We start from the raw sequence: 112813 nt of genomic DNA on the forward strand, positions 1-112813 counted from the left end.
TGCTATTGTAGTCATTTCAGGGGATGTATGGGCACACTCCCTGTGAACCAGACAAATGAGGGATTGTCTTCATGGGATTCTTAGAAGAGACGTGTAAGCAACACCTAGAGAAACGGATTTTCACATACTTAAGAACTTCAATCTTCTTGCACAGTCTTAAAAATCAGGAAATACGAAATAAACACTGGCATAATTTAACCTTATAATTCTTCTAAAAAATAATCATAGTACCCAAATCAGCTTATAAATGTAAAAAACACCCCCAAGCCCGCAAATAGTACATTACAAGTGAAGTCATTCCACTCTTGCATTCTAGGTTTGAATGAATTTATTACCTAATAATCCTCTTTCCTTTGAACATTCCAAGATTTGTCCTAATAAAACCATAGTAAAAGAACAATACTGAATTGGCCCCTAGCCTCTTCTGCTAAGTGTCTGTGGACATATAACTGGAAGTGCTTTCTAAAGCTCTATTTCTCAAGTCTATAAACAATTTCCTAGGCATGCTACCCTCCACACAGCTACCTGCCTACTTGCCTCTTTCCCTTTCGGACGACTTGTGAATTCCCTCACCCCCATCTCCCTCCCCTCTGCCACACACAAACACAGCCCCTCTAATGTAGGTAAGCTCAACTGTTTGCCAAGGCCAGGCCTGTGACTTCTAGTTCATTCCCCTTCTGCTGCTAATGCTTAAGGAGCCACTTGGAAGCATGTTGGGCAAAATGAGTTTATTTCTCCATTTTGGCCCTTTTTACCTCCTTCATATGTGAACAGCCAGCACAATTAACGTCAAGATAATTTTCGCTATTCTTTATTACGCTATTCTAATTACTTTGCTTCAGCCTATACATAACCTAATATCTACTTTGCTGGCCAATCCTACCCAATGGTCACTACCTTCATGTGTAAACTGTATCAGACGTTGTGTCGGTCATGGTGACAATATGTGATGTACACAATATAGCCCTCGCAATGGGCAAAGCCATTCATTCATATGCTTGCCTTGCAGTTTGTTCCCAGCCAGTCACTCCCACATCACACTCTGAAGACCTGCAGTGAATTACTTTTGCCACACACAACACTCTAAGGTCAATAGCACAGAAATATAGTCTTATTCCCCTTCATTATAATATATGGCTCCCAAAGTAGCTTTTTTGTGCCTACTCATATTCTTTCTTCCTACACTTCCTTCTCCCCTTTCTTCTTCTGTCATATATTTAGAGAAGACAAAGGCAGGGAGAATGTTTTTAATATATATTTCCCAGAACTGTGTAGATTCCCTTGGTGACACGAAAAGATCCAAATGTTAGCCCAACCAGCTTGTGGGTGAGTGAGCCTTCCCCCCGTGCATTTGCTCTTTGTTTTTTTCTTTTCCTTTTTTTTAAAATCTCCATTGTCTACCCTGTGGTCAGTCCCCATTCTAATCCAAAGACAAATACATAGAACTGATGCACAATATGTTACTGTGGCCCAGAGTTTGCCCCTGGCATGGCCACTTTCTGTCTATAGGGTTCTTGACTGTTAGGCGAGGCCTTGAGACAGAAAAGCCCTGCTGTAAAGATGCTGGATGAGAAGGTGATACAGGAAGGTCACACAGGCAGAAATCATGGCTTCTCTTCCTCTGTCCCTGAGAAAGGAACGAAAGTAATGGGATGGATCTGAGATCCTCACAACAACCCTGTGAGGTAGGAGAATATGTAGCTACTCTACCCATTTTCCTAGAGGACACAACATCTTTTAAACGTGTGGGATGCTTCAGACCCAAATGTAATGAATGACACGCAGACATGTGACCTAAGAAGCATGAGTCTGTCAATCTCATTTCATTTGAATGTGAAAAGTACTTTATAATCTTTACAGTCTTCTTTTTGACAGCTTTGTGAGAAATAACTTGCTGCTTTAAGGCCATTTCAGGTTCCACATCCATAAAGTGAAAATAAAACCAAGGCTCACAGGTTTTCTGACCCTGCTGCTCAGAGGGAAAGGCAGGACCAGGACACAGGTCTCCTCAGAGTCTGAGACAGAGTGATGTGCCCAGCTCATGCTCAGAGGGGATGACCACTGGGGTGGGCTGGGCAACGTGCAATACATTTCTCTAGTTTGGAGTCAGAGAGCTGGGTTGCTCAGTCACAGCAAACCTCCGCTGAGGCCTCCTCAGACTGGTCTCAGCACAGCTGTCACCTCAGGATGTGGGCAGGAGTCTTCTGGCTTGCTGATAAACTCTATCCAACAAGTTTCTCGAAGGTTGGATCTGCTTCATCATCCTCGCTGACTTAATTATGGCACCAACAGGGACTGGAGAAGAGGGGTGTGAGCTACAGAAAGGTCAAGTTCTGATGCCGCAAGCCATTCTGATCCACACCATCAGCGCTGTCAGGCTCCCATCACAGGCACAATGCTCACTGACTAAGCCTCAGCTCTTTCACATGAGAGCTTTAGTGAGACTGTCCCAGGGGCAGCAGACCAGCGGGCCAGACAGAGGAATCCCTGGATTCTAGGCTCAGCTCAGTTCACGGGGACCCCGGCCAGGGGCAGGGCCCTTCAAGTCCCCTGTGGCCCAGAGAAACTTCCGGGGCCTCTGGGTGAGATGATGGCTCTCTCAGTCCTCCCCATCCAGGGAGCAGATGGCCAAAGGAGCAGTGTTGTTGGCACCAATGCTGTAGCAAGGACTAAAATAGGGCAGGAGGCGCCCAGGGAAGGGATAGTGGGGGAAAGTGAAAATGTGGGAGCCATTATCAGTCACATTGTAGAAGGAGATATCATGGGCCTCATAATCCAGGAAGACGCCTACCCGGCGGGGAGGGACCAGCAAGGATAGGAGCGGGTATTCATCGGTGCCTGCCCGGTATTCATTTCCCTTCCTCAGCCTTATCACCCAGAATCCATAGTGGGGGGATAAATAGACCACTTCCTTCCGGTCCACATTTTCTTTACACACTCCCAGGCCCCATTCAGACCTGTCTCCCACCTCCACCTCCCAGTAGTGCCGGCCTGAGGAGATGCACTGGCTGCCCAGGACGATGTTATAGCGGTAGAATCTCTCAGGATTGTCAGGCAGTTTCTGCTTGGTATCTCCATAGTGCACACATTTTCTGTCCTCGGACACGATGAGGCGGGAATAAGCAGTGTCTGGATCCAGGCGCACATCAGCTAGGTAAAAAGATCCTGGTTGGCAATGCTGCTGCACAGCCAGGGGCATGGGCCAGGTCTCTGATAAACACAGCCACAGGTTACTCAATGATGGGTGGGAGTGCAGCTGGCGGGGCATCCAGAGTGCACTGAACCGTTTTATTTCTCCGGGAGTGGTCCCTCCCACTGTCCATCACGACCGCCCCAGGCGCGCATTACCTGCATACGTCTTCAGGATTTCTCTCAGGCCCAGCACACGGCAATCTGTCCTCAGCTCCAGGGAGACTGGTTCTGGCCGCTGCAGGGTCCAAGACTTGCTCCTGATGGAGGAGGGGTAAATCTTGGGGCCAGAAGTCCTGGCTCTGCCACACAGGCCTGCCCTTAGTACACGGAAGAGGGGTCTGGCCAGGGACATAGGCAGGGAGATGCCCCTCCCTAGCATCACTAGGCAAAGCAGAGATATGATGATTATCCCACCAAAGTGAACGTTTTGTGGCACAGAGAGGAGAACATTCACGTTTTGATGCTGTGGGAAGGGTTAGATGTACACCTGACATTGGGACAGGAAGAGGTGTGCCACAGAGGACAAAGGCTATACTCAGAGCTTAGAGCACTAATGGAGACATCTGCGGTCTTTTTCCCTCCTTGGGAGATCTGCTTGAAACCACGTATTTTACAACTTTACTGAAATTCTTACTGGCACTACTTCAAATGAATCTGATCAAGTATAAAGAAGAAAAACGTTAGGTGAACAAAGCTTCTTTGGCCAATATAATGAAAGAGGGAGAAAACGATGGAGCAGCACCCACTTTCCTATGGTGTTGGGTCTCTGTTCCTTACCCACTTCTGGCCAGGCCCCAGTATCCCTCATAGGGCTGCTTAGGGGCTCCAAGGATGGTAACATACCTGTTTAAGACTTCCTGAATACCCTAGAAGGAGAGAAAAATGCAGCACATGAGTGTGTGCTGTTCCTCAAAGGGACCAGACAGACACCAAGTCCTGGGAGGGGGGTTTCTCTGAGTGCAAGGGAGGCAGAGAGCAAGCCTGGAGAGAAGGTGTGTAGAGGTGGAGGCAAAAAGCCTATAGGAGGGGAGCAGGGCAGACTGAGCTCTGGCTGGACTAGCTGACTCCACTCTCTGGCCAGAGGGGACAGACTGGTATAACGCCAGAGCTGCCTGAGTGCTGCTCCACCTACCAAGCTACAGTGGGCTGGGTCATCCACCCAACCAGGGGTAGGAGAACAGCAGGCATCAGCAGGGGTGGGGGAGGGGGTAATATGGGATCCAGGTCTGGCCCGCAGCGTGCTGACAGGCCTCACTGAAGATCCTGTCCTGGAGTCCCAAGCTACTTTCAGCTGCCACTCAGAGTTCCCAGGAAAACCTGCTCCTCACCTGCAGCATCCAGCGGACAGGCCTCTGAGACCTCTCTTCGAGCTCTGCAATCAGCCTCCACAGGACCCGATTCTGTTGGTTGAGCGCATCGTGATTCAGCTCCAGTTTCTGCCTGGTCTCCCTCTCCTCCTGCTCTAGGTTCGCCAGAGCTGCGGCTGCCTCTACCTCCAGCCGCCGACCTGGAGGTTTTTTCTTTAGTAATCGCCGATACTTCTCAAACTCCCACATGATACTCTGCTTTCGGGTTTCCACCTGTATCTGCAGAGCCAAGATAGGAAGTCAGCACTGATATTGTTTGTGCAAGCGCCACCCAGGAGATCCTTTATCCAAGATAAAGGATACTGGTTTGCCTATCTCCCTGTTCCCACAGCTCCGGTACACGCTTCTGGGTCCCTTTCACTACTCTTACTGACCCCAGAAGGGCCCAGAATACTATCTTGGTACTATATGCTCTAGATTATTTCCTATTTTCAGAATAATGGTCAGTGCATTACACTTAAGCCTCTAAGAGAGTGTAATAACTACCCTGTTAAATGCTTTTACTTCTTATGGGTATTACATCAATTCAATACACTGTTTTGACCAGTTCAATGTTAGCGTCTGTTGATCAAAAATTCTGATAGTTTGGTACTTATGGGCCTTGAATTTATTTGAGAAGTGATTTGCCAGTATTTTAATAACTGAACTTTTAGTAAATATGCTCTAATTGGGGAAAGTGAAACACAAACTACGTTTTACTAAGCATTACACAAGTCATACCACTGTGAGCTAACACCTATGTGCGACGTGTAGTTTTCCTTTCTCACACATGAGCACATAAGCCCAGAGGTTATTTCTACATCACAATAAAAAATGAGAGGTGACGTGGCCTGCCTAAGGCCACACACCTGCTAGAGGAAGGTGGCATGAGGCCCCCAAGCTCTCTGACTTCAAACTTCACATTCTGCCTCACAGAGATGAGGAAGCCACCATGGGCCAGCTCTAGGACAACATAGGGACCACTCCAACTCCTTTCCCAGGTGGCAACCTGCCTTCCAGTTGGCTGTTCGTTTCCTCTCACCAACTTCCAGCTTCCAGGCTTCTTCTTGCTCCTTCCTCAGATGTTCCAGAGCTTCATGCAGTTTCCACTGAAAGAGATAAAAACCTCATGAGGCCATCTTGGGCAGCCAGACTCATAATGAGGCTTCCTAGCACTGGTAGGTGATGGGAAAAGAAGTGTCCCTTAGGTGATCTGCCAGAATGAATGCTGGAAGAAAAGGGATGCCACAGGGAGTGGATTCCTGCTCAGATGACATCCAACGTAGCTCTTGATCTGAGAATTCTTTCACCTCCCACAGTCTCTAAGTTACTGTAAAGTAGAAGGAAAGAGCCCTTCCAGCTTTCCAGAAAACCACCTTGGACTTCCTATCCGTGTCTCCTTGTATGCTCCTCTCACTTGTTATCCTACGGCCTCCTAAAACCTTCTTATTTGAAGTGTGGTTCAAGTGGGTCAGCAGCATCAGCACCACCTGGGAGCTTGTTAGAAATGCAGTCTTGGGCCCCACCCCACACCTCCTGAATTAGAATTAGAATTTTGACAAGATCCTTGGGTGGTTCAATTGCCCACTAAAAGTAAGAAGCATTATCCTAGAATACTAATGCAAGAGATTACTACTGAAAAGCACAAAGTACTGTGATAATATTAACCATTTTGTTATAGATTTACCAAGAGCCAAATATGGCTTAAGCACTAACCATACAGTCAATAATCACAATTCCTTGAGACTGGTATTATCCCCATTTTATAGGGAAAAAAAACTGAGGTTTAGAGAATGACCTACTCAAAGTCATTCAGCTAGTAAGTGGTTGGGTGGGATTTAACCCAACTGTTTAACTCCTCTGCCTATGTGATACTGCCTCCGTAATCTAATATTCTCAAAACAAAATGAGTAAGTAAATACTTTACATTTTTAAGAAATTCTTCTCACATAGAAAAACAGCTAATTCTGGGGATGTGTCTTCTACTCTTACCTTCTAATCTCAACTTCAAGAAAGAGAATTAAGACCAGTACTGGATCACAGAATCATTGGGATAATAATTCTGGTAACGATATGTCAGCATGGACAACTGAGGAAAGTATAAGAAGCTGGAAGTCGATGGTAGTAGCTATAAGAAAGGAGTAGCAGATATGTCAGAGATGACTCCCCCCCGCCCCCCCCAAAAATAAAAAATAAAAAAAATAAAAGGCTTGGTAGAGGAAAAAGAACACTGCCAGAAGAGCAAGAAGACCTGAGTTGTACCATTTGATTTTACCGTAACTAACTTTTAACTAACTTAACCTGAAGTCAGAGGGACGTTAGAATGTTAGATTAATCGCACTCAATCCTAAATGACTCAGCTATGGTCCCTTCCAGCTCTGAAACCAATTACGTGATCTCAAATTTCTAAGCCTCAGTTTTGTCTACAAAACAAGGGAGTTAAAGTGATTCACCCAACGTCAAATGACTATTTGTGGCATTGCTAGGAGTTTGCAGGTTCTGATAGGTGCAGCCTTGACTACCTCATACCCAAATTCATCCAAGGCACCCAGTTAAACTATACTGCTCTCCTTTAAATTCTCAGGAAACAAAGCATCTTTTTGTTAGGCATTAAGCCATGCTGGGATTGGGGTGGGGTGTGGACGTGGGAGGGAAGGAAGTCAAAGGAAGTCACAAATGCAAGGAGAGGTGTGGCTCATCGTATCAGGTCCCAAGGCTCTATGGCTGTGAGGATCAAAGGAAGCAGTTCTCATTTTATCTCTAGGGTCCCTGGTCAAGTCCTTGATTTAGAGATAACCAAGTGAGAGGCAGGGTAAAGACTGGGGTGGCTAGCCTCCATCTCCTACCTTATACTCCCAGGCGACATCCTCCATGGGCACAACACTGTGGGCCTTATGCTCAGGGGACTGGCCGCAGGCCTCACATGCGATCAAGCCATCCTCTTTGCAGAACATCTTTAGCTGTTCTCCGTGGAGTTCACACACATCACTCTTCAGCCCCATTCCTGGGTGCAGCCCTAGCAGACGGACTTTTTCTACCACATTGGCCAGCTGCCAATTAGGCCTCAGGTTTCTTGGTTGGACAGGAGCCCGGCAGAGGGGACATGTGTAACCCCAGTTCTGGGATTCCCCTGGGACCTCCCAGAGTCCGGAGAGACAGCCTTGGCAGAAGCTGTGGCCACAGTCAATGCTCACGGGCTCCCTCAGGAAGGTCATGCAGATGGGACAGGCCACTTCTTCTACAACGGCTTCCACCAGTGCTGCAGGATCCATGGCTCCTTCTCACACCCTCCTCAGAACATGAACAAAACCAGGCAGCGGTGGTGAAGGCTGAGAAGAAAAGAAAAACAAATAAGGGGAAAAGGTAACAGAGGAGCACAGGGATTAGTAAAAGGGATAATTCGTGAGTGAAGAAAAACAAGTTCCTCCTTTTGATTCTTCCTTGGTCCTTTATTGACCTTGTTTAATAAGCACTGGCTTTCCCAACTGAAGTTCTGACTAGGTCACATTGCTCACACCACATAGGGACATCTGGGGATGCCTAACCGAGTGGACGTTGGGAGCTGTTTTCATTCATTTGGTCATCTCTGACACTCCTCTGCGTTTGCTCACCTGACTATTCCCACTCCACCTCAATCACACTCCTTAAATCAGCACTGTTTCTCTTCAACTTGGGTAAGGTCACATAAAACGTGGTACTTCAGTGTCTAAAAGAAGGCCAGAAATACCCCCAGTCTCACTCTCTGGTATGTGTATATGTATACTTATATACTTCAAGGGGCAATAAAGGTAATATGCCAGAAACCCATTGCCTATATGCACAATTGGTTTTCTTGTGTTGCACACTAAAGTATAAAGTACAAGAGAATCAGCAATCATTTCCCCACATTCTGTAAACCTCTGCCCACTTCTCCAGCACCAACATTCACCGAGATGCCAAGACTCTCTCCTCAGCTTTCAGTGATATGTTAGAGATGAAACAACACCCCTTGGAAGATAAAAAAACAAAGGTCACCTGATGTTAATCGAACCCATGTGATAAAGTTACTACCTCAGCAAGAAACCCGAAATTTTTGCCAGGGCCACATGTGGGTATGGAACTTACATGGTCAAGCGTAGGCTCTTGGCACAATTGGCAATATTTATTTGTTCCTTTGCAAGTTTGTGTTACTAGCTAGAGCCTTAAAGGAAAAAACCGTGTTGGTCTTTGTCACTGCTGTATCCTCAGCACCTAAACAGTGCCTGTCAAGCAATTATTACCGAATAAATATCTGTTGAAAAAATAAACCAGCTAGACATAGGAAATAGTTCCTAAACCCAAAATGCTTTTATAATGGGTTAGACAACTGAGAGTATTATACATTAATAATAATAGCAGGCACTCCTTGAGCACTTACACTATGTGCCACACACAATTCTGAGCATTTTACATAGATTAGCTCAGTTTATTTCACAGCCCTAAGGAGAAACCATTGTTCTACTGTTCTCCTCTTACAGATGCTTGATCCTGAGCTCCACCATCTATCTTGGGCAAATTACTAATCTCTCCAACTTCAAGTAATAATAAAAATTCAAGCAGAGCGATAAATCACTGTGGTTTTGGGCAGTCCAGTAAGTTTTCCTGAACGAAATGGAGCCGTAAGTAGATTTTGCAGGATTCTCTGTTATAGGCCAGCAGTAGCTTCTGCCTTCTCACTGGCCTCCCTGCCTCCTGCTTTCCCCTCTCCCACTAGCACTACCAAACTATGGGTTCCAGTATCCTAAAACCCAGTTTTATCACTAACCCACAGAAGAGTCTATCCTGGTTCCCCAGCACCCAGTCCAATTGGAAACTCTCGTGCTTAACCTTTGAAACAACACCTGTGCCCAGTCAAGCAAACAGAAACTTCCACACTTTCCTGCAGACCCCATGTGTATTCATTCTACCTCACTTGGGTTCCTGACATTCTCCCAGCTTGAAATGACTTCTCCATGATCCTGCTCTTAACGTCATTTGACATGCATATGTCTATTGTCTTACTTCTCACACTAGAATTTTCACGAGGATAGTGACATCATCAATTTTGTTCACCACTATATCCCCAACACCAAGAACAGCAGTGCCTCCAATATTTTTTGAATATATGAGAATTGAATGTAACTGTCGAGGTCCAGGTGATAGTAGGTTGGAGGTGGAAGAGTTACCACCTAAAGCTGACACAATACAGGTTGATTGATATCTATGATTTAAAGCTACAAAGCTCAACACAAGAATAAAAATAGAAATAGAAAATTGGTGGCAGTAGGGAAGTGAGGTAAAGAAATATCAAAATAATAAATCAAGAAATGCGGTGTAAGCATATGTAGATTTAGTAGGATCATAAAAAGATCTAAACATGAGAAAGTGGTGGCCTCTGCAAAAAAGATTTAGAGTGGGTAGCTATTGCTGTTAGATATAAGACCTAATTCATTGCTTTGTTTTTTATTATACATAAATTACTTGGTCAAAACTTTAATTATTAAACATTTAATTGCTTCCAAATTGACTGGCAAAGTGGGGAGCCAGTGTGGGAAAGACATTTGAGGGAAGGGGGCGGAGTTTAGAAAAGACTCTGGAAGAGGGGCCAGGTGGGGAGAGGGACGAGGAAAGGAGGGGATCTCCAGGATTCGGAAGCAGAGGGGACTGGTAACCTCCTGGAAACAGGGCACGCGCGGGCAGGGTCCCGGGGCTGAGGGCGGGTGGGGCCAGAGTGAGGTGACTGCAGGACCTTTGACTTCAGAAGAGGCACGGCTGTCTACCCACCTCCTTCCTTAGTCAGCACTAGCGCCCCACAGCGAAAGCCGAAAGTGGAGACGCCGGGTTCCCACTGCCGAGTATCCGCAGCGTCAGCAGAGACCGGCCCAGCCAGAGCAGCACTTACCGCCGGGAGATAAAGGCTCCAGCAGCTCCCGGCTCCTAGGCCTCTCCCGCAGTTCCCGGGCCCCGCCCACAGGAGCCAATGAGTGGCGGTCAGGGCCCGGCGCCGGAATCCCCCAATCACAGACAAGAATCAGGACAACCCCTACCAATCGGAGGAGGGGAGGAGGGCTCTGCGCACTTCTCGGCGTGCGGGTGGTTTTTCTCTGCTACCTGGTCTGGCCCTTTCCCAAGCTCAGAACCCCTGAAACTGTAAAGGGGACCCAGGAGTCAGTCCCAGGACGGGTCGAAGGGTTGAGGCTCCCAACCGAGGCTGCTCAGGCCCTGCATTAGCAGAGGCCCAGCTGGCTCTTGGTACAAGGAACCACTTCCGTCTACCGCTTCCGTTCTGGCTGACCAGTGACTCTTCAGCGCGAACCTTGTTCCTTCCGGGTAACCGAACTGGACCTAATGCTGTTGATTTGCCAGTTTTCCACGTTAAACTTACCAACCTATGAGATCAGCCACGTCTGGTTATGAGACCCAATTTACTGCAGGGCTGGCTGGGTACATATATGCTGGGGGGCACTGCAGTTTCCAGCAAGATGAACGACCTCTCCTGGCCCCAGGCTGCAGATACTTGTTTCACATAAAAAGCCCTCCTGAGTTTTCCTGGCAAACTTACCCTTCAGTACTTCTGCAGGCACCTTCTCATCGCTATTGCCACACACACCTTAAAGTTAAAAGCAGATACTAGGAGCTGGTGGAATAGAAATGGAATCCTTGATTACAAAATGTAATTTAAAAATACTTTTTTTAGACAACTGGTACCCCTCCGTCATCTAAACACTCAGATAACAGACATATACACACTTTAAGTGCTACTTAGAGGCAGTGATTTGGGTTTTTTCTTTGGACTCCCTCACCCTGTCCTTTTCCTGATATTTAGATATTTACTGAATAAGCAAATAAGGGCACATCTTGTCCACATGGAAAATAACCAGGAAATCCTCCAATTGAAGCTCATTTCCAAATGACTTCATTGTTTGGACTTACACCTTTTGGATCCTCATACCAATGTCAGGGCCCACACCATGGCTGAAATTCTGGAGGGTGAGGCCCAGAAAATTCCTGAAACAAATGAGGCCATGAGCAAAAAAAGAAGAAAAGAGGCAATTGAGGTTTGAGCTGGATCCTCTGTCCACCTTGATCTGGAGAAATGGCTGCCCTAACAGAGCAGGGAGTGGATTAATTGAAACAGTCCACTTTAAACGTTTGTTGAGCATCAACTTTTTGCAACACTTTGTGCTGGGTGCTGGGATTACAACTATGGGTCACACAGTCCCTGCTCTGAAGGAGCTCAAGATCAAGTTGGTTATACTTCTTTCAAGCATCTGTAAAGTTAAAACAGTTAATGGGGAGATCTTTTTCATTTGTAACTTAAAATTATCTTTAACCATGATGGATTCTCAAGGGCCCTGGCAAAAGGGCACCTTTTTTTTAGAGTAGCTAGGGGTGGAGTCTTGTGTTCATGAGGGGAAGGCTGGACAGAGAACTTTTGAAGACTGATTAGTTCACCCCCCAGGAAGAGAAGCTCCCAGCCTCTTTCAGGGTGTCTTGCTTGCTGTGAGAGGTAGACAGGTGTTTCCAGGTGATGCTCTGTCTTTGATACATTCCATGGCTGTAACGCAGACCTCAACACTGCCTGAATTTAAGACAGACCAGAACAACAAGGTGAATGGCTAACTATTAGATGGTATCCCTCTGTGCTTTGGGACAGGAATGGCACCAAAGGAGAAGTAAGACTGAGAACTGATTGTGGAGCAGGGAAGGAAATGTAGGCATTGAGGAAGTAGGGATAAGGAAGAGGTAGGGAGCTGATACAAGACCCTGGGGTCCAAGTTTGTGGAAGATTAGGGACCTACCACATTGCATGTCATACAATCTGACTTGCTGAGAGAACCCCCCAGTTGGTTTTCCTCTCTCTCACTCTGAAGATGTATGAGCCACAGCCTCACTAAATTTTATGCAATCTTAGGCCACACTTTATTTTTATTTAAAATTATTTATTTATTTAATCTATTTAACTACGGTAAAAAGAAAAATCTCTAGAGGAAATTTTATGCCTGTGAGTCATTGACACTAATTTCTAAAACAGTGAATGTAACAGAGAGCTGAACATATAGAGAAAATGGACTCATTCTCTTCAAGGTTTGTTTTCTACTAAATTCAATCCCAATCAATATTATGGTTTCCTTATGCTTCCTTCTTCCTGTTTTTTTTTCGTTTTGTAGTTTGCATACTGTGTCTTTTAAAAATTTCCATTTCACACATTTTCTGCTAAATATCCCAACACATTCCTCTGCTTATACATAGATGCTTTCTTTTTCCCCATTCCCCCACTCCCCTTTGGCAACCATCAGCTTGTTCTTTATATCTATGGGTCTGTTTCTGTTTTGTTTATTCATTTTGTTTGTAGATTCCACACACAAATGAAATCATATGGTATTTGTCTTTCCCCGTCTGACTTATTTTACTTAGCATAATACCCTCTAGGTCCATCTATGTTGTCACAAATGTCAAGATTTCATTTTTTTTTTATTGTCGAGTGACATTCCATTACACACACACACACACACACACACACATCATCTTTATTTATTCATCTATTGATGGATATCTAGGTTGCTTCCAAATCTTGGCTATTACTAGTAATGCTGCAATGAACATAGGGGTGCATACATCTTTTAAAATTAGTGGTTTTTTTCCCTTCAGATAAATACCTAGACATAGAATTGCTATATCATATTGAGCCTCTATTTTTAATATTTTCAGGAATCTCCTTATTTTCTGTAGTGGCTGCATTAATTTACAATCCCATCAACACTGCACAAGGGTCCCTTTTCTCCATATCCTCACCAACACTTGTTATTTGTTGATTTATTGATGACAACCATTCTGACAGGTGTGAGTGATACCTCATTGTGGTTTTAATTTGCATTTTCTTGGTGATTAATGTCGTTGAGCATCTTTTCATATGTCTTTATCATCTGTCTATCCTCTTAGAGAAATGTCTGTTCAGGTCCTCTGCCCATTTTTAAATTGGAGTGTGTGTGTGTGTGTATGTGTATTAAGTTGTATGAGTTCCTTATATATTTTGGATATTAACCCCTTATTGGATGTATCATTTGAGAATCTGTTCTCCCATTCAGGAGGTTGTCTTTTCATTCTGCTGTTGGTTTCCTTCACTGTGCAAAAACATTTTGGTTTTATGTAGTCCCAATTGTTTATTTTTTCTTTTTGTTGCCCTTGTCTGAAGAGACATATCAAAAAAGACATTGCTAAGAGCGATGTCAAAGTGTTTACTGCTTATATTTTCTAGTATGAATTTAATGGTTTCAGGTCTTACACTTAAGTCTTTAATCCATTTTGAGTTTATTTTTGTATATGGTATAAGAAAGTGGTCCAATTTCATTTTTTTGCACGTATCTGTCTAGTTTTCCCAACACCACTTATTGAAGAGACTGTCTTTACCCCATCATATAGGCTTCCCTCCTTTGTCATAGATTAATTGACCATATAAGTGAGAATTTATTATGGGGCTCTCCATTCCATTGACCTATATATCTATTTTCATGCCAATACTATACTGTTTTGATTATTGTAGCTTTGTAGTATAGTATAGTTTGATGTCAGGGAGCATGATACCTCCTACTTTACTCTTCCTCATTATTTCTTTGGCTATTCAGGGTCTTGTGTGGTTCTACATAAATTTTAGGATAGTTGTTCTAATTCTGAGAAGAATGTTATTGGTATTTTGATAGGGATTGCATTGAATCTGTATATTACTTTAGGTATTAAGGACATTTTAACAATATTAATCCTTTCAATCTATGAGCAAGATATATCTTTCAACTTATTTGTATCTTCTTAAATTTCTTTCTTCAATGTCATAGTTTTCAGAGTACAGGTCTCCCACCTTCTTAAATTTATTCGTAGGTATTTTATGCTTTTTGATGCAATTGTAGATGGGATTCTTTTCTTAATTTCTCCTTCTGATCATTTGTTATTGGTGTATGGAAACACATCAGATTTCTGCATATTGATTCTATATTCTACAACTTTACTGAATTCATTTATTAGTTCTAATAGTTTTTTGTTAGAGTCTTTAGAGTTTTCTTTATATAGTGTCATGTCATCTGCAAATAATGAACTTTACTTCTTCCTTTCCAATTTGGATGCCTTTATTTTCTTTTTCTTGTATAATTGCTGTGGCTAGGACTTCCAATACTATATTGCTATATTGGATAGAAGTGGTGATATTAGGCATCCTTGTCTTGTTCCTGATGTTAGAGGGAAAATTTGTCAGATTTTCACCACCGGAGTATAATATTGGCTGTGGGTTAATCATATATAGCCTTTATTATGTTGCAATTTATAGTTATATTTGCATTCTATAAAGAACTGATACTTTTGAATGGTGGGTTAGGGTTCGAATTTCATTTTTACCATATGGCTATTTGGTTGTTCCAGTACCATTTATTAAAAATATTCTCCTTTCTTCATCGCTATATAGTGCTACCTTTCTCATTTACCAATTGGCCATATGTGAATGGGCATGCCTCTGCACTTATATTTCTATTCCTTGGCCCAATTGTATACCCTGCACCAATATCTTACTTTCATAATTACTATTGCTTTATAATATCTTGATATTTGATATAACAAGTCAACCCACTTTGGTCATATTCTTCAAGAGTGTTGTGGCTATTTTTAGCAATTTATATTTTCTTATAAATTTTTAATTAAGTGTATCAAGTTCTACAAAATGGCATGTAAGGATATTATTGAGATTGCATTAAATCTGTAGAAAAATTTGGGTGTGGATATTTAAGTCCTTCATATTATTGAGTTTTCCAATAAAAGAACATAGTTTTTTTCTCTTCCATTTATTTAGGTCTTTTTCAGGTTCTCTTAAGGATACTTTTTGGTTTCCTATGTAGAAGATCTTCTATATCCTTTGTTAGATTTAATCTTAGATATGTGATTTTTCCATACTATTTGAAATGCTGTTTTTAAAAAGTCTATTTTATGAAGACATACAGTGGAATTTTGTACATTGACCTTTTATTCAGCAACCTCTATATGCTTATCAATTCTAATTATTTCTCAATGAATTATTTTGCATTTTTTCTACATAAACAATCACTAATCCACAGATAGTGATTATATAATTTCTTTTGTCTAACTCTGATACGATATGTTTCTTTTTCTTGCCTTATTACAAGTTATCAACACAAGGAATCATTTCTACCTTCAGGTAAAACTATACTTTCTTTTCATGGAGTTATCAGTCTATCCTAATAAAAAACAATGGCATTACCCTTTTGCAAATGGAATTTGGATACCCTTGGAAACAAGTGAACGTTTTCGTACAGGAAAGATTTCCTTGCAGAAACAAGGAAATGGAATCTAGAATGGTTAGTATATTCAGGAGGGGAAAACAAAAAAGATGTTGACTATGCTGCACAAAGCCACAGTCTGAACAAGTGCTTGAAAGCTGGTATAAGGAAAGAGGATTTTCATTTAAGGAACTGAAAGAATGCCAGTGCAGGACCATATTGAGGGACAGTTGGGGTGTGTCATGAGATGGAGCTGGGGAAATATTATCAGCAAGTCCATATCATTCAGGACCTCCTAAGCCAAGAATTTGAGTATATTCTTGGTGAGAGTTTCCCATTATTGGTTAGACATTTTAACACTGTTTATATTGATTGATTTTTCCTTCTTTTTTATAAAAATATTGAAACAAAAATATAGGGATAACTATTCTAAAAGTCATTCCATGGTATACCTTACTCAGTATTCTTTCCTGTGAAAAATATTCATTTAAAAATTGTGCCAGCTTGGTGCTCAATGTTGCTGCTGAAAATTTGATGGGCCTGCCCAGTAAACATGTGTCATATGAAGTAATAGAATTGTGAGTTATGAATGAATATCAACAAGAGGACCAATAATTTCTACATTAAAAGTGAATCAAAGAGGATTCTGTAGACCTACCTTTTTAAATATACACATCAGTGTCATCCTCCTATAAAAATAGGGGGATAACATCTACAAAGTATGAAAAATAATTCATTTCATAATGTCAAATGCTTTAAGTGAAACAAGGGTAAAAGAGTAAAGTGGTTCCACCAAGATTAGGAGTCAGGAAAGATCTTCCTAAGCAAAGATGTTTAAACAGACACCTGAAGGTTAAGAATTAATCAGAACAGCTTTAGGATGAGTGTTCTTACCGTGTTTCCCCGAAAATAAGACCTAGCCGGACAATTAGCTCTAATGCGTCTTTTGGAGCAAAAATTAATATAAGACCTGTTATATTATATTATATCCAGTCTTATAGTAAAATAAGACCAGATCTTATAGTAAAATAAGACTGGATCTTATATTAATTTAGACGTATTAGAGCTGATGATCTGGCTAGGTCTTATTTTTGGGGGAAAAAGGTACTATGGGGAAAATGTATGAAAGCTGAAAGGTAAGAGAAAGCATGGTATATTGAAGTCATGGGATAATTTTGGTATGTCAGGGACTTAGTATGCGAAAAGAGGTAGAATAGCTGGAGATGGGGGTGGAGAAATACACTGAGATGTGTCATAGAGGCCTTATGAGCTGCGTTGAGGAGTATGAACTTCAAGTTTTCATTCTAAAGTCAATGGGAAGATGCTACAGATTGATTTGTGTTCAGAAGATCATGCTGGCTACAGTGTGGACATTGAATTGGTAGGAAAAATCTTCAGTGAGGCTGACCTGTGAACAAGTTATTCTGATGATCTAGGAAAGAGATTATCTTGGCTTCGACTGGAGTAAAGGCAAAGAAGAGGAGAAAGATAATCTGATTCACAAGATATCCAGGAGGTAAAATAAAGAGAACTTCGTGACTGCTTGGATGTGGTTGGAGAGGGAGGCGAGAGACAGGGAGGGAGAAGGCAGAGATGTTGGCTTCTAGGTTTCTGGCTTGGGCAACAGAGTCATTTCTATGATAGGGAACAGAAAACATAGGTTGGGGCATAGACTGGGGATCAGAGATAATGAGCTTAGTTGGAGGTGTTGAGTTTGGGGTGACTTAGGGACACCTAATGGTGATGCCCTATAGACACTTCCGTGTCTGGAGTTCAGGATATTGGTCTGGACTGTTTGGGTGATAGAAGCTGTGGGAAACACTCCTCCCACTCTACTCATGGTTACTATGTAGAGGGGGAAGCATAGAGGGTCTACCAGGGTCATAGCCTTGATGAACTCCACCAGTAATGTGAGAAGGACAAAGAGCCTCTCAGCTAACTCCATCTTGTTGACATTTACTTGTGTTTAATCACTTCTAGCTCCAAAATACACATGTAAAAAATGTTCCTCAGAGCTATCAATTCTTACTCTATTGCCAATTTCACTCCTTCTCTTCATGTACAAATTTATTAAAAGAGTTGTCTACCTCCACCTTTTCTGTTTCTTCCCAACACACTCCTCATTCGTCTGCATTCGAGATTCTATTCCCACCAGTCCACCTTACAGTTCTTTCCAAGGTGACTGGTGACCTTCTTTTTCAGTCTATATATTTACTACTTGATCTCTCAGCAGCCTTCTGAACTACTATCCACTCTTCCTTCCCAACGTATTTTCTTCCTCTGGCTTTTGCAGCGCTATCTCAACTGGGTTTCCTACTTCATTGGCTCTTCCAGTTGCTTTGAGTAATAATAATGAACACAAACATTCACTGGAGAGTTGCTAGTATCTCCTTTTATTTTTCACATCAAACTAAAGCTAAGGATGGTCATACCATTAGTAAGTAGTTTGACTCGGATTTGGACACAAGTCTGTTTCCTCACAGATTCCCACATTTAAACAACCACTCTACACTGTCTCATTTCTGGAGGAGGGTGGGGGGTAGAAGAGCTATAATTAGTGGCTCAAAGAACAAAGGGTCGGATTGAGAGGGAGGGAGAGCTAAGGGACAGCACAGTGCTGTGGAAGGAATTGATTCAAGGTCTGTTAGATCCTTGATCCTGGAAGAATTATTAGATCTACTGCCCAGCCACGCACCTGCAACTCCCCTAGACTACCACAAGGGGGCAGCATCAAGAAGCGAGAGGCTGGCTGAGCTCTGGATCCCCTTGGGTAGAGCATTATGAGCGTGAGGACGAGTATCTGAGTATCCGTGTCTGTGTGCTTTGTGGTGCGTGCCCACGGCTCCATTCCAGTAGATCCTCTCTTCTAGCGTGGGTCTTTCCTCTTCTCTCCAACCCATGGCACTTGCCTTCCTTCTAGTCTTCTGAGCTGGCCTTAGGATAGTAACAGAGCGCTGCCCCTTTGGGTAGAAGTCAGGGCTCAGCTTTCCTTGAGCGCCTGAGCAGAACGTTGCTCCCAGCGAGCCCAGGGCAATTCACTCTTCACCATCCCTCACATTCCCTAAAGCCCCAGAGAAGCTATGTATGGGCGGTGGCCTTGGGCGGAGGTATTGTCTGTGAGTGCACCAGCCTCAGCCCAGGGAGAGGAGGCTAAGGGAGACCGGGTAGGGAGGGCACATTGCTGGTGGAAGCCGGGCCTTTGCTCAGACAGCCTGATTGCTTGGAGGAGGGCTGCCTGTGTGCACAGCTCCCAGATTACAGAGGCTTGAATCCCAGACTTTGTTCAGTGACCTACCCAGAGAGGAATTTTGTCAAACCACTGTGAGACCTGTTCCTAACTTTGGATTCCTTAGTTCCAGCCTCCTGCCCTTCATTGAAGAAAAAAGGCACGGGTGATATTTCCCACTTTGTTCTTATTTCTCAAGATTGCTGTTGCTATTCGGGGTCTTTTATGGTTCCATATAAATTTTAGGATTTTATATATAATATTAAATGTCAACTATAATTTCAGATATATATAGATATATAGATGTAATATCTATCTATCTATCTATCTATCTATCTATCTATCTATCTATCTATCTATCTATCTATCTATCTATGGTCGTGGGCTATGGAGTACAGCATAGGGAATAGAGTCAATGGAACTGTAACAGCTATATATGATGTCAGAGGGGTAGTAGATTGGGGGAGGAGGGGTTATCACTTTGTGAGGGGTGTAAATGTCTAATTAGTACATTGTTTTGTACACCTGAAGCTAATAATAAAAAAAAACACCTAAAAAAAAGAAATAAGGCAAGGGGAATTAATTTATCCAGGGAAAAATACATGTGATGGTGGTGATTTGCAATGAAGAAGGAAACTGAGAAGCTTGGCTGGAAAGTTAAGTTGGAGCCGTACTGTGAAGGCCTTGAATGCAGACTAGGTGGTTCCAACTCTATCTTGAAGGCTTTGGGAGTTACCTGTAACTTGCCAACTGGGAGCCTGACATATCCAGTTTGCTGTGTAAATAAATGGTAGTGATGTAGAAGGTAGATTAACACAGACAGGGTTTGGAGTCAGGGAGGTGAGTTAGGAGGCTCTTATCATAATCAGAGCATAATGGATGATATAATGAGGTTAGGGGGTGGGAGGGTGTGTTAAATAAGAGGAAAGGCCATAAAAGATTAATTGGAAAAGCAAAACCACACATGGAGGTGAAAGAGCAGAAATCAAGATGGGACTTAGATGGGAGCAGATGACTTGGGTGACTGAGTGGTACTGTTCGGAGGGGGTCCTCTTTGGGGCAAGATGAGTATGAGGTCCGTGGGCTATCCAAGTAGAAGTATGAAGAGGCAGCAGGTTATATGGGTCTGGATCTCAGGACAGAGGCTTAGTACAGAGTGATCTGTGCAGAAAAATAAAAGTTGAGCCTGGGGTGTTATGTGACCTCCAGGGAGAGTGGTGGAGAAAGGGGGAATGTGTGGACACCAGATAGCACCACCAGTAACATGGACTGATTTTCTTTCCATGTCTCAGATGCTTCTGGGTTCCATGTCACCCCCCAGCCAAGCGCAAGCTGGAACTGACTGTCATGTGAGCCTTGAGAGATCCTGATGAAAGATTCTGTTCTATTCTTTGCTGGGGGCTGGGAATGATAATCTTTCTTTTCCCTCATCTCCCTACCGCCCAGATAATCAGAACAGCTTTTCCCAATTTCTCTGATTAAAAAATATCACTGGGAAGAGGGACTTACTTTTTTTTTTAAACCATATTTCTGAGCCCTCCATGGAAATTTTGATTCTCTGGTCTTGGAGTAGGACCTGGAGGGATAGTGTTTTCAATAACTGGCTTCAGATGAATCTATCAGGGATGTCTGAGAAATGCTACTTAGGCCTAAACACAAACTTGTCTCTTGAAGTCCAGTCCCAGACTGAAACCCTTCTTCCTGCCCTAAATTAGATCAGAGTGGTCTTAAAGGCAACCACAGACTGAGCCTCAAACTCTGAATCCAAACCAGCCCTAACCCCACATGCACTAAAGCTGGGTTCAGTCTGGAAGGTTCTGTGCAAGCCCGTCAACCCTGTTGGGAAAGTGGCCAAGAGCAGTGCCCCAGGTCAGCAACATCAGCTCTGGAAATGAGGAGCTATTGCATATGTTTGCTGAGTGGTTGTCACACACTGAGATTAATGAGACCTCCAGGGATTGTGTTTAAGGAGAATTAGAGCAGAGAGAGTTCAGAAGTACTCTTTGCTGCCATCACTACTCCACTGCCCTTTCCTTATAAGACCTTTCTCTCCTCTGAGGCATGGCTGAATGATATTTCTTCCTTTTTCCTTTCATAGACTCTGGACTTGGGATTCAAAAGCCTCAGCTCTTGTTTCCTGTCATGGCTACTCCAAATGGAACTCTGGTTCACCCAGCATATTTCCTCCTGGTGGGCATCCCCGGCCTGGGGCCTAACATACATTTTTGGCTTGCTTTCCCACTGTGTTTTATGTATGGCTTAGCCACCCTGGGAAACCTGGCCATTGTCCTCATTATCCGCATGGAAAGGCAACTGCATGAGCCCATGTACCTCTTCCTGGCCATGCTTTCCACCGCTGACCTAGTCCTTTCCTCTGTCACCATGCCCAAGATGGCCAGCCTCTTCTTGACAGGCATCCAGGAGATTGAGTTCAATGTTTGTCTGGCCCAGATGTTTCTTATCCATGCCCTGTCAGCCATGGAGTCAGCTGTCCTGCTGGCCATGGCTTTTGACCGCTTTGTGGCCATCTGCCACCCACTGCGGCATGCTTCTGTGCTCACAAGGCCTACTGTCGCCAAGATCGGACTAGCTGCCCTGACTAGGGGATTTGTATTGTTCTTCCCACTGCCCTTCATCCTGAAGCGGCTGTCATACTGCCAAACGCATACTGTGACACACTCCTACTGTTTACACCAAGATATTATGAAGCTGTCCTGTACTGACACCACGGTCAATGTAGTGTACGGGCTCTTTATCATCCTCTCAGTCATGGGTGTGGATTCCCTCTTTATTGGCCTCTCCTACATCCTCATCCTGAGGGCTGTGTTGGACCTGTCCTCTTGGGGGGCAGCACTCAAGGCCTTGAACACCTGCATCTCCCATCTCTGTGCTGTGCTGGTCTTCTATGTGCCCCTCATTGGGCTCTCAGTGGTGCACAGGCTGGGTGGCCCTACGTCCCTGCTCCATGTGATTATGGCTAATATCTATCTGCTACTACCACCTGTGGTCAACCCCATTGTCTATGGGGCCAAGACCAAGGAGATTCGTTCACGGGTCCTCCGTATATTCTCATTGGATGGCAGGTGAGCAGGATAACCTCCTCAGTGTCCTCATTTCCTACCAAACATGGGAGGACAAGGATCCTGTTGAATGTCTTGGTGATTACAGCATCCAACCCATTGGGCTGTTTGCCTAGTTAGTTATCTAAATAGATCTTAGTTTTCTGTTTCCAGGAATGTGACAATACAGAAGAACTTCTGACCAGCTTGGATAGGCCATCCTGGAGAATGATCATGCGAGTCTCTCTGGTATGATGGCCTGGGCTTATTTCTGTCTTCCAACTAGAAAACACATAGAGTTTTGACATGATAAGGCTATAAATGCCACAGCTCATGATTCATTCCTGTCTCGATGTATGATTTTAATTATTCTTGCTCCCAAGCATCCATGTCAGTGAAGCTGTGTTGGCTGTGAGCTTTCTTTTTGGATTCCAAAGTGGTTACATAGTCTTTTCTTTTTCCTTTTTTTCTTTTTAGAGGCGGGTGATGGTAACAGGAAAGGGGGCAGCTCACATGAAGTGTTTAGGTTTCTGTACCGTGTTCATCTATGTGGCCCTACTGGAGACTGTTTTTCTTTTTTTTCCAATTATAGTTGACATTCACTATTAGAAGACTACTTTTCCATAAGGATGCTGTGTAGGTTTGCTTATGTGGATATATGTGATTCGTGTGTGTGTGTGTGTGTGTGTGTGTGTGTGTGTGTATGAGAGAGAGAGAGAGAGAGAGAGAGAGAGAGAGAGAGAGAGAGAGAGAGAGAAGAGAGAGAAAGAGAGAGGGAGAGAGAACATAGAAAATGTGCCAGTTGTGTCTTGGTGAGTGTGGTAACTGTGTCTTGGCATGTATATGTTTCATAAATAACACCTCTGATTTCACATTTATTGTGTTTATGTGGTCTCAGTTGGTATGTGATATGCATCTATGTGAGAATGTTGGACAATATCTTGATGTGTTTCTGATAAAAATGTGGCCTCTATTTTTCTTCATATTTATAATATGTAAAATATAGAATATCATATGTAGAATGTAAAATATTACATATTTGTAACAATGTAGAATATATAATATGCATGAGTGTGTGAAATGTGTGTAGTATTGGGATGGTTATACCTTTTGGCATGTGTGGTGTTTATCTTTGGGCATATGTATGTTATGCTTAGCATCTAAGATATTAGATTATTTTTTGTGATATATGTGTCTTTAGTCATATGTAGGTGGAATATAGTGTCTGAAGGACATGTGTGTACACATGTGTGCGTATAGGCACACATGCATTGCATTGCTTGTGATGATTGTATTTTAGGGCATATGTTTTAGGGCACATTTCCTTTGTGTAGTGGGTGTAGATTGTTTGGCACAAGAGTGAATACATTATCTGTGTAATAGGGCACTGATTGTTGAATGGTGTCTCATGTATTAGAGGTGAAGGCAGGAGGTTAAAGCAGTACTGATTGTGGAAGTAATTTCCAAAGCTGAGAGCCATGACTCTCAGAGGCTCAGTTTCTTGGCCTGGGCTTAGTGTGGGCTTATGGCTCAGCCTCTGGGAGTGATAGGAAAGCACAGTGTCTCCTTTTTACATCTTCTCAGACCACACCTTCTTCATCCTGACCACAGTTGCTCTGTCAATTCTTCCTGTCTTTCCTCCTGCCCTTCCTGAGGTATTCTCTCCCTAAGTCCCTGGCCTCCTGACTCAGTAGCAGGTCACAGTATCTTTCCCTCTCCTGTCCCTTTCTTACTGGACTACTAAATATGTGTAAACATCCTTGGTTGCAGGGATTTTCTTTTAACCCCTTTAGGGAAGCAGTGAACAAGGATGAGGAGTGGGGGAAAACCAATATGAGATACTGTATAGGCCCCGGCATTTCCCAGAAGTTTCTCGCTCCAGGTATACTCATTTAACTTCCAACTCTTAGAATCTGGTAGGTCAAAATGTTTGCATTGACGAATGACAGGTAGAAAACAATGTAGGTTCATTTGAGGCGGGGGAAAGTAGGACATATGAAGTCAAAGTCCTGGAAATATCATAAAGTGGCATACCATGCAATAATCTCTGCATCTCATTTCCTTCTCTGTGTAATGACGAACTGCAATCTTATGAGGTTAAAATTCTGGAAATATCATAAAGTGGTGTACTGTGTAAACCTTTGAATCTCATTTCCTCTTCTATGTAATGACAAATTGCAACAGCAATGATGTTGTAAAGCTCGAATACTATGAACATCCTTTGTAGACTGCAAAGTACTGTAAACATGCAAGGAATAATCATATTCATGTTTGTCTTAACATCATTCACATCATGACCTATGTGAATTGTGCTCTCAGAATTGTGCAGTGTATCACCAGTTTGGCCTGATTTGTTGTTAATTTTTGTTTCTTAATAAATTGTTTTCACAAAGCTTCAGAGAAGTTGACATTCATTTCCCTGTGCTGCTGTCTGATTTACAAATGAAATTCAAATTTACCAGTGAAATTCAGCGAAAGCCCAACCTTGCCAAGAAGTTCCTTTAAATGGGGTTGATATCTATGTCAAAAAAAGAGAGACACTGTGGGGTTGGAATTAGATGTGATAGAGGTTAGGATCGCTAGCTTTGATATTTGGGCATGTTACTTAGCCTACTGAACCACCATAATTTTGGAAATCATAAGCACTATAAAACAGAAATATAACATAGCTCCTGTTATATGGATTATGGGGGTTAAATAGGATAATAGGTGTGAAAACATATGGAAAATAGAAAGCGATCAATAAATGTTGGTGACAATACAGTCAGTCCTCACTTAACATCATCAATAAATTCTGCAACTTGAAGTGAAATGACTTGTAACTAAACCAATTTTACCATTGGCTAATTGATATAAGCAAGAGTTAAGTTTCTGTGGCATCTCATCAACATTATAACAAAATGATGTTGAACAAAACAATGTTATTCGAAGACCTGCTTTAGTTTTAAATAACAAAACTGATAAGATGAGATATGTTTATTCCATTAAATGGGATAATATTAAAAATACTGCTGTCTTCACCTTTCATAACCACATTCTGTGCACAGGCCAGAAGCTAGTCCCTTGTCCAGATTGTAGTGTCACTAGTTTTAGACTACCTGGTGGCCTTCTTTCTCAGGAGATCTTGGGAGATCTCTGAGTCCTCTACAATCCTGTTACTTGAGTAGCTGTAATTGTTGCTGCAGTAATTGTTGCGTGTTGGAAAACTTGGCGAATTGCTAGACTAGATTAAGGGCTTCCTCTATGCTCTCACAGTTTCCACACTTCCCTCCAGTGTAACACTTAAAGCTCTACATTCCAGCTGTTACAAAGCTTAAATAGTTGTATGATAACTCTCTGTTTATCCTCCATTATAGAACATAAATATCCGTATGATAGTTGTCTTTCTCTCTTGAAGAAAAGGACTAGTTTTCCTTTATCTCCAGGGCCTTGCATGTAAGATGCTCAATGGCTGTTTGGCTGGGGCCTCTCAGAAAAGGGAGAGCCCGAGTGGGATGTGGTTCACTTTAGATGAACCAATTCACTCTTCTTCCCCATCCACTCCCATCTTGTGTTCCTTTCTCTATAAATTATAGTCCTTAGTTTGACCTGTATCATTTTATAAAGTCCACAAAGTACTTTCTCCAGCTATTAATGACCATTATGATCCAAGCACAACATTATACTCTAGATAATGTCTAATTAATTATTCGCACTACTGAGACAAGATTCTTCTGTATTCTCTACTCAATGCCCTGTGAATCTTGAGGTTTTCCGGTCTGGCTGGTGGGAATGCTTGCTATCCTCCGTCCTGTGTGAGCACTGGACATGCTAATTCTAATCTTTTCTTGTGGCTTTTTCCCAGTTTGCTCACATGCATGTGATGGTCAGTACTCAGTTCAATGCTTGAGGAGGACCCTCTGCACATCTCTGGAGTTCTCTCTCCATGCAGATCTCTCATCTTTAATATTGTGCCTTCAAATTCTAGCTAGCTTGATCTTCTTGAACTCTCAGTTCCACATCCTCAAACTAGGGTGTCCTCTGGACTCTGCCGGGTTCTCCGTCCCTGTGCTGCAGCATGGAAACTCTTTCAAAGTAGTATGCTGGGGACACATAGGGTTCACCTCATGTGTGTCCCATGTGTCAGGGCTCAACGTCCTTCATTACCTGATATCCAGGGTCTTGCAAACCATTGCTTTATATATATTGTCCACTTTAGATTTGTTTAGGTGGACGTTACTTCCTGTTACTCCATCATGGCGAGAAGAAGAAGTTCCTGGGTAGTTTTTAAAAAAGTATTCACACAGTTTAAGTCTATGGAAAGTTGAGGGAAGTAGTAGACATGGCTCAAGGGTGTTGGCAGCAAGTGTCAAGCTGCAGGTTTGCAGGTACCTGGACCTCTTAGTTTTTCTTTTTGTACTTTTTTAAATTAAATTTATTGGGGTGAAAATATTTAGTAAAATTATATAGGTTTCAAGTGTACATTTCTATAGTACATCATCTATATATCACATTGTGTGCTCACCACCCAGAGTCAGTTCTCCTTCCATCACCATATATTTTACCCCCTTTACCATATATTTTACCCCCCTTCTACTACCACACCTCTCTTACCCTCTTGTACCCACTAAACTACTGTCTTGTCTATGAATTTCTGCTTCTTTGTTTGTCTGTTCCTTTGTTGCTTTCAGTTTTATATTCTACATATAAGTGAAGCAATATGGTTCTCGACTTTTTCTGTCTGACTTATTTTGCTTAGCAAAATAATCTCAAGATCCATCTATGTTGTTGCAAATGGCAGTATTTCATCTTTTCTTATGGCAGAGTAGTATTCCATTATGTATATATACCACATATTTATCCAATTGTCTATCGAAGGACACTTTGGCTGTTTCCGTGTCTCGGACACTGTCAATAATGCTGCAATGAACATTGGGGTACATCTATCTTTACAGAAAAATGTTTTCAAATTTTTGGGGTAGATACTCAGGAGAGGGATTGCTGGGTCATATGGTAATTCTATTCTTAATTATTTGAGAAACCTCCATACTATTTTACATAGTGGCTGCACCAATGTACATTTCCATGAAAAGTGTATGAGGGGTCCTTTTCCCCTGGAGCTCTTATAATCACTAGTTTTGATGTGCTCTGTGTTGGACTGGCCTTGTTTGCCATTGCTTATTTTTGCACAGCTGAAGTCAGCATGCCCTTTGTTGTGAATTTAAAACTGACAGTTTTGAAATTAATCAGTAAAAAATGAGAAACCAACAAAAATTCACTTTATTTATAGACATGTTTTTTTTCTAACTTATTTAAATATGGAAGGTATTTAGTTTCTCATTCAAGTTGTTCTCTAACTCTCTAAAATGTTCTCTCACTATTTTTGCCCTTAAGAGAGAAACCAGATGACATTGTTCTTATATGGCTGGTTTTGCGGGGTAGGGGAAGGTTAAGGAAATCACAGCCTCCTTCCTCAGCCCAAGGCCAGGCAGAGGCATGGTCTCATGGGACTCCTGTTATGAGTTAGCTAGACACAGGGCCCAGAGCCCGAGGAGAAAGAAAATGTAGACCCAGAGGTTTGGGGAATCGCAAATGGGTCCATTAGGATCCAGTCTCAGCAAGGAACCAAGCAGGCGCCACCAACGAAAAGAAGGTAGGAGACAGAGAAAGCTTCAGGAAGGCAATGAGCTGGCAATTAATAATGGGATCTCCCTGAAAGCTTATTTTGCCTTTCCTCTGTCTGAGTGTGATGAGCCTTGGAAGAAACTTGGAGAAAATCTCCTCACAAAAGCCGTGGTCACATAAATGACCTTTGTAGCCGTTCCTTACTCAATCCCCCTGTAAAACTTCATGTTGGCAGCGGGCACAGGGCCCACCTGGGGAGGACTCTAGGGTTCCTCTCTACCCACTGTCCTTTCTTCCGCATCCCCCCAGGCACTCCTTCCCAGGACACAGAAGCCAAGAAGAACACCAGACCCACAGCTGGCTACTAGGGGGGTACCTGCTGATAGATCCTCTGGGCAGCACTCCACCCACCAGCAGGGAGAAACAGAAGGAGGAGGAGATAAGACAGAATAAATAAATAACCCTGACCAAGGAGGTCCAAAGGAGGGGGCGGAGGCAGAGAGGGCTGCACTGCAGTACAGCCTGCCAGACCTCTTCAGGAAGAGTACTAGAGAAAAGGGCACACGTTCCTGCAGTGAAGTTGAGGTGAGTTCAGGAGACAAGGTGGTACATCCAGGTATGTGTAGCTAGGGGTCTCCCATTAAACCTGCTGAGTGAATGAGAAACCAGGCTGTGAAGAACCAGAAGTACAGGCGTGGGACCAGTGGGTGTTGAACAAGGCTCCTGACTCAGAGGGCAGACAGCCTTAGCAATTTCTATGTTTGTGTGGTGAAGGGAAGCATGGGTGGTGTTAGATGCTGCCTATGGGTAGTTTCCAAGCACTTTCTCATTAATCAGTTTACTGGTATGCCCATCTTGAGCCTGGCAGGAGTTAGCCTAAATGAAGGTGAAGGGGAGCAGAGAACAACAGATGGGGTTGCGACTGAGCTAGAGTTGAAATGGAGTTCGGTGTGTGAACAAGGCCAGTCCCAGGCCATTCGTGTGGTCGAAACTCAGTTTGTGATTAGGGGTCAGACTATAGCTGTATATGGGGTGTGGACTCTGATTGAGATCCAGGCTCATCGGAGACTCTATAGCAAGAGTCAGGCTGTGGTTGAGATTGGGACTTGGCAGTCTTCCTGGGGCCTGACCCTGACCCAGTCTGTGCTTAGGATCAGGGTTCAGTCTTTAGCTCATTTAAAAACTGGATTAGTGTCTACACTGCAACTTTTCCTGCCTTGCACTCTTTACCCCAGCCACACTGAATCACTTGCAGCCTTCCAAACAAGGTATGTTCTCTTCTGTCTGGATCTTTGCACATGTGAGAGTGTACTTCAAAAAACAAATTAGATTCGGGGGTGGGAGGAGGGTTATCTCTTTGTGAGGGGTGTAAATGTCTAACTATTATGTTGCTTTGTACACCTGAAACTAATAAAAAATTAACAATTAAAAAACAAACAAAACCCAAGTTTGATTGGGTCTGTTGCTTAAATTCCCCCAAGTCACTCAGAATTAAATCAAAGCTCCTTGTCTTGTCTTGCAAGCCACTATATGACCTGGCTCTTGCCCTCCTCTCTGCTCTCAGCTTCTGAAACTCTCCTGTGTTACAGTAGCATCGATCTTTTTGTTGTGTGAACCCCAAACTCATTCTTGCCTCAAGATCTTTTCTTTTGTTGTCTCCTCTGCTTGGAACACTCTTTTCCTAAACCTTATTAATAGAATGGCTGGCATTATTTCATTACACAGCTCTTAGCTCATATGTCACCTCCTCAGAGGGGCTTTTACTGACTACCGTCTCAAATATGGGTGCCCTGTGCCTGTCCTTTGCCTCCTATCACTCTGTCTTGTCTTTCATGCACTCATCTTTGTCTGAAATGTTCTTGCTCATTTATTTGTAAATTTTTTGTTATTGCCCTCCTAGTATATGAGCTCTGTGAGAACAGTGATCTTTTCTGTTTTATCTCCAGTTTGGGGCAAATAGTAGGCACTCAATGCATTTTTGTTGTTTAATTGAGTATTGCTGTCCCCATGCCCACAACCCTGACTGGTTAGCTGCAACTTGCCCCACAAGCCTTAGCTCAGACATCATCTTCTCAGGAAAGCTCTCTGAGCCTCACGACTTGGTGAGCTATTGTCTGCTCCTGATGCCCTCGTACTTACTCATATCCTAACATTTATCACCACAAGCTGTGATGGCCACATATTTGTCTCAAGTTTACCCCACAGCTGGAAGGCTGAACTATGACTTATTTACTCTGTATCTCAGTATCTACAGTGCTTAGCACAGAGTCTGGTCCACAGTAGTCAGTCAATCAATACAAGCCTACCTTGTTTTATTGGGCTTCTCTTTATTGTACTCCGCAGATGTTGCATTTTTTACAAGTTGAATCTTTTTCCACCAGCAAAAGAATTACAGCTTGCTTTATGGCAGTTGTAAGGGACTTAATTTGCAATGTCTCTGAGGTATGCCTGTAATTGTTGAAAGGATCAGTGTACTGATCAAAGTTCCGATCTAACTTTTGCACTGCACCACATTTCCCTCGCATGCAAGCAATGGTGAGAGTAGCTCTGATGGGCACTGATAACTAGGTCAAGCTTTGCAGGTCTGTGGGTACTTATTGACTCTGGTTCTACTTGGAAAGTGGAGGGGCAGGGACCTGAACCCTTGGGGCTTTGTGTAGTAGTAATTTTACAGGGCAGACTGACATGAGTGAGCAGAATGGGGTTGGGAGCTTAATTTTTTATTGAGTTAGAAGTTGTAGTCTTTTATCTTTCCATTCTCATCTTGGCCATTTTCAAGAGAATACAGTGAGTTTAGGGGAGAGAGGATGTGGATAATTTGGGATGGATGTGATTCTGGGACTACTACCCTCATGGAGTAGTAGGAAAAATGCTCCTTCTCCACGAATCGAGTGATGAGCTCCTCCGGTCCTTGCAGGCGACAGCATTGCCCCTGAGGTCGGCCTTCCCTGACTGGCCTGGGAGTAGGAGCTAGAGGCTCCCAGGTATTTCTGGGCTTCTCTCCCAGGACATTCTCTTTTGGATGTTCTCACAGAGGCTGGCAGTGGCACCCGAGGTCCCCAACCCACTCCTCTAGGCATGGAACCTTCTGTGTGCTTAGCCCAGAAATGGTAGCAACCACGAATCCTATCTCTTATCCCCTCATTTCTCTTCCCCACTGAACCTAAGTGGAAGAGCTGGTCAGGTGTCCTGAGTCCTGGAGAGACTTTCTGGACTCATGGGTCCTCAAATTTTGGCTTCTTTGGAGAATAGCATGGAAATAGTTCTTACAAATCATGGGTCCATTCTTAAGGAGACTGGGAGAAGGGCAGAGAAGTAACCTGGCCTATTAGAAAGCACAGGTACTTGGCACTGAGAGATCTAAGTAACTCTCAATATCCTTATATGTCTAATGGGATTAATAATATCTGCCTGACAGGTTGACGAGAGGCTCTAATCATAAATGAAAGAAGAACTTGGTAGAGGATAAAGCTTTTTAATCTCCATTGTGGGGGCTGCCCATGTCACAGCCAGAGGAGTTGGGGCTGAAAGAAGGAGAGTGCCCAGATCCCAGTCAGCAGGGTCTTCTTTCCTGCCCTCTTGGGTTTCCTTCCAAGGGTCTACCTGGGCCAGGTATTCTATTTTACCAAGCCTCTCCTATCCTACCTCTTGGCTTTGAGAAGGTGCAGCACAATTAAAGGCAACCTAGAATAGGGGAAAATACAGGCATTGGAGTTAGTCTAGGCTAAATTCCTACTTTACCAGTCAACTGTTTAACCCTGAGAAACTTATTTAACCCCCTTGGGACCTCAGTTTTCTCACATATAATATAGAGCAGAAATATAGAATTCTTATCATGCAGTGTTGTTATTGGGTTAGAGATTAGCTTTATACAGAGTTTGGCATTTTGTAGTCACTCAATGATTTCTGCTGTTATCACAAAAACAGCAAAATCAGTGTTGGGAGTGACCTCATTGTTCTCCTGTGTCAGAAGAGATAGAGCTAATAGCCCTGTCCTACCTCACTGACTGCTTTTCTATGGGTCTTTGAGAGAGTTCTGAGGAAGAGTGTGAGGAAAGTGTCATGGGGGCTGAGCTGGCACTGGGGACAGAGTCCTGGAAGCCAGGGAGAAGGAATGAGGGGGATCGAAGGCCTCAAAGTAGGTTTCCACTCTGTGTAGCTGGGAGCTCCTGCTCCCTCATCCTCAACAAAGGGCCAAGATGTCCTTCACAGTCCTCCAAAAAACATTTCTGGGACTTGTTTAAGATAGTGTGACTTTTTCAGAGAAAATCTCACGCCCAGAGTTATTCCCTGGAGGTGAGAGCAGAGTGGGCTTTCTAAAAAAAAAAAGAAGAAGAAGAAGAAAAAAACTTTGTTTATTTTTCCTTGATTATGATTTATTTTCAAACTAGAGGGATTTAATTCCAATTTCCTCCAGAGCTCCAAACGTTCTATCTCTGAGTGCTTGCCAGTGGTTCTAATTATCAACTGTCGCTCAGCCTGGAAGTCATTTTGTCCCCTCTGCCTGCCTCCTGGTGGGACTGTGGGAGATTGGCGTGCTTCAGGGCTGGACAGTCTGAAGGGTGATACTTGGGCCCTCTGAACAGCTGCCTTCCCCATTTTTTCATTTCTCTCCTACTGCAGTCTTCTGAGGTGCAGCCTGACATTTCACCTCCAGACCCACTCTGCCCACTTCATGCTACCGAGACACCTCCCTCCCAGGCGAGCTGAATTTTACTCTCTGATTTCTGGAATCTCCATATCAGTGCTTAGTCTTTGCCACTGTGGGAGACTGACTGCTAGTCAGTATGTATGTGTGTACGAGTGTGTGCTTGTGTTTGTGTATGTGTGTGCTTGAGGTGGAGTGTCAATTAAGGTGACAAATCGAAGGGAAATGAAAAATTTTTAGAAACTTTATATTTTCTCAGAGATTTTGTTTCCCATTTTTATGGAAATGTGAAAAAGAGTGCTTTGCACACTATAATGCTGTTTTCACAGTGCCTTTTGACATGCTTTATCTCATATAATTTTGTAGCAGCATTATGAGTTATTATTGTCTTCTGCATTTATTTAGAGCTGAGACTTGCATTCCTAGCTTAGGGCTCTGCTCATCACATCTTTTACCCCCAGAGGTAATAGCATTGAATATAGCAATCCATGAGTTTTCTCAACATGTCTCTGAAGGCAGCACAGTTTTATCCTGGGAATTGCCCTGCTGCACCATATCTGTTCATTTGAAATTCTTGGATGGCATGGATATCTAGCCCTCTGGAGTACCAGAGCCTTCTTGCTGATGTCTCCAGGTGAGAGATCCTAAGTCATCCCCTCTCTCAGGCACAAACTGTGCTGCATGTCCACTATGCATTTACTTAGAGCCAAGGCTTTGTACCTACTCTGTTTTCCATGTATCCTTTCATGCCCTCTGGCTCCCTGGGTAAGAAAGACCTTTCTGTCTGACCCTAACAATGTTTGTTCTGAACTTAAGATTACCCTGCACTGACCTGCCAAGCGTTCTTTTATTCTTCTCAAAAGTCTCTATAGTTCAAACAACTGGAAGCCTTTCCTCCCCCTGTGATTGTGCAATGCTCATCAGATGCCTATTGAGGGATGTTTCTTTTGATAAAACTCATTTTTATTTTCAACAAACATCAATAAAACACTAATAAATATGATAGGGTTCCTGCCATTAAGGAATTCATAATTCAGGGGAAAATAGGAATTCATAATTCAGGAGGGTAAATGCATAAAAAGAGACCTAAACAAAGTTCTTTCAGGAGCACAGAGCAGGAAATAATTAATTACATCCAGGGGAAGGAGGCTTAGGAAATAGCACAAGACAGAGACAGTATGCCAGGATGTGAAAGATGAATAAGATTTTGCTCAGTGGAAAGTCAAGGAGTGCAGTCTGAGAGGATCTTGACAAAGGGACAAGAGGTAAAAAAGACAAAAAGACACAGAGCCATGAGAATCAACGCTACTTCATGAAAATAGTATGTATTGTAACGTGGCTGTGGCCCAGGAGCTGTGGTGAAGAGTGGGGAGAGAGAAACCTAGGCTCAGAGGCTGAAAGACAGACATTTGGCCACACCCTCGTAGTTTGGTCTTTATTCTAGGATTAATTTGGACCTTTCAAAGGCATTTTTTTAAACAACTGAGAGTGACTTGATTTCTTTTGGTTTGAAGATATTTGGGTTTGAAGATGAAGAAAGAAGTTTATGTGAGTGGCATGGCAGTCGGAATCAGAGTATCTAGCTTGTGTGACTGTTTTGGCCACCATAACAGAGAAGAGGAAAACAATTAACAACAACAGACGTGATTTTTTGCACATTTACTGTGTGGCAGGCATTGTATTAAATACTTTACACTGATCATCTCATTTAATCCTCACTTTGACCCCTATTACACAGTGACTATTATCCTCATTTTAAAGATGAGGAAACTGAGGTTTTCCCAGAGGTTAACTGACTTGCCCCAGATTGCACAGCTAGCCAAGTTGTCGACTGGAATTTGAATCCAGGATTGATTTCACAGCTCATGCTCTTAATAGCTGTACAATATGGCCTCTGGAAGAGTTTGTTTTTCAGACAGGGAGAGTTTGATGTGCTTTAGAGAAAGTCTGTTGGATCCCTTTAGTAAGACTTCAGAATTATAAATCTGTATCATAAAATAATTCAAGGCTTGCTAAACAGATTTGGGAATCAATAGTTTATACATAACGAATGGATTTATTGAAGGGGATGAGACAGCCAAAGAAAGGGTATAAACAAAAAAACACTGGGGATAAAATTCTGCATTATCATTTAAGAGTATACTTAAGGGTCAAGCAGAGGAGGCTGAAGGTCCAGAAAGGAGACCAAAAACTAGTGATCAGAGAGAGGGGAGGAGCAGCAGAAGGAGAAGGGAGAAGTTTAAGAAGGAGAGAACTGCTCACAGTGTCATATGCTACAGAGAGGTCAATACTGAAGACTTAAGTGACGTTGATGACTTTGGCCTGTTTGTCTAAGTTCTAGATTAAATATGGTTCCTTATACAGTCTCCCTTCAGCAGTTTGAATTAAATTCTGTCACTCTCTGTTCCAAAACTTGTGCTCCAGTGTTTCCCCCTCTGTGTCTGGTCTGAGGGAAGCTCTGGGTGACAGCTCAATGGCGGAACAAAGATTATTGACATATCCCAAACATGTTGAACGGTGTGAGCCCCTCCTGGTGCTGGCCATGGGCCCTTCTTCACACTCAAGTACTCTCTGATTACCCATGAAGAAAGACCAGTTGTCAAGGGCCAAATCTTAAAAATCTAAACTTGCTTTTTTCTTCCCAAGATAAAATTATCTTAACGATACCCTAACTAAATGTGGCACTATTTCTATAATGGGTAGAGGAGATACCTAACTGCCAAATTATATCTGAATATATACTAATAAATAGTAGGAACATGTGAATAATGTGAATATTTGTGAATGATAGAAAGGAAAGGAGGAAGGACAACAGTTAACTCTCTAATTGTTTTAACAGAGATATCTGAAAAAACTCAAGTCTGACATTTTCCACCTTAGCAATCTCTACTTACATCCATCAATTTTGTAGCCCGATATTCAGGGATACCGGAACCCTACTGTAGGATTGATCATTACTCCAGTGTTTCTAATGTGGTCAGGTTTGGGCTTCTATGTCAGTCCCTCTATCTTAAGCCTGGTGGGTCCCCTAGAAACAGAGCTTGTACTGGGGATTCTTATTTAAATGCCATATTGAAGGACTACTGTCAAGAGAAGAGGAGGGAGGGAAGCAGCATAGAGCAGGGAAAGAAAGCTAAGTGAGGCTGTGGTCTCAACTGGAGCATACATTGCATCACAGCTCCCCCTCTTGGAGGCAAGGAGGCTAGCCATTTGAACCTTTACATCAGGCAGTCATTGATCTCTAAACGTGCCCTGGCGGGAATAGCATAACTTCCTGGGTAAGGTGCCTCTCATTTGATCATGGACAATTTTCTGGAGAAAGGGAGAACTGTGAGCTTTGAGCACTAAGCATCCCCTGCAGATGAGATACAGGTGCATTGGCTTGGTGAAGGAGACCTAGTCGGGACACTGATGGTGTCCATTTCAGCCGTTGCTCCTTTTATGATATAAAAGGAGTATTTTGGACAAGTGTAAGATGTTTGATAGACATTTGGGCAAGAATGAAATTCTTGAGTTAGAATTCAGGATGAAGTTAGTGTGTTAGGATTTTTTTATTCTATTAGACTTTATAATGAAGTACGTATACTAGAATTAAGTCTTAGGTTAATGTTAAAGTTAGGGTTAAAGCTAGAGTTGGAGAGGTCATTAGGATTAGAGATAAAGTTAGGTATCAGTGTTAATCTATGATGCTATTAATATCACTACATTTGGACCTGGAATTAGTGTTAAATGTAATCTAATGATATAGCTAGAATTACAGTTGGTTTTAAGCATAGGGGAACATAAGGGTAGGATAGGATAGAAGAAGTGATGTGATTTTTTATCATCTAAGCCTGATGCATATTTATTCAATAACTTACCTTTGGTAAACTAAATGATTTAAAATATACTTCGAGGTTTTTTTTTGTTTTTTTTTGTTTTTCCCCCTTAATAGTTGTTTTCAGGATTCACTTTAGAGGTTTGGTTAGTAAGTAGGGCAGGGTGAATTTTTATCTGGGCCCTGAGTTATGAAGGACGGCCAAGTAGAGTTCAGAATCAGAGTTTGGATAGACAATAAAGTTAGAGTTTGGGTCAGAGGATAGGCTATCAGCATGAAGGGAAAGAAGTGTGGTATTGTGATTCTGAAGGATCTGACAATGGCTTATCTTTGCATTCCAGCTTCTCCCAGCCCGGCATTGGTCACAGCTCAGCTTCTTCACTATGGTGGGCTCTAATGGCAATGAATCCAGTGCTACCCATTTCATTCTAATAGGCCTTCCAGGCTTGGAAGAAGCTCAGTTCTGGTTGGCCTTTCCACTGTGCTCCCTCTATCTTATTGCTGTGTTAGGTAACTTGACAATCATCTACATTGTGCGGACTGAGCCCAGCCTACATGAACCCATGTATATCTTCCTTTGCATGCTTTCTGGCCTTGATGTCCTCATCTCTACGTCATCCATGCCCAAAATGATGGCCATCTTCTGGTTCAACTCTACTACCATCCAGTTTGATGCTTGTCTGATACAGATGTTTGCCATCCATTCCTTGTCTGGCATGGAGTCCACAGTACTGCTGGCCATGGCCTTTGACCGCTATGTGGCCATCTGCCACCCACTACGCCATGCCACTGTGCTAACATTGCCTCGTGTTACCAAGATTGGCTTGGCTGCCGTGGTACGGGGTGCTGCACTTATGGCACCCCTGCCTGTCTTCATCAAACAGCTGCCTTTCTGCCGCTCCAATATCCTTTCCCATTCCTACTGCCTACACCAAGATGTCATGAAGTTGGCCTGTGCTGACATCCATGTCAATGTGATCTATGGCCTCATCGTCATCATCTCTGCCATTGGCCTCGACTCACTTCTCATCTCCTTGTCATATCTGCTTATCCTCAAGACGGTGTTGGGCTTGACACGTGATGCCCAGACGAAGGCATTTGGCACTTGTGTCTCTCATGTGTGTGCTGTTTTCATATTCTATGTACCATTCATTGGATTGTCTATGGTACACCGTTTTGGCAAGCGGCATGACTCCCTCCTGCCCGTCATCATGGCCAACACCTACCTGCTTATTCCTCCTGTGCTCAACCCTATTGTCTATGGAGTGAAGACAAAGGAGATCCGGCAGCGCATCCTTCGTCTTTTTCATGTGACTACCCACACTTCAGATCCCTAGGTGTCAGTGATCAAATTTCTTTTTCATTCAAGGTCTTTCAATTGAGATTTTAATACTTTGGAAGACAATATTAGGGGAAAAAACCTTAATAAAAACACAACTGATCCTTCAAAGACAAAACTGGTTGGAGAATCTCCATGTGGTTAGGGGCAGCAAAACTCTATTCTCCCAATCCCGATTTTTGAATATTGTTTTCCTCGTTAGTTCTTCTCTATATATGATTATTAAAAACTCTAAGGTGGCTGTGGTTGGAGGGTTATTACTTCCCATTTAACCATTCAGTGCAAATCTCGAAATTGCTTGAACTGATAGTCCACAGCATTCTGAGATAAGTGTGGTATATGTAAACAACATTTACCAAAGTCTTAAGTGTGAAAAAATTAAAATAATTACAGCAATACAACACGAACAGATAATTTGGCTTAAAACTATGATTTTTCTCCTCAGAATCTCAAACCATATTGGATCTCAGGAAAAGATATATACATGGATTTCCTTCTTCAAGTGATCTCCATAGAGAATAAATAATTTCTTTTCTTTTAGGTACTAGCCCTTAAGAGGAGGGTTGGAAGTATGAAAAGACTTCTGTTACCTACATTAATGAAAGCTGACATACTCTGTTCTGAGATTTTTCACAGTCCATGGACATTTTTCCTTATTTAATTTTCTTATTAACCTTTTGATTTAGGCAGGAATATGATTAGAACCCCCATTGTACCCATGGGGAAATTGATGTTCAATGGGGACCAGTGAATTATATGAGGTCACACGTAAAAAATTATGTCTCTTGATGCTTAATTCCATATTGTAGAGAGGAATGCTAGAAAGATCAGTAGGGTAGTGAGTTAGACATATCCAGAGTCTTGCGTTTTTAGGGGGGGTATTATTTTCTTTCTCATCTATCCAATATTGTATTTAGGAGTTTCCTGCTAACGTTGCTGATGGCTTTGATTCTAATAGTTCCCGAACCATTTGACACTACTTGTGCAGTAGCAGCCGGAGTGTATTCCCAAACAGTGTCTAGTTTGGGAAATAGTATGATTATCAATGGGGACATTCACTGGATATCTGGAGAGACACTTTACGGAGCAGTGTAGCTGAGAACACCTAGAAACTCATGTAAAAATTGGCAGGTCTACCACAGGCCAGGGAGTCAAGAACAGGAACCATCATGAGACTGGACAAAGCCAGTGGCCCATAGGACTAGCCATGAAGCCAGGCTAAGGGAAACATGGGTCCACTGAAACTGAGTAGAGCATATAAGTGGACACCATATACCCCAAGGGCCCTGAGGTGCCCTGCAGGTGCAACCCACAGCATCAATGTTCAGAGAAGAAGACCATAGGAGAGACCAATAAAGCCTGAATCCCTGCCAGCTGTACTTAGCATATGTGTGGTTCCAGAGGTCCACCCAGAGTCCCACAAGCCAGGCACAGCACTTCCAGGAGAAAGAAGAATGGGAAGGAGGGCATATGGGCATGACAGGAGGGCAGTAGGAATGTACAGGCCAGAAATGAGACCACCACCCAGGCAGACCAAAAGAGAGGTAAGTGAATGTGAGAAGCAGGTAGTATAGTAGAGAACATGGCACAGGGCCAGCCAGAATTTTCTGGCCATTGCTAGTAGCACAGGATTACTTGGTAGAGAGGGCATGTAGAGAGCATATCTGATTTCCTGGACTGGAATCCAGAAGGTTAAAATTGTGAGCAATATGGGATCTGATATACCGAGGTGAGTGACAGCCCCCAGAACTAGGAGCATAAATTACAGTCAATGCAGACTTTGGTCATTTTGGACTGAACAGAAGATCAGCCCTTTGCCCAGTAGGGAACTGACATTGGGACTGAGAGAGACAGAATGAAAGACATAGAAAGAGACAGACTTTGTTTTTTCTTATATGGTCAATATATAGGAAAGCAATATATGATCACTGGAAACAAAAATCTTGCCATGTTTCCCTCAAAACAAGTCCTACCCTGAAAATAAAGTCCAGTTAAGATCTCAGCCAGATGGACTCATTTAGTACGTTATGACAATGTTCCAGAAGATGACATGACTGTATTTGAATAAATGTAGTTTGTTGTACATGAAAAAATAAGACATCCCCTGAAAATAAGCCCTAATGGAGCAAAAATTAGTATAAGACCTGGTCTTATTTTTGGGGAAACATGGTAGACACCCTGAAAATTTAAAAGAAAGAAAAAAATACAGTAAAAACTCCAATAAACTTGTCATCTTAAAAAACTGTTAGCATTTTGGTGTTTATTTTTTCAGATTTTTAATAAGTGTTTGTGTGCATGATTCTGTGTGGACATATGATGAACATGTGTGTATACTTTATATTTGAAATCCTGTTAGAAGCATACAGATAGATGAATAATAAACAGATAAATCAGACAGACAAATTTTACATTTTTTCTAGAGATGCAGGTATTATTCTATATTTTGGAAAGTATTCCAGGTCTATGATAGTTAATATGCTCAGGATAAAGTTTCATGGCTTTAATCCTAAATGACTTAAATGTTTTGTGAGTGTAGACACACACACACACACACACACACACACACACACACACACACACACACGGTTACCTGGAAGGGCCTGGAGTTAAGGACTAGAATGAGAGGGGGAGGCTGCCTCTTTTAGATTTGGCTGTAAATTAGTAAAGATTCTGGACAAAGACCTTCAGCATATGCCTTTTATATGGGCATCTTTTTACCTTCTCCATTTCCTTTGTTTGAATATTCCTGTCTCTGGCTCTACCATCTAAGCCACTTGGACTTTTTTGGGTCCTGGAGAAGTTTGAATAATTAAATCTCAATATGTAACTTGTTCATTATTTTAGGTTTTATCTAGAAACATTTTATAAACATATTTTGTGTTCTCCATTTGACTACCAATGCTCTAGTCCAGATATTCACCTCTTGCTTGGTCATAACGTCCGCACTGGTCTCCTTGCCTTTGAACAACTTTTGTACCAGTCCTAAATCCCACATAGCTTGTAGGATTTTTTTCTAACACAACTCTGATTATCTAACTTCCCTGTTTAAAATCCATCAAAAGTCTTGTATTGCTTCTCATATAGTGTCCAAACTTCTTAGAGTATCAGACTCATTCTTTTGTCTTTTATACCTATCCCTATCTTATTTTTCTATTATCTTTAATTTTTCCACACACCATATTATTCAGCTACTTTATAATGCTTGTTGTTTGATGATTTTATGCACTTTTAAGGCCTCTGTTTTCTTTCTCTGAATTGCCTGTTGCAGTTTTTCTTTTTAAATAACATCTCATAAAATGAAGTTTTTATGATTCATCTATCCAAAAGAAGTAGTCTCTCTTCAGTGTTCCCAGACCTCTTGGCACACTTTTTAAATTTATTTTTTTTAAGAACTGGACCATTTCCAGTTCAGAAAAGTTTGAGTGAGACTTTTGAGTCACATCTATTCAAGTTAAGAAGGTATCTTATATCATTCTTTTAAATAAGTTAACTGTCCCGTGGATGCAAATGAACATACATGTGAAGGGTCATCCGTTTCTACTATGTCTGGCATTCTTGAGATAAGCAGACTTGAATTTGGGAAAGGACCATATTATACCGTTGGTTTAGGATTTTAGAATTGATTTTGATCATTTATCTCTTTAAAAAGGTACTCTCCAACTTCTTCTTGTCCATTCCCCTGGCTTCTCATAGCTTTTTATGTTAGATTTGATCCAAAGGAAATGAAACTGATGCAGAATCAGTTTGCAGTCTGTCTTTTGCACTCCTAAGGAAGCCAACAGGGATGCAGGGCTTTTAACCCAAAGAAAGTTGAAGACTGAGGTTGTGGAGAATCCAGAGGACATCTGAAATGGGCCCATAGAGGAGGATGCAGTTGTCATGATCAGACTTCACCATGGAAACTAATAGGCAAGTGAGTCTCCTGGAGAAATGGACATTTCCTGAGTGAGGTTACAAGAAGAGTTACTGCTGAGGCAGGTGGCACGATATCACTGTGTCACTAGTCAGCATCACCTGATCAACACATTTATTTATTCACTTATTTAACAAACATTTATGGAAAAATATAACTAGGTAAGACACTATGTTAAGAATGCTAGGACTACAGAGATTAAAAAGACAGAGAACCTGACCATAGGGATCTTTCAGTCACTACATATTCTCTAGCAATAACCACATGAGCTTGATTTCTGACCCCAAAGCATCCTTTATTTATTTCTGCCACTGAAGTTGCCAGGCAGAGTTGGGGTGGATAAGAGAAAGACCACTTCAGACCACAGTTTCTAGGGTAGCTTGTAGAGGAAATAGAGTTGTTTTTCTTTCAGGGTCTCCTTCTCAGACGTGTCAAGAACCCTAACTTCCTTCCATACTGATTTCCTTTTCCTCCCCTTATTCTTTCTTTTCATCTTTTTCACCATCACAATTGACAAAAAATCTGTTTCTTACCTTTATTTTCAAGGTAAGAAAGATATACCTATATTAAAATATAGGTATATCACTGGAGGAAAGCCTCACCGAAAGTAGGGAGGATGGAACTTGGAGATAGGAATTGCTTTTAGTAAAAATCACCCAGAGAAAATGTCTTTAGAAAAGGTAGGTGATGGGAAGACTCTAAGTAAGAGTAAAAGATGCATCATCCTTTCTTGATCCAGACTTATAAGGTTTTATGTCGTTCAAGATATTTTCTATCTCATCTAAATTTTCAAATTTACTGGCATGAAGGTGTTCATAATATTCTCTTATAATCCTTTGTGAAGCATGTAAATATCTAGTCACTATGTTGTTTTGTACACCTGAAACTAATAATAATAATAATAATAATAATAATAATAATAGTAAAGCTGAACTCATCAACAAAGAGTAGAATCATAGTTACCAGGGGCTGAAAGGTGGAGAAAAGGGGAAATGTTGGTCAAAGGGTATATGCTTTCTGTTATAAAATGATAAGTTCTAGAGACCTAATAATGTATAGCAGGGTAGCTACAGTTAATGGTAATGTACTACATGCTTGCTAAGAAAGTAGATCTCAAAGACTCTTACCACACACACAAAATGGTAACTGTGAAGTAATGGACATGTTAATTAGCTTGATTCTGGGAATCTTTTCATAATGTGTATCAAAACATCACATTACATAAGGTGGCAACAACTTTGCATAGTGTCAGTGGGTACTGCACTAATTGAGGGGATCACTACATAAATTATATAAATATCTAACCACTATGCTGTACACCTGAAACTAATATAAAATAATATTGAATGTCAGCTGTAGCTGAAAAAAATAAATAATTAAAAATGAAAAGGAGTTTTCTTCTCTTTTTTTCTTTTTCCTTTTTTTCCTTTTTATAAATATCACTAAATATATGGACTCATACTTCAAAAAAAATTCATTGTTATAATCCATTACTTTCAAAATTAGTTTTAATGTTCCAATTGACCCACCTTTGACCACTGGTAGCCCCTTCAAATGGGTTTCTGTGTTTGTCGTTTATATTACTTTTTTTTGTGTGTGTGCTTTCTTTATTGCTTTCAGGTATAAGCTATTCAAGTTTCACCTTATGTTCTCCCTGCTTCATACCTGGAATTAGCAATTCTCCAAGGATTCCAGGCTATGTGTAGTGGGAAATGGTATTTAGAAATCAAGAGGCAGATGCTAGCTCTGCTTACTGCTACTGATGTCATTGTTTTCAGGGACTTTCAGAGGACAGAGAAGGAAATGTAGAGATACAATTTTTAAAAAAATACATCTATTCTTTTTCATTACTGGCGACACTGACTTAATTTTACTTTCCATTTTCTTTTTGCTAGACAACAGCCTCCTAAATGGTTTCTTTGTACTCTTTTCCTCCTCTACTTTCACTTTTCTAAACTGTAATACAAAGTTAAGGTGGTGTAACATTTTACATTGCAATAGCTTTTCTGTGGCTGACTTTTAAACAAAGAGCAAAGGTCAAATGTTTCAATCAGGTCTGAAAGAGCCCCAGAAATCTTACCACTGCCCATCATTTCTAGCTCATCTCCTGTCCTCCCTCCTACACATACACAGATTATTCTGAGCCACATATGACTACTCACCTCTTCACAAGCACACCAAATAATTCCACATCTCAGTTTTTTAGTTTCTTTTCTTTCTTTCTTTTTTTTTTTTAACATGTTTTCCCCTTTATTAGATATGTCCCCCTCTCGTCCACCATTTCTGCCTGACAAACTCCTCATCACCTTTCACCCTCCTTCTTACCTGACTCCTTTCTCATTTCCTCTTGAGAAGGCAGTAAACCATCTTCTAAGTTCCTATAGCACTTAGCGTGTACCCATCGCAGCCACATTACACTTTGTAATAATTGTGTACTTACAAGCCTATGTCCTTCAATGGAGGGAAGAGACCATGTATGGTTTATTTTAATATCTCTAGTAATGAGCACAGATTCTTACACAAGTAAACACTGAATAAAATAGCTGAAGTTAATGAGTGCAGAAAAGAATCAAGACTATTTGTTCTTCACCCCTCAGTCTGAGGATGTCCATTTCCTTGCCATATTCACGATAATGTGTCTGGGTCAAGGCTCTGAATAAGGGCTTTCTGGACATAAAGTATGACTGTTTAGCCATGTTTTTCCTCAGATTCTGTGGTTGTTTCTTGATTTCATCAGCCTTGCCTCTTCCCCTTCAGCACTCTGAGCATGGCCTCCCTGATGGGCTTGGATTTTATACTGTAGATGATGGGATTAAGTACAGGGGGCACCACCAGGTACACGTAGGCAATAAGACAATGTACAATGTGAGGTAGGTGCCTTCCAAAACGGTGGATCATAGACACACCTATGACTGGGATGTAGAAAACCAAAACAGCCAAGATATGAGAAATACAAGTGTTGAGAGCCCGGACGCGCTCCATGGGAGAGGCTAGGCCCATCACTGTGCGAAGAATGAGAGCATAAGACAGGACAATAAGCAAGGAGTCTACACCCACCGTGGACAGAACTACATACAGCCCATAAAGGATGTTGACAGTAATATCAGCACAGGCTTGTTTCATGACATCTGCATGGAAACAGAATGAATGGGACAGGAGGATCTTGCCAGGGCAAAAGTTCAGTCGCTTCAGTAAGAAGGGTACTGGGAAGAGGGACACAGTGGCTCTAACCACAATGGCCAGACCAATCCTGATGATGACATTATTTGTGAGGACAGCTACATAGCGCAGGGGGTTGGAGATGGCCACAAAGCGGTCAAATGACATGGCCAGGAGCACCGAGGACTCCACCACCGAGAAAGAGTGGAGGAAGAACATCTGGACCAGGCAGGCATTGAAGCCAATGAGACGATGGTCAAACCAGAGCACAGCTAGGGTGGTGGGCATGGTGGACAAGGTGAGGCCCACATCTGTGAGGGCCAGCATGGACAGGAAGTAGTACATGGGCTGGTGCAGGCTGGGAGTCCTCTTCACAGCCAGGAGGATCAGGCAGTTTCCAGCGAGAGCCACAGTGTACATGGAGGAGAAAGGAATGGCAATCCAGCCATGAATGGCCTCCAGCCCTGGGATGCCGATCATCAGGAAAGCAGGTGGCTGGAAGAAGGAGAGGTTGACGTAGGCCTGGGAAGGGGGCATCCTTGGATGACAGATGAGGCCTTCAGAAAGATGTGACCTCAATCTGGGCAGAAAAGTAAGCAGACAAAATTATTGGAAAAAATACCAGTTCTGATATTGAATGACATGGGTTCACACACAATAGCAAATATAAAATGCAAAGGAGATTTAAAACATACTCTATCTAAAAGCAAACGAGAGAATAGCTATATTTTAAATCTGTTGACGACAAAAGTATCATTTCATAGTGAAACCCTAATCTCTTCACACATTGAAGAAAGCAATGACTTTTTAAAAAAATATGTGAGATGATCCTAAAGAGCCTAATTAAAACCACCCCATTTTAAACAAGAAATAGTGGCTACCTGGAAATACATTACAAACTGTAGAAGACTGAAGGATTGACAACATGAGATTGTTGTTGTTGCTTTTCTAGGATTTGCCTGTAAACCCCAATACAAACAAGTAAATAAGCAAAATATCCTTTAAAGGTAGGCTAATAAAAGAACAAAAGAGAAACAGCCACCCAAATATCCTTCAGCAGAGATTTAAAATAGGTCACCATCTCTTACTGAACACGGAGCTGGCCTCAGGCTGTTTGAACAGTTTAACCCAAAACATGAGAATCAGACCAAATCATACAATTTATATCAACAACATGAATGTCAAAATTAAAAAAGAAGAATTGAAGAGATCCCTATATGCCCTGTTTTCTCACTTTGGCCATGTGGCAGATATTGTGGCTTCATAGACCATGAAGATGAGGAGGCCTTTGTTAAATTTGCAGAACTGGGCCCACCCATGGGTACTTTGAGACAGTTACAGGGATTTCTATTTTATGGTAAACCAGTGCAAATCCAGAATGCAAAAACCAGATTCTGACATAATATCGAAAATGCGAGGCACTTTTGTTGACACAGAAAAGAAAAAAGCCAAAACTGTGGAACAAACAGAAATGACCACAAATACGAAGCCTGGTCAGGGAACACCAAATTCAGCCAATACCCAAGGAAATGCAACACCAAATCCTCAGGTTCCTGATTACCCTCCAAACTATATGTTATTCCTTAATAATTACCAGAAGAGACGAATGAAATGATGTTATCCATGCTGTTTAATCAATTCCCTGGTTTTGAGGAAGTTCTTTTGGTAGCTGGGAGGCATGACATCGCATTTGTTGAATTTGAAAATGATGGACAGGCTGGAGCTGCCAGGGATGCTTTACAAGGATTTAAGATCACACTGTCCTATGCCATGAAAATCACTTATGCCAAGAAATAACATTTGGGATAGCTGTCTTTAAAGGACTGGTGTTATTTATAGTGTTTGTTTTGATAACATTTAGTCAGGCCATTTTAATAGTTGAGGGTTAGGGGAGGTGAAAGTGAAATTTTTGTGCAGGTTTTTAAAAATTACCTAGTCTTCCTTTACCCTTGGTGAACTATGAAATATGAAGGCTTTAATTTTTTACAATAAACTTTTATTTGTACTCTAAAAATATAGGTCATCAAAATAACCCACCATAAATAGGTTTGTGAGCTAAAAGAGGTTTTACTCTGAACCCTGGGGTCTACAGTTATACCATATGTAGCCAATATAATCAGCTTGCTCTGAAGGTAAAAAGGATTTTTTTTTTTTCCTTTGGGAGGGAGTTGCCTCTAGAGCAGAGGTTTGTACATATTATGGTAGGAGATTTTTAAAAAGGAAATAAAGTTCTGTCATCCTTCATTCCTTCTCTCATACACTCTTTTTAGCAAATATAAAACGCTGGTGGAACTCACCCGCTTTAAAGATGAGTAACAAACTGAGAAATTCCAACATAGAATTTGTGCAGACATATTTTATAAAAAATTAAAAGGGATAGAACAAGTTGCAGATATGTAAAAATACTCTTGGAGATCAGGACATATTCAGGACAGAGAAGAAAATTCTGTACAAAAATTTTCTAAATAAATTAAGTCATGAACCAAATTAAAATTTTTGATATTAGAGTATGAAAACGAGTTGATAATAAAAAAATAAACTGAATGCCAGATGGGAATGTCAGATGGTACGAGAACCTGACACATTCTCTCATCCACTCCCTCTCTTGAGAGACTATGCAGGACGTCTCTCCCCAGAAGTGTGGCCTGGGATTCCAGTTCATCTCTGAGCTGTAAACTCCCTGAAACTCAGGAAGGCAGCCTCCTTCAGGCCCTCGTCTACAAGCAGGGGATGTGGCTGCTGTCTCTTTCATCGTCCGAGAATACTTCTTCTTTTGTATTATTTCCAGAACTTTCCCTTTGATATCTCCACTTGAGGCTGAGGTACTGGCAGTCACCCATCTGGGAAGTGGAGAAGGGGATGTGTTAGGGCCCCAGGTTACTCACCCTGGCTGTTGTGCCAGGCTGCTCTGACACTCCACATCCTGCAGGAGCCCAGGATGTCTTTGTGGCAGAGGGACTGAGTTTTATCCCATTGCATGGACACGCCTTGGCAGCAGCGCCTATCTCTAGGGAGGGCCAAGTTTAGGTCACAGAGGAATTACTCCAGTCAGGTCCCTGGGAAATGGAAAAATTGGGGCTACTTTGGAACCATGGGACGTCTTTGGAGGAACTAAACAACAAGGGGGAAAAGAAAACAGAATCATAGATTCTACAACACCCCACCAAGTTTAAACTGTTATATTCAGAGACTGGCAGCTTCAACAGCTCATTTGCACTTGAAATCCTTCCAGGACAACATTTCTAGTGAAGCTCCAGAATGAGTTCTACAGGAACTGGTAGGCTTTGCAGAGGGTAGCGATACAAAGTGATGTGTTGGGAGATTCCTGAGGGAGTCAGGGAAGACTTCCTAAAGGAGGTGGAGAAGGAGCAGACTTCTGAAAGGCCCACAGACCCTGTTCTAAACTCTTAACTCTCATTCTGGGACAGACACCAGGACTCTGAGCTTGTAGCTCCAGACTGGGGCTGGCACAGATTCTGCCCACACTCCTAGCCTAGGTCTGACCTGCTGAATCAAAAAGGTTCAAAAGGAGGGAACTTGGACAATGGAAAGAACATGCACTAGAGAGCCAGTAGGACCTGGGTTTGAATTCTTGCTCTGTTTCCCACCACAGACAAGGTCCACCTCTGTTCTTTCTCATTTTCTGGAGAGCTTCACCTCAAAATAGCTCTGGCCTCAGCTTTTCCTAAATCAATTTGGACTATGCTCATTGACCTGGGGCTGCTTTTTATGGACACATTTGACTTTCTCCTCTTTGAATTTGGTCACTCTCTCCCAGTCTGAACTGGGTCTAATCTGTCTACCCTTTCCCTCCTGAGGTGATAAGAAAATTTAGGGAAAAATCACAAAACTTTGATGTCTATTATCAAAACAAATTCATGGTGATTAAACTGAGCTGAGATGTTAGCATCGCTTCACAATTCTTCCCTTTTAGTTTTCAAATTGTCACCATTCTTCTCAACCTCTCTATACAACCTGTTATCTCTACTCTCAGTGACTAATTTTAACTTCACACAGGAAATGGAGGCCATCAAGTGTGCTGTCTCTACATCTCTACGCTTCCTACGAATCCTCCTGCTGTCTTATCCACTTCCACTCCTATATTCATGCCCTGTCAGAGAGGCCACTCTAAGGCACAAATGGCTTCATGTCAACGCCCTCTCCACTTCTTTGTTGGTTGCTCATCACTTACAAAAAAATAAATCGAAATACCATGGTATGGAACCCAAGACATTTTAAGATTTGCACTCGTGTATATGTAAAAGCTTTTAATTTTGATGCCTTGTACACTTTACCCAATTCCCCCAATGATAACAACTTGCAAAACAATATACAATTTCAAAATAAAGATACAGACATTTCCACAGTCAAAATACAGCACATTTCCATCGCAAGGGTCCCTCAGGTTGTTCTTTTATTGCCACCCCTACTTCTCTCCCTCCCCATCCTCTCTTTAATCCCTGGCAATCACTAATGTGTTATATAGCTCTATAATTTTGTAAATTCAAGAATACTATATAAATGAAATCACACAGTCTGTATCTTTTGGGATTGTTTATTTTTTTCCACTTGGTATAGTTCTCTGCAGATTTATCCAGCTTATTTCATGAATTAATAGTTAATTCCTTTTAAATTCTGAGTAATGTTACAGGGCATGGCGATACCACAGTTTGTTTAACCATTCACTTGTTGAAGAACAAGTTTTTAGCTATTATGAATAACGCTACCATAAATATATATGTGCAAGTTTTTGGTGAACACAATTCTTCATTTCTCTGGGATAAATTTTGAGTAGTACAAATAGTCACCGATATGTTAGTTGCATGTTTAAAGATTTTAGAAACTGCCAAAATGTTTTCCAGAGTGGCTGGCTATACCATTTTACATTTGAACCAGCAATGTATGTGTGACCCAGTTTCTCCATAACTTTGCCAACATTTGATGTTTTTACCTCTAAATATATATATTTTAAATTATTCTGATAGATGTGTAGTGATATCCCACCTTGGTTTTAATTTTAATTCCCTACTGGTTAATTATTTTGAACATCTTTTCATGTGTTTCTTTACTATATGAATATCTTTTTGCATGAAATGTCTCATATGTCTTTTGCCTATTTTTAATTAGAATGTTTTTTTCTAGTTAAATTTTCAGAGTTCTTTATGTATGCTAGATACTAGACCTTTGTTGGATATAAAATAATATGAATAATATATAAAATTATGTATATATGTAAAATTTTCTTTATTCATTCTCGACAGACACTTAAGTTGTTTTCATATCTTGGCTATTGTGAATAAAGTTGCAGTGAATATGGGAGTACAGATATATCTTTGAAATAATGATTTCATTCCCTTTGGACATATACCCAGAAAGACCTGGGATGCTGGATCATATGGTAGTTCTATTTTTAATTTTTTGAGGAATCTCCATATTTTTTTTCCATAATGGCTGCACCAGTTACATTCTCATAAACAGTGCACAAGTGTTTCCTTTTCTCCACATCCTCACCAACACTTGTTATTTCTTGTCTTTTGGATGGTATCTGACACCCACTATAGTAACTACTATTGTTTGTTTTCATATTCTCTTCACCTTTTACAGGACCTGGAACATTGTAAGTGATTCTTTGATGTTTAACATTGAATGATATCAAAGAAATAAACATGGGGCATGAATTTTGGCACCAGCTGGGAGAATTGCGGTGATCATCGTCGGAAAGAATCTCAAATATGTGACGCTGGTAATCCCTGGTCATAAATATGCACTGAGAGTAAATCTTTCCTTCCAAATAATTAAAAAACCTGGGGAAATCTCTCTGCCCAGAAACAGACAAACTTATATTCTGTCCTTATTTCTTGTCAATCCAGTTTGGGATAAATGATGTACTGCTCAGAGATTGGGGCTAAATGAAATAACCAGGGGAATTGGCTCTCAAGGGAAATTGGCTACCTAAACCGGTACCCTCCACTGACCAGGCCAACACAAACATGGCTGGGAACAAGGCAGTGTGTTTATGGTCTTCAGTCCCTGGAGACACTTTTTCACTGGGAAAGCTACGCTCACTGCTGTGAACAGTTGCCTCAGACCTAGAGACCTCTCATAGCAGGGGCTGCCTGGGACCACCTCAGTGAGTTAACTCAGCTCCCAAAGTACCCAGAGGTCTCTTCCTGGAAGCCCTTTCTTATCAATGGGAACCAGAAGGCAAACGTTTTCCCAGGACCCTGGTTCGTGTGAACAGGAATGAGCAATGGCCATAACCCTACTTGAGTTTGTCACCTTCTGGAATGCAATCACATTTCCTGGAACAACTTTAAAATTGTGGCCTTTCTGTTGGCCTTCCTCATTTAATGCATAAGATCAGTCATTTCAATCCCATCTGAATCCCATTTAAATCCTACTTCCTTCATTCACCACATTCCCTCCTTATTTCCCATCCCTCAGCCTTAATCCTGGTACTGGTGCGTGTGTGTGTGTGTGTGTGTGTGTGTGTGTGTGTGTGTGTGTGTGTGAGAGAGAGAGAGAGAGAGAGAGAGAGAGAGAGAGAGAGAGAGAGAGATCGAGATCTTAAGCTCCAACCAAATTCCCAGGATAAGGTGACTTGATAAATTTTTTTTTTTTTTTTTTAAATCTCTGTGGCTTGCTTGTTAGAGGCACTAACTCACATTTCTATCCCCTCAATATCCCTGTGAGGCAGGGATTACCCACCTCCTCCATGGAAATAATAATAATGAGTGTGGGGGCAGAGCCCCAGAAAGCAGTTTCCAGGCTCTCGGCCTCACATAGACAGGTGCCTGGCTCAGGTAGTAAATGGCCATCAACTGTGATTGCATGGCCATCAGCTGTGGCTAGTTGGCCGTCAGCTGTAACCAGTGAGCCATTGGCCACTAATATAACTGCTGTGGCTAGGCTAGCAGAAAGAGAAGAATGGGGGCTAGCAAGAAGATGGCAGCTGGGCTGGCAAGTGTGGATGGCGGTTTGCGGACAGTGTGGATCCAGCCTCCAGTGAGAGTATAGTGCCGCCAGAGAGAATATAGTGGTATGACTCCCCTACTTATGGCTCCATGGGTGTTCCTTTTTGGCCTCACCATATCCTGCGTTCTTGTGTGGGGAGTGGGAGCAGAGACCCCGCAGGCCACCCTGCAATACAATGAGTATTTATTGACTTTAGACTATGTACTAAATAGTATGCTAAGAATTGTACATGGATTATTGTACACAATTCTCTCAAAAACACTGAGGGGTAGATACCGTATATTATCATCCCTAATAAACAAATGAGGAAAACAAGCCCCACAAAGGGTGCATTGACTTGACAAGTCACAGAACTGTTAATTCTTTCTGTTGGACTGGGCTTCCTTTTAGATAGCCCGTGACTATCTCCTGGGGTGGAAAATCCCCAATCTTTGAGAGCAGGTTTGGCTTTTGGAAAGAGCCCAAAATAGCAGAATCAGGAAGTAGGACATCAAGTTGATAACATGTTTGGGAGAACAGCAGGTTTGTCCTCAAGGGAGGGATCTGGCTTTCTTCTGTGGGTCAGAAAGCAGTTCCCAAGGAATCCCTGGAGGGTTTCAGCTTTGCAGGCCTTTTGGAATTGTTCATGGCTTCTTAATGCTCAGAGTACATAAATTTAGAATGGGGATGGGATTCAGAGATTATCTGATTTAATCACCATTATTATAGATTAGTTCAAAGAGATAATGTGAACTAGACAAGGTCACCCACCTAGTTGCAGAACAGGAACTATATAGCCCAGAGCTCCCAAATCCCATTCCAGGGCTCTGACCTCCCCTCGAAACAGGAGATTAGGTATCGTCCTCTTTGGGTGATATTTGAAAACCTTAATAATATATTTTTATTATTTTAATATACATATTAAAAACCTTAATGATATATTTTTTTTACCCCAATATATCCAAAATACAATCATTTCAACATGTTCTTGACATATAATTGATAATGAGATATTTTACATTCTTTAGTGATTATTGTGGTAAAACATACCTAACGTAAAATTTACCATTTTAACAATTTTTTAAAAATTTATTGGGGTGACAATTGTTAGTAAAATTACATAGATTTCAGGTGTACAATTCTGTAATACATCATCTATAAATCCCATTGTGTGTTCACCACCCAGAGTCAGTTCTTCCATCACCATATATTTGATCCCCCTTACCCTCACCTCCCACCCCCACTCCCCTTACCCTCTATAAACCAAAAATAACAAAAGAACAAGACAAACAAATGAGAAACAGAAACTCATAGACACAGACAATAGTTTAGTGGTTAACAATTTTGAAGTGTACAATTCAGTGGGGTTAAGTATATTCACACTGTTGTGTAACCATCATCACTATCCATTTCTAGAATTTTTCATCATTTCAAACTGAAATTCTGTGCCTATTAAACAATAACTCTTCATCCTCCCTTCCCCCAGCCCCTGGTAACTTCAATTCTACTTTCTGTCTCTATGACTTTGTCTACTTTAGGTACCTCACACTTGGTTTGTTTCCACCTTTTTAGCTATTATGAAAGGTGCTGCTGTGAATATTGGGATACAAGTCTTTAGGTGACTTTTGAAAAATAAAAATCTTAGGGCAGAGGGAAGGGTAGGGGAGACAACAATAGAATATGAATAAGTTGGGCTGTGGTGGGACACAATGAGGGATTTGGGAGCAAGAGACACACACGTTATTAAATTGTTGATCTGGCCATGCCTTTGGGCACATGGAAGTTGGCAGGAGGGTGTGATTGAGGTGGAGTAATGCACTGGAAGATAGAAGAGGATAGAGGTTGTGGGGAGAGACATAAGGTGTTTGACCTCATAAAATGAGGCCTTTGACCTCCTTATTTGGAGTAAGGCCCACTACCTGAATCTCCACTTTTATAGAGCATGGGCATTCATCACTTCGTTGTTGTTGTTGTTTGTTTTTGTTTGTTTGTTTGTTTGTTTTTAGGGAAGTCACCCATTTCTTCCATTCTCTTTCCCTCAGCCCTGGTCTATCAGCATTGATTAGCTGCATGACTTTGGGAATCACAATTTGATGCTTGCAGATACACATGAGGTCTAACAATTAAGTTCACAAACTCATCCTAGAAAAAGTGCTACATACCTCATTACTGAATATCACTATGGTCACCTTCAAAGTACTCCCCTTGGGAAGCTATGCACCGATGCCAGAGCCTAGTCACCCTTCAAAGCAATTTTGGAACTCTTTTTCTGGAATGGCCATCAGAGATGTCATCGTATATCCCTTGATGTCCTGAATGTCATCAAAATGTCTTCCTTTCAATATTTCCTTTATCTTCGGGTAAAGAAAGAAGTCATTGGGGGCCAGATCAGGTAAGTAGGGAGGGTGTTGCAATACAGTTATTTGTTTCCTGGCTAAAAACTCCCTCACAGGCAGTGCTGTGTGAGCTGGTGCATTGTCGTGATGTAAGAGCCATGAATTGTTTGCAAAAAGCTCAGGTTGTCTAACTTTTCCATGCAGCCTTTTCAGCACTTCCAAATAGTAAACTTGGTTAGCTGTTTGTACAGATTCATAATGAATAATCCCTCTGATATCAAAAAAATTTACCAACCTCGTTCAACAAGTTCACGAACTTCATTGTCAGACTTCGTGTGCTAGGAGGGCCTTTCTCCAGGAAAGAGGTTAAGTATCTGAGGTTCCCTCCAAGAGCCCACAGATTAGAGTCTCCTGCATGGTTTATCCCCCCAAATCCCCCACCCAAGATTAGTTCAGTAAAGCTACTGAGGAAACACATAGGCCCAATGATTATAGTCAGATTTCAGCTTCTCATCAGAGGTTGAGGAAAGATGTATTCAGCATCTTTACAGTTGTACAAATAAAGTTGTGAAGGTCAGATAAAACCTGTAAAGCACTTATCTTAATGCCTGGAACACTGTAAGCATTCAAAATATGTTCATTGGCATTATTATTTAGGGTTTAGATAAATTCCCAGGTAACGCATAGTGAACCAACAGAGGTCTGACAATCCCTGGTTTATGTAAATTTTCAGTTTCATTTTCCCCATTTTAAAAGTTGTTCATGTCAAGTAAACAAGACCTCCATAATAAAGAAATGTAGAAAGTAGAAACAAAAGAAAGTCACTAGGAATTTGAGCACATTTTCTTCAAGGCATAGCTTGTTTTACAAGTTTGTTTTAATCGTGTGTCTTTATTTATTTATTTATTTTTTACATGATAAGCACTATAAGCATGTTTCATTTTATAGCAGAGAATTTTAAGACCACATAGTATGGATTATTCCACATAATATCACATTAAGTAAACGGACCATACTTGAATTTATTATTCCTTACTTTTATATATTATGCCATAGGATTGCTAATATGTGATTACTCTAAATAGTGGTATAATTAACTAATATATTTTGTGAAAAACCTGTTTTCTGCACTTAGGGATATTGTATTAGAATACATTTTTAAAAGTGAGATTTCAACATTGAAACATATAACTTTAAAAAAGAGCTTGCTACATATTGCCAACATACCATCAGCTGTGATGTTCAACAATATACATTTCAACACAATCTCCTTTTTTATTGTTAATTTTAATTAATAAAACTGCTAATTTGACTGGCAAAATGCTGCCTAATTATTGTTTTAATATAAGTTTCTTGGATTACTAGTTATATGGAATAATTTTTTCCTATTTCAAAGCCAATCGTATTTTTTGTCACTCCTTTTTGTGTTCTTTTACTACTTATTGGTGTAGTGGTGGATTTTCTAATATAAACTTTTTATATAGTAAGGATATCAATAACATTTTGACCTATGGAAGGGAATCACGATACCTCTGCAAATTTCACCCCAAGCAGAGGCAGAATTTGGAGGTCAAACCAGAGAAAAGCATTGATATGCTTATAGGAAACTGGAATTAAGCTAGCATTAGTTAATCATTACATCAAACCATTAAGGATAAGGGAAAGTGGAGTGGTAAGGGTCACCTGCCTCCCACAGCCTGAAGATCCTTGTCACAGTTGATCTTGAGCATAGCTAGCACTCGTGTTCTGATCTGTTTGGTTCTGGCACCATAGATGATAGGATTGATCACAGGGGGCAAAAGTAGATAGACATCACCCATGAGAACATGCACAATGGGATCGAGGCTGTTTCCAAAACGGTGTACCACTGAGAGGCCAATGAGAGGCACATAGAAGGCCAGTACCACACTGATGTGTGACACGCAGTTTCCAAACGCCTTGGCCCGCTCTGACTTGGAAGGCAGTTGTAGAACTGTTCGTATAATCAGAACATAGGACAAGGAGATGAACAGGACATCCACACCCATGATCAGCAGAATGGCAGTAAGACCATAGACCACGTTGGGCAACGTGTCTGCATAGGCCAACTTCATCACATCCTGGTGCACACAATAGGAGTGTGAGAGCACATTGGAGTGGCAGAAGGCCAGCCGCTTGATGAGCAGAGGCAGTGGGATAAAGAAGAGGGATCCACGGACCACGGCCACCATGCCAATCTGGGCTGTCACTGTATTGTTGAGCACTGCGGCATGCCGCAATGGGTGGCAGATGGCTATATAACGGTCAAAGGCCATGGCCAGCAGGATGGTAGACTCAATGGCTGAGAGAGAGTGAATAAAAAACATCTGGGCAATGCAGGCATCAAAGGTAATCTCCCGGGAATCAAACCAGAAGAGGGCGAGGATCTTGGGCATGGTGGCAGTGGACAAGGCCAGGTCAATGGCTGCCAGCATGCAGAGAAAGAGGTACATGGGAGCATGTAGGGTGCGCTCCATCCTTATGATAAAGACCACGATGCAGTTCCCAAACACTGCCACAACATACATGGAAAATAGGGGGAAACCGATCCAGAAATGGGCTTCTTCAAGTCCTGGGATACCAATAAGCACAAAGGTGGCATGTGTGAAGTTGCAGGAAGTCATAGCTGGCACCGAGAAGGAGGCACTGTAGAGGGTGAGGTCACACTGGTAGCCTGCTAGGACATGGAGCACAGTCAGAGAGGCCAGTCCTGGAAACCTGAGGACTGAAAGCATTGTAACTTTTCTTCTCTTACTCTGTCCTCCCTCTTCCAAGCCATTTAGGCTCTCCCATAAGCTCTGAAGCCTTCTTTCAAAGGGGAAAGGGACAGCTCAGATTCATTTATCAATCATTACTTTCAAGGGCCATTTCTATTTTTAAAAGGGAACCTGGAAAAAATAATACTTAGTCTTCCAAGTATTGTTTTTTGGAAGACTTCCCAAAATGCAGTCTTCCCAAGTTCCCTCAGACTTGTGTCCATACCTTTATTGTACAGCTACTGGGTGGTTGTTTTTTCAGACAGGTGTTAAGAGATACCATTGGGAAACCTTTCCAGATAGGGTTGTGTCCTCCTCTCCTCTCCTCTCCTCTCCTCTCCTCTCCTCTCCTCTCCTCTCCTCTCCTCTCCTCTCCTCTCCTCTCCTCTCCTCTCCTCTCCTCTCCTCTCCCCTCCTCTCCTCTCCTTTCCTTCAATTATTTATTTATTACATAAGCATTTCCTTTATGACCAACTATGTACAAGGCTATTTGTTAGATGCTGCTGATGCAGAGATTAAACACACATCTTTTGCCCTTCAGATCCCCTTCCAAGGGGTGAAGATAGACACATAACCAAATTATTAGCCTTTTGGGATAAGTGTTAGAACTTGTGCAAAGACAAATACAGATTCCCAACTTTGGACCCCAGCTGCTGTCAGAGAATAAAAAGCCCTTTTCAGAGGCAGCTAATGGCCTCCTTCAATGAGATAAAAGATAGCTTGTATTTTGTATACAGCCAAACATCTATGTATCTATCATAGACAGCTTGGAGAGAGAGCTTTAGAATTCCAAACAGATCAGGCTGAAAAGTGTCGGGTAGTTCTGAGGAGGGAGGCCAGATCACTGGGCCTCTGTGTCTGAGAGAAATGGGGCCCAAGTAAAGAAAAGGGCAGGCATGGTGGGTAGCCAGGGGAGCATAGTAACATATTCTCCCTTTCTCAGGGTTTCTTGCCTGTGCTACTGCATTCAGCACTTACAGATACAAGGATTCCTGTTGGCCACAAAGTCAAATACTGTCCTGACGCCACTGTCCACAGAGCATCTTTTCTGCTTTGCTGACAGAAGTCTAAGACTTGTACCATCTTGTCTCCCCAGTTACCTATCCCAGAAGAACGCATGTCTCTCTCCCATGTTGCCTGGTCTTCTGCCTAAAGTGACCCCTGTCTAGACCCAATTTCCACTTCTCTTTGGGTCTGAATGTGGCTGTTGCATTCATACTTCTTGCCTTTCTGGACTGCCAGCTAATGCTCTGGGACACTTATTGTCAGCCCCTGCAGGTGTGGGTGACACACAAGGGCTTCCCCCTGCTCTGCCAGGAGGCAGTTTGTGGGGTCTTTAAAGTTCCTTAGGATGGCAGGAATTTAGGCTGCCCAAACCCAGGTGAGATTTACTCACTTGAAAACAGTGCAGTCCTACTGGAGGGAGAAGTCGGAGAGGGCTTGTCCTTTCAGGCACAGGCTTATTTATAAACCAGGGTCGTATTCATGATGCTACCCAGGAGGCACATGAAAACAGGTTGTGGGAGCGTGGACTGAGGCCACTGGGGCATGGCAGGCAGGGGGCAATATTTCCATGTCCTCTTTTATGTCACTCCCACAGGCTTCCCACTGTTTCTGTCTGGGGGGAGGGATAATCACAAAGGGCCGACTGTCTCTGCTATTACTCCCACACTTACCCATATAGGGCTCTTCCCACAATTATCTCCACTCTTCCAAGGACTCAAACTTCCACCATCAACCACAATCAGTGCCTTTCCAAATTAGTGACTTTGCCCAACACACTAGTCAACGTGCGTACGTAGTATATCCTTAGGTTCTAGGAGTTCACATCCTCTTTAAAAACCAAGATGGGTACCAAAAAGTGTAATCTCATCATTCAAAAATAAAGGGATGCATTTCTTCAGCTTTTCATTTCCCATCTTTTCTTTCAGTTGACAGAACAGACCTTGATGTATGGAAGCCACTCTTTATTGCACCTGTGTTACAGAAAGAATAGATAAGGTATATGAGAAAGACAAATACTATATGATCTCACTTATATGTGGAATCTAAAGAACAGAATAAATGAAAGAACAAAACAAAAATAGACTCATAGATACAAAGAACAAACTGATGGTTGCTAGATGGGAGGGGGTTTAGCGGGGTGGGTGATATAGGTGAAGGGATTAGGAAGTACAAATTGGTAGTCACAAAATAGTCATGGGGATGTGAAAAACAGTATGGAGAATGTAGTTAATAACATTGTAAAAACTATGTATGGTGTCAGATGAGTACTAGACTTAATTGGGGGAATCACTTCATAAATTATATAAATGCCTAACCACTGCACTGTACACTTGAAACTAATATAAAATAACATTGAATGTCAACTATAATATATATATTATATTATATTATATATTCAAAAATAAAGGGATAATATATATATTATAATATATATATATATAGTCATGGGATCTAAAGTACAGCATAGGAAATGTAGTCAATGGTATTGTAATAGCTATGTACGCTGTCAGATGGGTAGTAGATTTGTTGGGGTTATCACTTTGTGAGGGATGTAAATGTCTAATTGTTATGTTGTTTTATACGCCTGAAAGTAATTTAAAAAAGAATAAATGAGATAAAGGCTCTTTGCCTTAGGTCACATAGTAAATTAGTGATAATATCAGTTGGAGAAGCAGGTGTTCTGACTCTATTCACTCACATTCAACAAATATTTATTAAGGGCTTACAATGTAATAAGAAAAATAGACAAAAAACTCAAACCCAAGCCAAAATCAAAGCAAAAACTCCCGCCCTCATGGAGTATACATTTTAGTGAGGGAGACAGACAATAAATGGAGTTAATATGAAAAACCAAATAGGATGTTGAGTCATCTTAAGGAGAAAAAATAAAGGGAAGAAAAATATTAAGGGGGAAGTTGAAGTTTTAAATGAAGTTGCCAGGGAAGTCCTCACATAATGGAGACATCTGAGGAGAAGCCTGAAGGGAGTGAGAAATATATCTATGGAGCTATTTGAGGCAGGCCAATCCAGGAAGAAGCTACAGAAGCTACAAATAAAGTTCCTGAGAAGGGAGTATATCTGGTAGTTTAGAACAACAAGGAGGCCACTGTGCCTGAGCAGAGACTCAAGGGGGAGAAGTAGTGGGGAGATGGAATCCGAGAGGTGATGGGGAATTGAATCATATAGTGCCACATGTTCTGTAGAACATTTAAGGGTTTGCACTTGAACTCTGAATTCAAATGGCCACAACAGCGGTATGTGTCTACTGTTCTGGCTTTTAGGAAGTCTCCATTTCACTGTGAGCTTGCCCACCTTAGTCAGAACATGACATTTGTTCTGCAAACCACCCATTTCAGAAGTGTCCAAATTATCCACCCCCTAGGGGTGGAGTTTACAAGTTTCCAGGATTGTTGGACAGTAAGGCTGTTTATACATTAGTGTGTATGGGGTGAGGTGGGAGAGAAATACCTGTAGAAGTAGTGTGAACATTTTGGCTATCTCATTCTTGAGACTGAAGTTCCTTCTTTCCCTTCCCATTTTTAGGACTCTGAGTACCCCCATCCTTCTTCTCTAGCCCATGTCACTCTTTCTCTTTCTCTTTCTCTCTTTCCTCTCTCCATAGCCTATCTCATGTCATGTGTTCAAACAAACAAACAAACATTCAGTCTGTAAGTCCATTTCATCTGAACTTTTTCAGTTATTTCCAACAGTGAATAAGACATGGTCCCTGGTCTTGAGAGGTGGGCACAGAGTCTACTTTGGGGAGATGGTTACAGTCGATTCTGAATAGGAACACCATGCATGAGAAAGGAGCACCTGGTGCTGCAGGAACACCTGTAAAGGACACCAGAAAGACTTGAGAAGTCAGGAAAAAGTCTCTGGAGAAAGGTCACTTCCAAGTCAGGAGAAGGGAGCGAGTGAGACGGCTAGAGCCAGAGGTAATAGCTTGTGGGAGGCTTGAAAGTGAGCTAGAGCAGTTGGGGTTAAGGAAATGCAAGTTGTTTGTCGTGCGTGAGGCAATAAGTCTTGCAACGTCAGTAGGGCCACATCATCAGGTATTTTATTATTTTCACTATGTGGCAGGCCCTGTTTTAGGGTCTGGAGGACAGCATAAATGAAACAAAGCTCTTATTCTTAAAGATTTTGCCTTGTAATGGGAAAACAAGAAAATCAATAAACAGATATGTAATATGTTTTTGGGTGGTGAAAGTGCTAGAAACTTAAAACAAGGTGGATAGGGAAGAGACAGGAATTGAGGGAGAGGTGTTGCTGTTATTATTATTATTATTTTATAATGTAATACGGTGATGCTTACGCAGAGACCTGCGTGAAATGAGGCAGTATATCGTGTGGGTATCTTGGGGAAGAATATTCCAGTAGGGAGAACAGCAAGTGTGAAGTCTGATTTTGAAGTTTGACGAGTTTAAGGAAATATTCAGAGGCTACTGTGTGTGTGTAGTAGAGTAAATAAAGGGGAGAGTAGTAGGAGATGAAATTGAGATTAGGGATGAGAGTCAGATATAAGATATAATGACTGATTTTTCCCTGGTTAAGACAAGGTCCCTGGAACATGTTGAACAGAGGAAGTGACATGATCTGTCTTATGTATTGACACAATCACTCTCACTACTGTGGGGAAAATAGACTGTAAAGCAAAAGTGGATGAAGGAAAATCCATCAGGAGACTATTACATTTCAGGTCCAAGATGACAATGGTGGTAGCAGTAGAGGTGGCAAAACGTAGTTGGATTACAGATATCCGTATCTGGAATATCTGGAAGAAAGCGACAGCATTTGCTGTCTCTAGCATTTGCTGGGTGTAGAGTGGGAGAGAGAGGTGTCATGGCTAACTCCAAGTCTTCTATCTCAGCAACTTGAAAGGCTGAGTTTCTGAGTTGTGGGAGACTGTAGTTGAGCATGTCTTTTCCTTAATGTGAACATTACGATATGGTTTCTGACACAATGAATCTAACATTATTATTAGACATTCAAGTGGAGATACTGATACATTCAAATGGAGATATTGACACAGTTGGACATGAGTCTGGAGTATAAATATTAATTTGGGATTTGTCAGCATATAGATGGTATTTAAAGCTACAAAGCCAGATGAGATGACCCAAAATGGAAATACAACAAGGAGAAAAAACAAAATAACAAAAACAAAACGGATCTGAGAACAAAGTCCTGGGACATTCCAGCATTCAAAGATCAGGGAGATGAAGACTAACAATAAATGAGACTAAAAATGTTATTGTTAATCATTCTGAGGATTTTGACATCATCTTTATTACATAGCCAGTAATGTAGTCACTTAATAATCTCCTTGTGGATCTGAATGATTACTGCCACTTCTTTGCTGGATCTGATACCAGCTGTAGGGTCCATCTTTACTGAGTGATTCCAATGTGTCACTGAAATATGTGCTTTCAAATTTTGAGAATTAATGGCTATACCCAGGTTGGAAAAAATAATCAACTTGCTGGATTAAACCATTATATGAAATATATGACACAAATCAAAACAGCTGTAAATTAATGACACAAATTATAACTCATTCGCAATCTGTAGTCAACTTTTCAGGTTCTGCTAGGGCAGAAAGTTGATAGAGGGTGGAGAGATATTCTGGAATATGCTTAGTTGAGGAAGAACATCAGGTAGAAATAAACTTGTGAGGTTTGAAGATTTTGTTTTGGGCTTTTCCTCTATAATTTGGTTGAAAATTTGTAGAGGACAGAGTTGTGTCTTTGATTTTATATTTGCTTTTTATGTCCCCCAGTAAAAATTATATAAACTTATATATATATATATATATATATATATATATATATATATATATATATATATATACATATATAGTACTACTGATATATATGTACATATATATATAAATTATGTATATATATAATTATATATACATAGATTACATTATATGCAGCAATATAGCATTAAAGTAAAGAATGTGAAGGACCTTGGAGTCAGCTTGCATGGATGTGAAGTGATGGCTTTGTCACTTACTAGCTGTTTAAGTAAGCTACTTAACATTTTGTGCTTCAGTTTTCTCACTGATATTAGAAGTAACTACCTTATCATGTTGTCTGGATATAAAATGTGTTAATATATGTAAAAAACACCTAGAACTATGACTGGTCAAAGGAAATAATAGCAAATGTTAGTTAAAATTATTACTACAGTTAGGAAATAACTACCTAACTCTCATAAAGGAGTGATGTTTGTTTATTTATTTATTTATTTATTTATTTTTATAATCTGTCATTCTAACTGCTGTGAAGTGGGTGAACTAAGAAGAGAAAGACTGTTGGCAGGATTAACAACAGTTTAAAGTGAAAGGTGATGGGGAGGAGAAACTCTAGATTTAGGGCTTTTAGGCTTTAGGTTGTTTATGCCTCCCATTCTTATGTCTCTGTCTCCTCATTTGTAAAATAAAGGGATCAAACTAGGTGATATTCTAAATATACCCCAGTCTTAATATAAAATATTTGTTTACTTACCTTCAATGAGTACCAGTTCTGTTTTTTTAATAACATGACCTGATGTAGGTTGTCTCTAGAATTCTATGATTCTATGTGTCTTTGGAATGGAGGATTTTTATTACAGCCCTACGTATCTGTCTGGTCTTCACACTATAGATAATGGGGTTCATGACAGGGGGGATCAGCAAGTAGGTGTTAGCAATCATAGTATGTACATAGGGTGGGGCCTGTTTCTCAAATCTGTGAACAAAGGATAAACTAATCAGTGGAATATAGAAAATAGCAACAGCCCCAATATGGGAGATGCATGTGCTAAAGGCTTTCTTCCTCTCTTCTGGGGATGCAATGCTGAGCACAGTCTTAATAATCAAAACATAAGAAAGGAGGATGAGGATCGAGTCCACCCCAGCAGTGGTGATCAGGGCAGTCAACCCAACTGCACTATTGATCCTGGTGTCTGTGCAGGAGAGCTTCATCACATCAGGGTGGAAGCAGTAGGAGTGGTGGAGCACGCGGCTGCGGCAGAAGGACAGTCTTTTAAGAAGGGCTACCATTGGTGTCAGCGTTAGTGTCCCCCCGATGACAATTACCACTCCAATTTGAGCTATTCTGGAATCAGTTAAAATGGTTGCATAGCTGAGAGGCTTAGAAATGGCCACAAAGCGATCAAAAGCCATGGCCAACAATACTGAGGATTCCATGACAGTGAAGAGTTTAATGAAAAACATCTGTGACAAGCAGGCATTAAAACTGATCTTCCTGGCATCAAACCAGAATATACCCAACATGGTGACCAGAGTGGATATGGACAAGCCGAGGTCAGTGGTAGACAGCATGGAGAGGAAATAATACATGGGTTCGTGGAGGCTGGGCTGAGTGACAATGGCAGAGAGAATCAGACTGTTTCCTGAGAGGGCAGTTATATAGAGAAAGCAGAAAGGAATGGAGATCCAGATGTGGAAGTCTTCCAGCCCGGGAACACCAGTTAGCAGGAAAATTATGGAAGAAGATGTGGTATTCTGGAAGTTGGACATGCTGGATTAAAAGTACAGAATTCCAACATGAAACTCTGCAACAATAAAAAAAGCTACATTTAAAAAATTAAGCTGGTTAAAAACAATTCTATTGAATCTAAATATAACCAAGATGAGTATCTATATACTACATAAATATGAATGGCTCATTTAAATTGATAAAAGTATTGTAAGATTTCAAGTGCTGTAGTAGATTCCATTTAAATTTGTTTTTAAATTTTTAGGTTTGTATTTGCCTCAGCCCACCATTTTTCTTTCCTGGGGACCTTTGCTTGTAGCTATGTTTATACTATGTGACCTTTCCTTTCACTCCTCTACTCATAGGTGACTGGACTAAGTAAAGACACTTTACCCAAGATTGGCCAATCGTATTTTATTATTTCTGGAATTTTTTAAATTAAATTTATTGTGGTGACATTGGTTAGTAAAATTATATAGGTTTCAAGTGTAAATTTCTATAATACATCACATATATATTGCATTGTATGTTCACCATCCAGAGTCAGTTCTCCTCCCGTCATCATATATTTGACCCCCTTTTCCCTCTTCTACCACTCTAACCACTAAACTGTTGTCTGTGTCTATGAGTTTTTGTTTCTTTGTCGGTTTGTGTTGTTCCTTTGTTGCTTTCTGTTTTATATCCCACTTATGAGTGAAATCATAGGGTTCTTGACTTTTTCTGTCTAACTTATTTTGCCTAGCGTGATAATGTCAAGATTCATCCATGTTGTTGCAAATAGTAGTATTTCATCTTATATTTTGGCTGAGTAATACTCCCTTGTGTATATGTAAATGTTTAAATTGTAACAAAGAGGTAGCAGGTTAGTTTTTTTTTTTTTTTTTTTTTGTATAGTTGACAAAAGAGAAAAATAGATTGGGGCTATGGAGTAGCAATATTACATCGGCCATAAGTAGAAGGCAGAGACTCTTAGGATAATTTGGAAAGCTGGAAAATATTGAGAAAGAGATACTTATAATACAAGTAACACATGTAAAATGACAATACATGATTTAGGCACCAGTCAGTCAGGCACAGGTATCTACAGTATCTAACGTTTACAGTGACACGCACATGGTGTTGCTTTTGGGATAGATGGGGAGTTAGAACAGAGACTTACCATGATAGGGACAGAGGTCTCTGTCAGCACTTGACACAACATGCTGCCATGTTCAAATATATTTCTCTCCTCAATCTGCCTGAAGACTAGTTGTCCTTCAGAACAGATTTTCTCCATTTTGTTAAGACATACTTTTCAAGAGATACTTAATACACTATTATTGTTTTGCTTTGGAAGGAAAGGTATAACTTTATGGTAAACATCACGTTCTTCTTTTTTTTTTTTCCCCATCAAGTAGAAAATTGCAAACTAGACTGCAAGAAGGGACCTGGAGAAAAACAGAGATTAGGGCTGTTCCTGGAGAGGGCTCAATCAGTGCGAAGCAGCCAATGTTAAGGTAACTGTTCCTCAGGGGAACCTAAGTGTTCCCAGGCCACACGGGTTCACCCAGATAGAGTGTCACCTGAAGGGTTTCCTAAATAAATATTAGTTTAAAAATTGGGAAATTTTTAAATGGAAAATTAGAGAAAAATGTGTTAATTTACATGATTGACCAAATAAGTAAACTATAACTTGAGACTCTAAAGTTAAGAGTAACAAGAGTATCCTTAGGGAACCAATGAAATTACTGTGGGAAATGTATTATTAAGCCTCATAACAGAAATGACAGTTAACAGAAGGGGAATGTTCATTAAGAAAAGGAACATTTTTTTTTGCATTACTGCCAGTGATTGTTTATTGAATGTCATGAATACAGCTGACATTATACACAAATGAAACCTTACCAAACTGGCACGCATTTCACAATGAATTGTGAAAAATTAAAAAGTAAATATGTTCTATTAGCACTTTTCATAAATAGATTGATTTCTGAAAAACATTTTTATTAATTATACTTAGTTTTTAAAAACACATGTTGATCAGAAGGACAAACTAAAAATGTATTTGTTAGATGAACGACATGATAATTTAAAATTGTAGGTTCACCTCTGATTTTCCACAAATCTTTGACCTGTTTATTTACTATTAATTCATAGAACCTAGTACTCCATTTTTGAAGTTAACAACTTCCTGGGGTTAGTAGGGGGTAGAACAATTATGAAATAGGGAACATTTCAATTCTGTGTACAAAGGTTTGGGGTATTTGGAGAAGACTATTCAGGAAAATTAATGCTTGAAAGACTTTTACGTTTTGTGTAAGTTGAGATGAAGTATTCCCAGGCTTTTAGAATGGCATATGTAAAAAGTGTTGTTGTGCCAGAATGAACTTATAATTTCTTTCTTTGCTTTTGCCATATAACCGCAGAGACATTTACTGAGCACCTACTTTGTGCATAATGCTATGTCAGAAGTCATGCACAACATGAACAAAACCCCTCTTAAAGAATTTATAATCAAGTGAGGAACAAAGATTAGCACTGTTTATAAATAACTTTAATATCTAGTGTACAGTGATGAATAATAAAAATGGTTTTGGTAGCACAGAAAGCATTCATATATGTTGATTAATTCTGGCTATCACAATGTTTTTCATGATGATTATCATGATAATATGCAATGATTGAGTTGGAAGTTTTGTTATTGAGTTTTAGGAAATTTTATAAAAGATCAGTTTTTTTTTTTTTTTTTAAATAAATTGTTATCTGAACAATTTCTCTTGCATCCTAACTTCTTCATGACCCCGTTACATTATTTCATTAATTCAAACAATTTAGCCATTGCTCATTTTAATTCTTCTTGTCAGTTTTTTCCTTCCCTTTCTGGCTGAAAGAGTGAAGAAAAACATAGAGCATAAGTTGAACAATCTGTGCTGAGCCTTGCAGAAGAGAACTCCCTTAAATTCCTTCCTTTCCATTGCTCTACAGCCGTATCTTCTTGCATCCTCTCCTCATCCACACTAGGGTCAGACATAGGGGATTCTTTATTCCCTTTCAGAGCCAATAACTTCACCTAAGCTCTTGATCATCCATCATAAACACTTAGTTCGTTTTAATATTAAATGGGAGCTCACTGTGTATTGTGTCAACACTAAGGATATAAAGGAAGGAAACTAACAGTGGTTTGGTGCCTGAGAAAAACCAAAGAGGTTGCCAGGGCCTCATTTTTATATGGCTGAAAACCTTATGAAAATGCGAAATGAAAAATTACCAATTTTGAACACCTACTACATGCCAGGTACTGTATGAGGCACATATCAGAAGAGTAAGACACAAAGAAATACTGCTAGTTGCAGCGTGCACAAGGATACGATGTTTCTAAATGGTAAGACAGAAATGGTGTGGAGTGACAGATTCTGAGTATGTGTATACAAGAATGTGTCTCTGTGTTTGTTAAGAATTATTAGTTCCAAGAAATCTTAACAGAGTACATGAAATGTCATTGTATAAAGCTTTGATAAATGGGTGAGTTCACAAGGATGAAAAGCCGGAAAAGTGTGCTTTTGACATAGATAAAGATGTGAGCAGAGACTGAATGAAGCAATAACAAAATACAGTTTGTTGGACAACTACAAGAAAATTGATATGCTGGAGTCTTAAATGTGAACTGAAGCAATTGACAGGGTCCACGAAAAATCTTGCATTCCGTGGAAAGGATAAGGAACTTAGATTTCAGTTGCAGGGCATCATGAGCCAGGCATTTCCAAATATTTTATGAATAAGTAAACAAATCATTCTTCATCTCTTCTAATTTAACTCCAACAACATTCTTTTCCTTCTTTAGTAACTTATTTTGTACGATTGGCTCCCTTTTGGCATTCTACAACACTCAAGTTTTACCCTCACCCGTTAATGAAAGCTTCCCACTTTTCTGTAGGTATTTTCAACACACATCCAATGCAACCAAGATATATTGACCACCTCTCATAATCGGACACTGTGTTTAGCTAGTGAGGGCAAAAGACACAAACCCTGTTTCTCCCTCCATTTCCAGCCATATATTTTATGACCAAAAAAATGTTCTTGGAAAATCTGCTTTTATTATTTCTTTACCTTCAGTAATAGTCTGGATTCTTTCTCTAACGACTTGCAGAAAAATGTCCAACTAATGTCACCAATGACTTTACAAATAACAACTCCAAATTTTATTTTCAGATTTGTTTCATTCACCCTTATCTCAGTTTTTTTCAATGTCAACTATCTCCTCTTTGAAACTTTCTTTTTATTACCATCAGTGATATTCTGTGGGCTTCCACCCCTGTTTACAAAACAGTATTTTTATTCTCTGTCTTTTAACTGTGGTGTTCTTTAGGAGTCTGTTTTTCTTCCAAGAAATCTTTCTACTTTTCATGCCCTCCATATACCCTCCTTGGGATATCTTAGTTATTCCCATGACTTTAAATAGCATTTATATCCAGATGACTCCCAAATCTGAAATCTAATTATGGCCTCTCCTGAGTTCTATATTTCAAAAGTTGACAGAATTTTTAAAGCTGTGGCAAAGTTTCTGGGCTTAAACTTGAAGGCAGTAATATATTGTGAAGCTAGAATGAGGTGCTCAAATGAACAATTTAGAAAAATAACTGGTAGCAGTTCAAAGAACAAATTAAAGCTTAGTGCCAGTGAATAAAAAGTGAATAAAATTTTTATTTCCCCCTGAAGGACCTCTTCATCCATAATCCCTCAGCTACCTCAGTCTCAATATGAGCCAGAGAGTATTTCCCCTATTCCAAAACTGGCTCTCTTTCCTATGCTTTATTTAGTAGTAAATGCCACCAAACTCTAACATATCATCTAATTAGAATTACCTTCCTCATGCACACAGACATACACACATTCTTCTCCCCCTCTCTCATTGCCTATATACAAATATTCATTAAATTTTTATTGATTCTACTTCTGAAATGTCAAAAACTAGACCCTCATGATGTCTACATATGAAGGCTAAGTAATGGAAATCTGGGTGGTAGTGAGTACTTGAAGCTATATTTCTTTGCATTTTTTTTACATCAACAAATGTAATTGTTCATATCAAACAACAAAGGGGGACTAATGGATATCCTTAGTGGAAGGCACAATAATTCCTCTATGCTACTCTTTTGTGCTGCCATCACCCTCAAATCTGTTTAATTCATCCTCTTCTACCCATGAACAACCTTCATTTTCTCTTGTGAGAAATAAACTGCAGTCTCTCAACTAATTTTCCTGTCCACTTAGATCATAATAATGCTCTACTTTTATTGCACAGTTACGAGCTGTAGCTTGTGGTTATATCCTTAACTGATGAATGAGACCATGTGTCATTATCACTATTGTCCAAGCCACTGACAATGTCATGGTTATAGTGTGTGACTGATCTGGATTGAGATCCTTGTTCAAACACTAATTTTGAGACCTATATAGCAATAATAATAATAATAATGATAATAATAACATATTACTCCTAACAATAGCTACCATTTATTAGAACTTGTTCTGTGAACATTACTGTGCTAAGCACTTCATAAACATTTTCTTTTAATTCTTAGTACAACACCATATGGCAGGTATTATTAAATTCAGTTTAAATTCACTTTCTGATAAAGAAACTGAGTATCAGGGAGTTTATTAAACATATTTAGGATCACTCATAACTAGTGAATGTCAGAGCTGGGATTCTAAATCCAGTTCGTTTTAATTCCGATGCTCACGCTCTCAAGACCTATTGCGTCGCCTGCAAGTAACGTAAATTTTCCTCATCTATGTGGTAGAATATGCACTTTGCCTCAAACAGTGCCTGGCATGCAATGGGTGTTCAAAATGTTTTTTTTATTTTTTTATTTTTATTGTTGTTGCTGTTGTTACTTTAAGTAAGAATCACTGGGCTTAGAAATGAGGTTTTCAGCTCCTGACAACATCTTTGGTTTTCCCAAGCACCCAACCACACTAACCATGAAAAATATATTAGTACACTGATTAAGTCATTTGACTAATGAACAACCAGCTATCCAACCAACACCAGACAGAACAAAATGCCTATTCTTTACTGATTTCCTGAGAATAAATAATTCTACAAATTCTACCATCTACCCCAGTCCACCACCTCACTATCTAATCTAATTTGGCACAACGTGAGGAAATTCTTCCCTGTGCATAAGAAAGCTCAGCTCATTCAGTCGAGTGTTTTCAATGAATAAAACAATTTTACTTACAGAGCCCATACAGCACTTCTGTCTGTCCCTCTCGCTGACTCAGAAGGCTGAGGAGGCTTTAGATTCCAGGGAAGATCCGAGCTTATGAGACTTATTCCAGCTTGGTTGGAGACAGTCACAGAGCTGAGAGGCCAGTTCCTTGTGGTGGTGTAGCTCACTGTGTCTCCAGTGTCGGGAAGTTCCCAGAAGACTTTTTTCGCCTTCTATAGTCTTTTTATATCTGTTCCATTATGCAATTACTTACTGTGGCTATGTGTTTCATAGGCTGATGTAATATATTTTTTGTCTTTGTGCCCTTTTATGGAAGGTATTTTTTATAAAAACAAATTTGAGATGCAATTCACATACCATAAAATTCACTCATTTAATGTGTACAATTCAATAGGTTTTAGTAATTTCACAGTTGCGCAACAACCATCAACACAGTCTAATTTTAGAAAAATTTCATCACCGTAGCAAGAAAGCCCATGCCTACTAGCAGCAACTCTGAAGAGAATTTTTAAAAAACAATTTTTATACCAGATGGTTAAAAGTCATCTCCTTCGTAATTGTAAATCACACTCTATCCCGTAACTCCTTAGCATCTATCATTATTCACAACAGTCATGTTTCATTAGCCTACCTGTATTTCTTAGTGTCTTCTCTTTACAACTAGGAAAAATATAACTAATTTATCCATACATATATCTAGTAAATATTTTATGAGTGTCCTATATTTCAAACGTCATACTAAGTGCTGAAGATGAATAAAAATACAATGTAGTTTTTAATGCCCAGTTTAGTGTAGAAAACAGACAGGTTAACCTATAATTATCAATGCTGATAACCAATGATAAGGTGATCTTAGAGTCATGAACCAAGTGCTTGATGAATATAGTAGGTAAAAATCTCAGCCCACAACTCAGGTGTGCAGAAATAAAGTTTTATTTACTGTTTCATAATTCAACCTATTTCCTATTTGGGAAATCCAGCCCACTAAGTGGAAGAAAACTAATCACAATAATTTGGGGTTTTCCCCACTTGTGTTCAAATTTTGAGGATCTTATACCATGGAATTTGGGTAGGTGGATGATGGAATGAGGTGACTAGTGCCCTCTTTAGTCTTTAGTAAATAGTACACACAGATTGCTGTAGATTGTCCATCTTCTCTACTTATGGCGCCTTTACATCCTCAGATATTCCCACCATTCTGGACCATGCTTGAGCATATGGGTCTTGGAGTCATTCTTGATTTCTGTCTCCTACACTCTGCATACAAACCTGCAAATCCTGTTAATACCTTTGAAAATATAACCCGAATTTGATCACTCTTCATCACCTCCACAAATGCCCCCCTTATCCAAGTCACAATTATCTCTCACTTGGATAATTTCAGCAATTTCCTGACCATTCTTCCTGCTTTCATTCTTATCTCACCCCACCACCCAGTCTATTTCACCACAGAAAATGTCTTGGCTTGAAATAGTTTATTATTTATAATGTAACAAAAATAATAACAAAACAATAATATTTTATTATGCATTCTATGCCCAAGATATTATGCCAAGTATTTGAGGTAAGCAAAGTAATGACCCAGAAGATGTCCTCATTCTAAAGCCTGGAACCTGTGAATGTTACCTTCACATGGTGGAAGGAACTTTACAGATGTGATTAAAGTTGCAGACCTTGAGATGGGGAGATCATCCTGTATTATCACAATTGGGCATTACCTGGAAGCTCTTAGAAATACAGAATATCAGATGTACTGAATCATGCTGTGCATTTTTGCAAGATACTTAAGGGACTCATGTGACATTCATATTTGAGATGCACTGATGTACATCACATAGGTGTTGGGACAACCTAGACCTGTATGGTTACATTAGGATTCACTCTTGGTTTTGTGCAATATATGGATATGAGCAAATGTAAAGTGACGTGTATTCACCATTAAAGTGTTATATGGGGTGTGTTCATTGCCTTAAAAATCCTCAGTGCTCCATCTATTAATTCCTACCTCCTTCCAGCCCCTACTGTCTCCATCGTTTTGCCTTTTCCAGAATGTCATATACCGTGTTTCCCTGAAAATAAGACTGGGTCTTATATTATGGTTTATTCCAAAAGATGCATTAGGGCTTATGTTCAGGGGATGTCATCCTGAAAAATCATGCTAGGGCTTATTTTCCGGTTATGTCTTATTTTTGGGGAACACCGTAGTTGGAATCGTACAGTATGTCATGCGGGAGACCCTGCTCGCTGCGCCGTTTGTCATGCAGGGACTCTAGGTCCCACTCCCCACATAAGAATGCAGGATGTGGCTAGGCCAAAAAGGAACACTCACGGAGCCATAGATAGAGGAGTCATACCACTATAGTCTCACTGGAGTCTGGAGTCACACGACCTGCAACCTGCTGTCCGCTTTTCTGCCTGCCAACCAACTGACCGACTCACCAACCAACACAGCCGCGGCAGTTATATCAGTGGCTAATGGCTAACTGGTAATAACCATTAGTGGCCAACTAGTCCAACTAGTCACAGCTGATGGCCATCTACTACCCGAGCCAGCACCTTTCCACGTGAGACAGAGAGCCTGGAAACTGCTCTCTGGGACTCTTTCCCCACACAGTATTTTGTCATTTCTGACTGGCTTCTTTCACTTAGTAATATGCATTTCAGTTTCTTTCATATCTTTTCATGGCTGGTAGCTAATTTCTTTTCAGCATAGAATATATTCCATAATCTGCATGTATAAGTTTATTTATGCATTCACCTGCTGAAGGACATCTTGGTTGCTTTTAAGTTTTGGCAATTATGAATAACGCTGATTGTAGGGACGGAGTGCCAGAGAGCAGTTTCCAGGCTCTCGACTTCACATGGAAAGGTGCTGGCTTGGGTAGTAGATGGCCATAAGCTGTGATCAGATGGCCATTAGCTGTAACCAGGTAGCCAGTGGCCACTGATATAGCTGCCGTGTCTGCACTAGCAAGCATGGATTGCGGCTAGCAAGTGCTGTTAGCAAGACGATTGTGGATTGCGGATCGTGTTGATCCTACTTCCTGTGTCTCACTCAACCGCCAGCAAGACTGGGGTGCAGAAAGACCCCTCGTTGGGTACTGGCGGATGTTTGCTTTTGTGTCTCGACCAGCCACCATCGAGAATATAGTGACATGACTCCCCTATGGCTGCATAGTTTTTCCTTTTTGGCCTCACCATATCCTGTGTTCTTGTGCGGGGAGCAGGAGCTGAGTCCCTGCATTACACTGATATAAAAATCCATGTGTAGGTTTTTGTGTAGACAAAACTTTTCGGCTCCTTTGGGGAGATACTAAGGAGTGCAATTACTGGATTGTTTGGTAAGAGTATGTTTAGTTTTGTAAGAAACCACCAAACTGTCTTCCAAGGTGTCTGTTGCATTGTGCGTTCCCACCAGCAATGATTGTTCCACATCCTCACCAGGATTTGGTGTCATCACTGTTCTGGATTTTGGCCTTTCTAATAGGTGTGTAGAGGTATCTCATTGTTGTTTTAATTTGCATTTCCCTGATAACATATGATGTGGAGCGTGTTTTTATATGCTTGTTTGCTGAGTTGCTTCATTTCAAGTTTTCATTTTCTGTGTCTGTGTACAAGTCAGTAACAACTCTCAGGATATTCAGAATGTCCAGGGAACGTCTTGAGCTCTGAACCAGATACTATTGCACTACCCTCAGTGAATATAGTTACTCAGAAACTCCTTTCTTACCTGAGTTCTATGTCTTATGATTGCTGTGACATTGGCAAATGACTGGGGAGCAAACTCGTGGGAGAACCATTAACACCACTTCTCCCTTATTTTTGCCTTAAAGCAAAGCTTTGACTTACATCTGTTCAAGGGTCAAATTGCTTTTGAATGAGAACTGGAATTGTAATTCATCTCCAGGACTCTCTTTTGGGGAAGTCAAATTGAAAATAGACTGAAAGGAAATTGCCCTTCATAGTCTGCCTGTTTGGGGCACAAAGGATTAGCAAGATACAGCTGTATAGAGTTCTCTCCTAGGAATTTGTTACTGCTGGGTAAATGTCTCTCACCAGGCAGCTTCTGGACTCCTTATAAAGACTCTCTTGCTTAGATCTGATAGCTTCTCTATTCCTGAGAACTCCTTCTGAGTTCTCCTGGCAAAATAGAATGTCTTTGGTGGTGGTTGAAGGAGATGAGACTGATCCGGGACTGTTTCCCCAGCCTTAGTACAGAAGGGCCTTTTTGCCCATAAGTTTTTTAGGTTGAGATAATACATCTCTCCCCCTCCCCCGTTTCTCTCTTCCCCTCGCTCATACTTGCTCGCTTTGAAAGATTCTCTGCTGCTGCCTAAGATGACTCTTCAAACAACAGGGGGCAGGAGGAAATGAGCTTCCTTTTCAGACCCAAGAATTCTTTTTCCCATGAAGTCAGTATTTTAGTGCATTGAAATCTTTTCTGAATATATCAGGGATTGTAGGACAGTTTATAAAACCAACAGTTTTGGAGGAAATTGGTTAACTCAGTAGTATATATTCAACAGATTCATGCATTATATATATTGATATATCAATTTGAAAACAATTTCTGTATTGTTCAAAATAGTTTTTAAAATACAGACTACAGTCGTGAAGTCATGAGCAGGTATGTTTTCGACATTTTTAAAAAATGAAATTCTTTTAAAGTAAGGAGTGGCAACACATGTGGTTTGAAGTCAGAGAAAACAGAGTTCAGTTCTTGAATCTGCCATCATCATGTTGGATAAATGTGAGAAACTGACATGATTCTGCTGAGTCTTGGTTTTCTAATGTTAACCTCAGTTTTCTCATCTGTAAAAAGGAGCTAATAATATCCAATGAATGTTGTGACAGTGATGGATGTGAAGCTTGGTAGTTGGGGCAGTCTATTTATATGTTCTTGTTGGTCTGGTTACGAGGATGTTTAAATCATAGCCTTGTCTTGGAAGACTTCTCCGTGAGAGAGAAAAAGGTATTTAAATATCTTTTTACAAGAATACTTATTTAATATTTGCTCATTAGTTTTAGTGCAAGAACACCCCAGGGTGGTTTAAGCATCATAGAATTTAAAAAAAAAGAAAAGAAAGTTTTACTAACAGAGTTCCCTGCATTAAAATAGTCATTTTATGCTCCCTTTGATTTTATGAGTTGAAAAAAGATATGAGAAGCGTATAGAGCAGTGGAAAGAAAGATTCAGAGACAGAGATACAATAAACCAAATTGTTTGATACATAAGAGGCATTTAATACATTATCACTGTTGTTGTTAAAGAGAAGACTAGCTTGGATGCTTTGATAATCCATTGGGGTATCTTAATTTATTCGCTATAATTAAAAGAGCATTAACTGGAAAGCCTGCTTGTTTATCTTTAAAGTATAGAAGATAAGCTTTAAAGGTTCTTAATACTTCATCTAGAAAATTTTTTGTATCACATTGTCTAAATTTGAGCCTAGTCCTAGAATCAATGATGAATACCAGATTAATAAGAAAACTGTTGGTTTATCATCTCTTGTTTTAATATATGCCAATATGGTTACCTGAACTTTACATCTAATTTGAGAGGGCCATATATCAGGAATGACAATATATGTTTGATATTAAGTGTTTAGGGTCTATAACTATGACTAGATACAATTCATTAATTTATTTAGCATATGCTCTTAGATTATTACAGCAAGCATTTTTCCTGGCTTTTAGATTACAAGTCTGAGAAAACCTCATGAGGTCCTTGTGTTTTCCTGGGGGTCGTTTTCACCTTAGTGGCTATGCCTGTACAGCCTCAATAGCAGATGCTTCTTTTGTCTTTTCCTTAAATACTGTTATTCCTCAGGGCTCTTTCCTCAGACCTCCTTTCCTTGAGATCTCATTATTGAGATTTTCACCACTCCTGTGACTTTAACCTAGACATCAGTTTGACAACTCTCAACCCTTATTATCAAGGTGGGCATCACGAGGTTCTTGCATGTACGTCACAGGCGAAGAAATGAGGTTTGTCTTCCAACTGATATCCAAGTGCTCACTCCAAACTCCTGGATTTTATTTTATTTTGCATTGCCTCAATTCAAGTTTTCCAGCCATTAATTTTTTTAGTAAGTCCTCAAGAGGCTTCCTATATTGAACATTTTTCTCTTCTTTCTTCAAGTAGCTAGAGAAATACCTTTTTGGTCACACTTCCTATAACCAATTCTCACTCAAGTTGAAGCCACTGCCTGTTAATTCAGGGATTGGAATGAAACTCACCAATTAACTTACACTCAGATATTTTCTTTTCCAGAGTTATGTACAGACGTTCTTGAAGAGTCAGGTCAAATTCTAATTCTGTTCATTGTATACACTGGCACTTTGTAGGTATTTGCCTATTTTTTGAGAGAATGCATGCATCAATGAATGAAAGAGGACCACATATTTTAAAAAACAAACATTCTTTCTGTAGATAAAATAGTTTGTCAGAAAAGTTAGGCCAAGAATCAATATAGAGGAACTTCTTGGATCCTATAGATTTCTTGATGGGTGTGAACACATGCTCATATCCTAAAACTGGTTCACAATTATCATCTTTCATTTAAACAGAGATGAATCCAGCATCAGTGATGGTTTCTTAAGGAACTCCCTGCCCCAAAACATTTTCAATGCCCTCTGGCAAAAATGGAACATCAGGAAACTTTTGAGTAATTTTTCTGCAATTGATATCCAAGAGCTTCCAATGAGAGACATTGTTCTTGTAGAGGTTACTTTTAAGCTATCTGTCTTTAGGGAGAACTTCCCTTAAACGATATCAGGTTTACAAATACTACCTGTATAAACATTTTAACACCCATCACCCACTGTGATTTATTTGCACAGTTTTAATTGGTTCTTTCCTATTATTTAGTTTTTATCAATAGCTGTTTTGTATTTCTTCAATCAGAAGTATTTTTCTATGAATATTTAATATTATCTTTATTACCTTATTTTTACTGGGTACACAAGGACTTATAAATCTTAATGACCTCTTAAGGATTTTTTGCCTTGGAATCTGTGAAGTGAAGTAAAGCAGGATGAATTGTCTTTTGTGTTGTCCTATGGTTGCCCGGAAATATCTTATCTGTGCGTGGACATACAATCATAGAAACGGAAAATATGTTATCATTATACAATCTAACCTCCTCTTTTATATGTATAAGAAATATACATACTTAAGTGTAGATCTAACATGTGGGAGTCTCACTATAACCCAGGTGTCCTCATACAATTTAGTGCTCTGTCTCTTTCTCTAATTCACCCAAGATCAACTCCAAATCTAAGAAAAGAATAACTAGGTATGGGCTTCCACTGAAGAATATGACAAGGTTCACTAGTGATCCTAAATTATATGACATGTAGAAAAGAGTGAAAAAAATTTTCTTCTCTATTTTTTTTACAGGATATGCTTTTTTTCCTCCCTAGGGAAATCTACTTCCTTCACTTATCATGCCGGACTTCAATCAGAGCATCTTCCGTCCTGCCATCTTCTTTCTCACTGGCATCCCTGGTTTTGAAACTTACCATGTCTGGATCTCCATCCTGTTTTGTTGTCTCTATGTCATTGCCATCTCTGGGAATGCCATGATCTTGTTTGTCATCATCACTGAGTCTAGCCTCCATGAACCCATGTACTATTTCCTTTCCATGCTGTCCTTCACGGACCTAGGGCTGTGCCTTTCCACATTGGTCACCGTGTTGGGTATTTTCTGGTTCAATGTTCAAGAAATCAACTTTGATGCCTGCATTGGCCAAATGTTCTTTATCCATGGTTTCACATTCATGGAGTCATCAGTGCTCCTGGCAATGGCCTTTGACCGCTTCATTGCCATCTGTAACCCATTGAGATATTCCACAATCTTAACGAATTCAAGGATCATCAAAGTGGGCTTTGCAATCGTTATTAGGGGAACAACAGCTCTAGTGCCTTTACTCCTGCTCCTTAAGCGTCTCTCCTTCTGCCATAGTCATGTTCTGCACCATTCATACTGTTTCCATCCTGATGTAATGAAGCTTTCATGCACAGATACCAAGATCAACAGTGCTTTTGGCCTGGCCATTGTCATCTCTACTGCTGGCTTGGACTCTGTCTTGATCCTCCTCTCCTATGTTCTGATCATCCACTCTGTGCTCAGCATTGCCTCCCCAGAGGAGCGGAAAAAGGCCTTTGGTACGTGTGTGTCACACGTAAGTGCTGTTGCCATCTTCTATATCCCAATGATCAGCTTGTCACTGGTACATAGATTTGGGAAGCACGCCCCTCCCCTTGTGCACACATTCATTGCCAATGTTTATCTGCTTATCCCTCCTGTAATGAATCCCATAATCTACAGTGTGAGGACCAAGCAAATTCGCAAAGCTGCGCTCAAAGTATTCCTTTCTAAGTTGATTTAAGAAATTGTTGGAATACCATATCTTGACAAAGTCTGCTCTGATTCATGTTTGATCATTTACCAGTGTGGATTAGAACTATACCTTGAAAAAGCATGTTTATACTTGCTTTCACGCTATTCTGATGATCTAGTAACTTACTACTTGCACAGTAAATTCTTTGAGAGCAGGGACTGTGTCTGGTGTACTTCTGGTGCTTCCACAAGTACTTTACTGGGCATAGAATAGGGCTTTGGTTAACATATGTTTGTGACCCTGGACAAATGAAGTCATGCTTTGAGGTCTAGACAGTCTTACCACCTCTGGAGTATGTTGCTATTTAAAGATATCTGATACAATTTAGATCAGTAGGAAAGTCTAGGTTTCAGTAATTCTTACAGTTGATGATTATTCCCCAAAACAGATTATTCATGGCTAAGAAATATGAGTAAGTATACTAAATGAGAAGAAATGTGAATAGAAAAGGTAATTTCCTGATTAAAAAAGAGTCCTTCAGGTCTCTGAAGGTGGTGGCCTGGTTCTTATGGCTGGTTCTTAATCTTGTGGTTGGCAATGAACTTTTCCCCCCCTCAGATAGTCATTTTTGAATTGAATGCCTCTTTGAAGTAATAGCTTGGCAATCAAAGCTTAACTCAGGCACTTGCCTTACAAAAAAAGAAAAACCAACTATCAGAGGTCTGCATATTTTCACAAATTTTGTGCTTTTTTTAAATAGACCTTTTGAAACAATGCTTGTTTAAGAGTGTCTCAACCAATGCTGAAAATAAGTCTGGTTACTTTGATGTAGAATTTGGAAGAGCAGATGATGAGGTGTCAGCTAAATGTTTTGAGCACATTGAGATTCTGTTTAAGAATATTTCCTAAGTTGATATTTCTGTATAATGGGTATATTATGGCTTATGGGGATAATTTGATAGTCTTCGCATTCAGGTTGATATTGACACCAAGCATGGAACTGAAATATATTATGGAGACTCAAAGTGCCCAACTTCCTCAGTTGGTTGATAAAAAGCTGAAGAAGTGTGCTTTTACAGGAAAAGAGAAAGATTAAATCCTATGCTGAGCAATTTCTATTATGTTATTTAGATTGAAATGTTTTAGGATGCCAGTACTTCCATGACATGGATCCTGTCCCCCTGTGTAGCTTTATCACTTGCCACTTGCTCCCCCACTTGAACCCATGGTTCCAGGCATACTGAATAATTTATTAGTCACCTCTGTTCTTCCTGTGCTCTGTTCTCCCTTGTCTCCTGACAGACCTGGAGCTGACCTTCTTGGAGGATGAATTCATGCTCTTCTGTGCTCTCATCATAAACATGCCCTGTTATAATCTCCAAGTTTTACGTCTGTTTCTTTACTGGGATTTAAGCATTTGAAGGGAAACGACTTTGTTCTGTTCTTTGTATGACCAGTGCAATACTCTGGAATGTGATAGGTACTTAAAGTCTTTTGCAAAAGAATTAACGAAGCTGCTTCCCTTCTCCCTTCTTTTTTGCTGAAGCAAAGAGTTTTCTAAAAAAAGTACAAAATTCATCGAAGTGAGGAAGATACATTTATCAGCTGGGTGTGGGGGTCGTGGGGGATCAGTAGTGAATGCATGCATAGAACAAGTTTTCTTGTTTGGAATTTTACACTTACAAAGTGACTTTTAACAAAATCTTATCAAGATATAAGATCAAAGAACTACAACATCAGTCTTTGCAAAAGTAAGTGTAACGAGGCAGAAGGAAAGGAAGTTGTGAGGGAGAATAAACCCTTGGGAAGCTTCATACTCTGGGGGCACAAAATAGTCCACCAGGAGTTTTCTGATTAAGAGGTTTCAGGCAGCCTGAGCTGTGGCGCCTTACATATGCCATCAACCCCTGAGTAGAAAACTTCCCCAGCTCCTCAGGCTCTTTCCTGGCATACAGGGCAGGGAAGACCATATCTCCATACTTTGTAAGTAAAACTGATTCATTCAGGGAAAAATCAGACTACACACACTGGTTTCCTTCAAGAATGAAAAAGATTTTATTAACTGCAAAGAGCTCTCATGGGTGCCTAAGAAAAATTGTGGAAAACTCCTTCCTACACTCTGTATTTCTGGGGATGTTCTCTTCTAACTGATGGAGTTCAGTTGACCCATGCGTCATATGTTTTGTTTTGCTGCTAGGAGTAAGTTGTCAGTGCCCATGCAATTGGTTAGATGTGAGTTTTGGGTTGAGTTACATTCCAAAACGGTTGCCTAAGGCCAGCTGGCATACTGCCGAGGACTACCACCGCCATCACCCTCATTCCCGTTTTCACTTACCATTGTTAAATGCTTCCCATGTAATAGGCAGCATATTAGATATTTTACAAATGAGCTACTAATATCACAGAAGTAAAATCTGATGTAAAGTTATTTGGAGAACCTCAGCTAGTTGATGACAGATCCAACATTTGAACCTAGGTTTGTCTGACCCTATAACCATATTGTTCACTCTCTGTAATCAGAGGAGAGAGATAACTCATGGTAACCCCCCACAGAACTGGCAGTGTGCTCTTATAGTTGGTTGGAGTATTATCTTACAAAAAGAGAATTACTATCAATAAATGGGGGAGATGGCATATAAACATTTATTCCATAATAAGAGTCTTCCATCAAACAACAACAACAACAACAACAACAACAAACAAATATAACATGTATACACACATAGGCATGGACACATACAGATGTGGGAATGAGGGAGAGCTCAGTAAATTAATTCCAATTGTCACGTGTGTAATTTCAGGAAACATAGCATGATTTAAGTAGGCAAAACAGGAATTTGTTGAGGACCTGATTTATTTTCAGAATTCTTGGTTTACAACTCTTAGACTTAATTTATATCAAGTGTATATTGTTATTCCATACCGTACAGAAAAAAAAAAAGCAAGGCATTTGGAATATAATAATGAATAAGCAATGACTCACCTGCAAATAGTTTTGTTTTATTTTTCAGTCAGACAGGCATATTTTCAAAGAACTTATGATCACACAATTTAATAACCACTATTCTAGGAATATAAATAAAACAAAGAAGTGCTTCCAGAGAAAAAGTAATTTCTTCAGACTTCACATAGAGAAGGTGATGCCACAAAATGCTTCCAGAAATAAATAAATTAATGTTGAACTTATAAATGGATCAATGGAGGAAATAATGACTCTAAAGAACTTAGGCTCTTTTAAAGAAGAGTGGAAAGCTCATGAGTTAAGCAAAGCACAGCAGTGTGAAAGAACTTGCTACATTTGGTAGTTTGGTGAAGTAGGAAAATCCCAGACTGACTACATGAAAAGGTTCCGGGGGTTGGGAAGAGGGTAGGTAGCAGTAAGAGTAGGTTTTGCTCAGGTTGGGAAGATCCTTGACTGCTACAGTAAAGAGATAAAGAGTTTCAACTGTGCTGAAGGCAATGAAGAGCTCTGTACGAGGAGTGACATGAAGATACATATTTTTGAGATCACACTGGCATCAACAAGGAGAACCTCAGGGCAGGGAAATTACTTACGAGACTACTGCTGTAGTTCCTGCAAAAACTAATGAGAGTTTTGTATAAAATGGAGGTGATGGAACTGGAAGATAAAGATGGTCAATTAAAGGCCATTTCAGAAGTTGAACATGTTTAAGTTTGGAGATTGGATGGCCTAGTCAATTGTGTAGGCAGAATGCTGAAAGGACCCTCAAGGTTCCTGCCCTCTATGTACTCGTCCAGTATAAAACCTACCCCTTGAGTGTGAATGGACCTATGAATGTGCTGGGTAACACTCCTGTTATTATGTTACATTATATGGCAAAGGGAGTTTGCAGATGTTAATAAGGTCTCTGACTACTTGACTTTGAGTTAATCAAAAGGGAGATTATGCTGGGTGGGCCTGGCCTAATCATGTGAGCTTTTAAATAAGACAAGAAGCAGCAGATTAGAAGATGCAAGATGTCATGTTGTGAGAGGTCCACATGGCTGGGACTGAGGTTAGTCTCTAGGAGCTAAAAACAATGAGACTCCAGCCAGCAGGAAAACAGAGACCTCAGTTTTACACCACAAGGAACTCAATTCTGACAACAACCCGAATGAGTCTGGAATAGGACTCCGAGCTCCAGATGAGAACACAGTCCTGCCTGAAACCTCAGTTTTAGCCTTGTGAGATCCTGAACAGAGATCCTACTTACACTGTGCTCAGACGTCTGACTTACCAAATGTGAGATAGTGTATGTGTCTTGTTTTAAAATCATGCATTTGTGGGAGTTTTTTTTTAATGTAGCAACTGTATGTTTCAGTCCAAAGGGAAGCCAGATTTCAACTGTAGGTGTGAATTATTAAAGAAGAAAATGAGGGTAAACAAATGTTTAAAAACTTGTTGATGTAGGGAAGGAGACACATGAAATATGGAGGCAAGGTTAATAGAAAGGTTTCTTTTTTTTGTTTTTACAGCTTTAATTTAGTTTGTTTACTTATTTAATTGAACGTTAATTTCTATTTCTTGGGAAAATTTTACAGCAATAACATTTATTTTTAGCATACATACATATTTCAAGAGGTGCTGTTGAGTTTGGAATCTATCACTAATTATTTCTTTTGTGACATCAATTCGTTCATTTTAATCTCTATGTTGGAATGACTGATGATTAAAATTAATAGTTCAAATATGTTTTTTATTTTTATTTATTTATTTTTATTAGTTTCAGGTGTACAAAACAATGTAATAGTTAGACACTTATCATTTATATCAATCATAAAGTGATAATCCCCCTCCCCCAATCTACCACCACTCTGACATCTCATACAGCCATTACATTTCCACTGTCTCTATTCCTAAAGCTGTAGTCCACTTCTTGTGAATGTGTATATATATATATATATATATAATCATAGTTGACATTCATTATTCTTCAGCTTCAGGTGTACAGTGCAGTGATCAGGCATCTACATCAACCCTGAAGTGGTCTCCCTAATAAGGCAAGTGTCCATTGGATACCCTACAAAATCTTTCCAACATTATTGATTACATTCCCCAAACACTGACTTTTGTATCCCTGTTTCCTTTAAGTTTCCTTTTAGCATCCTCCAAATAACAGAATATAGTAGGGAATGAACTGGCACATGATAATAATGGTACATGATTTCCTGCCTTCCTATTGAGAACAGAGTGTACGGAACGGTTGATAGCCAGCACAGTGGGGTAATGTGTACATAATACAATTAAGCTTGATATGACCATGAAAAGGACTTCTTAGGTGCTCCTAATTGGGCTGTTGATAAAAACAGCAGAAATTAGTAACTAACTATAAGCTATACAAGAGCTTCTACAGTTGACCAAATACTCTGTACATACAAGCTTCTGGAAGACTGCTGATTTATAATTTTCAGGTTTTTCTTGGGGATGCTTTCCTCTCCTTTCTGTCAAATGTCTAGTTTTCCTGGGACCTTCTGGGATAACCAGCCTCTATTCAGTGGCTAGTGATGAAGTTCCAGGCTGTGTCTGTGTCAGCTTCTGATTTGGAGTTTGCTGGCTGCTCATGGACTTTGCTGCAAAATTACACTTGCTCTTTGTTTTTAGGGCATCTCTCACTTTTCCCAGTTACTCCCATTCTGAGACTGAGCATATGCCATATCTATCCTTATGTGATAGATTTTGACTGGAAACTTGTGCTCAGTATTTTCACTACCCTTCTCAGAGAAATACATCTCCTGAGCTTTTCTTGACATTCTAGGGTGTTGACACAAATGGAGAGTATCACACAGGTTCCCTTGAGGACTGACTTCTATATGCGTTATAACAGGGACAGCAGTAGGGGGAGAAGGAAGGGTGGGAGAAGAGATCCTGCTTTAAAGTTTCTCTTTCCCCTTGAATGTTTCTTTTTGGCTCCTGGGCTAGGAATGGCTCTCCACACTCCCTGGCCTCCAGGTATTTCAGCATTTCTTGTTTGTTTCCTTAACCCTATCCACCTTTCTGTAATTAGTTCTTTCATTAAATTGCATTGAAGTCTTTCCATTTAAGGTATCTGAGTGAATTTTGTTTCCTGATGGCTATGCAGTCACAGAGAAATCAGGAAACACAATTCATTCAGATATATAAATATATGTGTATATATATTTATATATATAAATTAAATCTTTTTAAATTAAATTGGTTGCAGTGACATTGGTTAGTAAAATTATATAGATTTCAAGTGGACAATTCTATAATACATCGTCTATATATTACATTATGTGTTCACTACCCAGAGTCAGTTTTCTTTCCATCATTTATATATAGATTAGGGTTTCCTGGCGGGAATTCTCGCTCGCTGTCAGGAATTTTTTTCTCTTTTCCATACCTGAATCCTGAGATATAAACTGTTTTCTGTTCTCCACGATGAATCGTTTACACAAAGCGACGGCCAATATTACCAACCACCTGGGTTCAAGGAGCTGATTTTCCCGATTTCTTGACCAAATTTTCTTGGGATTTGGGAACGAAAAAGCAAAAAAAAAAATTCCCGAAGACAGGCAGGAATTCCCGCCTGGAAACCCTAGCGATAAATAGGAAAAATGTCTAAGGGACACATTGTGAGTAGTACGTTTATTTCCCATTGTGGGTATTACTGGGTTCAAGGAGCTGATTTTCCCAATTTCCCGACCAACTTTTCTCGGGATTCGGGAACGGGAAAGTGAGAACATTTCCTGAGAATGGGCGGGAATTCCCGCCTGGAAACCCTAATATAGATTACATATATAATATATGTTGTATATATTTGTACATATATTATATTTATAATCTTCATTGAGCACTCAGATATATATATATATATATATATATATATATATATATATATATATATACATACATATATATACACATATATATGTATATATATATGTATATATATATATAAAATTATACATATATAATCTTTAATGAGAAAAATGGCTCTGTGACTGATATATACATATCAGTCACAGAGCCATCAGGAGAAAAATTCACTCATATATAAATATATACTTGCTAGTATATTTATATATAAATTATATATATGTGTGTGTATATGTACACACACACATATATGTATATATATATGTACACACCTATATATATATAACATATATTCTTCACTGTGTGGTCTTTTATATATTTAATATTTTCTGTTCATATTTTCATGTATATTATTTCTGTACTGCCTTCTGTACTGTAAGGAAGGAATAAAATATCCTATCATGGGGAGGGAGAATGCACAATTATCTTATCTTTTCATCTGTACATAGAGGTTCTCTGTTCCTTCCCGATGTTTCCAGAGACTTAAAGCACAGAGTTTAGACAAATTTCTCTGTGGCCTAAAATATAGCACAAAGAGGACCAGGTTGGTGTTAAAGGGACAGAAGTATAATAACCAGATTTTTAAATGGAGTTCTCCAACCTAACACTTCAGAACTTGGAACGTCCCTTAGAATATATCTTCTTCTGCAATATTCTTTTGTACAAAATTTTGGCTACAGTTTCATCTTTCAATGTTATTTCATCATCTTTCATAGATTTTCCAAATTTATACATCACTAATTACACTCTTACTTCTCCAGTGATACTGTTGATTTAATCTTTATTCCAAAACTATATTCTCCCTATTCTCCACTTTCTTTATAATCTTGAATTCTTCTTCCTTTTTTAATTAAAATGTACTAGGGTGACAATAATGAATAAAATTATATAGGTTTCATGTGCACAATTCTGTAACACACCATCTATGTATCACACTGTGTGTTTACCAATCAGGTAAGGGATAAGGGGGAAAGGGGATGGTAGATGAGAGTAGATGAAGGTAAATGGGGTCAAATATATGGTGATGGAAGGAGAACTAACTCTGGGTCCTTCTGTCCTTCTGAATCCTTCTTTTGTTTTTGATGTAACAGTGTTGTTATTGTGATACAATTCACATGCAATACCATTTGAATGTGCAGAATTTAATGGTTTTTATTATATTCACAGAGTTGTGCAACTATCACCACAAAAAATTTTAGAATATTTTCATAATCACAAAAGAAATACTTAGCAACTTCTTTCCTACCTGTGTTCTTTGTCTTATGATTGCTGTGATACTGGCAAATGACTAGTGAGCAAATATGTGGGCAATTCATCAACACCATTTATCCCTTACTTTTGCTCTATGCAAAGCTTTGACTTACAGCTGTTCAGGGTCAAGTTACTCTTTAATGAGAACTGCAATCATAATTCATCTCTAGGACTCTCCTTCGGGGAAGTAAGAGTGGGCTAGACTGAGAAAAAATGGCCCTTCATTTGTGGCACAGAGGATTAGCAGGACATAAGTATATAGAGTTCTATCCTAGGAATTTGTGTTTCTGCTGCATAAATAGCTCTCACCAGGCAACTTCTGGTCTCCTTATAAAGGCTCTCATCCTCAACTCTGACAGCCATATTCCTGAGAACTCCCTATGAGTTCTCCTGGCAAACGAGAACCTCTCTGGAGATAGTTAAAGGGGACGAGACTGATCAGGGACTGTTCCCCTGACCTTAGGACAGAAAGACCTTTATGGCAGTAAGATTGTGAGTTTGAAATAATCTCTCTCTCTCTTTTTAGACTTTAAACAACTCTCTGATCAACAGACAACAGGTTCTGGCAAGGATGTGGTAAAAAGGAACCCTTATATATTGTTGGTGGAAATGTAAATTGGTCCAACCACTATAGAAAACAATATGGAGTTTCCTCAAAATATTGAAAATAGATCTTCCATACAATCCATCAATTTCACTTCTAGGTATATGCCCAAAAGAAATGAAAACAGGATTTGGCAGTGATATATGTACTTCTATGTTATTGCAGCATTATTCATAATAGCCAAAATATAGAAACAATCCAAATGCTCATCAATGGATGAAGAGATAAAAAAAGTGTGAGGGATATAAATGATAAACGTCTAAGTTTTGCTTTGTCTTGTGCACCTGAAACTAATAAAATAAAAAAAAAAAGATATGGTACATATACACAATGGAATATTATTCACCCATGAGGAAAGTATATATTCTTCCATTTGCGACAACATGGGTGGAACGTGAATACATTATTCTAAGTAAGTCAGACAGAGCAAGCAAGTACTATTTTGATATCACTTATATGTGGAATTTAAAAATGCTACACCTTTAAAAAACATAGAGTAAAATGGTGATTACCAGAGAATTGGGGATGGATAAAGGTGATGGTGCTTAAGGGAACAAACTTATAATGAGTAGTAAATAAGCCATAGAGATCTAGTGTACAATATAATGAATATAGACCAAAATATTATACTGTAATTATATAATGTAATAAATATTGATACATCAGAAATCATATTATAATATATAAATGTATCAAAGTAATATGGTATGCACCTTAAACATATATAATGTTACACATCAAATTTATTTAAAAACAAACAAATAAATGATGAACGAGTAAATAAAAAAGACTATGCTGCTGCCTGAGATGACCCTTCAAAGAGCTGAAGACAGGATCAAATGACCTCCCCTTCCATAGCCAAGAATTCTTCTTTGCATGAGGTCAGTGTTTAGTGCAAATCTTTTCTGAATACATCAGGGACTGTATAATCTTCAGATAGTTAATAAGACCAACAGTTCAGAGGAAATTAGTGAACTCAGTAGTATGTATTCAATGAATTCATGTATTGTCAATTTAAAAACAATTGCTGCGATGTTTAAAATAGTTATTACCAGTATAGACTACAGTCATGAGCATCTGTTCACTCATTCCACATTTTAAAAAAATTAAGTTATTTTAAAATAAGAATGGCAAAAGCATGACATTTAGAGTCAAAAAGAAAAAAGTTCAATTTCTGAATCTGCTTGTTGGGTGAGTGTGAGAAGTTAACATGATTCCCCTGAGCTTCAGTTTTCTAATCTTAGCCTCAGTTCTTCCACCTTAAAAAAGAGCTAATGAGACCAATGCATGTTGTTGTGGTAGCAATGGATGTGAAGCTTTGTAATGGAAGCTGCCTATTTATATGTTCCTAGTGGTCTGGATATAGCAGTGTCTCAGGGGAAAAGAGATTTAAATATCTTTCCAAAAATAGTTATTTATATTGGCTTAATTTCAGTACAAGAAGACCCAAGGTTGGTTTAAGAATCATTTAATTAAAAAAAAAAGAAACTCTGAGGTGACCTATGGACTTTGCGTGATAGTGTCAGCGTAGGTTTATGAATTGTAACAAATGTGCTATTTGGTGGGACATTTGCTAATGAGGGAGGCTGTGTGTGTCTGGGGGTAAGGTGTATTTGGGAATTCCCTGTACCTTCCTCTCATCTTAGTTGTGAACTTAAGTCTGCTCTAAAAAAATAAAGTCTTAAAAAACAACAAAAATTAAATAGGAGAATATTTAACATTTTTCATTCTGATTATTCCAATACCAGAATTGACACCTCTCTGTTAATTTAAATGTACTTTAAAGTTTTTAAATTGTATTTTATAATCCTCTATATGAAGATTTTTTTCACTGATCAAAAAAAAACAATCTTAAGCCGTTTTTTCATGCCATATAAGAAACCACACACACACACACACACACACACACACACACACACACACACACATCAAAAGAAAGAATGGGATGCTGTGAAAAGGAAAAGAAAAGTAAATAAATAAAAGGAAATCTTTTTCTGCTCCCAAGCTCTGCAAATAGAGTTCACTGCATTAGAATAGTCCTTTATTTCCCAGGAATTTCCTCATTAAGAGATTTTAGGCAGCCAATCATGGCTCCTTAAATATGCCATCCACTCCTGAGTAGAACACCTCCCAGCTCCTGAAGGCCCTTCCTGGCAAACAGGGTAGGGAAGACCACATCTCTGTACTTTGTAAGCAAAACTATTACATTCAGGAAAACCATCAGACTTGACACATATTCGTTTCCTTTAAGAACGAGGAAGATTTATTACCTGCAATGAGCTTTCATGGATGCCTAAGGGAAACTGTGGAAAGCTTTTTCCTGAAATCTGTATTTGGGGACATAATATTTCAACTGATTGGGTTCTATTGGTCTATGGCCCGTATGTCCTGATGCTTAGAACAATTTGTTAGCCTGCTCTTGCAATGGTGTTTTCTGGTTAGTTGTGTCACATTTCAAAACCATAATCTAAAGGCAGCTGGCACTACGGCCACCGTTTACCACCAACATCACCCTCATCCTCATCAACATTTACCATTACTAAACGCCTCCCATGTACTAGTTAGCAGATTAAATGCCTTGTAAATGTTATCTCATTTAATCCTTACCAATTAATGCTTTTGGTAAACTACCAATTTCCCAGAAGTAGAATCTAATGTAAAGTGCTTGTTTGGAGAACTTCAGCTAGTTGATGGCAGAGCCAGCATTCGCACATAGGTTTGCCTGACCCTACAACCATATCAGTAACTTTCTATAAGAGGAGAGACATAACTCAAGGTAGTTCTGCTCAGAACCTGCAACATGCTCTCAGTGTGAGACTGGACTATTATTCTCATATAAGGAGAGAATTACTTTAAAAAATGGAGGGAAGTGTATAAAAATTTACTCTGAAACACTAGGACGGAATCTTCCAGCAAACCCAACACACACACACACACACACACCTCACTTTGTGAGAATAAAGGAGAGTTCAGTGATATTCTTCCAAAAGTCACATATGTAATTTCAGGCTACATGGCATGAATTAAATGGTCAAAGCTGTCATGTGTTGAGATCCTGATATATTTCCAGAATCAATGGTTAGTTTACAACTCTTGGATTTAATTTGTATCAGAAAGTATCTATCATCTTCTCACACTGCACAATAAAGTGCAAGATATTGGGACTATAATGGTGAAAAACAGTGATGTACCTGCCAGTAGCTTGTTTTAGTTGAAGAGGCTTATTTTCAAATAACTTCTGATCACACAATGGAATGACCACTATGCCAGGTGTATGTATAAAAAGGATGTGACTCCAGAGGAAGAAGCAATTTCTTCTGACTTGACATAGAGAAGGTGATGCTACAAAATGCTTCCAGAAGTAAATAAATTAATGTTGAATCTATAAGTGGACCAAAGGAACAAATAATGAGTCTAAAGAATTTAGGCTCATTTAAAGAAGAGTGGGAAGTATGCGAATTAAGCAAAGCACAGCAGTGTGAAAGAAGAAAAAGTTATTGGTGTTATTTCTCAGAGCAGAAAGACATCTATATGTTCATTATTTCCTCAGTGTTTAGACACTTCGACATTCCTTACCCACATTCCATACCTTGATGGTGATAATTCCATGCAGGATCCCTGTTACCTTTATTTTTTTTCAAATATCTCCCACTTTATTATTTTCATTATGTTTCAAGCATAGTCCAATGTTACTTTATTTTATGTGCTTCCTTAACAGTCAGTATTTGCCCTGTTGATATTTGCTGATATCAGAGGATTCTTTAATTCAGGTTCATAATTCTGTTCTATTTTATTTTTTATTAAATTTATTGGGGTGACATTGGTTAGTAAAATTATAAAGGTTTCAAGTGTATAATTCTATAATACATCATCCAATATTGCATTGTGTGTTCATGACCCAGAGTTAGTTTCCCTTCCATCACCATATAGTTGACCCTCTTTTCCTCTTCTACCACCTCCTACCCCCCTTACCCTCTGGTAACCAGTAAACTGTTGTTTGTGTCCATGAGTTTTTGTTTGTTTGTAGTTATCTTGATTGCTTATACTTGTTATATGGTGTGAAAGTTAATTAGGTACAGTTCAAGTTATGACATTGCAAATAGAATGTATGTTCATACAGGTTATTATCACAACTACTAACAGATAGTAGGGGCTCAACAAATGTTAGCTTTTTATTATGATCGAATATAATCAACTTGATTGAAAGAAAGTATCCAGGAGATGAAGAGAAGATTTCTTTTTGGACCACTAAAAGCTAACTTACTTTATTGACTACATAGAATTATTGCATATATTGTTTGCTGTTCATCTAAAATTTCATATAACCCTATAGACACATTTCAACAAATATTTATTGACGGCCTACCATGTGGAGTCAGGAAGTGATGGGTACAATCTCCATGAACAGGCATGTAAATTTAAATAAAATAGGTCATTTTTAGATTTGTGTACAAATTCTGTATCCTCATATAATTGTTCATTTCCTGTTTTCTGCTCCTTTATTACATGTGCTCTTAGTTTTCTTTTGAAATCAATCTTTATGATCTCTTTATATAATATAGATATTGTCTTTTATAAGTATTTACCTGGTGGAATAATTAATTTCAGGTTGAATGCATTATAAATATACAATTTATTATTGCAGGACACTCAGATTAAGATTCTGCAGGTCAACATGTCAACTTTCCAGAATATAACGTCCTCCTCCATCATTTTCCTACTAACTGGTGTTCCTGGGCTGGAAGCCTTTCACACCTGGATCTCCATTCCCTTCTGTTTTCTCTATATAACTGCTCTCTCAGGAAACAGTCTGATTCTCTTTGCCATTGTCACTCAGCCCAGCCTCCACGAACCCATGTATTATTTCCTCTCCATGCTGTCTACCACTGACCTCGGCTTGTCCATATCCACTCTGGTCACCATGTTGGGTATATTCTGGTTTGATGCCAGGAAGATCAGTTTTAATGCCTGCTTGTCACAGATGTTTTTCATTCAACTCTTCACTGTCATGGAATCTTCAGTGCTGTTGGCCATGTCTTTCGATCGTCTTGTGGCCATTTCTAATCCTCTTAGATATGCTTCTATCTTAACAGATCTTAAAATAGCACAGATTGGAGTAGCAATCGTCACCAGAGGTACATTAATCCTAATACCTGTGCAGGTGCTTCTTAAACGTCTGTCATTCTGTCACAGCCACGTGCTCCACCACTCCTACTGCTTCCACCCTGATGTGATGACGCTCTCCTGCACAGACACCAGGATCAATAGTGCAGTTGGGTTGACTGCCCTGATCACCACTGCTGGGGTGGACTCGATCCTCATCCTCCTTTCTTATGTTTTGATTATTAAGACTGTGCTCAGCATTGCATCCCCAGAAGAGAGGAAGAAAGCCTTCAGCACATGCATCTCCCATATTGGGGCTGTTGCTGTATTCTATATTCCATTGATCAGTCTGTCCTTTGTTCACAGATTTGGGAAATGGGCCCCACCCTATGTACATACTCTGATTGCCAATGCCTACCTGCTAATCCCTCCTGTCATGAATCCCATTATTTATAGTATGAAGACCAAACAGATACGTAGGGCTGTGCTGAAATTTCTCCATCCCAGTGCAACAAAGAACTAGATGGGTTTTTCAATTTTTTCTAGTCCAGATCTTTGTATAGATGAATAAAATGACACTCATTGAAGTTAAAATGTTGAGTCTCATGCTTGGGATGACAGCATCCCAAAAGATCACTTTAGCTTTCAGTTAGAAGACTGTGGACTATAAGAAATACATTTAAGCTGGAAATTCTCTATCACTATTTTCTTTAGATAGGCAAGTTTCCCTGTGGACTAAAATATGGCACAAATAGGAAAAGTTGGGGTGAGAGGGCAGAAGAAAAATGGATGGATATTTTAATGAAACACCTCAACCAACACCTCAGAACTTGGAACATCCCTTAGAGTATCCTCTACTTCCCCTTCAATATGTTCTTGTACTTATTTTGGGCTTCAATTTTGTATATCAATGTTATTTTATCTTTGTTCTATATTTCATAGATTTCCCAAATTTATAGATCACTGATTATCATCATATTTATATTCTGGTTTTATTATTAATTTTTTCCCAAACATTTTCTTCTTTTTCCAGGAAAAAGTAGCTTGACTATGTGTGCTCTCTCCACCTCCTTTATGTAATCTCCAATCTTCTTCCTTTTTTTAAAAAATATAACTGTTTTACTGTGATTCAATTCACATACAGTACAATTTACTCATTTAATATGTAAAAGTTTAATGGTTTTTAGTATATTCACAGAGTTGGCAACTATCACCTCAGTAAATTTTAGATCATTTTTATAATTCACAAATGGAACACCCTACCCATTAGCAGTCATACATCATTACCTTCCATCCCACTCAGCCCTAGGCAACAATTAATGTACTTTCTGTCTCCATACATTTGCCTATTTTGGACATTTTATATAAATTGAATCACATGTAATATGTCGTATTTTGTTATTGGCTTTTTTTCAATTAACATAATATTTTAAAAGGTCATCCATTTTATGGTAAGTGTAAGTATATCACTCTTTTTACTTGGCAAATAACATTCCATTGTATGAATCTGTCATGTTTTATATACCCATCTTTTAATACAACCTTAGGTGACAGCACCATTTGTTGAGGACACTATTCTTTCCGTACTGAAATGTCTTGGCACCTGTGTCTAAAATCAATTGACAAGGATTGTGAGGGTTTATTTCTGTGCTTTCAGTTCTATTCCATTGATCTGTATATCTATCCTATGCAGTACTACACTGTCTAATCATAGATGACTATGCATTTTGAAATTGTTAAGTATGAATCCTGAAACCCAGACTCAGCTCTTCTTTTCCAAGATGATTTTTGCTATTATTGGTGTCTGAAAATTCCATATATATATTTTGGGATCAACTGTCAATTTATGCACAGAAACAAAGTTGAGTTTTGATAGAGATTGCATTACATCTATATAAATCAATTTGGGGAGTATGGCTATGTTAACAATATTAAGTCTCCAAGTTATAAACATGGCATATATTTCCATTTATTTAAGACTTCTTTAATTTCTTTGAGCATTATTTTTGTGTACAGTGTTCTAAGTGTGCAAGTCTTGCACCTCTTAGCTAAATTTATTTCCAAGTATTTTTATTCTTTTTGATGCTTTGTAAATGAAAATGTTTTCTTTTTTTTTAATTTAAAGTTTATTGGGGTGACAATGGTTAGTAAAGTTACATAGGCTTCAGGTATACAATTCTGTAATACATCATCTATGTATCATACTGTGTGTTCACCACCCAGAGTCAGTTCTCCTTCCATCGCCATATACTTGATCCCTTTTACCCTCATCTACCACCCCTCTATGCTCTTACCCTCTGGTAACCACTAAACTATTGTCTGTGACTATGAGTTTTTGTTTCTTTATTTGTTTTTCTTGTTCCTTTGTTGCTTTCAGTTTTACATCCCACATATCAGTAAAATCATGTTTCTCGACTTTTTCTGTCTGATTTATTTCACTTAGCATAATAATCTCAAGATCCATCCATGTTGTTGCAAATGACAATATTTCATCTTATGGCAGAATAGTATTCCATTGTGTATATACACCACATCTTTATCCAATCATCTATCAAAGGACACTTTGGTTGTCTCCATGTCTTGGCCACCATAAATAAAGCTACAGTGAACATTGGAGCACATATATCTTTAGGGATAAATGTTATCAGAATTCTCACCTGCCACTGAGAATGTTTTCTTAATTTTGGTTTTGTATTGTTCATTGTTAGTGTATTGAAATGCAATTGATTCTATATTTTGTAACTTTAAGTCATTTATTAGTTTTCATAACTTTTAGTACATTTCTTAGAATTTTCTGTACAAAGAATCAGATTATATGAAAATAGAAATAATTTTACTTCCTCCTTTACAATAGGTTTTATTTCATTGCCTTTTCTTTACCTGGCTAGAACCTCTAATACAATGTTGAAAAATTGGTGAAAGTGGACATCCTTGTTTTGCTTATCATGTTAGAAGAAAACATTCAGTCTGTCACCATTAAGTATAATGCTACTTGTGGATTTTTCATCTATATCTACTATCAGTTGAAGAAATTCTTTTTTCTTCATTATTTTGGAGTGGTTTTTTTTTTATCATAAATGGATGTTGAATTTTGTCAAAAGTTTTTCCTACATCTATTCACCTACTGAGAAGATCATGTGGACTTTGCTCTTTATTCTATTGTTTTTGTGTGTGTGTGTGTATATATATATATATATATATATATATATATATATATATATATATATATGTGTGTGTGTGTGTGTAATATTTGTCCCCCACCGTTAACAATTGGGGTGACAATTGTTAGTAAAATTACATAGATTTCAGGTGTACAATTCTATATTATATTATCTATAAATCCCATTGTGTGTTCACCACCCAGAGTCAGTTCTCCTTCTATCACCATATATTTGATCCCCCTTACCCTCATCTCCCATCCTCCACCCCCCTTAAATTCTCATTTTTTAAAAGAATTAAAAAAAATTTATTAGGGACCAGTGTGTTTTTCCAGGACCCATCAGTTCCAAGTCAAGTCGTTGTTTTCAATCTAGTTGTGGAAGGTGCAGGTCAGCTCCAAGTCAAGCTATTGTTTTCAATCTAGTTGTGGAGGGCACAGCTCACTGGCCCGTGTGGGAACAGAACCAGCGACCTTGGTGTTATGAGTACTGTGCTCTAACCAACTGAGCCAACCAGGTGCCCAAATTCTCATTTTTAAGGGGCTTCTGTCATTTTTTTGTTTTCTCCTATCTACTTCCATATCAGGTGGTTTGTGATTTTACACCATGGTTGCAGTAAAGTAGAATTACTTTTTTTTTTTTTAGTATATATATTTTTGTTTTTCAACTACAGTTGACATACAATATTATATTAGTTTTAGGTGAACAATATAGTAATTAGACATGCTTACAAAGTGGTCACCCTGATAAATCTAGTACCCATGTGATAACATACATAGTTATTACAATTATTGACTATAGTCCTTATGCTATACCCTATATCCCCATGATTACTTTGTAACAACCAATTTGTACTTCTTAATCCCTTCCCCTTTTTCATCCACTGTCCCCAACCCCGCTCCCATCTGGCAACCATCAAAATGTTCTTTGTCTCTTTGAATGTGTTTCATTTTGTTTGTCAGTTTTTGTTTTTTTTTAAGATTCCAAATATAAGTGAAATCATACGGCATTTGTCTTTGTCTGTCTGACTTATTCCACTCAGAAAAATACCCTCTAGGTCTCTCCATGTTGCTGCAGATGGTAAGATTTCATTCTTTTTTATGGCTGAGTAATATTCCATTGTATATATGTACCACCTCTTCCTGGTCCATTCATCCATTGATGGACACCCAGGTTGCTTCCATATATTGGCTATTGTAAATAATGCTGCAATGAACATATGAATGCACATGACTCTTTAAAGCAGTTTTTTGAGTTTCTTTGGATACCCAGAAATGGGATTACTGGATCCTTCTTTGTCTCTTGTTATATAGCCTTTGTTTATTTATTTATTTATTTATTTATTTATTTATTTATTTATTTATTTATTATTTTGTTAAACTTAGTGAACTGTGGCCTGCTGTCACTAATGCCAAGATTGGGGCTGTTTAGCTAGAAATACAGGCCACACTGAGGCCAGATGCTGTTTGTTTGGGGTTTTTGAACCTTTGAGAAATTTTAGGAAAGTCTGCAGCATGAGCCAAGACAGGCCATTTGTATGAAAAAGCCACTGGAAGTGGCTTGGGTGGACCCATAAATTGGGTGCTCAGAGTCTCAGGGAATCATCTGGGTAGGGTAAACGGTGTTAGCTAGGTTGATGGAGACTCAGATATGAAGCCTGCCTAAACCTGCACAATGGGAGGGGACAGGGCTCAACAAAGTAATGGTGGCTTCTGCCAGCTCTTCTGTCTGTAAGATAGCTGCCCCTCCAGCCTTTATCCTGCGGCCAGACAATTCAGTTCCTCCCTGTATGTCCCTGTTGCTTTTTGAGCTGCTGCCCAAGCACTGGAGTTCAGAGTGAGTGAGTCTGTCAGCAAGTACGTTAGTGTGCAGGGCCTATAGGAGGAATGCTTGGGACTCCAGGAAACCCCCTTCTCACTCAGTCACAATCTCTGCTGGTTTTCACAGTCAGAAGTTGTGGGGACTTCTCTTCCTGGAACTGGAATCCTGGGTTGGGGAGCCTGGTATGGGGCTGGGACCCCTTGCTCCTCTGGCGGGGGAAGTCCTCCATAGCCCAGCTATCCCTCTCAATTTTTAACTGCAACATGTGGGTGTGAGACCAGCCCATTCTCCATCTCCATGCCTTCTACCAGACTCTAGGTGGCTTCTTATGTATATCCTTACTTGTGGCTGAACTTCTGTTCAGCTAGACTTGATACAATTCTCAATGATGGTTGTTCTGTAGTTTAGTTGTAATTTTGATGTGGTTGTGAGAGGATGCAAGCAAAGCACTTACTTACTCTATCATCATGACTGGAAGAAGAATTACTTTTTAAAGTTCTTTGTAATTTGAGTTATCCAATGTTTATGTCCTTTATTAAGTTTTCTTGAAAGAGGGCATATCTATAATAAACACTTTAATGACATATATTTGTAAATTATATTCTTCAAAGAGCTAACTTAAAGCAAGAAGCTAATCTTGTTCATGCTTAAGGTCTCAATATCTGTCCTGGTTTATAGTAGATGGTAAATACCTGGTTTATAGTAGATGGTAAATACTTGTTGTTTTGGAAGATGGATACAAATATAGTTTGTGATTATCAAGTCCTTGGTTTTATTAGTTCTACTCTTATGGCCACAAAACTCTGAGCCGACGATACCTCATATGGTAAAGTATGCCACTATCTTATTCTCTGTGAAGAAGGAAGTGTGTGAAGTAGGGTGGGATAAATTAGACTACCAAAATCCAGAATATTGGGTGGGCAATTAGCTAGATTGTGGTGGGGTATTTAGTGACTATTGTTGATGTGTGTTGAGCCTGAAGAGCATTCCACAGCATTTTTGTGTCTATACAAAGTAGTAATCCAGAAATAGTTTACAAAGTAGATGCTACAGATGTGGAGAGAACTAGCTAATGGGGTTTGGAAACACATGGTGCTACTACTTAGAAAGGTATTGAATAGGAGATGTGAGAAAGAATGAGATATGTAGGAATTCTGAGTAATGAGCAAGTTTCTCTTGCTGGTTTTATGTAGTTCTTGAAATAACAGGCAAAGTATTCCTAGGAAATTTTGTTGCTGTATGAAATACAATTGATAAATCTTGCTTTAAATTTTATTTTCTCCATGCCTATGGATATAAGAGAATATAAAAAGGTAGGATAAAAATCAAACTTATGCAGTGGTTTGCTATGGAGAATATATAAAGACTAGACTTGAGGGAATATATCAAGGAGGACTTGGGCCTTTCCTATAAATTCTTTTATTAATGAGAGCATATTATTGTTTCTTATATAACTAAAATTTGATTCAAAATCCTTTTTGAAAGTTTTTTTTCCTGATTATTTTATGAAAAACAAGAGGAGGAAAAAAGACAAGACTGGGAACCTAGAAACTTATGAGACAACTGATTTAGCTGAAAGATTTTAGTGTCATAGGTTAAGTCCAAAAGTACAGATGAAGAGATATTTTGGTGGTAGAATTAAAAGAAAATATAGATTCATTGAATACAGGAGCAAAGGATGAGTGAGCATTTGAGGATGGTTCATTAGCTTTTGTCTTTGGTATCTGGGAATTAAAAACAAAAACAAAATGAAACATAATAGTAGTTAGTTCTGGGAAATCTTTTATTCATCACAAATTGCTTGAATTACTTTTAGTCAAACTGGGCCTTTGGCAAAACTGGGGTAAGTTCCTGAAACTAAGATTTTGTGTTCCAAAATTGCTCTGTGTCTGTATGGTTTGGTAAATCATCTAGATAAATAGCTAAATAAAATAGGCAGAAAAACTGGGAACATAAATAAGAGAAATTTCTTACATTATACATGCCAAACTTTGAATTAAATGACTTATCACTGAAATTATTTAGATGGACTCTTTGACACTCTGTTATGTTTAGTTCAATTCAACAGCTATCATTGAATATTTGCTTTATAGAAGATGGTAAATACATATTGTGGTATTTACCACATGTGAATACCTGTATTATTCTAGGAATTGTAGTGGACTGAAAGAAAATCAAACCTTTATTATTTAGGGAATTTATAGCTTTCTGGAAGTAATAATACATATAAAACATATAGTCAAAAGTAAATAAAGGCAAAAAAGATACAGAGAAAGCACTATAAAAGGCAAATTATGGGAAGGAGAGGTCTGATATCATTGGAACAATCATGAAAAATTTAATGCAGAAGATATTTAAAGATGAGCCTTGACACATAAGTTAGAAGTTCAAGGTGCAGGAGTGGATGTGAAAGTTGAAGTGGAGTCAACAGGAAAGCTTACCGTTAGGAAAGTTCATGTGTATGACAGAGTGGTCAGTAGACTGGCTTTCTTAGACTGCAGAGTATGTAAAAAGAAAAAGGTAAATTAAACTTTAAAGGAAAGTTGAACCCAAATTGTGGAAGACTTTATCATAGACAGAATTTGTTGATTCATTGAGTTGTTATATGAAAAATAAACATGAAAGAGATGCTTATTGATTTGTTTTTAAAATTTATTTGAGCTGGATATTTGGAAAATTAATTCTAAGTAATGACAGGTGGTTTTGGGGAGAAACAGCATAGAGACGGGAGGTCAATTATTACCTATAGGGATAGGATAACTGAGAGGTATTGAGAATCTGAATTAGTATTTTGGTGTAGAAAAGATAAGATTGCCTGAGGTCGATTAACTACATTGTGGACATGTTCGAATTGGATAACATTTAGTTCCATCCAACTCTTAAATTGCATAAGTTTATAACTCGAATTTGTGACAAATTTTTGCTGGTTTTGAAATAGGTCTTTATGGGAGCAGTAATTGTTAAATATAAGTTCTCTTGGAACAGACAAGTTTGAACACAGCTTTTTGAATCTGCTTTGTTTTCACACTATAGATGATGGGGTTCATCACAGGAGGAATAAGCAAGTATACATTAGCAATGAGTGTGGGCACAAAGGGAGGAACATGTTTTCCAAATCTGTGAACAAAAGACAGGCTGATCAAAGGGATGTAGAATATGGCTACAGCAGTGATATGAGAAATGCAGGTGCTGAAGGCTTTTTTCCTCTCCTCGGGGGATGCAATGTTGAGAACCGAGTGAATGATCAAGACATAGGAAAGCAGGATAAAGAAAGAGTCCACTCCAGCAGTAGAAATAATTGCAGTTAGTCCAAATGCACTATTGATCTTTGTATCTGAACACGAGAGCTTCATCACATCGGGGTGGAAGCAGTAGGAGTGATGGAGCACATGGCTGTGGCAGAATGATAGACGTTTAAGAAGTAGGACAAGTGGTGTCAGAATGACCGTCCCTCTGGTAATGACTGCCAAACCAATCTGTGCAATCCTTTCATGAGTTAGAATAGTAGCATATCTCAAGGGGTTAGAAATGGCCACAAAACGATCAAAGGCCATAGCCAGGAGCACCGAAGATTCCATGAAAGTGAAGAGGTGAATGAAGAACATTTGCAATAAGCAAGCATTGAAGCTGATTTCCCGGGCATTGACCCATAATATTCCCAGTACTGTCACCAGTGTGGAGATGCATAAGCCAATGTCAGTGGTAGACAACATGGAGAGGAAATAGTACATGGGCTCATGGAGGCTTGGCTCAGTGAGAACTATGAACAGGATCAAAGTATTCCCAGAAAGGGCAGTGAAGTAGAGGCAGCAGAAGGGGATGGAGATCCAGGCATGGGCCCATTCAAGACCAGGGACCCCAGTCAAGAGGAAAGTAGGGAAGGTGGAGTTATCGTAGATTGGCATTATGGTGTGAAGGAGCAGAACTCTGTTGTAAGATCTTGACTTTCTAAATTTAGAATTTTAAAATTCTTTTTAGTTGAAGTTTAATATACATTTAGTTCACAAAACTTTAGAGTACAGCTCAATGAAGTTTGACATCATTGTGCTCACTTCCAAGCACAACTGCTGAAACATGACCACTAACCCAGAAGGCTTCCTAATGCTCATTTTCATCAACGTCCTCTCTTATAGTAACCATTATTCTGACTTGATTACCGTAATTCTCTCTGTTCTTGATCTTGATATAAATATAATTACGCAGTATATATTGTTTGCATCTTGCTTCTTTCATTTAATATTATACCTGTGAGATTCATCACTGAAATAAAATGTTTAATTAAGTTCAATTTACTTAGTTAAACTTATTTGGTGATTATCACTCACTATCTTGTACTCTTATCGATATTTTTGACTATATTTTTTACCTTCCAACTGGATTATAAACTTATTCTTATTAATATGGTCCCATGAAAATCAGGGGTTATTTTTAGCTAATCTTTGCTTAGAAGAATTCTTTGCTCAGAGTAGATATTCAATGTATTTTCTCTAATTCATTTAAATTGTATTTGCCCTTCCTGAAATATCCTATTTAACCAGAAGTGGTACATGGCATAAGAAAATAATTGACTAATTTTGCCTTGGAATCTTAGAAATCTTAAACTCAGATTCTAAGTGAAAATCCACTTTAACTTACCAGGAGAACATCTCTTTTCAGAGAATACGTATACCTAAGAATCCACCCCAGATATAATTATAATAATTTAGTACATTTTGGAAACAAATACAACCCTGGGACAGGATTAAAAGCACAGAAAGTGTCCTAGGTAAACATTCAGTTAAATGTTAAAGGAAGCTTCTTAAACCAGTAGTAATAGAGTGAATTATTGAATAAAAAGAGTTGGGTAAACTGACTATCCATTAGAAAAACTATATATAATAAAGCATACACCAAAATATATATTTAAATTATTTCCTGATGGTTAAATATTTAATTATGAATAACCAACATACATTTTACATTAAATGCCGGTAAATATTTATACAATTCTTGAGTGAGAAAGAATTTTCTAATGGTAACACTAAAGATGTAAATCATAAAGATTGATATATTTGATTTGATGAAATACACAGAATTGTTTTATGGTAAAAAAAAAACACCTTTAATTCCACAGAATTAAAAAAATAATTACAAACTGGAGGACATATTTGCAGTACATACAAGGTTGAGTTGGATAATAAGCTTACTGTAGAACAGTAAAAAAAAAAAAAATGAAAATGTAAAAATGGGTAGAAGTCTTTAAACTGGAATTCCCCGAAGAATAAGTGATATGGTAATAATACAGAAAGAATATTTGATTTCACCATCAGCTAGAGAAGTACTAATTAAAAACAGTTGTTTTTAATCAAGTAAATTGACAAAGATTAGTAAGGATTGTTGAACTACAGGAAAACTACATTCATATGGTGGAGAGTGATTAGATAGATGGTTCACTTATTTTTTTCACACACTTAAGACTTCATTTCCTTTGAATTAAAATTTTAATTTCTCAGGAATTAATAGTGACAACAATGGCCACAGCTGCATATCATGCATATATAAATCAATCATTCAATAATTTGTCAATTATTTCAATAGTTAAGTACTAAGTGTCTATTTGAGACATTTAACCCCTCAAATAACCTTTTATTTTCAAGATAATAGAACTTTATAAACAGATTAATATAGTGTATATGAGACATTGTACTACCTTCCTTAAATTTGTAAATTGGCCTTATTCTTTTTTGTGCTAAAAAAGCATAGATAAGATTGCTATATCCTATGGTTACTAAGAGATAAATAACATCTATGTTTTCAATTCATTAGTTCCTTTGACATTTTCCAATATTTTTTGTTCTTCATCTAATCCAAGGGCACTCTCAAGCCTTTCTAAAAAATAATAAGATTTCTACTCTGACAAAAGCATATATGCAGCTTATATATGCTTTTGTCAGAGTATATTCACCAGCTTAGCCAGAGTTTGTTTCTCAGAATCACTGTGTTTTCTAGAGTGGACAAAGGGGAAGAGTTCAGGAACTGGCGGGCTAGCATGCATTTGGTATCAGGCAGGACCAGATAGTCTGGGATTGATAACTGTTTTATAATCTTCACCTCCCAGTCAACCTCACTCTATAGTTAACTCAATTTCTATCAATAAAATGCATGGGTTTGTAGTTCGACATGAGTTGGAATATGTGGCTGAGGTTTTAGGAGAAGAAGATAAGGAGTTTTTTCTTATCTAGTTTCTTAGAAGGATGAGTAATCAAGAAAAGGGTAAAACGTCTTTATTCTTTTAAGAAGAAAAATGCAAAGTCTGATTTTCTAGATTACTAGTCATCTCTTATATAAAGGAAGGTCTGGAGTTATATTCTGCTGCAGAGAAAAATCAGTTAACATCACATGATGATTTGTCGAAACAATGGATACCAACACAATCTTTCTAGAGTGACAAAATGTTATCCCTATGATTGAAAATGCCATGGATTCCAGTAATTAAATGAATTGATTTATCCGTTCTGAGAGAATGATTTAAGAGAGTCTTTCATTATATTTTTCTGAATTTAGGAACAGTGCCTATGGAATGTCACAAAGTTAACCACCTACATGGAGGTAAAGCAGTGACTGTATCCTATGAATGTGCTGACCTGAGGCCCTGCAGACTCAGTGTTTAGTGCCTGGACTGAAAATGAATGAGGTGAAAGGTTGGAAGATAGATGAGAGGATAGTTTTAATATTTTTATAGAGAAGAGAATATTGAACCAAATTCTTTGCTAGATATCTGTACATGTTTTCACTTTAACGGCACCGTTAGTAGGTCTGACTAACATTCCCAGTTTTCAGGCGAGATGGCCTAGGTTCAGAGTGAAGCACTTATTTAAGGTTCCCGTTGATAGACATAATGGAGCCAGTGTGTGAAATCGGGTTTGTCTGACTCTGAAAGTATGGTCACTTTACGGTGCCACACTGTTGTTCAGACAAAATTAAAAATAAATTTGTCAAATTGCTGCAGACTTATGAGAATGAATGGAGTAAATGTGCTGCAGTAAGTATAAACTAATTAGAAATATAAGTTAAACAATAGTTAGGCTGTGCCAGTGATTGTATTTTGGGGTTTGGTTGTAATATGTGTCAGGAAATACACACAAGTAGGAAGCACAATTTTTGCTATGTTTAGCTATACAGATGAATACAAAACATTTTCATGGGATTTGGAATTTCTTAACAGGCATCAGGACCATAGGAACGAACAAAACACTGGGGAGTAAGTATAGTCAGGAGCTTGGGGGATTTGAAGATCAAGGACCAGGGGTAAGTGAGGAAGGTCTTACCTTTCAAAATGTGGAGAATTAGAAGGGATACAAATAGAGATGTTGAAGGAGCAATGCCGGAAGATGAGGTGAATTATGGTCATTAACTTCACTTCCAAAATATTCTTCCTTATATTTATCTAAGCTAAATTACTCATGATGCAGCTTAAAGTCATTAGACACATTTTATTCTAGACACAACCAAGTACTATTTCTGATCAGCTGCTTGACTTGGCCTTTAGACAGGGAAGAGAGACTTCTTTTACCCTTATGTACGATCGGGTAAATGAAGGTAACCCATTTATCTCTACAAATAGGAAATTTTTATAAGGGACCACGATGGTGTAGTCATTTACTCAAGTGAGCTAAATACACCCTTGGGGGATTTCTGTGTCATTCTGTTGTGCTTCATCTTTCTGTCCCCCAGGTGAGTTTGCTGGCACCAGGAAATGTGGATGCTCAGACAAGTGGAAAAGAACCAAACAAAGAAAAATAAACATAGTGACACAGTAACTCTGTGTTTACATGTTTTAATTAAAAATGAAATTGAATCATTACTTTGAACATGGATACAGCTAAGGACCCAGAATTTCTTCATTTTTATTCTGTTATGTGTTTATTATAAATAATCTATTACATAGATTTTTGCATACAACTAAGTAGAATGACAAATGCTTTGGAAGTATCTCCAGGTAGTAGCATAGTACCAGGTACATAGTATGTATGCATTAACTGTTTGTTACTAAGAGCAAATGGATTCCTACAACTCAGAAGCAAGGAATAAAATAGAATTACAAAGTCAAGGGGCTACAAAAAAAGAGGGAAGATTTCTCTTTCAATAAAAGAGGGAAGATTTGGCATCGTGGCAACTCAAATGGAAGAAACTTCCAAGAAAAAAAAAGTAGGTTGTTCTCAAGGATTATAAAAATTAACATCTGTATAGTGATTAATGTTTACCAAGTGATTTCAGGTACATTATCTTATATAGTTTTTGTTGTTCAGGCTAAAGCAGAAATGTTTTATTTACCTGACATGTGCTGATGAATACAGTATTTGACACAAAATCAGTGGTCAATAGTGTTTATCAAATTAATTTATCCCTCACTCTTGAAGATCTATTTCATAGTCTAGAAAAAAGAATCATATAAACAAGAAAAATAGATTTCATTTTATTCAACTCTGTTTGGTTGATGGTTAGGCTAATTAGTTAATAAAGTTGGTTACATATAGGAGGAGTCATAAAAATAATTTTAACTTACACTGAACACTTTCTTTCAACATAAAACTTGTATGTGTTATTTATTTATCATTGATGTAGAATTAGGGACTTCTCATGTAGTTTTGCAAATTAGAATTCCATATTATACTCCTTTTGTAAACTATATCTTTAATATACTGTATACAATTTCTGCTACAATAATTGTGATGCTTGAGAAAAAACAAGTAGCCTACAGTTCATTTATTGGGGGCATTGAGGACTTGATCATTGGAGAATAAGCTGTGAGTGTTCGACTAGCTGCTAGCATCAGTCATTATGTTTGACAGAGGGAATAAAATTGCTGGTTCATTTAGCAAGTTTATTCAGTAGAACTTGCGTAGAAATCTTTTTTTAAAACTACTTTGTTGAGGTATGATTGACATTTAAAAAACTGTATATTTAGTGTATACAATTTGATGAATTTGGGGATAAGTCTACAACCATGAAACCATCATCACCATCAAGGCCATAAACATACTCAACACCTTCCAAAGTTTCCTCCCACCTCTTTTGTTATTATCATTTTTTTGTGGTTAAAAACACAGCGTAATATCTACTCTCTTAGTAAATTTAAGTATATACTACAGCTTTGTTAACTATAGGCCAACCAATGCATGAAAAGGTGCTCAATATCAGGTAAATGGAAATTAATTCCACAATGAGGTGCCACCTCATACTTGTTAAGATGCCTATTATTATATTTTTTTTAAAAAAATAAATTTTGGTGAGCATGTGGAGGATAGGGAACCATGGTACATTGATGGTAGGAATGTAAATTGGTACAGCCACTATAAAAAATGATATAAAGTTTCCTCAAACATTAAAAACACAATTACCATATGATTCAGCAATTTCACGTCTGGGTTTTTACCCAAAACAATTGAATTCAGGATCCCAAAGAGATAAATGCACTTCCAAATTCATTGAATAGAAATCTTTATACTTAAAATTTTGTTATACATTTTTAGAAAAATGGAAAAACAGGGAAAAAGAGACTCAACAATGATAGCAGCAAATAGTTTAAGCACTTTCATAGTTGAGAGAAGCAGCATAATAGAGTTCCAAGAATCTTGCATTATACAACCAGAAAAAACAGAAAACATTGCTCTGCTAATAACTGTGTGGCTCAAAGGAAAGACTCCATAGGTAAAGGCATCAGTTTCTTCATCTGCACAATAGAATGATGAGCTAGATAATCTGAAAATTTCAAGGAAAAGTTCATAGGATGAGGATTTAGAGTTCTCTTGGCTGATGGAATTTATTTACAATTTGGATAGGAAGACAAGTTCTTGAAGATTATTTTAAGCTATGTTGTGATTTCATTGTAAGATTAATCTGACATTTGTATGGAGGACAAACTGCAATGAAGAGAGATTGGATATAGAGGGCAACCTGGCAGAATGTGTCTATAGTAAAGAGAAATTCTGAAGACACAGAATTGTGGAGTTGGAAAGGAGAAAGTTTATTAAGTGCAAGTTATCAAGTTATATATTTGTTGATATAGTAACAGTTTCGATGTTGAAGATACGAAGGCCAAAGGTGATGTCAATAAATCAGGCTTGGTTGGCTGAAAGAAGGGTCCCTTGCATCACAAAGGGAGATAAAAAATTTTTTTAATTTTGATCACACATAGACATTTAAACAGAAAGACATGTTGCCAGTGGTCAGAAGAACACTTGGTCAAGTTTTTTCAAAGAAGGAATCCTTTAATCACCTTACATCCTTCATTATCAGAAATAATTTCATCCATCAACAGAAGCATCAGATTGCTTGTAAAAGAATCAAAATAAATTTGGTTTTGGACTTGCTGACTTTGAGGCACTGATGGGGCATGTGTATTGTTTTGGTAGGAATAATGGTTAGAAATACTTTATGAGAGTACATGTCCTTTGAGAGCATGTTTAATTTTATACATTGTAGGTATTGATAAATATTCATTGAATGAATAAATAATGAATAAATAAATGTATAATTCTGTAAAATTACTTTTGAATAATGGATTTCTTTTCGATCTAATACAACATAAGGCAATGAACACAGAAACAGATTTAAATTACTATAGACATTTTGTAATTGATTTTGCATATTTTGTTTAATTCTCATAAATTTTCTCAGACTAAGAATTATTAGTTTTATTAAAGTTTAATGATACATAGCACTATTTGTTATTAGTAGCAAAGTATTAGTATTAAATTAAATTTATAAAACAGTAATTGTCAGAAAAAGTAATTACTTAATATAATAAACACAAAATTTTTATGAAGAACCTAAATTATGCATGAAGGACATTTTATTGTTTCTATGCCTAACAGAATAAGTTTTTGACCTTGATTACTTTTTAATCTTTGCTTCATTTCAACATGTCTGAATCTGTTTCTGCAGGCCTGTGGGAAAGATATAATCTGTTAGTATATGTGTTTACCCTATGTGGTTTCATATAACTGTTCTGTTATTCATCTAATCAGTAACGTTGTAATCTTTGGTAGTTTCGTCTTGAGCAGTTTTGCTGAAAGGGAAACTTTAAAGTTGAAAATATTCTTCTGCTTAGTCAATCATTTAATCCCCAGGATCATGACCATAGCCTTAAAGACATTTGTCACTAATCAAATGTTCTTAATGCACTTTGTTGGAAAAAGAGTGAATATTAAGAGTGGTGACTAGTTCTGTGGCAAAAAATATTTCCCCTTTCTGATAATAACCTCAAGCATTGAGGCGGGCCCAATACACCTGGCCTGTACACAGGAACCTGATTATCAACACTAGAGCCTTAGATACCTGACCCAAGCAGGGTCAATCAGACACTCTCATGAGAATTTTTCACAATGTGTTTCAAAATAATTTTAGAGTTATAAATAAAAAAGCTGCAAAAAGAATGATAAAGTTTGCATATCTCTTTCACCCTGATACTTTATTTCCTGAGTATTTGAAACTTCAAGAGGGGCACATACAGACTGGGAAATGGGAAACTGTTAAATTCTTGAGCAGCCCAGCTGTTCTGGCTTTTCTGTCTCAAGGGTTGGTTGTTTGCCTCCTGCTTATATTGTCCTACATATTTTCCTGTTAATTTGGAATGTGCTGGTTTTTAAAATGTGTCCTTCACATCTTAGTTCACAGAGAACAATAGTCCTAGCTGCTGAACTCTTAAATCCATCCTCGTATTACACAGAGCCCACATGTCCCATGAGCTGCTCCAGACAATGACTGAGTGTGGCAGGAAAACTAAGGCAGGCATATTCCTGGTGGGCACAGGACTCCTCTGACAGGTGACCTTGATTTGAGGATACCCAGTAGCCTTCTAACCTGTTCAGAACTGTACCACAGACTAAGATGATACTTTCTACCAAAACTTTTCATTTCCTTTCCTTAACTCAAAGTGAAGTTTACATCAAAGTAACTTATTACATCAAAGTTGTTCTTCAACTTCCTTTTGGCCGTTCTTGTCTTCTTTTTGTAATAAATGTTACCTAGCCCCTTGTTGTCTACTTGTCTATTTTTCCTGAGGGAAAAATAGCTGTTTGGAAGAATAAATAGAATATATCTCAAAAACAGTTAGTAGACACCTAATATAAAATAAACAGTAAATGTTAATTGTTATGAATATTATTTTTATTATTTCATTATTAATATTTTCCTGTTTCCATTATTGGACGGCACAATTCTTGAGGTATATCCTATGTATATTTTATGACTGAAAACACAAAAATGCTTACTAAATATTGGTTGAAAAAATGAACAAAATGAGAAAAAATATCTCACAGGTAGTCACCTATCAGGGTTGTTCTTCTACAGTGAAAATCATTTTTGTCAGGTTTTTCTCAAAATTAATCATGTCTGTTTATTTTGTAGGGAGAAGCCTGAGTATAGCCCTGCGGATCTGTTTTGTTTTTACACTGTAGATGATGGGGTTGAGCACAGGGGGCAAAAGCAGGTATGTATTAGCCATCATCGAATGGACCACTTTGGGGGCAGATAGACCATATCGATGCACCAAGGACAAGCTCATCATGGGGATGTAGAAAATAGTGACGGCTCCAATGTGGGAGACACAGGTGCTAAAGGCCTTGTGTCTTTCTTCAGGGGAGGCAATGCTGAGCACAGAGCGAATGATCAAGATATAAGACAGGACAATGCATGGTGTATCCACGCCCGTGGTCAGGCCGAGATCAATTAACCCACAGATGCTGTTGGCCCGAGTATCTGAACATGCTAATTTAATCACATCTGGATGGTAACAGTAGGAATGGGAAAGGACATTCGCTTTACAGAAATAGAGGGGTTTAAGGAGCAAGAGCAGTGGTACTATTAATACTACAGTGCGTATAATCATTAAGAGGCCAATCTGAATGATTCTAGAATTAGTGAGAACGGTAGTGTACCTCAGAGGGTAACAGATTGCCACGTAGCGGTCAAAGGACATAGCCACCAGCACCCCAGATTCCATGAAGGTAAATCCGTGAAGAAAAAACATCTGGATAATGCAGGTATCTAGACTGATTTCTCTTGCATTAAACCAGAGGATAGCTAATGTTGTCAACATGGTAGAAACAGTCAAGCCCAAGTCAGTGGCTGACAGCATGGAGAGGAAATAGTACATGGGCTCATGGAGACTCTGCTGGGTAATGATGACAAAGAGGACCATGCTGTTCCCAGACAGGGCAATGGCATAGAGACAGCAGAAGGGAATGGAGAGCCAGGTATGGACAGTCTCTAGGCCAGGAATACCGGTCAACAAGAAAGTTGGAAATGTAGATGTCAAGTTCCTTAAGATCTCCATGTTGTCCAGAATTTGTAGCATTTGTCCTTACAATACCCACATCCTACAGAAGTAATAAATTACATGGTTACACAGAAATATCTGGCTATGTTTTCTTTGGCTCAGAGAGTTATCTAAAGACATAGATAAATACTCTATCATTGAGGAAACTTTAAATCAAAGTTATTATATATATGTATGTAAACATATATAGTATGTTGTATGTGTATGTATACACATATGTATACATACATTAATGTATGCATACATGTATATGTAATATATACATATATATTCTTAAATTCAAGGTAAATGTGCCCATATAGCCTTATACATATTGAAAGATAATTATTTCTACTTTCTATATTGACAGAATTTAAAGCGCCATTAAATCCAAGATTAAATGATTAGAGTTAGTTAAAAAACAAATGCATTCATTTTGAGTATGTTGTGTATGAAATGACAAATAGAGATCCCGTTAAAGGTATCTATGCTCATGTGGATGTGAATCTCCAGGCAAAATCTCCAGACTTGCTGATAATATACCTTGGGAAGTAATCATTGTATAATGCCATTTTAATACAACAGTGTAGTTGAACAACCTCACAGATTAGATTTATAAGAGAAAACCCATGAAGATGGAACTCTATAGAAGTTATCGGAAAGCTCTATGCACACTAAAGCAAGATGAGATGAGGCAGCTCTACAGGAACCATTAAAACCAAGAAAGCATGGTGTCATCACTGGGTATTACATGAACAACTGTGTTGAATTTCTTGACTGGTCAAGTCTCCTAAGGATTAACAACTTCAGATGCTGCTGAGAACACATTAGTCACCCTAAAAATAATAGTTCAAGTCTAGCCCTGAAAGCTGAGAAATAGCTATAGTGGCTTGAGGAATGAATGGAAAAATAAGTAGTGGAGGTTTAGTTTTGAAGGCAAGGAGAAAACTAAGTCTTGACTCAAGAAGACTATAAGGTAGATGTAAGATTTTTGTAAGATTGGAAAGAACTAGAAAATATACATATTTACAAACTGAAGTTTAAGATACAATACACAGTGAAATACTGAAAATATAGAATGATAGGGATTAATTCGTATATAAAATTCCGTAAGAAAGCAGTGAGTGATTGAATATAGAACATGATAATTAGCCTTCCAAAAGGTGAAGATCATCATTTCCACTGACACTAGTAACTAAGTGGCAAATGGGTAGGTTGGTGGAGGGTTATACGAGAGAAATATCATCAGATGCTACTTTTTTTTTTATTTTTACAAATTTTCTTATTGTGGTCAAAAATGTCAAAAATAAAATTTACCATCAACCATTTTCAGGTGTGCAATTCAGTGTTTTAAATACATTTGTAATGTTGTGGAACATACAAACACCACCATCATCCATCTCAATAAATCTTTTCATCTTGTAAAATTGAAACTGTACCCATTACACAATAACATCTAATTCTCCCCCTTTCCAATCCCTTGGCAATCACCATTCTACTTTCTCTCTGATTTTTGACTGCCCTAAGTGCCTCATATAAGTGAGATCATACAGTATTTGTCTTTATGTGATGGCTTATTTCACTTAGCATAATGTCTTCAAGAGTCATCCATGTCACATCTTATGTTAGAATTTCCTTCCTTTTTAACTCATTCCTATTTTTTTCCCTGTAAATTATTAGGGAGAAAATTACTGCTGTTCAAGGAGTATGCAGTGATGGATGCTGGTGTGAAGATAAGATCAAGGTTTCAGTAGACATTGCAGGGAATAGGAGAGTCAGTTGAATCAATACACACAGAAATGTTATAAAGTCTTGTTCAATTAAAATTTTAAAAATAATATTTAAAATGCATTTACACTGTTAAAATCAATTCTAGAAAGACAAAATCAAATAATAGCAATATAAGTTATAATATTAGTATTTTTCTAGCAAGCTCTTTAAAATAGTAGGTAAGTTGACTTCCTGAGAGTAAATATAATACTCTGTAATAAACGTATGTGTTAGCATTCCATTTATGCTAGCTTTCTATAGTTCTTTT

General features: G+C 39.1%; 10 protein-coding genes and 1 pseudogene across 16 annotated transcripts; 5 read left to right on the plus strand and 6 right to left on the minus strand.

Annotated features, from left to right (window-relative positions):
- Positions 1–711: 711 nt before the first annotated feature.
- TRIM68 (tripartite motif containing 68) lies at positions 712–10788 on the minus strand. 5 transcript variants are annotated; one of them, XM_088791600.1, is made up of 7 exons: positions 10647–10788; positions 7385–7867; positions 5552–5647; positions 4521–4778; positions 4036–4058; positions 3349–3449; positions 712–3210 (listed from the first exon to the last, which is right to left on the minus strand). In XM_088791600.1, exons 2-7 carry the CDS (start codon positions 7808–7810, stop codon positions 2600–2602), a joined length of 1515 nt encoding a protein of 504 aa, XP_088647726.1. In that variant the 5' UTR covers positions 7811–7867; positions 10647–10788; the 3' UTR covers positions 712–2599. The 5 variants fall into 5 exon arrangements, with proteins under 5 accessions (XP_088647726.1, XP_074191970.2, XP_074191969.2 ...); XM_074335869.2 differs by lacking the exon at positions 10647–10788 and adding an exon at positions 10438–10617; XM_074335868.2 differs by lacking the exon at positions 10647–10788 and adding an exon at positions 10320–10617.
- A 10361-nt stretch (positions 10789–21149) lies between these two features.
- Positions 21150–22127, plus strand: OR51D1 (olfactory receptor family 51 subfamily D member 1). Its single transcript, XM_019715831.3, has one exon. It carries the CDS (start codon positions 21183–21185, stop codon positions 22125–22127), a length of 945 nt encoding a protein of 314 aa, XP_019571390.2. The 5' UTR covers positions 21150–21182.
- A 6070-nt stretch (positions 22128–28197) lies between these two features.
- On the plus strand, positions 28198–42745 carry LOC109436931 (olfactory receptor 51E1). 2 transcript variants are annotated; one of them, XM_019715811.3, is made up of 2 exons: positions 28198–28288; positions 36510–42745. In XM_019715811.3, exon 2 carries the CDS (start codon positions 36552–36554, stop codon positions 37503–37505), a length of 954 nt encoding a protein of 317 aa, XP_019571370.1. In that variant the 5' UTR covers positions 28198–28288; positions 36510–36551; the 3' UTR covers positions 37506–42745. The 2 variants fall into 2 exon arrangements, with proteins under 2 accessions (XP_019571370.1, XP_074191973.1); XM_074335872.2 differs by lacking the exon at positions 28198–28288 and adding an exon at positions 28308–28971.
- An 896-nt stretch (positions 42746–43641) lies between these two features.
- LOC109436933 (olfactory receptor 51I2-like) lies at positions 43642–45159 on the minus strand. Its single transcript, XM_019715813.3, has one exon. It carries the CDS (start codon positions 45114–45116, stop codon positions 44154–44156), a length of 963 nt encoding a protein of 320 aa, XP_019571372.3. The 5' UTR covers positions 45117–45159; the 3' UTR covers positions 43642–44153.
- A 555-nt stretch (positions 45160–45714) lies between these two features.
- Positions 45715–46382, plus strand: LOC109436934 (U2 small nuclear ribonucleoprotein B'' pseudogene; annotated as a pseudogene).
- Positions 46383–52490: 6108 nt separating this feature from the next.
- On the minus strand, positions 52491–70501 carry OR51E2 (olfactory receptor family 51 subfamily E member 2). The gene is made up of 3 exons (XM_019715775.3): positions 70364–70501; positions 58320–58619; positions 52491–56561 (listed from the first exon to the last, which is right to left on the minus strand). Exons 2-3 carry the CDS (start codon positions 58321–58323, stop codon positions 55549–55551), a joined length of 1017 nt encoding a protein of 338 aa, XP_019571334.2. The 5' UTR covers positions 58324–58619; positions 70364–70501; the 3' UTR covers positions 52491–55548.
- Positions 62623–70481, minus strand: OR51C1 (olfactory receptor family 51 subfamily C member 1). Its single transcript, XM_074335874.2, has 2 exons — positions 70364–70481; positions 62623–64212 (listed from the first exon to the last, which is right to left on the minus strand). Exon 2 carries the CDS (start codon positions 64175–64177, stop codon positions 63233–63235), a length of 945 nt encoding a protein of 314 aa, XP_074191975.2. The 5' UTR covers positions 64178–64212; positions 70364–70481; the 3' UTR covers positions 62623–63232.
- A 4223-nt stretch (positions 70502–74724) lies between the features above and the next one.
- On the plus strand, positions 74725–78748 carry LOC109436901 (olfactory receptor OR51C1-like). 2 transcript variants are annotated; one of them, XM_019715779.3, is made up of 2 exons: positions 74725–74766; positions 77780–78748. In XM_019715779.3, the coding sequence occupies exons 1-2, from the start codon at positions 74725–74727 to the stop codon at positions 78746–78748; spliced, it is 1011 nt and encodes a 336-aa protein (XP_019571338.3). The 2 variants fall into 2 exon arrangements, with proteins under 2 accessions (XP_019571338.3, XP_088646075.1); XM_088789949.1 differs by lacking the exon at positions 74725–74766 and adding an exon at positions 76416–76425 and having other exon boundaries at positions 77838–78748.
- Positions 78749–92068: 13320 nt separating this feature from the next.
- On the plus strand, positions 92069–93019 carry LOC109436970 (olfactory receptor OR51C1-like). Its single transcript, XM_019715850.3, has one exon. It carries the CDS (start codon positions 92069–92071, stop codon positions 93017–93019), a length of 951 nt encoding a protein of 316 aa, XP_019571409.3.
- Positions 93020–93134: 115 nt separating this feature from the next.
- On the minus strand, positions 93135–101380 carry LOC109436946 (olfactory receptor OR51C1-like). The gene is made up of 2 exons (XM_019715826.2): positions 100459–101380; positions 93135–93160 (listed from the first exon to the last, which is right to left on the minus strand). The coding sequence occupies exons 1-2, from the start codon at positions 101378–101380 to the stop codon at positions 93135–93137; spliced, it is 948 nt and encodes a 315-aa protein (XP_019571385.1).
- Positions 101381–109854: 8474 nt separating this feature from the next.
- Positions 109855–110814, minus strand: LOC109436902 (olfactory receptor 51F1-like). The gene has a single exon (XM_019715781.3). It carries the CDS (start codon positions 110812–110814, stop codon positions 109855–109857), a length of 960 nt encoding a protein of 319 aa, XP_019571340.3.
- Between the last annotated feature and the right edge of the window lie 1999 nt (positions 110815–112813).

The sequence above is a fragment of the Rhinolophus sinicus genome, chromosome 14 (assembly GCF_057876585.1).
Source record: "Rhinolophus sinicus isolate RSI-liver-muscle chromosome 14, RSI-T2T, whole genome shotgun sequence".
In the NCBI taxonomy this organism is placed as follows: domain Eukaryota; kingdom Metazoa; phylum Chordata; class Mammalia; order Chiroptera; family Rhinolophidae; genus Rhinolophus; species Rhinolophus sinicus.

What these genes read in the sequence shown, in the direction of transcription:
- LOC109436931 (XM_019715811.3), top strand. Translation starts at nt 36,552, where the DNA reads ATGGTGGGCTCTAATGGCAATGAATCCAGTGCTACCCATTTCATTCTA.
- TRIM68 (XM_088791600.1), bottom strand. Translation starts at nt 7,810, where the DNA reads ATGGATCCTGCAGCACTGGTGGAAGCCGTTGTAGAAGAAGTGGCCTGT. An exon ending in AACGAACAGCCAACTGGAAG is followed by an intron (nt 4,779 to 5,551) that starts GCAGGTTGCCAC and finishes TTGGCTCTGCAG; the next exon opens with ATACAGGTGGAAACCCGAAA. An exon ending in CTGTCCGCTGGATGCTGCAG is followed by an intron (nt 4,059 to 4,520) that starts GTGAGGAGCAGG and finishes CTCTCCTTCTAG; the next exon opens with GGTATTCAGGAAGTCTTAAA.
- OR51C1 (XM_074335874.2), bottom strand. Translation starts at nt 64,177, where the DNA reads ATGTCCAACTTCCAGAATACCACATCTTCTTCCATAATTTTCCTGCTA.
- LOC109436946 (XM_019715826.2), bottom strand. Translation starts at nt 101,380, where the DNA reads ATGCCAATCTACGATAACTCCACCTTCCCTACTTTCCTCTTGACTGGG. An exon ending in AGCTGTGTTCAAACTTGTCT is followed by an intron (nt 93,161 to 100,458) that starts GTTCCAAGAGAA and finishes TATTTCTTATAG; the next exon opens with TCCACAGTCTTCTAACTGAA.
- LOC109436933 (XM_019715813.3), bottom strand. Translation starts at nt 45,116, where the DNA reads ATGCCCCCTTCCCAGGCCTACGTCAACCTCTCCTTCTTCCAGCCACCT.
- LOC109436901 (XM_019715779.3), top strand. Translation starts at nt 74,725, where the DNA reads ATGAGCTTCCTTTTCAGACCCAAGAATTCTTTTTCCCATGAA. An exon ending in AGAATTCTTTTTCCCATGAA is followed by an intron (nt 74,767 to 77,779) that starts GTCAGTATTTTA and finishes TTTCCTCCCTAG; the next exon opens with GGAAATCTACTTCCTTCACT.
- LOC109436902 (XM_019715781.3), bottom strand. Translation starts at nt 110,814, where the DNA reads ATGCTACAAATTCTGGACAACATGGAGATCTTAAGGAACTTGACATCT.
- LOC109436970 (XM_019715850.3), top strand. Translation starts at nt 92,069, where the DNA reads ATGTCAACTTTCCAGAATATAACGTCCTCCTCCATCATTTTCCTACTA.
- OR51D1 (XM_019715831.3), top strand. Translation starts at nt 21,183, where the DNA reads ATGGCTACTCCAAATGGAACTCTGGTTCACCCAGCATATTTCCTCCTG.